The 144,179-nt window shown below is 41.1% G+C and overlaps 1 protein-coding gene across 1 annotated transcript; it reads right to left on the bottom strand.

Moving 5' to 3' along the window:
• Window positions 1-3,342: 3,342 nt before the first annotated feature.
• On the bottom strand, window positions 3,343-120,354 carry LOC308485997 (uncharacterized protein; the record flags this gene model as incomplete). The annotated part of the gene is made up of 3 exons (XM_081022222.1): window positions 119,993-120,354; window positions 44,424-44,459; window positions 3,343-3,499 (listed from the first exon to the last, which is right to left on the bottom strand). Exons 1-3 carry the CDS (start codon window positions 120,199-120,201, stop codon window positions 3,343-3,345), a joined length of 402 nt encoding a protein of 133 aa, XP_080878348.1. The 5' UTR covers window positions 120,202-120,354.
• Window positions 120,355-144,179: the final 23,825 nt, after the last annotated feature.

Consider the following 144,179-nt stretch of genomic DNA (forward strand, 5'->3'; position numbering starts at 1 on the left):
CAAAAGGGCCGCGAGGACCTTGTTGGACCACCCTGAGCTGGACACTGGGCATCTGACAAGCTGCCCTGTTTGGGTTTGAACCTAAGTAGAGCAGGAAATTCAGAGGGGAAATTGGATGGTTATGGGGCAAAAAATCCCTCACCCATTTACCTTAATTTTCATTCCTTCAGTGGACGTTCAGTCACAGCAATCATATCCATTCTGAATTTTCTCATTGTGCTGGAGGGAGCCACCCAATTGCCCAGGCTCTCCCGATCTTCTGGTGTTTCATTCAACACAGTAGAGACTTACAGGAAAGTGCAGCTAGGCAAACTCTTCCCTAAATTCTTTTCTCGTGCTAAGATCCAATTTAAAATGGATGTGCTCCTCATGATAAGAAAATAAAAAGAATCGTAAGATCAAAGTGGATGGACGCTGCAGTGCTTTATGTCCCAAATACAGTTTGCTTTGCCCTCTTGTGTGCATATTAACCATGCCTTTCAAGCATTTCTTACCATTTGCATCGTTCACCATCCTTTACAATCAAAAGATGTTACGCTTGTTGTTCCATTTTTTTTAAAAAAAATATTTTTTATTAAAAAATTTCTTGGTTTACAAAATTATGTGCATTGTCTCTTTTTCAGGTTGTAAAATCTTTTCTACATATCAGTTACATTTGTTATGAGACATTAGTTTTGAGTACAGTATAAGGTGGGGGAAGAGGAGGGATGGGGTGGTGAAACTTATATTCTTTTATATAGTGTACATGTGGGGTTTGATGTCAGCGTCAACTGGGTCAGTTTTCTTTCTATTCACTTATTACATTTCCTTGGCAGTGAGAGGTACAGTGGTGCCTCGCAAGACGAAATTAATCCGTTCCGCGAGTCTCTTCGTCTTGCGGTTTTTTCGTCTTGCGAAGCACGGCTATTAGCGGCTTAGCGGCTATTAGCGGCTTAGCGGCTATTAACGGCTTAGCGGCTTAGCGGCTTTAAGAAAAAGGAAACAAACTCGCAAGACGTTTCGTCTTGCAAAGCAAGCCCATAGGGAAATTCGTCTTGCGGAACGACTCAAAAAACGCAAAACCCTTTCGTCTAGCGAGTTTTTCGTCTTGCGAGGCATTTGTCTTGCGGGGCACCACTGTATTGGGGGCAGGGTGTGGTTGGTTGTCTGTGGTTGGCTGCAGTGAGGTTTGTTCGCATTTGTGAGAGGGTGGGGAGCTTGTTGGGTCAAGTAAGCCAGATCAATTCATATGCCATCAGTGGGTTCTTGCTGTTGTCTTGTTGTTTCAATATTGAATAAACATTATCCAGAATTTGATTAATTTATCTCTCTGGACGTGTCCATTTCTCATTCTAACACTGCTACTTTGATTTACCAGGCCTATAATGTGCCTCTTTTTAAAATAGCATTTCTCATAACCAAATAATGTATCCTGCCCTTTCCCTCTAAATTGCAATCGAACTGTAGACTAAGTCAAGATACTGTCAACTGAGGGAGACTGTATTTATTCTTGCTTTTCATTTACTCTGTGTAATTTACTTAACATTTGTCTTATCTCCCTGAATACTGACAGCGTTATTGTTCATTTGCAATTATTTAGTAATATTGTTGAAGACTGGGGAGAGATTATTTTGTTTTAAGACCAGGCAGCATCAGAAACAAACAACAACTGGACTCTGTTGGGAACTTCTCCCTACAGATGCAGATATTAGAAGGTTTGATTAAATGAGGGAAGCTGGAATAAAGTACATCTCCAGTCTACAGTCTTGTTACAGTGAGGTAGGTTAGTGTTTGTTAAGATAACTTAACCATCAGGTCAGTTACATGTCTACCAACATGTGTAATGTCAGACAAAGTGTCCCTCTCCAAGTAGCTGCAGTTGGGACTTCTGTGAGCCAGCAATTTGTACTTTTTGAACCAGTTTTTAATCTTATTCACATTAAGAAATAGAAGTACACCACTTAGCTGGGGGTGTTGATCAGGCTGCCCATAGCCTTTTGGCTCTGTGTGTAGGCAGAGAACCTCCTGGAATTTTGATAAATGACATCCCTAAAGAAATCCTTGTGTGTTCCTATCCAACTGTTAAAACAGTGTTAATAGCTGTTTGGCCATGTCTTGCCTTCATATGTCTTGGCAGATGCTAATATCGGCATGTAAATGCGTGGTCACTTCCAGAAACATCAACCACCTATCTAGATTACTTCTGCAATGTTTGGAAGAACTTAAAACTTAGCCACACTTACCTGTCCTATGTGCTTTCCCAGTACTGTCCACACTTTAAATCTCCAGTTCAGAGTGCCTGTTTGTTTGTTTGTTTGTTTTCCTCCAGAGCTTTCCCCATGAAAACCCACTCTTTAAAGCTGAATCAGAGCAAACAGCAATCAACATAAAACTCGAATAGCCATTTCCTCTAATTCAGCTTTAAAGAGTTGGGGGGGGGGTTGGGGGGAAAGCTCTGGAGCAAAAAAAAAAAAAAAAGTGCACTCAGACATGGAGCTGTCTTAATATGTGTCAGGATGTCACCACATTCTGCAACTCCTGCCACCAGAAGCAACCAATTGTATGAAGGAGCAGCATAACTTCATATTAGAGCATGAAGGTCCCAGGCTTAACTCCTGGCATCTCCAGGTGGGGCGTGGAGAGACCCCACCTGAAAACCTGGAGAGCTGCTGCCAGTCAGTGGAGGCAACGGTCCAATGAGCCCAAAGGGGGAACATGGGGTTCATACATTGATGTCAGAAGGAAGGCTAGATGTATATTCTCATGTTTAGTTTAGTGCACAGAAGGAGAACTTCATTGTCAAAAAACTTTATTTGAAGTTTAGGGTTAACAAATGAACACCTTTCTCCTTTGTCAGAATCTATGCTAGATCACAGGATCTGCATGTGAGGGACTTTGGTATCCTCATTCTTTCAAGCTGAGAACTGAACTGTGTCTCAGCTTGATTTCCAGCACATCAAGCAACATCTTAAATGCCAGCCTTTTGCTCGTTCCTATTATACAAGAACCATTTTCTCCCTTCCTCTGAGTTATTGGAAGACATCTGCACTTTTATACACAAAGCTTTTAAAAAAGCAGAATGGCTTTCAGTAATGTCTCACTTTTATGCAATCGACTCTTTAGTGTCTTCCTAAATCTTTGTTGCCTTTCATACTGGAATAATGTTACAACATCTAATTTTTAAAAGTTCTGCTTTTGTGGCTGAATGATTCATGGATACTTTGGTGTCGATACTGAGCACATCGTTAATACAGCATATTTTTCAGTGACATACAAACAACCAGTTGGCAGTCTCTTAAAAACAGTTCCCATATATTTTCCATTTTCTTTTATTAGTCCTTCAAAAACTCTAAGAAAACAGAATTAATCAGAATGGGGAGGGGAAAACATTTCGAAATGTGAGATATATAGTCCATCAGGATAGGACTGCTTATTATGGACTCTGTAGAAGTTCTTGTAGTAGAGGTTCAAAGGTTCATAGCCAAACCATCCTTCAACAATAAGTTCAGCTGTTCTAAAGCTGTAACAGAAAGGGAAATTAAGAACATGGCAGCAGATCATATTCTGGTATCTTGCTGAAATGCAAGACGTTTGCACACATACAAAACCCCATTTGCACACACATAGAAGCCTCTGTGCATAAAACATGGGTACACATAGACTCAACAAATAAAAAAACAATCAATCTGCATAGGCTGGAACAGGGTGAGCAAACATCATCCAGGTTCTTCATTGTGCATTGATTCTACAGTTTTGGTGCATCTGAAAAGAACCAGAAGGTGGTGAATGAGAAGGCATCTCATCATTTCATCAGATTTAAAAGTTTGGTGTCCTGGCTTGGAACTGTTTGTGTGCTGCTACTGAAGACCTTGGATTGTTTAATACAGTGGTGCCTTGATTCTCAAATGCTGAAAACCTGGAAATAAGTGTTCTGGTTTTCAAAAGATTTTTGGAAGCTGAGCATCCAATGTGGCTGTCGGTTATTGTTTCCGGGGCGCCTGCACCAATCAGAAGCTGTGCCTTGGTTTTTGAACATTTCAGAAGTCAAACAGACTTCTGCCATTTTTTGTCTCCAATGCATCCAATAGTAGTCCTACTTAGAGTAGGCCAATTGAAATGGATACATATAATTAACTTATGCTTTTTGGTTTCCATGTGTCTACTCTCAGCAGAACTGAGTTGACTATAATCCTGTGTTTCTTTCTTTTAAAATACATTTTTGAAGCTTTTTTTAGCAGGAAAAAAAGAGCAAAAATAAATAAGGACAATAAGCAATAATTATAAACTTGAATCCAAGAGCTCGGTAATCAGTCTTTCTAAAACCTGTCTGCTGGAATAGATGTGTTAGTGGACCAGGCTTGCCACATATTCCTTATTTCAAAGAAATGGTACTTATTTAGTATTAAAATGCAGCATTCATTTTCATGCTAATAAGGAATGAAATTTATTCCTTTTAATTCATTCTGCCTCAGACTGGTTGCTGTGCACTGTAAACGCAGTTACAAGAGGGTGATTGTAGGTTACAGGACTCCATAAATCAGCCCCCCTAAGTCTATCCCCAAGGATATGGAGCAGATTGTATTGCAGGGTGGGGTAGAATTCATTGAAGTTTTTTTTATGTGTGTGTGTGTTTTAAATGAAACTATCAACAACCTTTTGGCAGAACTGAATGAAATTTGCCAGCATAGTAGCTCCTTCTGCAGGGATGAATCCTGCCATATTTCAAAAGGATGTCTGCAAAGTTTTGGTTTTATTTCTTTTCTTCTTTTTATTTTCAAGGGCTATCTTTATGGTTTTTGGTTGGTTATAAAAGGATTGATTATGAAAGAATATTATTCTGTTCACAATTTGTATGGGAATGCTTACTTCATAAAGATTATCCCTAGGTACGAAATCTCTGGTATTACATAAAAATATGAAATTCAGGGGTTTTCATGCTGGGCACATTTAAAGCTGGGGAGTGGAGGGGGAGAACTAAAAAGAAATAACTTCCCTCATTGTGAATTTGTGAGCTATGATTTTCATATGAAAATGGCATTATTACATTAGTGCTCCACCATCTTTCCTTTCTGGCATTTTACTTATAAGTCAAGCCTCGGCCCAGTATACCTGAAGGAGCGTCTCCACCCCCATCGTTCTGCCCGGACGCTGAGGTCCAGCACCGAGGGCCTTCTGGCGGTTCCCTCATTGCGAGAAGCAAAGCTACAGGGAACCAGGCAAAGGGCCTTCTCGGTAGTGGCGCCCGCCCTGTGGAACGCCCTCCCATCAGATGTCAAAGCGACAAATAACTACCTGACATTTAGAAGACATCTTAAGGTTCAGGGAAGTTTTTAATCTGTGATATTTTACTGTATTTTTGGTTTCTATGTAAGCCGCCCAGAGTGGCTGGGGAGGCCCAGCCAGATGGGCGGGGTACAAATAATAAATTATTATTATTATTATTATTATTATTATTATTATTTGAGAGAAATATTTCTATTTGGCCCAGATATGCCTCCTACAGCACTCCAGTATGCTTTGGAGGCTTCCAATTGAGTTTAGAGAAATTCAGAGGTATCTCATTTAAATTGGCATGAGCTCCAAATATTTTCAAATCATCCCAATTTGGTTCAGGATTTGATATCTATCCAAATTTTGTACATGCCTCTGCTAGAGAGACCATTGGTATGATTCCATATAAGGCAGTAATTCCATGCTTTCAGCCTCATTTTATTCACTACCAGTTTTTATGGTAGGGAAACGTCAATGTTTATACTGCCAGTGATCTGAATCTTTTTGGATTTATGCCTATTTCCCTTTTATCAATGAATAAAACTGGGCAAGGAATTCCTTCAAATAACTCCCTGAAAATATACAATGCAGAAATGTACATGCAATTTTATTTCTAGTGATATTTTTATTCTTTGTGAATGTCTGTTGCCTTCTATCCACCTTTGTTTTGTGTGTCTTTTGTATGTTTTGATGACCCCCCCAATGGAAACTGACTGAGATTCTCATTTCTCACTAAGATGGCAAATGACTGAATACCAGGAAAGTGCCTGTAGTAAGAAGGTGGCAAAAGTTCAGACTGATGACTCAGGGCTCAGCAGGCGAGCATTTCATATACCGCCAGTGCTCTGTGACAATTGATACACTGGCTCAGGGATGAATTGCACTTTTCTTTATCATTGCAGGGCAATGAAGAGTTTTGTTTCAATGATTTTCTGCCACTATATGAGAATAATAGGGTCTGTGACCGCTAGTGCAATAGAAGAATAAGGGTTTCCTCAATAAGTTTCCAGCGATAGAGAGTAGGTACCACATTGCTCTCATTTCACATTTTGAAAGATGATCCTTTAAGGTTCATGGAAGCTTAAAGCAACAAGCAACTGCAGGCTGTGAGGGTCATTTCTCTCATAAAGCACTTCAGTCTCACCACAGAACAAGAGCATGTCAATGACCTACCTAGATGAAGGATAGATCAGGTTGAACGACATGTAATGGACAAAATCTTGAATGCTATTTGCACTTACCACAAAGGGCAGAACAATACTTATTTGGGATGGAAGGTGAAGGGAAGAGGAGAAGGGGTGAAACATCATTACATGGCAGTAATCTGTCAACATAAAGTGGCTTCATGGCTTAGAGCTTTTGATATGCAGAATGACAGAAGGGTAGTGAAGCCTCATAGGTATAGCAAGTACTTCTCTTGCTTCAGCACAATCCCCCTTTCTGATCTCCCAGACAGGTTAGCTCATCCCATGCTACTTGCAAGGGCAGTAGTGGCAGCTATGTGGCAGCCAGCCAGGAGGACAGAGGTGAAAAAGTGTTAGCTGAAAGAAGCCTTCCACAGGCGCTGAAAAAGAAAATTTAAAAAATGTTGGAATAAAGTGTGGAGAGACCATGGCAGCAGCATACTATCCTATATAGCCTTGCTCCATTCCAGATCTTACCACATTGAGGTCAAAATGGGATTTGCCACACATTTGACTAAATATATTAGGAATCCTCCCTAAAACTGGGAAGCCTGTACAATCAAGGTTCCCAATCATGGGGGCAATTCTAAGCATGTTCAGCCAAATGAGTAAATAATTCCACTTCATGCCTTTGGTCTCAGTCTAGAGGTCAACATGAGATGTTGGGAATGGGGATAATGCATGGGCACCTTCCTGCTTCCTCCACATTTTGTTCCCATGCACCTTCTTTGACCACCTAGAGCAGAGTCCATTTGCAAACTGAAGTTGTAGACACCTTACGCAAACCACAACAAAGCACTCACTGTAGACTATTTGAGTGACTACAACAGAATGCTTCTTTCAAGCCTTGTTTCAATGGCAGAAGGGGGCAGCAAAGCGTGCCTTGAAGGTGTCATGGAATGCCTCTGTAAATACTTGTGTGCCCTCAGCTAGAGGGGGAAAAGAGCCATTCAAGTGATGCAAATTTACCTGGATTTAAAAGTCCATTCATTAGTACACTTCGTTTGAGATCCCTGCAATATGAAAGTTTGGCGAAGGTGAATCTGCTGCTGCACAAACTGCAAATACTTTGCAAATCAGGAGAGGAGAAAAGCAATGACCTTTGCAGTTAAAAATCATGAATATATTTTAGAAAGGTAATGACATGTCTATCTATCACTGAAACAGGAGGCAGAACATAGGCACAAAAAAATTAATGATTATTTGTAAACCTCCTTAAAGATTTCCAAGGACAGCTCATGTTACTACACACTGTTACTTTGAATATGAATGGCAGAAGTTTAAAAGGAACAACCAATAAAAAGTTATGCTCAAATTACCTTGACTTTTTGGTGAATATATAATTATCTAGAAAGAGGTTTTGTAATGAACAGCGTGGTGAATGTGCTGTGTTCCGGATCATATTTGCTTGTTTCCTATGAGCTTGAATGACATAACTCAAGGCTCTATATTTGCTTATGCTAAAGCCACAAAAGGGAAGAATTCTCATCGCAGTGAGAGACTTGCCATAAGGTCCTGAAGCTCTGAACAGAAGTAACACACATACACATGTATTTATTTAATTGTTTGATTTTTTTTTAATTATTTTTACCTTTTTGTACAATGCTCAGGGTGGCTTAAAATAAAAGAGTTTAACCCCATCCCCACCCCCCGTTTAAAGAAAACCACATTACCATCATTTTAGCTGAAGCTGCAATAGCAAAAATAAGTTCCTTAGCCTACTCTAAATAGGCTTTTCTGAGAAGCCAGATCTTGGAAGTATGTTTATTTAGGCTTTTAGATCATATGGCAAGCTTGCACAAGGAGAATCGGGCTCCCTGTTTCACACAGTTACCCACCAACTCATTGAGGATGACAGGAATGTGTGATCAGGGCTGGATCTACACTGATCTGGAAAAAGCTATAACAATGCTATAAAAAAACTCCCAATGCAATTTTCCATTGGCGAAAGATCACTGTTCTACAGCACCAGGGCTAGCATGCTAATTTCTATACCCTGTACAGATGTTAATTTTACCACTTTCCTGAAGCTTTCTTAGTATTTCCTTGAGCTTTTTTATTATTCTTATTTCTGGGGTATTTCTTTGGTAATTTTGAACTGGGCTGTCCAAAGAGAGGAAATGCATCATAAAAAATCGGATCCAAAGAGGATACAGATCTGCATAAAATCTGCGTATGCTAATTTATAGGTACAGAGGCATATCCTACAATTTAAATTGAAGTACAATACAAGTCACTATAACATAGGGTTACCATACACCCGGGAAATCCCAGACATGTCTTCTTTTGGGGGGCCTACATGCCATGGGGGGGGGGGATTTTGCAATTGTAAGCAAATGTCTGGATTTGGGGGGGGGTTAAAAATGTTTGTGTGTGCATGCAGGCGGTTCGGGTTCAGGCTTTGACTCTGGCACAGGTAGCTCTGGTTCTGTTTTGAGTTCTGTTTTGGCAGCTCTGGCTCTGTTTTGGGCTTTGTCATCTGTGGGTGGTTCAGACTTGGGTTCAATCTCAGCGGTAATGGCCGGTCAGAGGGGCCTCAACAACTAACTTTGTCCAGATTTTTACCTCTGGAAAGATGGCAACCCTACTATAACAGGAAAGACTGTGATGCAGCCCACATTTTCTCAGTGGTTTAAAGGCAAGACTTATTTCCAACGGAACTAGGGAATTGTAGTTCTGTGAGAGAAATAAGGCCTACTAACAACTCTCGGCATTCTTAACAAACTACAGCTCTCAGAGTTATTTGGGGAACATCATGGCTGTATATGTGAGAATGCATTTTAATTCACCATGGGTAGAACTGTAACAGCAGATTACATCTTGCTCTTAGGAAAGGCCAATTCTTACTGAAATCTTGGCTTGTACCTCTTGTCATGGGAAATTGTAGAGATTAATAGTGACCCAACAGAATTCTGTAAACTGGAATGAATATTTGAAAAGCAATAGCATGTGGTCCTAATTGGCATCTAAATAAATGCACAGAGGGAGGAAAATAAAACAGGCTATAATAGGAAGTCATTTTTCACCTCTGCTGAAATAACACAGCAGCATGGTTGACTTGAAGCTCAAACCTTCAGCACTAGAACATAGCTGCTCTATGAAGTTATTAAAAAACTTGCTCTGTACTTTTTTAAACTAATGTAATTGAAATCTAGTGAAATAAGATGTTAAGATGTTTCCTTATAGCTGCAACATTTTTTATTTTATGTTACTAGTGGTAAACTAACATTTCTTCTTATTTAGAAACAAAATCCCAAAATGGTAACACAGAGAAAAGAAAGTATGTGTGTGTGCATGACAAGGGGTGGGGTGGAACCCAGCCTTACAAAGGAATTCTCTTTACAAAGATTCCCTGTGTTGAAAGACTTAGTCCACCTTTTGCTCTGCCAATTTACCATCCCTACTACTAAAATTATCTCATAATACTGAAGTTTCTCTTGAGTTCCATGTTTTTCTGTGTTTATCTCACAAAAGCTTTGCCAATGATCTGTGAGGAAGGTAATTGAGGCTGTCAGCTTATCTCAAAAATCCAGGAGAAAAGGAAGACATCAAAAGATGAGTTTAAGCAATACATGCTTCTCAGATGATCATTTTCATGTCAGACTGGCTACGCCCCTATTATTTTCTCTTTATTTGCTGTTGCAGAGAGGCTCTATTATAATAAAGTACTTAACACTTTCCTGGTGGCGGTGAGAAAGGACACACACAGATGTCTGAAGTCATTTGGGACCTATTTTCAAACTGCTTATTACAGAATTCTGGCATCCCAATGGGAAGTTACTTTTTGAGTCATTGACATGAATCCAATGCTTGACAAGTATCCCTAAGGCAGATGATAGTTATGGGACCTTTGGTGACTTCTGCTGCTTCCATGATTAAAATGATAGAAGGAAATGGTGAACTGTCATAGTGCTATGGGAATTTCTAATGCATGCTGAAGAGGCAAGACACACTGCAGTGTGAACTACAACATGAGAATATAAGAAGCTGCCTTCTACTGAGCCAGACCATTGGTCCATCTAGCTCAGAATTGTCAATTCTGGCTGGCAGCAATTCTTAAGGTTTTCATACAGAGATTTCTCCCAGATCTACCTGGGCATGCTGGGGATTAAATCTGGGACCTTCTGCATGCAAAGCTTCTACCCCACAGCTACAGCCTTCCCCTTCTAGTCCATTCAAGGAATGGAAGAATAACTTACAGACCCAAGAGGACAGAATCCAGTTCTATAGTGGACACAGTCCTGCTTCATAGGCCATGAATGTGCTAATTCTTGCATGATCTGCTGTGTTTTCTTTTAGCCTACAAGGAGCCCTGAGGTACACCAATGAGTTTCAAATTTACAAAACAAGAGGGCAACCTTGGCATCGCTTAACATCATGGTATCACTTAACAGTGAAAGTGATCTTGAGTATGCATCATTCCTGAGAAACACTTGACTGGGGACTGGCTTTCTTCAGCCTGGTGCAAGTTATTCAACCTCTCAGCGTGTTACTAGGTAAAGGTAAATGGACCCCTGACCATTAGGTCCAGTCGTGACCGACTCTGGGGTTGTGGCGCTCATCTCGCTTTATTGGCCGAAAGAGCCGGCGTTTGTCCACAGACAGCTTCTGGGTCATGTGGCCAGCATGACTAAGCCGCTTCTGGCGAACCAGAGCAGCGCACGGAAACGCCGTTTACCTTCCCGCTGGAGCGGTACCTATTTATCTACTTGCACTTTGACGTGCTTTTGAACTGTTAGGTTGGCAGGAACTGGGACCGAACAACGGGAGCTCACCTCGTCGCGGGGATGCAAACCGCCGACCTTCTGATTGGCAAGTCCTAGGCTCTGTGGTTTAACCCACAGTGCCACCCGCATCCCCTCAGCGTGTTACTAAAGAGAAACAAATAAAACAGAAGGTATACAGACCTCACGACCCCCTTAATGGCTCTTATATGTGCTGTGTTCCAGCACCAAAGTATGGAGTTTGGAACTAGAACTATTGAGTCCTGTGTTTACCCTCCTATACATGTCCGCTGTGCACAAGCTAAAATGGATTGGGTCCATTGGCTGAGATCCACTGTAGCAAGGTTGGATGCTCATGCATGCAATGGGACTGCTTCTTCCTTTTTTTTGCCCCTACAGCCCATGTGCAACTCAAAATTCTGTTGTAGAGGATTGGGGGCCTATCAGACTTTGGGGCACACAGGGGGGCTGGCGAGAGGGAGAGACAATAAAATAAAATAAAATGGGGAGTCCTATTGCAGAAGCAGATTTCCATGCCAAAATGGGTGGACATCATTGTTATCACTCGTTCCACAGCACATAGTGGCATAGAAGTAATAAATATTGATTAATTAAATGTCTTTCAAATATGCAATCATGTTCGTGCTGCTAACAACTTTATTGTGTAGTGCACAATGCATCTATCAGTGAGTCTTTTCCCACTGGTGACGCACCCTTGATGTTCTTGCATTTCCTATTATCTAAACATGTCACAACTTAAAGAACATATTTCTTGCCACACCTTGTGCTTCAGCTCACAAACTAGTTTTTCTTCAGACCACATTACAACTTTACTTACAACTATCACATTAATTAAAAAGTGCATATCCCTAGTACATACTCCTCCAACTATTCCTTTACATAGAAATTAGGTAATTGGTTGAATTAGTTGTAACAAGTCGTTCTCATAATGTCATAATGGCTGTGTAGAGCACAGAGGGTTCTAGGGCAATCTCCCATAATGGCACTAATCAGAGTCTGATCTGTTTAGCTTCCTTTGGCATTCTACACGTAACTAGCAAGCTCATTTTATGTGCACCATCCATACACTTGAAGGTAGGTACTGGCAGACCTGGGGGAACCTGAAGGCTTGCAGAAGTACAACAAAATCTTTGACAGGAGGAATAAAAGTATGAACAGAGAGCAGCTCGATGAGGACTAAGCATGCTCAGTGACCATGGAATGCTGACTTACTATTGGAGGGAGGAAATGAAAAGAAGGTGAAAGAGGAGTGGGATGGGGTATCCTAGAAAAGGGCAGGGCCGGCTGGCATACTTAGGATGAGCTTTCCACACCACAACATTTTGCTGCAGGTACCTCTTGGTCATGCTTAGTACATAAATTGATGTAATTGTTTATACAAATAAGAAGCTTCAGGTGACTTCTCCATCACATGTCGAAAGGGTAGAGCACAAGAAGGGGGCATGGGGGCTCTGCAAACTAGACCTGTACCCCATTTGTGATGTGTCCAATGACCATGCTGTCCCCCCACCCCTACATAGTCATCTGGCATGTAAAGGGATTCTGTGCAGATAGAGGGTTCTCCCTTGAGTGGAGGGTATCAGCATAGTGCTCCTTAATATCTCATCCAAATGTATGGGTTCTGTAGGCTGTATGTGTGGAAGTGGTGCAGTGACACGGCTAGCCCATAAAGTCACAACCTCTGTCACATACTCTTTCAATACATAGGGGGTTATGGTAACAGGTAATTTGAATTATGGTCAGGGTAGGGCATCCACACAGGACCAGCATCAGAGGTTGGCCAGGCCAGATACTGAACAAGGGTCCCTGGGGCTCAGAATATGTGGGAAATGGACTGAGGATTAAATATGTAGATTTAGATCTAAACCTCTTATCTCTCATGTGTGGGAGAAATACAAATGGTAATCTGACTGTGAAGCCTGTTCAGCAAAGTAAAACACTTATAAATTTTACATCTTATTAAAGGCAGTTACTTTTTTATCCCTTACATTTGTGGTCTGCTGACCTCCCCCTCTTCACCCCAGTTTCAGAGTACAAACCACAAATTTTTAGTTTACTTACATTTCAATGCAAGCAACATATACAACAAAAGTAGTATGAAGAAAAATATATTTTTTAAGTTACAATAAATACTTCTAGGTTACAAGGAGCTTTAGTCATGCATGTCTGGTCAGCTTGGAGGCATGGTAGAAAGAGAGAGTCTCCTTACAGGCAGAAGGAAATTTGATGGATCATCTCCTTTGTTGCTGAGTTCCTGCCCAGGGGAGGCAAAGGAAGTGACCACACATAGAGTGTCTTCTCTAGGAAGTTCAAGAACTCTCTGTATACTAGCCCTGTGCTTGTGTAACAGAATATGCATCTGTAATTTGGGTTGCAAACCCCAAACAGAAGGGACTCATTGCCACTCAGCACTAGCTGCTGGACCTCTGGACCCATTTCAGCATTGGGAAGGCATCCACCATGTTACGGAAAGCTAAGTAGGCTCAGTCTATAGATTTTATGGATCTACATATGAAAGATAAGCCCAGGTGTGAGGCCCTTTGGCAGCACTGTGCTGGGAGCCCTCTGCACTCTGGCCCTGCATCTATATTATGGTTGAACTGGGGTTGGAAAGAAATGCCTTTAGTCAAATCAAGACACATGAAGAACTTCACAAGGCAGCAATGGGAAGTTACAATAGCACAGAAGCATCTTTAACAATCCAATTTCAAGTTTACGTATCTTGCAAAGGTAGTATAGATTAGCGAACAAGTTAGTGTTAAGTGAATGTATTCAGAAAACTATTACAGCATTGTGACTCTACAGATATGAATGGCATATATGGGATAATTAGGACACATTCCTTAACATGCTATGGAGCAATTTCATAAAACTTAATGGGACTTAATTGTGAGTAAAAGATGCTTAGGATTGTTCTGCATGATTTCTCTGAATAGAGAACACATGCAGCGATGGGCGTAACCACCAGAAATGCTAGCATTGTGAAATAGCACTTTTGCTTATAAACAAGGTTTTGTGTTTAGTTTTAATTGCTCAATAGTACACACATCACTGCCAGGATCTGCTAACATTCCTGTGAAATTTTAAATGGCATGTTAAGGCATATTATTTGTTGCCACCCATAAAGCAATTATTTCCTATCCAGTTCAGTCATCTAAATTTGAGCTGCTTACATTGCACCATTAGTCTGAAATAATTTCCCCTGAAACAATGTGATCCTGTGCAAGAGAAACTTACAATTGCTTTAATTGACTATTTAATTAAACTAAATGCAGAAGATGGGGGAAAGCCTTTGGACTCTGACTCTCATTTTTTGCTAGAAGGCTAAGCATGTGTTTTATATTACTGCCCCAAGAATTTATTAGATACAAAACTTAGTTCATTTATGTTTAACTGATTTGCAGATTGGGCTGTCAATGGAAGCGACAGGACTATGTCTTTGAATGCACCCAGATCAAGCAAGGGTGAGGATGGTGCATATGAAACTAGACTTTAAGGCATGTTCTATATCTGCAGTAGGTAATGCCTGGGAGTAAGAACAAGTCAACATCTCAGAACCTGGGGTGCACATGTGATGATGTCTTTGTAGGAGGGATGCTGATTCCAGGCACAGACTGAAATGACTAATCTGGGAATATGGGATCAACCTGTGTTGGAATGAGGTAGCAATCCCCTTGAAAGATCAGGTCCAGTGGTATCCTCAACACAACCTTGCTGCTTGTTGCCCAAGTGGTGAGTGTGCCCCGGTGTGTGAGTATCTTTCTTCATCTTAAGCTAGTGTGCCAGCTGGGGCCATTTCTGTGTGGGTTGGATCAAAGTTGACATGCTTTAGTTACACACAGACTGGATGACTGTGATGTATTTTAAAAGGGGCTGCCTTTGAAGAGTCTTTGCAAACACAAGCTGGCCCAGAATTCACCAGCAAGGATGTTGACAATGACTTCCTAGGAGCATGTGACTGACTTCCAGTTTGCTTCAAACTGTTTACTGCTTTTAAAGCCCTAAATGGTTTGCGACCAGGAGACCTAAGGGTCTGCCTCTTTCCCTATGGTATTTTAATTAGTGCTGCTGAAGTTTTCATCAAAAGTAGAAATGCAACTAGCTGGAAAATGGGAGCAGCCCTTAGCTTTTGACATGCCCAGGCTATGGAATTTCTGTCTAGTGAAGTGTCCTCTCCCTGGCCAAGATGTTTCTTTCTGATGGCTTGTTTTGAGTTGCCCCTAAGGTTTCTTTAATCTGTTTTGTCTCTGTGATTTATTATTATTATTATTATTATTATTATTATTATTATTATTATTGATAGAGTGTGTTCAGGTGCTGCCTTTCCACAGTGAGCTGTGCCCACTCTCACCTTCAGAAGATGACAGAAGCAGAGGGGAAATGCTGGGCAGGTCCTCTCCCCCGGCCTCCTGTAAGTACCACCACCTGCTTCAGGTCTTCGCTTTCTTATTGTTTCATACTATGTGAGCTTCCATATACATTGTTTTACAATGGAAAGGGAGGGTGCAAATACACTGAAGAAATAAACAAACCTGGGGCCACAGGCATGAGATACAATTAGAATAATTTTGCTAGCTGAGGAGCTCAGAGGGACAGTCACGAGGCCTTGAATGCACCCCCAAAAAATATTTTGCAAAGTCAAATGAAGGCCTAGGAAATCCTGTTAGCAGCCTGTAAAGTTTCCCATTTCTCATAAGGTAAACAGATTTGACAGCACTAGCCTTTTCTTTGGCAGGAGATGTACCATTGTGCACAATAGAGAAGTTCCCCAAACGAGATCACATATTTTCTCTCTCTGTTTGTCTTGCTGTATTTCATTATCACAGAAATGGATTGTACATTCATTTGTTCCCTGTAGAGAACATTAGCTTTACATAATTTCATCAAAATGCAACATCTGAGGTCACTAAAAACAAATGAAACACTCTGGTTACACTCGTGTGTAGTATTAGACACACTCAGATTTCTTTCTGGAAGGCTGCAAGTTGAACATTTCTGTATGTGTATTTCCAAGTAGCTCATACTCACAGTAGATCCATTGACATCAGTAGAGCTAATTCCATTGATGTCATTGAATTTGCTGTGAGAATGATTACCATGTGTATCACCGAATATGTAGGAAGATCAGATGCCACTTTCACACACACACACACACACACACACACACACACATCCACTTTCATGATTCCACAGAACTACATTATTATACTTGCTTAGGCACAGACCTGAATCACAAGGCTAAGGCGACAAAAAATTCTTAGGCTGCATATGTAATTTGTTAAGGGTACTGGGAATTGTACCTCTGTGAGGGGCAAACTACATTTCCCAGGATTCTTTGTGGGAAGTTGTGTGCTTTAAATGTGTTTTAAATTTGTGGTGTCTACACAGCCTTACTTTATAATATTAAGTTCAATTAAATATAAGCAATATGATTAATACCGGATGCGATTCAACTGATAATGATGGCACAATGAAATCTGTAACAACAACAACAGACCCCATTAGATCCTAGGGTGGGGTACCAAAATAAAAAATAAATGTAAATTAAAACAATTTACAATTAGAAAAATAGGATGGGACTTAAAATTACAATAGGAAAGTTTAAATTAATAAGGCAATACACCTGGATCTTTGGTGGCAGCGGCAGGTGTCACTTTTTTAAAAAGCCAATTATCTTGAGCTATTATCATCTGCATTTCCTAATCAACAGTTCATAATCTTATATCACACCTAGCAATTGTCAGCTCTGTTTCTACTTGTGTGGGTTCTGAGTTCTGCATACCTCTTGAAGCATTTGCTTCATTTACATTGCAGAAAAGTACCGGAGGGCATGACATGTGCATGTATAACCTTTCTCTCAGGCATAGAGAGTTCATTCGTGAAATCTTTAGTGTTATGAATGGGTGCTTCCTTGTCTAGGCAAGGCTTTTTGGTTCAGGAAATTAATTATGCTTCAGTATATAAAGGACCTTCCACTTTTATAATGGTTGTTTCTTCGTTGAGTGCATTATTCAATATTTACAGCAAGGAAGCCTTTTTAAGAGGAAATTTAATCAAAGAAAGGTCGCATTGCTTAAAAAGATGATTTCAAAACTACTTTTTTAAAAAGTATAAAATTAATTCTCATATTTTTTTAAAAAAATTAATATTTTAATGAAGTTTCTATTTCAGTACTCTCTTAATGCATTGATATACTTCTCAAGCTGATTAGAAAGTGCAGCATAAAATGCAGAAGCAACAATACGTATTTCAAAAATAAAAATAAACATAAGAAACCTGGATAAACATCTTTGGCTAGCATCAAAAGCTGAACAAGGTTGGCACCTGGAGGGCCTTTCTAGAAAGAAAAATCCTACAAACAGAAGACCCTACTGAGCAAGCAAACATTCTTTGGTTTCCATACATCTTTCTGGTTACCATAGATGCCAGGGACACCTGGAGGGACACCTCAAAGCATGAGCAGGTAGATATGAGAGTAGGCATTCCTTTAAGTACCTGTGTGTCCTAATACATAGAAATGGTTTGAATTGTGCTCAGAAATCGACCAGAAGCCATTGAAGTCCTGTCAGTACCAGTGAGCTATGTTCCCACCAATTGTTCTCAGTCAATTGCTTGATGGCTGTATTTTGAACTAACTGATGTTTCAAAGGAGTCTTCAAAGGCAGTTCCACAAAAAGGACATTACAGTAGCCAGTCCTACATGGTTCCAGAGGCTATTGATGTACAGCAGAGGTTAAGTTGGAATACCAGCCTAAGCTGATGTAAGGCACATGAAGAGTATCCCATTTTCCAATGACAAGGCTGAATCAAGGAGCATCTGCATACATACTCCCCACCCCTAACAGCAATGATAATCCAGTTTCATCTGGAAAATACTGAATGCTATCATTTTGAACAAAGGAACCATCTCTGACAGAACCTCTATCTTGCTGGGACTGAGTTTAAGTTTATTGACCCTGATTTATCCCATTATGGATTTCAGCACATCCACTGTGTCACCTGAATCAAGTGAAAAAGAGAGGCAGGGCTGAGACAGAGCTTTGGTATGCTCCCCCCCCCAAAAAAAAAACCCCACCAGTTTGGGGGCAGAATTCCTGCTATTGGTAGCTGCTTCTGTGATGAGCCAGGATATCCCTTTTAAATATATAATTACTGACCACCATTGCTCCTATAACCATTTTTATCTGGACATGGTATTAAGGTATCACTGTTTTCTCTATCCCATTTATCCCAGAAGAAAGATAGCATCAATAGACAGCTTTGGAATACAGCATGTTAGTGGTATGTCCTGTCATTTGTGTATTACGGGAATGTTTCTGCTGAAGCATTGGCAGGATATACCTGAATAGTCTTTAAATTACCATTGTCACTTAGTAAGATCATTGTCTTTCATATGCAGGTAAACACCCAAGCCTTATCTTCAATCTTTGGGTGTCAACACCCGCTTTCATTAGTAAATCCTACTGCATCCTTGTGAAATAACTGAATCTACTTTGATTTCTTTTATTCACTGTCTCTCCTCTCCCACAAGAGATAAACACAGATTAGAAACATTCATTTTATTTCAAAAGTTAGTCCATCATTTTTAAATAAATAAATAAATAAAACCATGAAGACAGCAGAACAAGTTGTTTTTATCGGGGGGGGGGGGAGGGGTGTTCTGATAATTTTATTGTTTTGTTCTTTTTCTAAACCACTTTGACATTGCTGGTTGTTGTTGTTGTTTTTACAATAAATGGTATATCATTTGTGTGAAATAAATAAAACAAAACAAATAAGCATATTCGCAGATCCCTCTGAAGCTACCACTTCTGTTATCACTCTACTATCATAGTTTTGGATGACAGCATTGTAGAATTGTGAAGTTTTGTAACATCCGTTTATTTATAGATGGAAACCCATTTTAGCTGTGAACCTGAACTCAGCGACCAACCTGAATCAAGGTGGAAATAGCAGGTTCTATATCGATATCTGTATTTATATGAAGTCCCACCTCTGCAGAATGCCTTTTAGAGACTGACCCTTTAACTTCACTACATCAAAACAGCTGTAGGCCTACAGTTTCCACTTGGCAACTGGTGCTTGCAGGTCTGCATCTTTCTTCCAACAGTGCAAAGTACCAGTTATATTTTTATCATTTTATTGCCATGGAATATGGAGGCAGGACCCTGCTGGTTTCAAGATTCACAAACATATAGAAAAAGCAAAGAAGAGCAAAACTTTGCCCATGTTTCCTTTTCATTTCCATCCCATTTGCAAGATCCCAACTTTTTTTGACTTTCCCAAAACTTCTTTTAAGTTGTTTCTAGGGCTAAGCCAAAGTGGTGTTTGTGTACACACACTTTTTGTGAATAACCAGTGGCGTAGCGTGGGTTGTCAGCACCTGGGGCAAGGCAAGTAATTTGCGCCCCCAACCCATGGATTTGCGCCCCCTAACCCGTGGATTTGCGCCCCCTAACCCTAACCCCCAGATGTTGCTCCCGGTGCGGCCGGCCCCCCCTGCACCCCCCACGCTATGCCACTGTAAATAACCACTGACATTTCTGGGGAACTAAAAAAAAAAAAGAGATGGAAATGCTTAGGTGCTGATTATGATCCCATTGCGGAGTTAACTGGACTGGCACTTGCATGTTCAGACCCAGAAACCTCCCCCCCTAAATAAATTCACACGTGACTCAAATTTTAGTTTGGTTTTTGGCAGAATTTAGGCCACAACTTTATTGATTACAGAAAGTGAGTGGTTGCATAGGCTCTCGTTCGACTAGCTCCCTGACATGAAGGTAGCGCTGACCCAGGGTTCCAGCATAGGCCAGCCAAGGGTGATCACCTGGATAGGCAGAAAGTCGGGAACAGACTATGTCCACCACCCAGATGACTTCCTGGACTCAGGCACGGGCACAACCCCCTCTCAAGGGTTGACCAAACCATTTGAGTCCCTGGATTCCTTTAACGGAATACCCTTCACATAGGGATGGCGAGAGTGTTCTCCCATTCCTATCACCTGAACCAGAGCCTATCCACCACACGAGCACCCGTGCTCGCCACCAACCACTCACACCTGTAACCAATTGCTTAACCACGCTGACATGGAGGTCAGCCACAAATCATTCCCAATTACAGACAGATGAACACCATCAAGCCTGTAAAGGGATGTGTCATGGAAGGTAATGCCCGGGTGACGGATCACCGCCCCGCCCAAAGCCAGAACCTTCTTGGCCACTGCGCTCTGGACGCACCTCCTGGCCCTCTCAGTGGCAGCTGGGCATCAGCTACCTCACCACACACATCGCTGCTGCAGCTGCGACCAGAATATTTTGAGTCCAGGAAGAGCTGCCTTCAACTCTTCCAAGTCCTCCTGCATGCAGGTAAATTGCTCTTTCTTGGCTGTGCAGAGGACACGCTGTTGCCATTCCGAATGCACACACTGAAAGAGGAAGCTCTGGGTCACGTGCATGGGTATATAAAGGTCCCTCAAGCTATTTGGACTGTGCCCCATGGGCCAGATTGAACCCAGTATCGAGGGACCTACCAATCGGGTGTTGTGGCTGACCAATCTTACCCACCCACAACATAGGGGTTCGGTGCCCTCTTTAAGGGAGGACATGATTTCCTATGTTTCCAGTACAGCTTGGCAGTCCCTCACCTTCCCTGCCCAATTTAAAGGGAGGTCCTAGCAGCAGAGGTCTAACAGAGCATACAGCCACACCCACAAACAAATTCACAATCAAGTCTTTAAACAGCTCAGACAAGCAACCAGTCTTAATCCGAAAGATACAAGCTCACTCTCTTCAGTCTCCTTCATCAATCCCTCACAAGTGCTCCTGTTTACAAGTCCTGGTCACAAGGTCCCAGAGACTGAAAGCAACTAAGTAGAACTACTGTGACTGCATGCGCCCAAACATGATTGGCTGTATAGTTCCTTGATAATGTTATCATTGTGTGTTCCCTGACTGGCTAGGATCATTTGGGAAACAAAACAACCGTATCAAATAGAAATGCAAGAACTGTGGATTGCTTTCAGCTGCAGTGAGATATGGTGCTTTTAGGGGTTTAGAGGAATATTTTAGAGTCCCACCTTCCCAGCAGCCATGTAATCCTGAAAAATTTCCAAGGTAAAAATTCAGCTCAAATCTATTTGCTTCCTACTTCTTAGTGACTCAGGAAATAGGAAGTTCCAGTATGGTTTTCCATGATTGTTTTAAAAATATGCTTTAAAAATAAATACAGTCCCAAATGCCGCAAACCCGGAAGTGATTGTTCCAGTTTGCAAACGTTCTTTTGGAACCCAAATGTCCAACAGGGCTTCCACGGCTTCTGATTGGCTGCAGGAGCTTCCTGCAGCCAATCAGAAGCCGCAATTTGGTTTTTTAACATTTTGGAAGTCAAACGGACTTCCCGAACGTATTCCGTTCGACTTCCAAGGTACGAGTGTATACACATTGAACATTACAAATATGCAGGTAGCAATACATAGATAGGCAGACCCATACACCCCAAGACCAAAGGAACAATTTTCCACAGCGTCAGGCTTTAAATAAATTATTTCTGTTTCACCATCCAGATCCAAACTCATTCCCCGGTTCTGGGTATGCTGACCTTTAGCTCATATTGTGACTGCTCAAACCATTTTCACAATCTTTTCCCATAGTGGAGATGAGCCTGAACAGACCATCCAAATGGCCCAAGTGATCAGTTATTGTGATTGCCCATTAACTAGCAATCATTAGTGGCAAAGCCATGCCAAATCTAAAGGGAGCATTTGACTAATAGGACAGCGCAACACAATGCAACACTTAAAAGACAACCCTCTTGAGATCAGCATTTTAAGATTTGCTTGAAGGAAACATAAATTGATTATAGAGACTTTTATTTCACTGCTGAGCATGAAGCCGGCTCAGGAGAGGAATTCTGAAAATGGGCTTCTGCATCTAGGCGTCTGTAGGCTGTTACAGTGGGCTGGAGCAATGTGTAAACATACCATGAGAAATCTGTTTATATATAAAATAATAATATTTAATTCAGCTAAAATCCATGTAATTAGCATCGGGGGAGATGTAGCACTGAAAACAAATTAGACCATTATTTTATTTAATCATCTCTGAAGGGTCTAAATAATAAATGGTTTCTGGGGATATCCAGCTGCCCCACATCCCAGTAGGGCTCCCATGTCTTTAACAGCTTCAGAGGTGGCAAATATAAGCAGATGACTTTTTCTTTTCTGGCATAGAGATTTGCTGACTGAGAAAAAAGATCCCTGCTGTTTGATTGTTTTGATACATAGCTGTTATAAAAGCAGAAGAGCCCTGCTAGGAAAAAAGTTGGAAAATCTGGCAGATATTTTTAATCTCATGCCTTAATACTGTAGTTTAGCGAGGGTTCTCAAAATGGAGTTGCCGCTTCTTGGTGCGTTTTGGGTTTACAACATCATTTGCTCATAGCAGGAATGGGGGACACATTAAAATTGTCCTCTCCTAGCGACATATAGGGACACGGGTGGCGCTGTGGGTTAAACCACAGAGCCTAGGACTTGCCGATCAAAAGGTTGGCAGTTCGAATCCCTGCGACGGGGTGAGCTCCCATCGCTTGGTCCCTGCTCCTGCCAACCTAGCAGTTCAAAAACACGAAGTGCAAGTAGATAAATAGGTACCACTCCAGCAGGAAGGTAAACAGTGTTTCCGTGCGCTACTCTGGTTCGCCAGAAGTGACTTAGTTACTGTACGCCAGCTCCCTCGGCCAATAAAGCGAGATGAGTGCCGCAACCCCAGAGTCGGTCATGACTGGACCTAATGGTCAAGGGTCCCTTTACCTTTACCTTTTAGAGACATATAGATTCCAAAAGATTCCTGAATTGAAGGATTTTCTAGTGAATAAAATAGGCTATCTTGTTGAGGTCCTGGCAGGTTTTTTTTTTAAAGGGGGTAACTCACCAGAACTCAGTTCCAGCTGCTCTCAGGTGAGTTCCGGCACTTCTCAGGCAGGTGCCAATTGCAATTTTAAAAGAAAGAGGGAGTAGTTCATGGTGAGCACTGGCACCTCTTTTTCTAGAAAAATAGCACTAGGTCCTGATCTCTCTATGGAATTGTGACATGTGGGTGGTAAACACCATGCAGTACTGTTAGGATATGTGAGACTGGATCTAGAAGGGCAATGTCTATATGAGCCATCCTTGCTTACTATTTCACTTTAGTTGGTCTGTTGGAACTGAAATTTGAATTTGTAAATAACTTGATGCTCACAAGTTAACTGCAGAATCTAACACAGCAGTTTGCAGAAAGCTATGCCTTTAAGGAGAAATTATAAAGTTAATAAAAGAAACCTTTTTAGGGAGATGTTTGCAATTTTTAAAATATAAAATGTGCATTACACTACTTTTTAAAGTACTTTCACTAAGGAAACATATGTCTTGTTTGCAGTAAAAAAACAAACAAACAAACCCAAAAGCTTTGTTAAAAGAAAAACAATTAAATTGTAATTAACCGAAACCATGAATTATAGTGACAAAGAGAGTAGAGATGGTTAATCAAAAAGTAATGAAAAGTGTAGCAATTGTATGTTAATTATTCTTCCATTTCTCTTTATCTGCACCAAAAAGAAACAAGTAAATTCTAGAATGACTCATAGCTTTTTCAAAATATAACATTGAAAAAGCTGAGTCTTGGTAAAGTTTGAGTAGCCTTCAGTAGTTTTGCTGAGCAAAACTGCAAACAGCCGTCATGTTGCAAAGGGAGAACTATTATCCTTATACTTTTTTTACACTGGTAGAGGGAGATCTTGGTGTTAGTAAGTGCTTCACTGTTGACTGGATAGCTGTTCCTGCTTTCATTCAGGACCATTCAGTTAGCAACCATTTATTGAACAGTGCTGGCGCCAACTCCATCCTTCACTAAATGTGAAGTTAAGAATTCTAATTTCCTCCTTGACTGACACACAGCTACTACTGGCAGTTTCACCTAGTGAACTGTAGCAGCAACCTCTCCTGATAGCCCTTCTATCATAACATTCTCTAGTAAGCTAGGATAGTGAATGATAGCCTCTCTTTTCATTGTTAGGCATATTATGTGTACCGGTATATATGGTTGCTCCATAAGGAACATGTGAGATCACTTAATCACAACCAGGAGCTACAAAACCTTTTGATAAGCAGCAATTCTGACACAAAGGGTCTCTCTGATAAAGCTTGTCAGCACTTGTCTGTTAAATGCAACCAAAGTCAACCACAGCTTGAGATGCTAGACTGATAAACACTACACGTGCTTCTCAATTTTCTCACTTTCAGCACTGCTGCGATGTCCATCTTCTGTTGCTACTTCAAAGATGGCAAAAGTAATCTTCCTGCTTCAGTGGCATTCTAACACCTTGTGATTGCAAAGCTTTGATACCTGGATTTGCCATGTGATTTAAAATTATAAATGGGTAAACATCAAAATGTGCTACTTCAAAGTAGTTCAGTGACACCAAATTCCATGCCATAAACCTAATATCAACAGAATATTGCATATGCATTTCTTTCCAAAGTGGCACTAAAGTCATAACCTATGTATGTATTCACACTTCTTCTATGCCTGTGTTGCTGCACCTTGTGGTCCACCAGATATTGTTGATTCCAATTCCCATCAGCCCCAGCAAAAATGACTAATGGACAGTGATGATGGGAGCAGGAGTTTAGCAATGGCTGACCTAGCCCTGTTCTGTGTATACAGTGGTATGTATACAGACAACAGTTTATAGTGGACAATAGAGCTGCAGAAGCTCCAGTGACCCAATCCAGGTTGTGCCAACTCCAGGAATCCCCTCCCCAACCTGGGTCCAGCTTCAAATCAATTTGTGGGAAAGGCTAAGGTTTAATGTGGGAGAGGGGAGGAAACACAGTGTTTCCTTCTCCGTGTGTCTGCACTGCAGAGGAATACGGTGCAGGGAATGCACAGGTGAAGCAGTCCCCTGCAGCCAGCAGGACTGAGTCCTCCACTTCCCAGCAGGAAAGAAAAAAAAATCCAGCCTATTTCCCCAGTGCACTCCCTGCAGAACGCAGCAGAGTTGATTCTTCTGCTCTTTGCAGTGTGGTTGTGGGGAGGGTGGCGGTGCAGGAAATATACTGGGGAAATAGAAATCACTTTTCTTTTTCCATCCTCATGCAGGGCTCAGTAGTGCTCTCTGGCTGCTGCTTCTCAGCAACCATAGTGCCTCTGAACATGGACGTTCTTCATGACAAACAGCTGTCCCCGGCACAGAGGTTAATTGTGAAATATGGTTTATGTGTGTCTGGGAATGCCATGTGCACACGTAGTGATGGAATATTGTGGATGTGTTTGAGATTAAGATATGAGCAAAGGCATTGAATAAAGCTGGTTAATTTTCTCGGTTTAGGGATACTTAATAGACTCATAGATTGTCACAGCTTTGGGGACTGCATTATTTGGGGCTTCTGCACAAGCAAGGCATGTAGCTATCCGCTTCCTCCAGAGCCATCAGTATATATCATTGCTGCCAGTTTCCCCCCTGCAGACAATGACATATGCAGTTTCTTTGTTCTGGTCTAGGCAGCATCCCAAAGGTTGCTAATCTATGACAAGAGGGAGATGGACTTGGCAGTAATTTGAACTGTATGTGATTTTACAGCAATAATCACATGTTCAGATGCACAACATTTCTGAGAAATAGTGGATTGAATAATATGTGCATTAAAATATAATTGTTTAGTCCTCAGTCTATGTCAAGAATCAATTTTTTATTTGAATGGCCCTAATAGTTATTGTTCAGAAGAAAGGGGTGTGAGTGTTCAAGCCCATCTTTAAACAGCAGCTCCTGCTCTTGGAAGTTCCAACTCAGTCCCAGCCCAACCTGAGTGGTAAGTGATTATTGGAACCGCACAAATATACAGACCCTTTTACAGGGGTGCTGACCCTCCGGGGCCCTAGGTGCCCGAGCACCCACAAATTTTAAATGAAGGGGCTACCCCCCAAAAAAAATCCTCTCAGGTATGTCGCAGGTTGTGCTGACATCACTCACATATGCCACAGTGAGCCACAGCATGTGCTGGGCATCCGTTGTCACAGGGCCAAGGCAACACACCTACACTTTTATATAAATCACAGAATTATATTGAAGAGTACCTCATGTGTGGGCATCTAGGTTTGTTAAACTTATTTCTAATAGCTAGGATTCATACATCAAGAATCATTAAAAGATTAGCAATTATTTATCTTAGGGTTTTTGAGGTCAAAACTAGAACTTTGACTCGCACCTGTTCACAAATTCAAAGCCAATGACACAATATTTACCTCAAGAAAATAAAATTCTTTCCAGTAGCACCTTAGAGACCAACTAAGTTTGTTATTGGTATGAATTTTCGTGTGCATGCACACTTCTTACCTGTACCTCAAGAAAGTATGCTCATCATGGAGGTGAACTGATATCTTGAATTAGAATTCCCATCCGGAAATGTGCATAGTTGCCTGCTGTCAGGCAAACTGCCATGTATACATGGCAATACATTTGTGTAAATACAACTTATCTTCCTGCCAGTACCACCTAAAGGTTGCCATAATTGGACTCCACACAAGTATGCTTATCTATCCTAAGCATTTCAGAAAACTGCTGCTGTACTCAGGTTTTGCTTGTAGGCTTCCTATGGGCAACTGGTTGGCCACTCTGAGAACAGGATGCTGGACTAGATGGGCCATCAGCCTGATCCAGCAGGCTCTTCTTATGTATTTGAAAACTTATTATCCACTGCAGTCTTACATCATGCATATATACAGTCTACTGATGACAGGTTTATGGGTTTATGGTTCAGCACTATTTGAGTTACAGCCCCTCAATCTAGACATTTCTTTCCTAAAGGGGAAAAAAATCTATCAAACTGATTCATCTCCGACTGCAATCCCAATGAAAATAATTTATGCTTAATTGCATCAAAATCAGGCCTGCCTTCCATCATTTCGACAAACTAGTTCAGAGTTGCCCATTAGACTGTTTATTTTAAGACCCATTACTCATAATTGCATAAAACTTTGTCCCTCTTTCACTCTTCCAGATAGTACAAAATTACTCATTTGATTCACGAGATATTACTCTCTGTTCTTCTGTTACTATATCACAGTGCATTGTGAACATTAGTATTGCCTTTGGCCTCCATAATTAAGCTATTAGTTAATTGGTTCAGACCTAATCAGAACACAAATTAACGTACAATGTTGTCACAACATTGCACCTCTTTTCATAACAATTAATATGTCTCTCTCTTTGATGGTGGTGGGGAACCCTTTATAATTACTTCATGTTCTGCCTCACTGCAACACAAATCTGGAACCCCACACTTTACCAAACAAAACTGAACATTTACACTCTGTCCTAGAATTCATCAAATCTATCACTATAATATTAATAATTATTTAACTGAAGCATATAGTGAATCCAGAACATAATAGAAATTCAAAGAAGATTGACACCAGGGCAGCCGTAACTAAATACACTGGGTGTATTTATAATAATTTACAAATGGATATTTATTAGGTACTAGATTACAGTGTGCATCAGTGTGCATTACTACCTTTCTGGTATTAATTTTTGCGAGTACCCACTATAGAACACTTGTATCATGTCATGAATGTTCATGCCTTAGCAATCTTTTGCGGTTTGTCTGTGCAGGCACATAAATGTTGAGGTCATCACACAATAAGCACTTGTGAATGTCATGTTCAAAAATAAAATGTTTTCAAGCAACGTGGAGACAATCCACACAAATATCCCCCATTGCTACTATTAAATGTGTCTTGACTCTCAGTAAAAAATAATATATATATATTCAAGGTTATCTAAATGTTGATTGCCTCCATGTGTCATGTATGGATGGACTGAGAAGCCAAATTCCATTCTACAGTGGTACCTCTGGTTACAGTTGCTTCAGGTTACAGACGCTTCAGGTTACAGACTCTGCTAACCCAGAAATAGTACCTCGGGTTAAGAACTTTGCTTCAGGATGAGAACAGAAATCGGGCGGCGGCGGCGCAGCGGCAGTGGGAGGTCCCATTAGCTAAAGTGGTACCGCAGGTTAAAAACAGTTTCAGGTTAAGAATGGACCTCCAGAACGGATTAAGTTCTTAACCTGAGTTACCCCTGTATTTCAATTTAATTGGAACTCAGTCATAAATCTGTTCCACCTATTTTATTTGGTATTAATTATTATTATTATAATCCATGAAATATATGCATTCAAACTGGGCATTTTTGTGTGGATTTTGTATAGATTTTTACACTTTTTAAATAAAATATGCAGCTATACATAAATACACTTTCCCCAGTGTTTTTCCAATACATCTGCCTCATTTTTGTGTGTACTGTTTGTACAGTGAAATTGCATTTTGATATCTGGGAACATGCATAATCTGACTGTGTTTTATTCTGAAAGCAAGTTTCAATCTCAGATTGGTTTGGACTGCTTTGAGAAATGGACTAAATAAATTCCTCCTCCAATGGCATGAGAACACGAAATGAAAACAATTCCCATTCATTCAGAACTGAGTTTATCCAAATATTGTGCGTACGAAGCTTACAATTAACACAGGGCCTTATTGTATCATGTGTATTACAGTGAACATTAGAAACCTGGTAAATGTTGACATTTATTGGCAATGCTTACAATTTTTATGAACCATTGGGAAATCTATAAAAATTCTGACATTTATTTTTGTACACATTGCATTGTTGCAATGAGACTTATAGTTCAGCTTGGGAGGGAACATTTGGCAGTCTTATTGAAGATCTGGATTGAATAGAATGGGATCCCTCTAAGCTTTAAAGGGAATTATTTCTCTACAGGAGAACACATGACTGTATATTATGGCTTTGGCTTGTGCTAAAGAAGTGCAGAACCAGATTTTCAAAATTAGGCAAAATATGCATGTATGCAAATCAGGTGTTTTGTGTGCATATGGCAAGTTAACTATCTGGCTTTTGGCCAGGCAGCTGTATGTTGAAAGAAATTAATGTACTGAGTAGTAATTGTTTAGGGCTATATCACTGGAGATCTTTCATGCCAAGAGATGAAATAGCTTATATACTGTCTCTCAAAACAGTTGTGAAATAATGTGATAAGTGAGCAGCCTAGTCTACCATGTATCAGTGTAGATGAAGAAGAAGTCTGTGTTTGAGTCTAGTCTATATCCCAACTGAGATTTATGTTCAAAGTGCAAGAAAACTGAAAATTATTGAATCTGTGACAAAGCAAATATAATGCATGAGTCACTCAAGAAACACACACATTTAAATATGATTATTTTAACTCTCAGAATTCTTGAATTTGAAAGTACATGGAAATAAAAGTGCATTTCAATTGTGAAACTAAACATCTAGTGCAATTAGGGGTTCAATATTTGTAAATATTGAGCCCTAATGACTCTTTTCAGACCTTCTCACACTCCTCACCAGCTCTGCTTTGTACCCCACTTGAGTGCTTTTACCTGGCTAGAATTTGCTTGGATGAAGGTTAGAGAGGAATGTTTGAATAACTTAACAATTATTAACTCTACCCACATTTGATTTTGGTTCCTCTCACCACTGGCATGTGGGCCCTGGGAACTTGCCTAGAAGGGAATACAGCACCTGGGAAGAAAAATGTTCTATAACTTTAATAACACTAAGTTTAGTTTACCTTTTAGAAACTTATCTTCACCACTTCCTCACAAATAGCTTCTTGTTAGATAAAAGCAACAACAATCCAAATTTGAGGATATATCCTTGTGTGTATATAATATTTGTTGGTACACATAGCCTTATATATAAACTTAGGCTGCCTTCACAGAACAGTTTTATTCCATTTCCCTAACAGTTAATTTAAGCATTACATTTGAGCTAAGTTTAGCACTCATTTCTGTGTTATTTGATTTTCGGGAAAAATACCTTTGTAAATAACACAGAAATGAACACCAAAATTCTGCAATATTCTGCTATATTTCTGGAAGTGGCATTTACATCGTGTGAAGTATAATGCCAAAATGAAGAGTTAGGGGAATGTTAGAGAAAACAGAATAAACTGCAGTGTGAATGCAGCCTTAGATACACAGTGACTTCCACACAAATGATAGGGCATGCTTTAAAAACCATTTTATGAACACACGCCTAAGATAGATTAATCTTTCATGAGTTATGATGTGTAAGCTGCTCAAGTGATTCATTAATTTTTGTGGTAAAGAAAACCAACATTTTCATAGGCAGATGGCACTGTTATTTTGGAAGAGAAAGCTGGAGTCAACGAGAAAAGAGTGTGATCTATTGTTTGCTGTGCATTCAGCACTACAGGGAAAGAAGTATGGGGAAATGTCAGCATCTGCAACATCCACAGCAGCAGGTACTTATTATCACATGAAGTCAAAGTGCTTAGAGAAACCACAGTTTGTATGTCCTTTTAATTGTGCCTTGCAATCTTGATACAGTCAAGAAAGCAAAGTTGTTCTCAGGGAGGAAGAGGACTCATAATAGGAGACAATGGCCTAATTGTCTCATTGGTTGGAGGCGGGGTGCTGCAATGTGCGATGGATAAAATTTGCTTGCAAAGAAGCAAACGCTGTGATGTTATTTCAAATGGTCAGCACCATTATTTTAAGAGACAAAAGGAAAAGTTTTTAATAGATGCGGTAAGTCCAGTGCTTTTTTCACCTAGAAGAATAGGTGCTGGTACTCACCACGAAGTTGTTATAGTAAGTGCCACACTTTTGAACAACAAAAAAGGGCACTGTGTATCCTTGAGTATCCCCTGGAAAAAGCACTGGTTATTAGTAATAATAACACAGTTTGCAAATCATTTCCCCGTAACATAATACATTCCTGTATGTTATTTTCAGAAATAGATACATTTTTATGCACACTTTACAGAATGCATACACCTTAGGTACAGAGGTGGGGAATGACTTATAGACCAATCTTGGCCTGCCAGGCCATTTTTCCCAAACCAAGTGCATACACCTATCAGCTGATGTCACTGGTGACATCAGCTGATGGGCAAAAGGTCAGGTTTTTATCTTGCATTGGCAGTGCCACCCTGTTCCTAGCAGGAAACATATTCATGCAGGTTAGGCACTGGGATTTAATCTCCACTCATCAGCTGAGATAGACAGAGAACCCAACAAACTGTCAGACTAAGACCAGAGAGACTCAGGATCAGGTTTCTACTCTGTCATGAAGCTCCCTTGATGTCATTGGGACAGACTAACCTACTTAACATGTTTTGAGGATAAAGTAGAGAGAGTGAACCATATATGCTGCCTTGAGCTTTCTGAAGAATGGCTAGGATAAAGGTGAGATGAATTATAATGAGTATCAGTTTTTTATCCAAGAGATAGGATAGAAAATTGTCTGCACAGATTTCTAAGTTGAAGGTTGATTTGCAAATCACTGTCATAAGCAATGTATAAGGTAATCTTCCAGAGTTCTAGATCACACCAAGAGCCTCCAGGAACACAGAAGGCTCCCCACTTCAGTAATTTATGGAGGATCATGTGAATGCTGAATAGGTCAGAAGTATGCACATTTGTCCAGCTTGTGTGCTGCTTGTAAGTGCAAGTAGAATGCCTGAAGAAGGCTTATAAAAGTGTGTGATCTGAAAGCAGTCTCTACATTCCAGATTTCCTCTCTTTCATTTCTTTTTTTTTTACTTCTGATGAAAAATGGAAAGATGACTTTGAAGCCTGCAAATGAAATAAAAGATACTTTCCTAAAGATAACCCACGTTATTTCAAGGCCATCCATCCTTTCAGAATCAAATGTCTCTAGCATACCACCGAAGGTTGAAGACATTAGTCAATTGTGAGAGTTGATGTCACTGGCATCTATCTCAACTATACATGCAAGTAAATTTCCTGCCTTCTCTCCACAGATAATTGGCATGTGTGCACTGTAAATTATCTTTCTTTTAACACCACTCCAGCTGAAGCTAACTTCAGTAATCTTCTTCACACCTTATGGCCAGTAATTTGTTTTACACTGTGCACTTAACCAAGCTACACCCTGCTTTGGAAAATCCTTATATTCTAAAAAGAGCTATTCATACTCTTTCAGTACAGTATGTAATTTATGTATGATAAGAGTCAGAAGTGAGTCTATAAGTGTTGAGATCATAGAATGACTTGCAAATCCACATAGATAAATTTACAGATAGATAGATAAATAGATGATGATGATAGATGATAGATATAGATAGATAGATGATAGATAGATATACACATATTTAGTAATAATGCCAACATATTAAAAATCCAGTAAGACTCCAGTGACAGGTTAGAAAGAACATGTAGCTCCTGCAGACCTTCTAAAATCTCCCCCATTATGTTTAACTCAAGCAAACATGGGGTGAATTGGCATGGTTTTCAAAGTGATGGCACCTTGACCCCACTTCACTGACTGCTGATCTTTTACAATGAAGAACCTAAAAATCAAAATGTCAAGAAATATGACACCTATAAATGTTACCAAATATATATATGAAGAAGCAACATGTATCAATGGCATGGGAAAGACCATTTCTGGATCAAACCAAAGCCCTGTATAGTCTAGCATCCTCTGTTCACAGTGACCAACCAGATGCCTCTGGCAAGACCCAAAACAGAACATCAGGGCAACAGCTCTCTCTTGCAGCTGACTAGTTACTAGTATTTGGAAGCATACTATGATCTTGGTGGTAGCATACTTATTCTGAAGGAGAAATATATGAAGCATTCAAAGTTTGCACTGTGGACTAATGAGAGCAAGCCATTAGGGAGCTGTCCTTTGCAAGTTGCCCATTGAAATTGTTACGGTAAAATCTGGGTGCGGGGCTACTCTGCCACCCAGCTCGTCGGACTAGGTCCGCGGGTCCCTGCGGAAGAAAATGAGCTCAGCCGGAGACAGGAGCAAACTGCAGAAGATCCAAGTTTATTGCGCAACAGGTTCAAGACGAGATTGAACCGCGAGAAAGGGGTGACATGAACTTTTGAAACTTCCCTCCATGTCCCAGAATCCAGTGCAAAATACATCCTAGTTACATCATGAATACATTAAGAAGAGGTTGGGTTACACAGATTACATCATGAATACATTAAGAAGAGGTTGGGTTACACAGATTACATCATGAATACATTAAGAAGAGGTTGGGTTACACAGGATTAACATACGGAGGAGGGAGGGGGGATTATGCAGAGCTGGAGATATGCGCAGATAAGCACATCCTGAGTACCTGATGAGAAGACAATGGTCCATGTATGCATGGTCTGCCACCTGGCATTGCCCGGAGGAAAGGCTTGGCAGAGTGATTTGACAGGATTAGGGTCTTGACACCTTGCTTGAGGGATTATGGAGGACAGGGGAGGTGTCATGGAGTCCTAGAGAAATTGAGCAAATTGGCACGTTGATTTTCTATGAATTTTATAGATTTTAGTCCCTTTTGACATTGAGAATTGGAAATAAATGGATATATTGTAGCGAAGAAGGAGGTGAAGAAGACATGCCCCCCCTTCCGTATCAAAATGAACAAGAGTTGTGCAAGGGCACACTAAAGTCATTCAGGGATACAGAGATGGGGAGATAAATAACAGCAGAGCAGGCGATATCCTTTAGGTCAATCTTTCCCAAATTTGGGTCTCCAGCTCGTTTTTGGATTACAGTTCCCATCATTCCTAACCACTGGTCCTGCAGGCTAGGGATGATGGGAGTTGTAGCCCAAAAAGAGCTGGAGTCCCAAGTTTGGGAAACACTGCTAATAACAGTTTAATTTATATCCTTCCTTTCCTCCCAAAGGAGCCCGAGACAGCAAGCAATAAAACAATATAAACATCTTACAAATATGAGGGGAAATTTCATGTGAACAGGTGTATCTTAGGAAGAATCTGCTGATGAATTTGCATGAAAACATTTTTTAAAATGCATGGAACACTAGAGACCTGAATTTAAGATTGGGGAGGGGAGGGGGAGAGAAACTAAGAGAAACTGAAATTTATAGATGTGGCCATCCCTACCATCAACTAAATCAGAGAGTGCTATTTCCACCCTGGCAGTTTCTTTGAAATTTCCACCATTTTGCTGAATCACTTTTTATGAAAAATCCATAAGTTTCTTCCCTATATTTCAGTGTTTTCTGTGCAGCTGTCCTATCTTTACTTTCATTTAGGGAGGGTTTCCAGGCGATAATCTGGAGAAAAAGCTTTAGCCTCACCAATCAAACCGGAGACAAGGTAGTAGCAGATGTTCCTGCCCATTCCTAACTCTGTTGTTTTTCACCAACTTCTCCACCTCCGATAGGGTGAGAAAAGCTGTTGAAAGCAGAGGACCAAGGCAGACAAAAGCACCAGAGAAGGATTGGTGGGGGTAGCAGTGATTACTTTGTCTGCCACAGCACTGGCATATTTAAAGATAAAGCTCTCATTCTCTTGGTTGCAGCCCATTCTTGCACACCAGTGAACCTCCTGAGTACAGCTCAGATGGAATCAGAAATCAGCCATTTCATTCTGCAGTGATAGCTTCAAAGTACTCACAGCACTGCCAAAAAGCAAACAACACACATACACAAAGCCACCAGAAGATAAAGAACTGTGACATAAATCATTGTGTGTATGAGTCATCAATCCCTATGCTTTATTTTAATATATAACTGACTAGCACAAAAGACAAAACAAATGACTCTCCACTTGAAGAATTCATTTCTGTTTGTTAGTGCTTACAGTGTGACTGTGACAGTGAATGAGTGTGCATCTTTAATGTAGCCATTTAAAAAAAAACACACCAAAGAAACAGGGATCACATTCAGACAATACTTGCTAGTCATGTCTGATTTGATCCATCTAAAATAAAAGATAAGCATTTTATTTTTGCAATGCCCCATAAATGTCCTGCTGCTCTCTCTGTCAAGTCAACTGCATATCTTGGTGACTTCAATGTAAGCTAATGAAGCTTTTCTTACATTATAGAGAAGCTGTCCCCATAAATAGATAATGTTGGGAAATGTATGCAAACCCGTTATTTTGCAAAATGTGATGGGATGGACTTTGCTTGCTTTCCTGCTTTCCCCAGGCCTGAAAGAGATGTGAACTGAAGACTTGATTATGAAGGTCAATGCTCATCAATACTTCCAGGGAAGCAAAGGGATTGTCAAGATTAAACCCTGGAAAGATGAATTGTACAAAAATTGTGACCAGAGAGGTTAATAATAAGAGGTCTTATACACTTTAAAACAGGGAGAAGTCATGGCTGGAGATAATCTGTTCTGCAAAGTGTACACTCTTGTTGATGCCCATCTTAGACCAGAGTCTCTGATGCCTTTTGAAATCAACAACAAAAAGAGATGTTCTCTGTTCATCTAACTTATCAAAGCAAGCCTTGCCTAGGGCCTTATTCCAGAACAAAGAAGAGAAGAAATGATCAAAGAGACTGGACCCAACAGGAACCAGACAGCAACAGACTAATTGGACATTCTCTCTCCTCCGCTCATGTGGTACTGCTTTATCCTAGTTCTACTAAATTCATGCACCTTTGCAGCTGTTTTGCAACACTTGGATTAATTAATTAACATTCTACTTTCAGGCAGTAATTATTGTTGTATCACCATCTGAAAAGCAGCACCTCCAAATTAGTCCATATCTGATAGTTGATTTTAGGCTGTAAAGCAGGGGTAGTTAACCTGTGGTCCTCCAGAGGTCACTGAATTACAACTTCCATATTCTCTGCCCATTGACCATGCTGACTGGGGCTGATGGGAACTGAGGACCAGGGACTTCTGAAGGGTCAAAGATTAGCCACTCCTGATGTAAAGCTCTAAATGGCTATTGGCCAGATTATTTATACCAGGGAAGTCAAACTCCCAAGAGACTGCAATCTACTCACAGTATAAAAGAATGGCAGTGATCTACCCATTGTCAGAGTTTTTGAGCTTTTTTTAGGGAGCCAGAGTTGTTGATGAAAAGATCAACCAGGATCAACCAGGGACATCCCGCAATCGACCAGTAGATTACAATAGACCTGTTGGACATGCCTGATTTATACCAAGTGAATTACAGCAGCCACAGTAGCAGCCAAGCTGTAGGATGACCTTTCAAGAGAGGCTCATATGGAACACACTTTGTACTATTTTCAGTGTCAGAAAAAGTTTATTTTTTATTTTATGGGGGGAGGGGAGAGATTACAGGGCATTTTAGAGGTTCTTAATGGCTTTCAAAAGTGTTAAGGTCTGCTTGTGAGTCTTGTATTGCTTGATTTTGTTCTCTGATGCTTACAGTTTGGAAAAAGAACTTTTTTATTTTTATTGAAGGATGGGGGAGGTTTCTGTAAACCATCCAGAGAATCTTGGTTCTGGTTATTCCAGGCAAAGAGCCTTCTTGATAGTGGTGCCTGCCCTGTGGAACACCTTCCCATCAGATGTCAAGGAAATAAACAACTATCTGACTTTTAGAAGACATCTGAAGGCAGCCCTGTTTAGGGAAGTTTTTAAGGTATGATATTTTATCACATTTTTAACATTCTGTTGTGAGTTGCCCAGAGTGGCTGGGGAAACCCAGCCAGATGGGTGGGGTATAAAATAATAATAATAATAATAATAATAATAATAATAATAATAATAATAATACATAAATTAATAATAGTATCTAGATGAATCTTCCCAAGCAAGAAAGCCAAACTGAGATTGAGAAATGAGGCAAAGGGGAAGGTAGAAAGTCAATCCAAGGCCAATTCCAAGATGTGCTAGAAGTGGAAAAAAGGGAAAGGGATAGTTTCATTTGCGGGGTTGGGGGTTGGGAGAGGACATGGGGTGATTTTATTTCATAAGAACATAAGAGACCTGCTGCATCTAGTCCTCAAGGACTGCTTCTCCCCATATAAACTGACCTGGACTCTGTGTTCATCATCTGAGGTTGTTCTTTGTGTGCCTCCTCCTCGTGAGGTCTGGAGGGTGGCAACACAAGAACAGCGTCTTTCTGCAGTGGCAGCCCATTTACGAAATGCTCTCACCAGGGATGTTCTCCTGGTACCTTCGTTATATATCTTTAGGTGTCAAGTGAAAACGTTCTTCTTTGGGCTGATTAATATCCCACAGCCTAAGAAATGTGTTTGTGGGAAGGGGGGTTATTGTTTTGTTGGTTTTGTTTTAACTATTTATTTGTGCTATTACCTTTTATTTTTATCTTGTGAAGTACTCTGAGATCTTGTGATGTAAGGCTTTATATAAATCTATAATCATCACCATCATCATCTAGCATCCTGTTCTCACAGGGCCCATGAGAAACCTGCAAACAAGAGCTGAGTATAACAGCACCCCCCACACTTGTGATTCCCAGTACACTGGACCCTCTAGATCCGAAGGTAATTCATCCCGGGGGTCCACACTTACCCGGAAAAGCTTCTGCGCTCATGCATGGTGTGATAGAGCACTTCTGTACATGCATGTGTGGCGAACTCTTGCCGCGTTTGTAACTCGAAATTATGTTACCCGAAGGTATCATAACCCAGGTACCACTGTAACTGGTAATTCATAGGCTTACTGCCTGTGATAATGAAGGTAGAACATGGATGTTAAACTCACCTATTTCTTCTAGTCCAAACAATTAGGGTCATGTTGTACTAGCATACAGAGAAGAGAGCAATATAGGAAGAATTATCTCATAATTCTAATTCATCACATTTCAGTTGTCTAGTCATTATTGGTATTCACATTCTGTACAGCTATTCCTGTGTTTCGCTGGTTAGCATCATTTTCTCTTTAAGCATTTATGGCTGAGTATGCAATGGCATCTTCAGTGCATATTTAAACAGCTCTCCACTTTTGGGTGCTTGATTGGTTGGACGGATTACAAAAAAAAAAGAAAATGACAGAAGTGCAAGAAACAATTGATAGCATTTATTTTAAAATCTACAGATGCTTGCTGATATAACATTGACTTTAGCTCAGAGAGGTAATTGCAAACAGCAGGAAAAAGTCTCACAAATAAACTTCGGCTCTAGATTTGATTTAGAATGTGCTAATAAATGTGAATGTAGTGGCTGCCATTAAAGAAAATAATCTGGAGGGATTTCTAAAAATACGAGCTTCTGTAAAGCAATTTCCTGCAGGGTACATAAAATCATAGCTTCTAAAGGGTCTATTTTCCAGGCAGTTCCAGTTAGTTAATATCTGGTAACTAGCACAGGCTTGTTCTCCATAGCCAGACATTTGTCTTTAAAGCAATGATTGCTTCTAAATATGCAATGCAGCATATATTTGGGGTGATTTAAAAGGATAAATAGCCCATCATACTAGAATGAAAGCAAACAAGGCCTGTTGAAAAGAGAACCAGAAGTTTAAAATACTTTAAAGCACATGAACATTTTTTACAGGACTTCATTGAAGGGGTTGGGCTGAAACCTGTCTTTCAATTTATAAAAAAGCTTTATTCTCCCATGAGAGAGACTTCTCTTTGTCTATGTTCCATTCACAGGGCACATTTAGAATGTTTTTAGCATTGAGTTTAACTTTATAATCCTGAGATAGCCAAGGGCAGTGTGTAGGTTTTTCTTTCCATTAAACATTTATCCAGCACTCTGCAGCCTCCCTGGCTGCCCTCATTTCCTGATTGGAAAAAGCCCCATGAGAGAAATTACCTCATGATGCTTCCCCACAGGCTTTAATTGAAATGTGGGAGGTTATTGGGGCTGACTACTTAGCACCTGATATCCTTGTACTTACTGGTTTTGTCTTTAAGTGAAGTTCTTACTTCCCTTTAAAAAACCCTAAAAAGACTTTTCTTAAAACAAAACAAAAGCAAGCAATGAACAGCGGTCAGTTGGATGGGAGAACTCTGATTACAGGAAAGCCCAGCTGAGGATGTAATGGGATTTTTAGGAAATGCAGATACCTGGGACGGCTGCGGAAAGCAGACCACTGGAGAGATGATTTGTAGAATGAAAGTACACTCTCAAAACTGCTCAGTCAACTTGAGCAATAAAAAATCCACTCCTTTGGATGTTTCACCACAATTTCTCCCCTTCTTTTTAAAGTTTCTTTTCTTTTCTTAACTGATGGAGAATAGCCTAGAAAGATACAGAAGAATTTTTCAGTGCAGTAGTAGAAGGAACCTATGGTCATGGAATGTGAATTTCTGTAATCCTACATGTTAAAGGCCATGTGTACTTGTTATCCCAGTGGGATGGTATCTGGCCTGTTCAAATAGCAAACATTAACTGGTTGCTTGTGTGAAGTGGCTTGTATGAAACTGAGGCTCATTGTAACCATGAGGCTCATTCTTGAGGCAGCCCTGCACATGTCGTGCATCGCAAGTCCAGTGGCCAGCTCCTCCAGAGCAGCTCAGACTCCTCCACTGTGTGCAACATCACATTCATGTGATTCACGCCAGGCACCCCCCAAGCTTGGGGGCAACCTGGTGCCTCTGGTTATATGGGCATTTTTTAACACAAGTGCTTAGCTGCGCAGGTCAGTAACCTGATGGTTGGGATAATGTATAAATAGGGCCAAAGAAAATTCAGAAAGGTAACAGGGTATATATAATTTTATGTAGTATGGACTGTATTTGGGAGTGAAGCGTGTATGTGATGAATCTGTGATTACACATCGTAGGTCTGTGATGATCAGTCATCAAAACTGCATGGCTAAGCTTCATAAGACTACACTGTGGTAGAGGTAACCATACGTGGATCTTCTATATGGATTAGTCCCATTATTTTTTAAAAATGTAAGGCAATCTGAACAAAGCTGGCTGATCAGTTAATTTTGCTAGTCAGTTTTAACTGGACTGTTATCACAGCTACATAATTAAACCTTCTCTATAACTCCTTTAGCTGATCCAACCTTGTCAAGCCATTAGGAGATGGAGAAATTATTTTATTTTCTGAAAGTTTCTATTCCACAAAGCATGCATAGTTGTTTACAAAGAACTTTCCATGTCAATGGCAGGAAATGAAGGAAACACTTAACGTGGGATCAAGGTTACATTGCTATGGGGGAAAATAAAAATTCACTTCAGAAAATGTCAATCATTTCATTTCATAACCAGGATAATTTCTTTTCACATGTTTGAATGGAATGATCCTGTCTCTAATTAAACTTTCCACTCTCACATCACATCACATCACATCACATCACCACAGAAACACCTGTTTGTGTGTGTGTGTGTGTGTGTGTGTGTAGTTACAAGCCACATCATTGTCTCTAAGTTCAGCCTTTTTACAAAGTTGCTAGATACTTTTATACTGACAACTTGAATTACATAAGAGGAGTGTCTTCTGAAATATTTCAAATGTTGTAGGAAGAATAGTAAGTCTCTCCTCTGGGTGGACACAGTTATATAAGATGATTAACACTTGCCTCACTCCAAACCTGCTGAAATCAATAGTTGTCTTTCCACCGGGAGTTATATCATGCCCTTGCTGCATACTTTATATAAAAACAGTTGCTCTATTATTATTTTTTCACATTCTTTCAGCAGACAGAAGGGAATGCAAATCAGGATGTTATAAGCATTTTTATTTCTATTTTTAACCAGTGATCACCAACTTATGGCATAACTGAGGTAGAGGTTTGATTCTTTTGTCTTTTCTAAAAAAAAATCCAATGGAACATGTTAATTCGTGTTCCTTGTTCTTTCTTTCTTGTAATCATTATTCTTACATTCAGGAAGATCATTAAATCTCTCTGACAATCTTTCGTGGAAGCCTGACATCAGTTCTAATTACATGCTCACTATGTGGAAGGTTTTTATGTAATTGGTTCTTTTTTTCCCCTTAAAAAAAAATGTAATTCTATTGTTGACTCTGGTTCCTGTAACTTCCTTCTTTTCTAGGGTATCAGTTGTCATTACTGCTCTTGAAGGTATTGCAGATTTTTTTTTTTTTTAATCCACTTGTATTTCATATAGAAATCTTCCTGGCTTGTATTTCATGAACCACACCTCTTCCATTTCAACTGCAAAATTCTATCCAGTTTTCTGAATACAGAGAACAAAACTCTCAGCATACCAGATACACTAGCTTGTCCCTGCTTGCATGCATATTTTTCAAATTCATTATTCATTTGTCTTTTGCTCTCAGGCTAGACAGTGATCTACAAATAGTTTCTAACAAATGGAAACCGATCTGTTTATGGGTACCCACTTGATTGCCAACCACCTTGATAGGAGTTTAATTGAAATGAATCAATGGTTTTAAAGAAAATACCAATGACAAGAATACTAGGCTACATCCAACAAAGTCATATTTTGAGTAGTCCCACTGAAATCAGTAGATCCCTAGCTCCTTTTCACATGTACTGCTAGTAAGCCAGATGTCCCCCCATGTTATATTTGTGCAGCTGGTTCATCCTGCCTAAGTGTAGAACCTTACATTTGTCCCTATTGAAATTCATTTTGTTAGTTTGGGCCCAATTCTCCATTCTGTTAAGGTCAGATTGAATCCCAATTGTGTCTTCTGCCGCATTAGCTACCCCTCCCAGTTTGGTGTCATCTGAAAATTTGATAGCAAACACTCAAGTCCTTCATCCAAGTCATTTATAAACATAAAAACAGGCTCAGGACAGAAACTTGTGGCACCTCACTTGTAACTTTTTCCACACAATGACTGAACCAAGCATCCCCCCTCCCCTTAAATCTGCCTTTGCTTCCTCTGTGTGCTGTACATGTTCAATTGCACACAGAATCTCCTATTTGCAGCGAGGCTGATGCAAAAAAATGCAGTCAGATGTGGATTGCATTTTGTGCCATTGCTTTTCAGTTGGAACTCACAGAATCATCAGGCAATGGCTAAAATGCAGAAGGAGCCCTGTGTATTATCCCTCTGGATAAGTTTTTCAAACAAAATGAGACAAGGAAAAAGTGAAGAGTAAAAGTTTTACTTTGTAATTTAGATGTGCATACATCTTTTGAGAAAAGAGGCAATATTTTTTTCCTTCTTTCTTTCCAAAAGATTAAATGTTGGTGAATAAAAGTTAACTGAGTACTAGAAAGCAATGCTAGAGGCTGTTCTAGATGTCATTGTAAAGCAGTACAAAGTGATAATCATGTTAGGAGATGTGGAAGCAAACCCTTATCCTAAAGGCAAGACTGAAGGTCAGCCATTAGGAATGGCCCATACGGAACACAACATTTTCCTTCCTCTCAAATGTTCAAAGCTGTGATACTGAGGCAAATAAATATCAGAAAAACAGCATCTTGACCCTCTGCTGTTCCTGCTTCTGGGAAATCTAGGGAGGTCCTTGAATCAGAAGACAAGCTTCTCAAGAAGAGAAACTGCTTGTTTCAGACAATGGACCATTCTTGTTTGTTGGCTGAGACTCTACCTTCCTGCCCACTTTCTTGCCAGGGTAGTACATACTCTGGTTATCTCCTGATTGGACCAGATAAATGCATTCTACATGGGGATATATTTGAAAGTGACTCAGAAACTACAATTAATCCAGAATGCAGCTGTCAGACTGGTGACTGGGAGCAGCTGCTGGGAATATATACCATGAGTCCTAAAAGAACTACATTGGTTCCCAGTACATTTCCAAGCACAATTCAAAGCTTTGCTGTAGACCTTTATAGCTCTACATGGCTTCGGACCTGTATATCTGAAAGTGTGTCTCTTCCCCCACTGTTCAGCCTGGATACTGAGGTCCAGTTCCAAGGGCCCTCTAGTGGTTCCCTCATTGTAAGAAGTGAAGCTACAGAGAACCAGACAGAGGGCCTTCTTGGTAGTTGCACCCACTCTGTGGAATGACCTTCTGTCATATGTCAAAGAATTAAACAACATCTAAAAGCAGGCCTGTTTCAGGAAACTTTTAATGTCTGATGTGTCTCTCCACCCGGACCCTCTGTATCTTGTTGGAAGTCACCCAGATTGGTTAGGGTATAAGAAATGAATTTATTATTATTATTATTATTATTATTATTAAACGTCTGCTACTTGGACTAGTGCAGGGGTAGGGGATCTCAGGAACCAAATGCAATCCTCCAAGCCTCTGTTTAATCCTCATCTCTCATTGTATGCTGAGGATGACCCACTCTGGAACCACCTAGTTAAGGGCAGGCAACAAATATAGCATCATTATTATTACCCATACCACACCTCATTCCTCAGCTATGCACCCTTTGCCCATGCAACACCCCTCACCTGCTTGGCATCCTCCTTGACTATTTCTGGAATGTGTCCTTGAACTCTGATAATACATCAGAAAAGCTGGGAAAGGCTTAACAGTGGTAGAACATGCAGAAGGTGCCAAGTTCAACCCCTGGCATATCTAGGCAGGGATGCAAAAGACTCTTATATGAAACCTAGATTCACTGTCAAACAATGTAGACAATACTGACCTCATTGGACCATGGGTCTGGCAGTTTCATATCTTATGTTCCTCTTGCTTGAACTTCAATTTTTTGCTCCTGGGATGTCCCACCAGCACACACTTAACAATAAGCAGAGTCTGGAAAAGTATGTTTACCAGTGGCACCAACTTGAGCAAAACATTGAGGGGAGCCAGTACCATTCTCCTTTCCAGTCGGGGGTTGGGGTGGGGTGGTTAGCCTGTCGTGCACCCAGACAGGCACAGCGAGCATCAACAGCATGGTTGGGGCACTCATTCTGCCTTCTTCCCTCCTTCCCTTGGTCAGCTGGACAGGCACACTCTTCAGCCCTTGGGCCACCATTGCAGTAGTTTCAGGGGTGAAGTCCCCTGAGGAGGTTGCTTTTCCCTGCCATGGGAGAGCACCACATCCACTGGCTCACCTGTCTGCATGTTTGTAGGAAGCAAGGGAGGCAGGCAGGCAGGTGGGGGGATAAAAAATATTGAGGGGGCTGTGCCCCCAGAAGAAAGTATTGGGAGGGCAAATGGACTCTGCCCCCTAGAATTGGGGCCTATGATGTTTACACAGTGTCTCTGGCCCTGAGGTGGCATAATCTGAAAACTGAAAAAGATAGAATTGCATAACCCTGAAGCTTAATCTATCATGGCCTGCTAGATATTTGGCAACCCTCCTATTTTTTGCAGTCCCAGATAGGAAGTAAAAACTAGTAGGTTTATTGAGTCCCATGAATATTATGGATGGTAACTAGGCTGTGTTCAACTTGTAGACCAAAAGTCTTGTAGGCCGAGCTGATACGAGGAAACATAGAGAACTTCAAGGAATATATTTGGATTGATCACATACAAGAGATCAAGAGTGCTGAGAACAGTCCTGCATCCAAAATAATTCTCTAAAATATTCAGTACCATTAGACATCAAACCTCAAACCATTTCTTCACACAGAAAGGAGAACTTTTAAGCTTCACCTTGAATTTCCAGTCCTCCTTGAATTCGGATAAGACCTGCAAGGAAAATGGAGAATGACAATGAATGTTCTTTGAACCAGTCATTTATCTTGGTCTAATAGGCACTAAATGTGTCCTTTCTGTCTCCAAATATCAAGCATTTGAGCTTTTCATTTGAAAGTGATATTTGTGCCCACAGCATATCTCAGTAATTCACTTAGGGCAGTTGAAGCAACATTATGAACATTTCCAGGAGGAAAAAGTCCTACCTAACTATATTCTAAAGCTGTTTTCTGTTTTCTACAAAGAAAGTAGCATTCTAAAAACCCATTTATATTCTGTAATATTTTTAAGCACAGATGCTCTTATGTGCTGCAGAATTCTGTCAATTTTCATAAAAAGGCTTCAGTTCTGATGCTTACCATGCTTACCTAGGTCAACATTTTATTATTAAAATTGGATTTTCCTTTCAAATTGTAGCATTCCTAATGCCAGCATCTATTTATATATCTTAAAGAATAATACAAGTCACCTGTTCAATATAATGTTCAGATATGGTTCAGCTCATAGCTCCTGTTTCCAGTTTTTGCATTGATGACATGCAGATGGTACTTCAGTATTTGAAATGCTGTTTCTCTTTGTAGGAAAATCAGTTTCTACCAGCAACACTGACTGAGGCCTGTAGAGGCTTCTCTCCACACTGTACTTTGTTTTGAGAAACCCTAATCTTCTCACTGGAGAGCAACTGGACATCTCTGCTCAGGAGCCAATCAATGCAGCTTATTAATCAATTTGAGTGATTTGCTGTGGAACAGCTTCTTTCTCCCTAGTGTGATGTGCTTAGTTCACAACACCCCCATATCCCCTCAGCTAGTCCACAGAGTGAGGCAGCTGAATCCTGATGCGAAGGTAGAAAAGCATGCCCAAGTCATAGTAAATTATATCCTAATGCCTCTGTAATGAATCCCAAATTTGCAAAAACACAAACCACCTACTGTTTGCGAGCTCTGTAGTGATTGAATTGGCTAGCTGGGGATGCATCTCATTTGAAGAATGCTTTGAATAATGTGGCCTTGATTTTATGAAGCCTTCTTGAGAGAAATGGCATAAGAGAATGCAATTAATCAAGAACAAGATTTTAAGACTTGATGGATTGAGTGGTTGCAGTTTTAAATGTAAAAGGAAGGCTCATTTTCAAGATGTTGCTAATTGTAAATCACACCCTGAGATGTTTTGTTGGAAATGCAACTGCAGTTGAGAATCATTGTTGTTTTCAATTTGGTACTTGTATTTCAATATAAAAACACTATATATTGTTTTGATGGTTTCTCACAATGCTCTTGATTTTTAAAATTTGAATGCCCCGTAAATGACCACCAGCAAATCTAAAATCAGATATCCTTAATGTCTATCACAATTACTTGCATAAAGAAGTGGTTATACGGTGGCTAACCTAAGTAGCTGCTAAGAATTATTGCGACTCCCAAAACATTATTTTCCATGTAGCTTTTGTTACAAATTCAGTTGAAGTTAATGAGTTTTCACTAGTGTTATGCTGGGCACAATCTATTGTGTTTGCGCAGGCCTAACTTAAAATGGCTATGCCAAAGAAAAGAGGCCTTACTGATAGACTGTAAGGAGAAAATCCACAGTAGGGATGACTGAATTGGTCAATTTCAGTTTCTTTTTATCAGGGGTGCTTCTAGGCTTGAGGGGGATGAGATGACAGACTATTGTACTCTTTTCTTGTTTCCCACTATCATTGACTTCTTCTTTTTTTACCTCTGTGGTTGTTGTAATTTACAGTGGCCAAACTATTCCCTCTCTCCCTTGATGGCTGGCTAGTTGGGTGACAGGTAGGGAAGCTGGAACATGTGAGCAAAGCTTCTGGCTGGTGTGCACTGCAAAGCAAATTGCTGAGCCAGCCAGCTCCTCTGAGGTTCCAGCTGCTCATCATACTCATTTTAAGAATACAGTGGTACCCCTGGTTGTGAACGGGATCCGTTCTGGAGGCCCGTTCACAACATGAAAAGAGCGCAACCCGCAGCGATGCATCTGTGCACGCGCAGGTTGCGATTCGCCGCTTTTGTGCATGCAGGTGATGTCATTTTGCGCTTCTGTGCATGCGCGAGTGGCGAAACCCGGAAGTAACAATTTCCGGTACTTCCGGCTCTCTGCGGGACATAACCTGAAAGAACACAACATGAAGCGGACATTACCATGAGGTATGACTGTACCTAACCTTAGTGCAGAAGTGGCAGTGAGCTCTGCCAGTGAGACACTAGTTTTGGTATTGTGGGACCAATGATGGTGCCAGAGTAGCAGGGGGCAACCAAAGCCCCCCTTAACCCCCCCGTCCCTGCTCTCATTGCCCCGTGACCCAAATGGTGGTGTCTAATGGGTGTAGTATCACTGCCGCTTAGAGCATAATAATGTAAACAAGAGCCTGCTAGACCAGGCCAGTCACCTATGTTGTACAGTGGTACCTCGGGTTACATACGCTTCAGGTTACATACGCTTCAGGTTACATACGCTTCAGGTTACAGACTCCCCTAACCCAGAAATAGTGCTTCAGGTTAAGAACTTTGCTTCAGGATGAGAACAGAAATTGTGCTCCGGTGGCGCGGCAGCAGCAGGAGGCCCCATTAGCTAAAGTGGTGCTTCAGGTTAAGAACAGTTTCAGGTTAGGGGTAGGTCAAGGTTTTGAGAACGGCATGGGTGCGATATATTCTGAACAAAAAGCTAAGCTGATTGTAAATAATGTGATAACTGAGGAACTTAAGATAGAAAAAGGAACACGACAGGGGTGCCCAATTTCCCCATTGCTTTTCATTTCTGTTCTGGAGGTGTTGCTAAATATGATTAGAGATGACCAGCAGGTTAAAGGTGTACAGGTCGGAGCTAAACATTACAAGTTAAGGGCCTTTGCAGATGACTTAGTATTGACCTTACAAGAGCCAGACACTAGTACGAAAAGGGTGTTGGAGATAATTCAACAATTTGGCCAGGTAGCCGGATTTAAACTGAACAAACAGAAGACTAAAGTCTTAGAAAAAAATCTAACAGTCATGGAGAAGGAGAAATTTCAAGAAGAGACAGGTTTGACAGTGGTTAAGAAGGTGAAATACCTAGGGGTTTACTTGACATCTAAAAATTTGAACTTGTATAAAGACAATTATGAAAAGTGTTGGTCAGAAATTAAAAAAGATCTAGAAATATGGTCAAATTTGAAATTGTCAATGTTAGGCCGGATTGCAGTTATTAAGATGAATGTATTGCCTAGAATGTTATTTTTGTTTCAAACTTTGCAGATTCTTGACAAGATGGACTGTTTCAAGAGGTGGCAGAAAGACATTGCGAAATTTGTCTGGCAGGGCAAAAAGCCCAGAATAAAATTTAAAGTACTTACAGATGCAAAAGAAAGAGGGGGATTTGCCCTGCCGGACTTAAAACTGTATTATGAAGCAGCAGCGTTTTGCTGGCTGAAAGAGTGGATGCTCCTCGAGAACACAGGTATCTTGGATTTAGAAGGTTTCAATAATACATGTGGTTGGCATGCATATCTATGGTATGATAAAATCAAAGTGCATAGGGCCTTTAAAAATCACATTGTCAGAAAAGCGTTATTTAATGTTTGGATAAGATATAAAGACTTGTTGGAAAACAAAACCCCTAGATGGTTGTCACCCTTGGAGGCTAAGGCATTGAAGAAACTCAATATGGAGGCCGAATGGCCAAAGTATTGGGAAATCTTGGAACAAGATGGAGACAAATTGAAATTACAGAGTCATGAGAAATTGAAACCTAAAGTACGAGACTGGCTCCATTATTATCAAATAATGGAGGTTTACAAACAAGATAGGAAAATTGGCTTCCAGGTGGAGAAATCAAAATTAGAAACTGAATTGTTAGAACCCAATACCAAGAATTTATCAAGAATGTATAATTTGATGCTGAAATGGAATACACAAGATGAAATAGTTAAATCGGCTATGATTAAGTGGGCACAGGACATTGGTCATAACATTATGTTTGCTGACTGGGAATGGTTGTGGAACACCGGTATAAAATTTACGGCATGTAATGCCTTAAAGGAAAATATTATGAAAATGATCTATAGGTGGTACATGACCCCAGTCAAGCTAGCAAAAATTTATCATTTGCCTGATAATAAGTGTTGGAAGTGTAAAGAAACTGAAGGTACTTTCTATCACCTTTGGTGGACGTGCCCGAAGATTAAGGCTTTCTGGGAAATGATATATAACGAAATGAAAAAGGTACTTAAATGTACTTTCCCGAAGAAACCAGAAGCCTTTCTCTTGGGCATTGTCGGCCAATTGGTGTCAAAGAAAGAGAGAATCTTTTTTATGTATGCTACGACAGCAGCAAGAATACTCATCGCAAAGTATTGGAAGACACAAGACCTACCCACTCTGGAAGAATGGCAGATGAAAGTGATGGACTATATGACACTGGCTGAGATGACTGGCAGAATCTGCGACCAGGGGAAGGAGACGGCGGAAGAAGAATGGAAGAAATTTAAAATCTATCTTAAGGACTATTATAAACTTGATGAATGTTAGAATGTCGAGGTTTTGAGAAAGAAAGGGTTACAGCGATATAAGATTAGACTGAAGGAAAGATTAAGAAGACATATGTTTGACAGAACTATTTAGAAGTTGCTGGAAAATTTTGGACATTGGGATGCAGAAAGGGGAGGTATGGGGGAGTCCGAGAAAGAAGGTTTATGAAAAAAAAAGGTCATGAAACTATACGTGTTTGTATGTCTTTTTATATGTTTGTATTGTTTTAAAAATTTTGTAAAACCAATAAAAATTTATATATAAAAAATAAAATAATTTTAGCCCCCATAAAAAAAAAAAAAAGAACAGTTTCAGGTTAAGAACGGACCTCCGGAACGAATTAAGTACAGTGGTGCCTCGCAAGACGAAAAGAATCCGTTCCGCGAGTCTCTTCGTCTTGCGGGTTTTTTCGTCTTGCGAAGCAAGCCCATTAGAGGTTTAGCGGCTTAGCGCTACAATATTAGCGGCTTAGCTGGCTTAAAGATCAGCTGATAAGCGGCTTAACGATCAGCTGATAAGCGGCTTAGCATCAGCTGTTAAGCGGCTTAAAGATCAGCTGATAAGCGGCTTAGCATCAGCTGTTAAGCGGCTTAAAGATCAGCTGATAAGCGGCTTAACGATCAGCTGATAAGCGGCTTAGCATCAGCTGATAAGCGGCTTAAGGATCAGCTGATAAGCGGCTTAGCATCAGCTGTTAATCGGCTTAAAGATCAGCTGATAAGCGGCTTAGCCATCAGCTGATAAGCGGCTTAGCGGCTTGGGAAAAAGGGGGGGAAAGGAAAAAAACCCCGCAGGAACTCGCAAGACATTTTCGTCTTGCGAAGCAAGCACATAGGAAATTCGTTTTGCGAAGCACCTCCAAAACGGAAAACCCTTTCGTCTAGCGGGTTTTCCGTCTTGCGAGGCATTCGTCTTGCGGGGCACCACTGTACTTAACCTGAGGTACCACTGTATGGGTTCTCACAGTGGCCAACCAAATGCCTGTGGGGAACTCTCAGGCAGGATTCAAGCAGCAGAGCACTCTTCCTTCCTGTGGTTTCCAGCAACTTCTTCATCTTTCCATTTTTGGGCAAATAACATTCTTGCGCTGTAGTTGCGAGTTTGTTGTTTACCATTTTGGGGCAAAGTTTTTTTAATTTCCCCAGACTTTTTTTTTTTTTTTTTTTTTTACCAATTTCTGCCAAGACACTGTATTCTGGATATGTTCAGGAAATGTATGGCTGATGTACGGCAACCCTATTCTCTGTTTACCGTTTCTACAACCTTATGTTCAATCTGCCTCATTTCTGCATTAGTTCATGATCACCTTTCCCCCCCAAAAGTCCACGCAAAATGTTGTTCTTGTTTTAATGCGTATTTCTTCTAATATGCATATTTTTGCAAGCAATTTTCCTTAGCATAATCCCATTTTTTTGGTACAGTTTTTACTAATATACACATTTTTGTGTGCATGAATATATAAGCTTGGTTGTTTGTTTGGAGAACTTCACCACAAAATTTACAGAAGTGCAAATTTATAAGGATAACTGGGTTTTGGTTCATAATAGTGGTTTAGGCAATGCAACGGAAGTGTGAATGGAATGAGTTTATCTCCCATCCCTAATTCACAGAAAATATCCACTCTTCTGTGTTTTCCATTGGTTCCAATGGCTGGCAAACTACCGAGCTCAAAATGTCAGGCACATAAGAAGGCAAATGAGCAAAGCTCTTTTGTTCCAAAAAGCAATAAAATGAGACTTAGAAAGACCTCACTATTTTTCTGTTTCCCCAAGAGAGGATTTTGTCTCAGGTTTTCATTTGCCATAGGACAGGCTTATCAGAAACCAGGAGGACAAGATGGATGGTGATCAAGGCAGGGCAAATTAACCTCTTAATAGGTTCTATAGACCTAGTATCCTTAATTGACTCCATTCTGGCCAATGGGAAAACATAGGAACAAAGGTCGCTGTCTCACTCTAAATCAGACTACTGGTCCGTCTAGCTCAGTATTGTCTACACTGACTAACAATGGCTCTCCAGGATTTCAGTAAGGGTTTTCTCCCAACCTTGCCTGGAGATGATGGGGACTAAACCTGGGACATTAGCAGTTCTATTACTGAGCTACGATATTTTCCCTAAACTGATGGGGCCGATATACACATATTTCTATAGAAAAATATGTATGTTGAGGAAGAGGGTGGTGGTTTGTTTGTTTGTTTGTTTGTTTAAAGATACAGGGAAATTATACTTCATACCACATCAGTTTGCTTTCAGCCTTCTTTCTGTTGTGAAACAGCACCTTCTGCAAGCCCAATTCAAGCAATCGTATTCAAAGACATAGACAGATTCTAACCTCTCAGTTAACAGGTCCACAAAATCCTAAGCACCAATTTTTTCAAGTCCTATATAGGCAGGTTAAATTTCACAATATAGCCATTGATTTCTTTATTGAATGCCCTTGCAGCATCATTTTTCAAACAATGATATTCTTAAATGGAGCATGTGCTACTTTTGATTTTCGTTTGGGATCTCAGGATGTGTTAAAACTGTCTGATTTTCTTTTTGCTAAATGGCAGGAAGAAAATGAGACCAGAAACCTCATAGCACAGAAGTCTCAGTTATAGATCACTTTCTTCCATACCTTTAATTTGCTTTATATCAAATTCTTATTTCCCATAGAGAAACGTAAGTGCCAATGTACTCATTAGAACAAAAAATCTGTCTTATTTTGGGGTGTCCTTTTAAAAATGTGCAATCCATCTTTTACAAGTCGCTGATGGAGCACCAGGCTCAGTCCTCATGAAATCAGCAAAGTTTTGCCTTCAAAGTAGGCCTGTAAAGAACGATGTCCTTACTTTGAAGAAAGCATATAAAGAAATTTCTCACAGGTGTGTGTCTGTAACTACTGTAGAATACCACTTTGAGGTTTTAATCTGTGTCTACAGATGGCAATCTATAGATACTCCAGAACATTTATGCTTTTGTACCTTTCACATGTTGCAATCTCTGCACCAGACCTAGAACATGGTGCCAATAATCTCTTCAGAACAAGACAATGGTTGAGGCTTTGGGGAAATGACAGTCACAGATAATACACTTGCTCATATTTGAAAACTGCAGGCATTAGAAGCTATATATTGGCCGTATTTTTCAAACGATCAAGGTCTTCAGCTCCTGTTGACATTAGCAGAGTTTCTTGGTGCTCATTGCTTTTGAAACTGAAGCCATCACAGTTAGCAAATGTATATATTTAGCTCCTGTGATGCTTCTGTAGCTGAGAAAAGTTAGAAGTGATTGAAAATAGTTTTTATAAAACTAATCTTAACAATGGCACCAGATGTGGATGGGGCGTTTTTTGGAAGTGGGAGAATGAGAGATACCAATTCTTTATTCTATTAAAGGTTTCTAAGAATGACACTTGATATTATCAGAGAGTTTAGTGCCAAGTAGGATAATTAGGTGAGTTGTAGAAGATCAGGTGATAGAGAGATGATTTCATTTTGTATCATATGCCATAATAATTTCCATGCACTAAAATCTCTAATGTCCCTTTCAAGGGATCTGCTGTATTAATGTAGAAAGGAGAAATGTGCCCAAATACCAGTTAATGCATAGTTGAATGACACAAAATGACATCCAGTTATTCCTGCCCCAGGGATAAAGATTTTGATGTGGTTGTGCAATTTATATCCTTAAACTACAGATCTCTGAGGTGGGCAGGGCAATGCAAATCAATCTATGGAATCTATGTTTGAATTTCTGTATATCTCAAGCACTGTCTAGGAAACAGTTCACAATAAGTAAACATTCAGTCAATATTTGTTATTAATCAGCACCATTCTGGAAGCTATATTTACTTTTTAAGCGTACATCTGAATCTGTATTAACTCCTGTTAACTTTTTTTCTATCAATCATGCTCCAAAATCTTATTTTCATAGTCTGACATTTTTACTCATCAGTAAACACAGTGGTATTCAGTGGGATTTTATTGGCTGTGCTAGCATATGGGACAAGTCAGGTGAACACCATTAAAAGATGCCACACCACTCAGGAGACATAAAAGGGTAAATGAACAAATTAACATTTAAAGAAGAGATAGTCCACATTATAGTGGTAGCTAATGAACACTTGTCTAAAGCAATATTTGCTGCTGTAAATTAGTTGTCTTATGCACACTGTTGACTAAATCAGGAAATAAAGTTCTGTTCTTAAACATGTGCAAGTCTTACATGACAATATACAATCCTATGCAAATTTTCTCTGAAGTAAGTGCCATTTCTTCAGTGAAACACATATTAATATAGACAAGTGTAAGAAGTTTCTTTTCTTTTATATGGTACAATTATTCATGGAAAATATTGTTTCTTGATCTATTTTACCAAAACAGTTTTACGTAAATTTGAGGTCTTCTTGCCTTTCCTAAAGACCCGAAGTTGACAGAATCTGAACGCAGTCATCTGCACACTTATCTGTGAATAAGGATCAGTTGAATAAGATGAGCCTTACAACTCAGTAAACATGCATAGGATAGCTGTGATCCTTAGCACAATTTCTAGGGATTAAGCCCCACTGAACACAGGAGAACTTTTGTTGTCGTTTAGTCGTGTCCAACTTTTCGTGACCCCATGGACCAGAGCACGCCAGGCACTCCTGTCCTTCACCGCCTCCCACAGCTTGGTCAAACTCATGTTGGTAGCCTCGAGAACACCGTCCAACCATCTCATCCTCTGTCGTCCCCTTCTCCTTGTGCCCTCCATCTTTCCCAACATCAGGGTCTTTTCCAGGGAGTCTTCTCTTCTCATGAGGTGGCCAAAGTATTGGAGCCTCAGCTTCACGATCTGTCCTTCCAGTGAGCACTCAGGGCTGATTTCCTTAAGAATGGATAGGTTTGATCTTCTTGCAGTCCATGGGACTGTCAAGAGTCTCCTCCAGCACCATAATTCAAACGCATCAATTCTTCGGTGATCAGCCTTCTTTATGGTCCAGCTCTCACTTACTTATGGGTAAATAATTATAGGATTTGTCTGAAAATGACATAAAACTAGAGTTAGATGAAATAAAATAAAAAATATGAATGTGATCCATATCCTACTCTTGAAGGCTTTAGAACCACAAGCCATCAAAAACCAATGGGGGGTTTAAAACTCCCATGGTCCTCCTGTTACTAGTGATCTCCCACCCATCATCACTTACCTCCATCACCAGCCCCCCCACTTGACTCAAAGTTAATTTTCATTTTACTTTGCTCAGGAAGGAATTAGGTACTTGGTAGGGGAGAGGCTTCAGCCATTTTGATGGGTATTTTCTTTTCCCCACTTCCTTAAAAAAAAAACAACCACTCCCCCTCCAGCCCCCTCCCCCACCAAAAAATAAACGAGAGAGGGAGAAAAGGTTTTTTAATGTGTGGTCAGGGGAGTTTTAATATTGCTGGCTGAGAGTGATTAATTTTCATTACTTGATTGTCCTCTGGATGTACACACTACTTTTTATAGGTCCTACCTTCTTTCCAAGATAGACAGAGGAAAGGAATCAGGTTCTCTTCACAAATCCAGCTTCAAATAATTACAAAATCTTCCACCACTGTGGATTTCCAAATCGGCATGTTGCGTGCATTGCTGTATAATGATTTTCTTACTGGAATTTCTTTCACAGCATGGCTTCTAACCCATAAGTGGCATACTAGTGCTTCTTCATCCTTTTCTTTTCATTTTTTTTCTGATGAAAATGGTTGTCATCTCAGTGTCCACAGGTTGAAAGGCTTTCACATTTTTCCTATAACCCCAGTCAGCAGTTTTATATTGCAAAAGGGGGTGGGGGGAATTGGCATAGAGTTCATATTTCTAGGTCTGCTACTGTGTACCTAGTAGCCAGTTTGAGAAGCATGCTGAGTTTCTATTGCTCTTCCCATGTCTTTTACCATTAGTGTCTTAGAAAAATTTCTCCAGCACAAGAAGCTGTAATTGCAGCTACTTGGTGACCACCTGAGAAAATTACCTTTACCATTAAAAGTGAATGGATGAAAAAGGCTCGGTTCATCCTTCCTCTACAAAAACATATCTCAAGCAGAGCACAAGCATCAAGGTGATCTGGGGAACTGAATGGGGTTTCACAGGGCACTTAGATATCTTTGTGCATGTCAATATTTTTCTGGAACAATATTCATTGAGAAAAGATAAATTTGTATCTAACTAAATTAAGAATGTAAGGGTTGTATCCAACTAAATTAAGAACATAAATAGGACCTGCTGGGTCAGGCCAATGGCTCATTTTGTCCAGCATCACAGTCTCATAGTTGCCAACTAGGTGCCTATGGAAAGCCCAAAAGCAAGACCTGACTGCAACAGAAATCTCCCTACCAGTGATTCCCAATAATTGGTATTCAGAACCATACTGCCTCTGAAGTTCTACTCAGCCCCAATGAAATCAATTTACTTGTTAATCATGAATTTCAATGGGTCTGCTCTGTGTATGGCTAACACTGGATACAATCCCCAAAATGAAAAATGCTACTTAAGTAAGAGACAGGCAGCCTAAGTATGTTTTAGAGATTTATCTCCCCAGATTTGCAGTGTCCCTGGCTGTAGTGAAATTATCGGAGGGCATGTCTGCATAGAGGGAGCTTGGCCACACAACTATTCTCAAAGCTCTTCATAGCTCAGAGCACAGTCTAATCTGAATAGCAGCCATACAAAAGGGTATTCCATCAACATTTTGAATTCCCATCAACTGATTGCTGCTCTGAGTCATGTGAAAAGGGAAACACTATACCATGTCTTGTTATATTACAAGATATTGTATGGGCCTCCAGATGTTTCAATCCAGCCATGGTTAAAATAGTTGTGGCATCCAAGTATGGTAGGAAAATGTTTCACAAGGATTGTGACCATTATTGTATCTGGCCTCCCTAAAGACATCTCCACGCTTTAAATACTTCTGGAGATAATCCAGTATTTGTTACCTAGCCATACAGCAGAATTCCATTCCCCTGGTGACAGTACTGACAATAAGCCCCAGGCAAAAAGAGCATATGCTCAACAAAGGAGTGGGGGGAAAGGAACAGAGCCTTGATGTACCAGAGTGTAGAAACCCTCCTCCAGAGATTTAATTCAAATTGCTGCAAACTTGTGCAACCTCTGCCGCAGCATCTGCTTTCACAAGTCTCACTTCTCTGGTAGAACAATAGTTTACATCTACTAAAATGAGCGGGTTCTATCTGCATCTCTCACTTTTGTTTTGACACGGAGACATGCCAGGTTGAACAGACCCCCATCACTCCTTGAATGGATGGACACACCGCCTTCAGTTGAGCTGAAGGCATATGAGAGCAGCAGGGAAAAGAATATGCCAAAGAGAGCTGGGACAAGAACCCAGCCCTGTTCCACACTTTTATAGCGAAGGTTTTAGAGGATGAGCTGACCTACTGGATGGTGCCACACATGTTCTTGTGGAAGGACACAATAATATTGTGAAGTTTAGGTGGGCATCCTGTCTTGTTGAGAAGTGAAGGTCCTTTATGGCTGATGAGGTCAAAGTACTTCATCAGGTCTATGAAGGCGATGTAAAAGGGACAGCTCTGCTGTTGGCATTTCTCCTGCAGCTGATGCAGCAAGAAAATCATGTAGACAGTTGACCTCTGAGATCTAAAGCTGCACTGTGACTCGGGATAGATCCTGTCAATGAGCAACTGTAATCTCTTGAAAAATACATGGGCAAAGGCTTTACCCACAGTACAGCAGGGAGATTCCACAGTAGTTGTTACAATCATGGCAGTTACCTTTGTTCTTGCAGAGGGTCACAATGCTGGAGTTGTGCATGTCTTGTGGCAGAGATCCTTCTTCCCAACACAACAAGAGTAGGCTATGGAGGCATGTCATGAGAAAGGAATTGAAGCCAGCTTTCATGTTTTCAGGGGTGCAGTTTTTCTGACTGTTGGTCCAAAGGCTTTCTTCATGCCTTTGTACATTTTGTGAGTATTGCCAGCATCAGCAGCGAGTTGAGTGTTCTCACACAGCTTTAGCTAGTAGTCACTGGCACATCATCTGACAACCCACTGGGCACCACTCCTTGCCTTTCTCAGTGTAGCAAATGTATTTTTTCAGGGTGCATGCTTGTAGTTCACAAGAGCCTTGCGCTTTGCATCAATGTTCTTTTTCCAGCCTCAAACCACTCAGGGATCTGCTGCTCTTTTTGGCCAAAGGCGGACATAGCTGTGTTGTAGATTCCCTCTTTTTTGAGGTTGAACCTTACGTTGACGCTATATCTGAGGCAGCTCAGTAGGGCTTGTTTGGCAGAATCAGAGGAGCATTAACAGAGTTCATGTATGGCAGTTGTCACAGTGTTGATTCAAGTCTGTACTTTCTGCTATTTGCTATGCATCCTCTCTGACTGGAGATGGCTCTTTCTTGCCACCAGCGAGTGATGTGTGTTGCAGTTGGCGCTGTGGTAGGTCCATGTGACACAAATACAGTTAAGTGCTGATTGCCTGGTGACAATCAAGTCCAGCTAGTGCCAGTGGTCTGACCTTGGATGTCTCCAGGACACTGGGAGTTTTGTCATAGAAAAGAACATGTTCATGTTGCAAGCACAGCTCAAGCAGTCTTAGTTCATTCTAGGTATTAATGAATATAGTTTTTGCCTATAAGGACATCCGGCAGCTAAGCTTGTGTTTTCTTTGCTGCTCTGTAGAAATACTTTTGCGTGACCAGGCAGTGACAGCCCCAGCCCCCAGGGATCATAAGGAAGGAATAAAGACTCTGACAACGTATATGGAATTAAAATTAGGCCACAACTTTATTAAACTTCCGAATGTAGGAAGCTGTTTCTCCTCAACATCAGCACTTGCAAAATGTAGCTTCAAAGTGACATTAATCTATCTACTGGTATTTATCAATGACATCACAACAGCACACTCGTGCTTCCTGAAAATCTTGACTGTTCTATTGAAATCAAACCCAACTGCATGTTTCACCACACTTTATCTTGCATAAATAAAATGTTGCTTTATGACAGTCATTATGCCTAAGCAATAAATCTGATTGTGCTTATCTTGCCATACAAGATCTGGCATGGACATTCTAGATGGATGATGTTCTCATTGGAATGCTACAAAACAGCAATGGAGTGAAGGAGGAGCAAACACTTTAAGGGGGTGTTGTACTGAGAATACAGGCTGGCATCTCAAAGGGAAAAAAGTGCATTATGTGCTATTAATAAGTAGAAAGTTTCCAGGTGATTTGTATGTCTTTCTTATGATTGAAATATCAAGAATTCACCAAATATCTGTTCTACTTATTCTAAGAGTTCTGGAAGTTGGTCATTTTAGATCAGTGCTAGAGAGTGCTGGTAATATCTTTCTCTCTGATTACAAATTAGACTTACAATGGAGCTCTTTCTCCATGCTCCCTTCCCATTCTGGTGTTTGCTTCATCCCTTCCCAACTTTATGGTAAGCTTAGAGATATTACTTTCATTTTCAGCAGACAGTTACTTCCACTTTATTTTTTAAAAGTCTGGTCTGTCAAGGTGCCACGAAACAGTTCAAGGGCCCTTCCTTGTACTTGTGCAGATTCCAATTTGCTTCTGATAAAATATCTGCAAAGTATCTTGCTTTGGCTCAGGATGCGGAATTCATCCAAATCCAATTTGTACCTCTAGTATAGTCACTAGTGGGGGGTAAACTGTATTATCTGATTATTGTAGGAGTGGAACAGGTCTACTCTTGACTCTCCCGTTTATCTTGAGACTGTATAGGATTGTGAGGAAACATGCATTGCTGACTCTTCCACTTTGTTTTTCAGTCCTACTGGGTAAAACTGGTTTTCTTCCCATCCTTTTAGATGCAATGTTCTCACTAATCTTTTTATTTAGTAGTGCATGAATTTGTTGATCTTAAAGGTGCCATAGGATTCTGTTGGTGTTTTGGCTACAACAGCACACTTTACCCTTCAGGAATTAATATATTCAGGGAATATGTTGCACAAAACTACTTAACAGGGTACCTTATTTTTCCGTAGGGAGTGTATTTTCATACTCTGGGTTTAGTACTAAAGCACCAGACATACCACATGAGAAGTGCTTGGGTGTATCTCTGTATGATGGATGGGTGTATCCTTAACAGTGTGTCAACAGGATAGGCAGAAATAGTGAAGAATGATCAGTGCAGCAATTTTGAGTCAAAGGAGAAAATATATGCTATAAAACATACACTTTTAAAAAGAGTTTTCAAATAACTAGCAATATTCAGGAATGGAATTGCAAATCTTTCCCTCCTAATGTGCATAACATGCCGGATGAGGTCCTCAGCTGCAGTAAATGGGCATGAAGGTATGGCCATTTACACCAGCTGCCCATAATAAAATTGCACTGTCAAAGAATTTAGCATCATAGAATTATTCCACCAGAATAATAAAACAAACCATCATAGATACCACTTCCTCTCCAGTTAGAATCTGCACTGGCTTCATTGAAAATTCTCTCTTTATATTAGTGATAGAGAACCTTATTGTTAAATACAGTCTCATGGCAGCTAACATGAAGGAGCCTTCATTCCTTGGATGACAACAAACTGGAAACTCCCACATACTTCAAGGATTTCACCAAGTTCTTTACTAATATTTTCAAAAGGGTGTGGCTGTGAGAAATGTTCACAGCATTATGGTTTCAGCTATTAGTAGCTGCTGGTGGTTATCCAAAACATTTCACATGCATTAAGATAAAATTAACACCCGCAGCTCTTCCAGCCAACACCCAACTAACTACAATAAATGAAGTCTAGCCACTAATTCCTTCCATACATAATGTTAATATCTTTGCTGTAGAACCTTTACATTTTAATAAGCCTAATGTGACTCTGATCCAAGTTTCTTCTGGCAAATCCTGCAGACTACAACTGTAAAGTAATTACAGCTGATTATTTAACAGGACAAATAATATTTAATATTTGTTGAGTTTCAACAGGATGCTAGGCACTTTAAAGAACACAGATGTCAAACCAGAGCCTTTACAATGTATATTAGGTGGAGAAGAGGAACATAAGAGGCTGGCTTATAGTGGATCAAATTATTTGTCAGTTTAGCCTAGTATAATATACTCTGACTGGCAGGAGTTTTCCAGGAATGCCAGCAAAGGTTTCCCTGAACCTTTTAAATTAGGCTCCAGGAGGGAACATAGAATCTTCTGTATGCAAAGCACACACAATACTGGTAAGCTATGGTCACTCTCAGCAGCAGTCAGGGGTTGACACTAAGGATGGGATAGAAGGAAAACAAACGGTAGTGGATGATAGTTAACTGTTGCCAGTGAGGAAATAGCCCTTTTCTCCCTTTTATTGAAAAGAAATTTACAAGACATGAGCATGGCTGGAACGATTCAGATGAGGAGCCAACATCAATCACAAGTAGCAGTATTGTAAAAAGGGTTATAAGGCACCCTGATTCCCACTTAGGACAGTTTTAACTATGCCCCAACATCTTGTCCCTAAGAAGGTCCATTGTGACTAGGGAATGTGAACTAAGTGATGTCTTAGAGAACCAGGACAAAGACCAACCTTTAACTTCAGGAGTGGTTCTTGCCAATTATGCAAAGAAGCTTGATAACCCCAGAATATGCAGATGCCTGGTTTCTAGTTCAGTCAAATTGCCCAAGTTGTGCCCACTATTCTGACATAGCGTGTTCTCACTAAAGGAGAGCACGTGTTGCGGATGGGGCCGGACAAAGCACCCTGCAATGACTAGGCAGGTTGGAATAAAGGGGGCCTAGTGCTGGTTGGTGTTTATGTTGCTGGGGAAAATTTGTTGTTGCAAATTTAGGGGTGGGATCAGAGGATATTTAAGCAGGGTCCACAGCAAGCTACTTTCTCTTTCACTGTGGACATCGGATCACCCACCCGCCCTCCCTTGTTGGGGCTTGCGCTTTGACCTTGCTATGCCTGTCATGGGGTCGTCCGCATTGGTGCGGGGGCCTGGTAGGAATTTTTCCAATTGGCTGATTAGTGTGTGCCTTTTGGGTTTTGCCTACTGCTTAGCAAATCGTCACAACTTGTAAGGTTGGCGGTTAGGCATTGGTTTAAATTGGTTGGTGGAGGGGTATGGATTGGCTGTGCCTGCCCCTCCAATGCTGTTGCTGCACGGGAATTCCGTTAAAGGAATTCAGGGGCTTACCATCCTTTCGTCCAAACCCCTGGAATCGGGTTTGGGCCGTGTAAGCCCCTAGGAGCATGCAGGGAGAAGCTGAGGGTCTGTGTCGCAGCTCCAGTCATCCCTGAACTTGTTCCTCCACACTGGCTTTCGCTGGAATCCGGGAGCCAGTGCTGTCCCCAATGTGGGGGGGGGGGGGGGACAGATAGTCATAACCAATGCCTAAGCAACCACTCACAATTTGTATGATAATAAAGTTGTGGCCAAAATTATGCCAAAAACCTTAAACAAAAATTATGTGTGATGTGTGAGTTATTGGGGTAAGGGTGTTTTGGGGGACCTCAGCACGCAATTCAAAAGCCCAAATTGAGGACACTGCATACCTGAAACACTGATATCCCCAGCAGCAAACATATTTATAAGTACTTAGCCACTAGCAGCTATCAAGGTTAGGAACTTCCACCCAATAAACTGCATTTAGTTTTTACTCTAAGCTCCAGTATTTTCTTTGACTTCTAACTCCCCCTCATGTAATCTGCCTCCTGGTGCACACGGACCCTTAGCTAAAGACTCAGACATGTCAGTTGCATACACATGTACATTTGTGTGCAAGTGTAGATGGGAATGCACAGTAAAAGCAGTATCTATTCTAGCTTCCTTAAGAACTAACAAAACATTCAAAACTCAAAATCCATCAGGATGAGAGAGTTTGGATTTGGTGAACCTTGGCCTTTTCCATCTCAGTCGGTGCTCAGAAATTGTAAATTCTTCACCCTGGCTGAACCAGTGGAATTTAAGGTAATGCCAGTCCCTCCCAAAGGGGTGTTTTAAAGGTGTGGCAGGGTCATGCTGGTGCTGGGACAGAGCAAGGAGAGACTTACACATATTCCAAACCCTTTCAGCTCTATCATGTGACCTACTGACCTGACAGAACTAAGCTGGCAAAAAGGTGGTGTAAGGAAAATTCTTCTTATTACAAGCTGGACCTATAAGTCATGAAAGAGCTGCCCCTCCACTTCACGATTCTTGTGTTTTACTTAAGCTAGATACATAAGATTCAATTTTGCAAGGCTGTTCTCTCTCCCTGCTGGCATTTTCCTTAAATGGAAAATATATATTTTACCCTTAGATGGAGTGAGTGGGAGTGGGGCACCACAAATACAAAACTGGATAATTTTCATATCATCTTAGCATAATACTATGAGTCATGCCACATATTCTGCTATCAGTCATCAAATGTACAAAATTCAAGTGGAGGAAAATGAAGTGATATAAGTGCAATACAGTCAGGTTGTGTATCCACAGCAGTGACCAGAGGAGGAATGACCACTGGGAAGAGCGCAGAGAGACGAAATGTCATGATGCACCCAATATAGCAAAACCAGATGCCTTCATCTGCTCCACCTGCAATAAAACATGTCTCTCCTATATCAGTCTCTACAGCCACAGCAGGTGCTGTAACTCTCCAACGGTTTGACTTTACTCCCCAAGGCACATTCTTCCATTGTCTCCAGAAATAGATGGATTCTAACAACAACAAAAACCACCAGTGTGTTGTTGTAGCTGTCTTCAGCAACAGAAAGGTCATTCAAAAAGAGGACCTGATGATACAAAGTAGTTATATACTTCCTTTTTTGGTAAATAGAATGAAAATTGAGCAAATTTGTTTAGTAAACTTACCTAATTATTTATAGTTCCTTAGCAACAAAGCTTTCTTTCTTTTTTGAACGTCCATTTCAAATTGTCAAATGTAGTTTAATCCATTTTACTCTATTATTATTTTTAAATAGCATTACACCCTAGCATTGTACCTTCCTTATGATATATTACTGTGCTATAAACTGAGCTCATGACTCTTCCTCACCCATGCCCCTGTTTTCCAGTAATTCAGTCACTTTCTCTAAACATTATCCATCCCCTCCCCTGATGATTTGTTAACTTAGTTTACCAAAATGAAATTCGTAATCAAAAAGACTTCTGAAATAGCAAGAACTCCATCTGTTCTAATGGAGTGTGTGTAATAAAAATGTATGGCGCTGAACACCTCTACCATTTTTTTAAAAGGTCATTTTTAAAAATATTGCAGTAAACATTAGACCAATTAACACTGGTACTAAAATAGTTTCAGGCCTTATGTTCTTGCACTTGCAGATTTATGAGGAGATATGCTGTTGTTTATAAATTGCATGTATACTTAATTGTATAGAATTCTGCTTCCTCATCAAGTTATGTAAGAATACTCAGGCATCGTTCAGCCTTTATATTTTTAATTTAGGCCATGAGAGGTCTCATTTTGTAACACGTTATTACTTATTTCTCTCAATAGAATTATCTTGTTTAACTGGAAACAAAACAATCTTTCCATTTTGCAGAACTTCAATGAGACTTTTTAAATGTTGCAACAGGCATTGTCTATATGATGATCACTTCCAAGTATCCAGTAATGGAATAGTTAACAGACAACATTAAACATGGCACCACCTAATCACGGGAAGAATAATGTAATTTACTGAGTGGAATTTGTCACTGGACTGTCTAAAGAAATGCACACATTGAACTTTGTTATACTAAGCAAAGCCAAAATGGGGGGGGGGGGGAGTGATTTATTTATTTTGTTTGCAAAACAAAGATGACGTAGTGAAGGATGCTATCAGAACCCCACTCATGCTATGTTGCCATTGCTGCCTGTGGCCGATGGAGTACATTCCACAAGCACTTTTCTTTTGCTACAGTCAACAGTGGGAGAGAACACACTGGCCCCAGAGAATGGTCTGAAGGTGTAAAATGCAGCAGCTTAGCTAAAGTTCAGCAGGTCTGGGTCTGGTCAGTTCCTGGCACAGGTGGGCTCATCAACTCAGTGTATAGCATGATTTTTTATCCCCCTTTAAGCCATTGAAGCTAGTAACCATCACCACATCTTATAGCAGCATATGCTATAAATTAACTATGTGCTGTATGAAGGAGGATACCTCTTCTTGTCTGTGCTGAATCTGCTGCTAACCAGTTGCATGTGATGACCCCCAGATTCCAGCCTTGGGCATCCATGGGATGAATCTGTTGTTGGAAATAACAGTTGATAAATAGTCCTTGCTAGTAGACAAGGGCTCTGAAAGTGCTTGGATTGAATGTTTGCTCAAGCATGACACTGTTCAGGGTGCAGAGGCTAAAAATGCAACAGAACTCTCTTCATAGATGCAAAGTTTTTCTTATCAGTGCCATTATTCAAATGTGATATAAATATGTTTTGTTTGTTTTTAAAAAATCTTGTTACAAATGTCATCATTCACACTTCATTAAGAGGTAAGTCTATGAATTTTACTGCTCTCTCAAGCCACTCCCCCCCAACCCAATGCTAACTTTAAACTATTATTGTGCAAAAATGAGAGTCTCATCTGAATTCCATTCTTTGATAACCCAAAATAACAGATGGTCTGTTCTCCTAACCCAGTTATTATTTATCAAGATCTCTTGGGCTTTTTAGAAACCTTGCACAATATTCTGAGAATAAAGAATATTTTTCTCAGTCAACTCCTTATGCTATAAAGTGTGGAAATATGTGTACACTAACAACAGATTATGGATTAGCATGACCAGAACACAAAACAATAGTGCAAATTGCCACACACAGATCCGCAACAGATATATCTGATCATACCTTTGATCATTTTAAAATAATTTCCTGGCTGCATTACGAACCTTCTCAGCAACACCCCTGAAATAATGAAAGCATTGCAATTGTCAAAGTTGAACATCTTTCTCTGTGCTGCTCATGTAGTGAAACAAATTATGTGGGCCATATTATATTAGGTTTGCACTTTGACTTGGTTATTATTACAGAATTGAATTTTGTGCTAGGTACTGTACAAGGAAAATAAACAAAAGCTATAATGAGACCCTGCCAATGGCTGACAATGTAACAAGCTGTGTTTTGTTTAAAATTGACAGCATTGTCTTCTGCTTCATCCACTTAATTGAACCTGAAAATATGACCTACTGACTAACAAGGAGTAACTTCCATACGGACAGATGTTTTTCTTCTGCTTGGTAGATTAGCAATTTATGTGTTAAGCTTAGTATCCCTTTGAGAACGTCACTGAGAACTTTTGTCATTGCTTAATTTTTTAGCGTATTTGTTTAATGAAGTTTGACGCTGAATAGTTCAGTTGCTTTGCAATAGATTTTTAGATGGGCCATTAAGAAGAATTAAGGAAGTGATTTAGGCAAGTTGCAACATTCCAGCCAGCTAGGCAATTTGAATGCTATTGTCAGTTTATGCTATGTCATTTGACTGTGAGTTTACTGCAACACCTAAATGCTATTCATCTCCTGCTGGCAACACTGAAGATGAAAATAGTTGCTCAGAATTAAAAGCTAGCATGGTTTGAAACCAAAAGATAGCTGATACATTAAAATAATAGCAATCAAAAGTTGTGCATGGAAACAAATATGTGTTTGTGCTGTATGCGTATGGATGGATTATATTAAAAACTTAGCATGCCATCTATCTTCTACCAAGTACACAGATCACAGAGGAGTATTCACTGGAGGGAATGGGACCAAGTTCAGGGACTATAGGCTCATCACTCTCCCTGTGGGTCTCATACTCCACAGGCTGCTGTACTATCCATCAGATATATGCGCAGCCTACCCTACGATCAGGAGGTGTGACTAGGCTACTGCTGGTGGTTCCCCTATTGACCTAGACCCATTTCCACGCATGATTCAGTATATCTGAAGGAGCATCTCTACCCCCATCGTTCTACCCGGACACTGAGGTCCAGCACCGAGGGCCTTCTGGCGGTTCCCTCACTGCGAGAAGCCAAGTTACAGGGAACCAGGCAGAGGGCCTTCTCGGTAGCGGCACCCTCCCTGTGGAACACCCTCCCATCAGATGTCAAAGAGAACAACAACTACCAGACTTTTAGAAAACATCTGAAGGCAGCCCTGTTTAGGGAAGCTTTTAATGTTGTATTACAGTAGTTTAATATTTTTTGGGAAGCCGCCCAGAGTAGCTGGGGAAGCCCAGCCAGATGGGCGGTGTATAAATAATAAATTATTATTATTATTATTATTATTATTATTATTAATGACATGCAACAGATGCTACCCTGCTGCCTATAGAACAACTGTCCAAGCCAAAGGAGCCCTGGTGGGGTGTGCAGTTTACAACCCCATGCATGTAACATTTTCAGGAGCTACTCCATCTCAAAATGCTGATCATGGTTACATGGAGTTGTAGATAGAGATGCTCCCCCCTCCCCCCGCAATTTAATTTGGCTTCAGTTTCCCTGAGGGCAAGACTGTTGGGGGGAAGGAATGATGAGGAAGTGGCAATGAGTACTATTGTGATGCTCCCTGGCATGTTAGAGTCGTTGCAATGGAATCCGTGATTAGGACCGTGTGCAGAGTAGAAATGAATGTTCTCCACCACAAAGCTTTACAGTGTTAAATCTGTACAAATAAACATTACAAGATGTAGCCCCATCTTCGTTTTTATTCCTTAATGCAGTTCAATATACCATATTTTTCGCCCTATAGGACGCACTTTTTCCCCTCCAAAAATGAAGGGGAAATGTGTGTGCGTCCTATGGGGCGAATGCAGGCTTTCGCTGAAGCCTGGAGAGCGAGAGGGGTCGGTGCGCACCCTAGGCTTGCGGATAGCAGCCCTGCGCCTGGGGGGGAAATAATTTTTTTCTTCTTTATTTCCCCCCCAAAAAAACTAGGTGCGTCCTATGGGCCAGTGCACCCTATGGAGAGAAAAATACGGTACTTTCCTTTCTCTGGTCCCAAAGAGAGATCCTAAGCAACTCGCTTGTATCATCATCATGCTTACTTGCTACTACTACTTTTGCTGCTGGCTCCATCCATGGCAAAGAGACTGAATTCTCAGGTTTCACCTTCCTGCTGTGAGAGATTTGTAGCTTGGGTTTCTGGTGACGAGTCATCAATTAGTCTAAAGACTAAAATGGAAAAATGCCCAACCTTTCCTTGCCGCTTTTGCCAGAATGAAACCTCCTTCCTAATGAGAACTTTTCTTCATAGCATTTTAAATGCAATGCACTCAAACCATATCATTTTATGGATATTATATCTTTATATACTTTTATATCTTTAACATGTTTATTAGGCCAAATAGCAGGAATGATTGATCACAAGAGTTGCCAAGAGAAAGGTGGTCCAAAAGGGTTGGTTAGCCCATGAAGGAACCAGGCTATTTGTCCATGTGGTGCTCCTCTTGATTGGCTCAGCCCAGAACCATGTCTAGTGGGCATTTATACCCTTGATTTAAAGCTGGGACCCTGTGCATATAAAGCTAGGCTTTGTGCTACAGACATCTATGACTGGGTCTTGGGATAGGAAGTCCCCATTATATTCCCTAATGTGCCTGACTCATGTCTACTGCTGGGATGGTTAGAGAACTGCTCTGTGAGTTCCAGGATTTCCATCTTATTTTGCCACTGAGAATGACTGGCTGCTTTTCCAGGCATGCAAAAAGTGTGAGAGAGGCATATGGCCCTCACTTTCCCCTACTGCAGTTTGAACTTCCATTTTGTGCTTCCTTTCTAGCATTCCCATGTTCTCAGAAGTTTATGGAATACCAAATTAATGGAGGTTAATAAAAAATAATCCCCTAATGCCATTGTCAAGCCTTCACAGCCTTGAAGATGAAGAATTAATTGAAGGTTTGTTTGCTAAAGATAAAAATAAACCTCACAAAAAACACAGTTTCATTTTTCTACCCATGAATAATTTATTGTAAAGGAAATGAACTGTTTGAGGCACAATTGAGCTCAAATTCAGAATTTTTACATCTCATTGAATTTAATGGGGGAAGATTAGGCATATGCATACATTTCTCACATTGTAGTGAATTGAATGGACCTTAAAAGTGCTTAACCTGGCTAGATCATTACTCAACACTAAAATCCTATACATGTTTCATTGGTACCAAGTCTTAATGTGTAAGATAATATTGTTATGCCTTTAGTCCTCTCTTCCTATTGAATGGGCATTTATTTACAGGGTTAACAGCACCAATCCTAAGTACATAAACAATAGTGCTGCTGGATCATATTAGAGACTTTTGTAGGCCAAATTCCTGATTCCCTAGTAGCCAACCAGATGACATGTCAGATGTTCATAAGCAGGGCATGAGGATAGCATCTCTCTCTTGCTGCTGTTCTCCAGTAACTGATATTCAGTGGAATTGTACCTTTAATGGGATGTCAGGTGTATTAGGGGAGGGGTAGTACCTCTGATGGGACACGTCATGCTCCTTCTGGGATAGTCTGTCCACCTTTGGTCCTCCACCCTGCACTCAGCTCTCACTTGTAACTCCTAGATGTAAGCATGGGACAGTGGCTTTGATTGGCTGGCTAAATTAGGTGAGGGTCACGGGTGAGTATATTAGGTGAGGGTAAACCAGTGAGTTAGGGACTCCCCCTGCGTGCGAAGACAGGCAAATTAAGCGGACAAGACCAGTACTGGGTCCAATAGTCAAGAAGGCAGTTTCTGCATGTGCTCTAGAGGGAAGTGAGGAGCAGGTAGGGCTTGTAAACCTGGAAAGCTAGCTCATCTAGGAGAAGGAAAATTTTGACCCTAAACTTCCACTGCCCTGTGGGATATCTTTGGGAGAAGAAAGGGCTAAGGAGTAAATCCTACAAAAAATCCAGAGTGGAGTCCCTAAGATGGTTGGATGGCACCTTGTATGTCTCCTTTCGGTAATTCCTGCAGCCCAGCTGGTGTCTAATGTATTGCACTGCTTTCATTTAGTCTACATCAGTTAAGCCAAGAGGAATGTCTTGTTATCTGGGCAGCCCAGGACCTCCATACACACTGCCCAGGCTTGCGTCCTGGGGATGTCATTTTGGTGCTGCCAACACAGCAGTTTGACTTCATCCCTAGAGGGGCACTCCATTGTCTCTTGAGATGGACAGATGCCAACAAAAACAAAAATGTGCCTCTGATCCAGGAGGTAGTATACAGCAGTTAAGACTAGTAGCCACTGGTAGCATTCTTGTCCATGAACTTGCCTGATTTTCCTTCAATTTTGGGACTGTCACCACATAGTGAGGAAGTGAACTCTACAGTTTAAATATGCACTAAGTGAAGAAGGACTACATTTTATGTGTGCTAAATCTTCTACCATTCAGCTTTATTGACTGACCGTGGGTTCCAGGAGAGAGGGAGAGAGGGAGAGGGAGAAAGAGGGAGGGAGGGAGGGAGGGAGTAGATACTGTGGTGCAAGTCCTCCTTTGCAGCTCAGCCAGAGCCAACCAAGATGAGGCTGGTATATGTCCTGCAGAAAGGGTTTCTGGAGTCGGAAGAGAGGGGAACCTATCCCTTTTCCAAACTCTATTCTGCTCAGTCACACACGACCCACTGGACATTACACTAGCAAAAAGGCTGGTGCAAATCAAACTCTATTTTAAATGCTTCTTCTTTCTCTGCTAGGCTTGGGCTTGCTTATGTGGTAGTAACCCCCCTCCTGAACCGAGTTTGGAATAGTGGTAAATTACATTGCCATAATTTACTCCAGCTGTATTCCTATAGTTTGGATTACTAAACTGCGGATCTAACATGTGGAAATACTATGATATGGGATGTGCTGCATTTGTTTTTCCCCCTTGCAGATTTTCTGAACTTGTCCAGCGCAACAGTCACATTATTATTTTTTCAGAATCATTTGAAACACCCTTATTGAAAATTCACTATTGTTGGTCATTATAAAGGCAGATGAAGAAAAAATAATGTTTTGGGTAATTTTTATACTGACTTAAAAATGCTAAAAGATTGCTAAAAGGTAATTGTTGCCTTTGTTTTTTTTTCTTAACACAAACATGTTCCAGTGCTAAGCATGGTGTTACTTTTATTTAAATCTCTGAAACATCACTGGCAATCTGGATCAGATTTTCTTACCCATCTCTGCCAGATTTGCATTATGAAAACAGTGTTACTGCCCTAGGGCAGAGCCTTTTGCATGTTGTGTTTCCAGCTGATCACGGATTGTGATGGTGGATATTTGTTGCTTTAATTGCAGTTTCCAGTTCTCCAACTGAGACCAGGTTTCTACCACAAACATGATCATGCCTGGAGCTTTGGAACGGGAAAAAATGTAGGGAAAAAGGGGAGAAGATACAAATGAATGGCAGCTCGGATTCAGTGAGCACATCTTTCTGGAGAGGATATGCATATTACAGTCTCTGAATCATCTGAGCAAGGACAGAAAAAAACTCAGCAAGAATATCAAGTAGAGTTTAGAAATATTCAAGGCAGTCAGGTATTCAGTTTTCTTTATGGAGGAAATTGCTGGATATTTATGTAATGTTTGTCACTATCTGCTCATTAAATAATATGTGTACATGTCAAATAAGTATTAAGAAGGTACAAAATCAAACATTAGCAGTGCCAGTTCCAAACAAGAGAAAGGGGTGTTTCCTCTCCATCTCACTGTAGCACAACCAAATGCAACTGAATGTAAAGCTGTTTTAATGAGGCATTTGATGCAAACTTAGGTATAGTCATCCTAGTTATAAAAATACACATTTGTAGTAGTAGCTGTAGTAGTAATATCTTCTAGTTTGCATGGTGAGCTGCTGCCCACAAATGGCACAGTCTGTGACCTGATCTATACATGCAGCAGAACGAACTCTTAGAGGTAGTATGCTGGGATGTATCACACCGAATTGCAGGTGGGGGAAGCACAGTTTTAAATCCTATAATCATTAAATTGTAAAGTTGGAAGGGACCCCAGGCATCATCTAGTCCAGAGGTCAGCCAACTTTTTCAACAGGGGGCCGGTACACTGTCCCTCAGAACTTGTGGGGGGCCTGATTATTATTTTTTTTGGGGGGGGTGAACAAATTCCTATGCCCCACAAATAACCCAGAGATGCATTTTAAATAAAAGCACACATTCTACTCATGTAAAAACAAGCTGATTCCCGGACCATCCATGGGCCAGATTTAGAAAGTGATTGGGTTGGATCTGGCCCCCGGGCCTTAGTTTGCCTACCCATGATCTAGTCTAACCCCTGAAATGCAGGAACACATCTCAACATACATACAATTTCAACCTCCCCCATACAATTTCAAACCATACCAGACCCTGCTTTGCTTTACAAAGCTGCTAGCAGGTTTTATTGCTGCACCACTAGGAGGTAATGACCCTGTGGTGAGGGGAGTGCATTTTAGCACTATTTTAATGTAAAATTATTATGTGTTTAGAGTTATGAATTATAACAAGTTTTGGATTGTGAATAGATACCCCAGCATGAAATGAAACATGAAGAAAAACTGTATTGGGACAGATTAGGCCTCAGACCCCTGTGAAGGTCACAGCATAAGGGGTCTTGGCTGCTAGCAGAAACCGTGGTAACAGTTACTGTAGAAGGCAGCACCTCTGGAAGTCAACAGCACTAAAAATGAATGACGCTGGTATTTACTGAGCAGAGCATTAATAGGGACTAATCTAATTGGTGTTCTGAGCATCATTCTACAATGCCTATTGGTCTTTGGGTAAAGACCAATAGAAGAAAGTTCCAGAGCAGGGGAAGGGAACCTTTTTCAGATTGACAGCTGGATTATGATTTGGGGAACCATCTGGGGGCAATATCCCACAGTGGTGGGTGGGGTGGGTGAAGCAACTAATGCAAATATTACTTTTGCATACCGTAGGCTCATTTCTACACCAACCCTCTTTATCCTCCACTGAAGAAAGCAACTTCATTGGAGTTTAATGACACATTTTAGCCTGACCAAAAATATGACAGGAGGATATGAAAGAAGGCTAGTGAGGGGATGGCATGGGGAAAGTGGTTGTGGCCAGGTAGAAAGGGGTTGGAGAACGACATTTGGTCCCCGGGAATCAGATTCCCCACCTTCAACCAACAGATACACACACAATAACTTGTGCTCAGGGTGAGGAAACAAAAGAAACAAAAGAAAACCCCACAAGTCAACCTATTGTCCTTCTTTTCCCCACCTGTTTCTGCTTCTTCCTAGTTATGTTTTAACTGTCTCTTACATAGAGAGTAACATCTTTGTGACAATGAATTAGCCCAGAAAGAGAAATCTTCATCTACAACTATTCAGAACCAAAACGGAGCTACACAAAAGTACTTTTTTTTTTGCAAACCTTCACAGAAAATATTGCTAAGATGTCCTTTTCTTTGTGACATTTGACAAAGAGTGCAAAGTTAATTACTACCAAATACAGTAAATCAAACAGGAATGTTTGAAATAACCATCTGCTGATTTCACCTGAAGCAAAATATACACTATGGAATAAAACAAACAGATTGTGGCCTACAGATTACCCCGCCCCCATGAACAGCAAAGAGCATTAAGTTAATACAGCATTAGTTGGCACTAGTGCTCCAAGAAACAATTAAAGAAAGGAAGATTTTCAAATGTGTAGCTTATGCAAGACTAATAATAAGAGAAGTGATGTGCTTTGTGAAATTCAGCATGGTGTCAATGACATTTAGGAAGAAACATAAGTCTTTTGGTTTTGGTTGTACTGCATTTGTACACAGGCCTGTAGCTAAGTTTAAAAGATCAACATTGCTCTTCCCCACACCCCCAAATGGATGTTTCAGGTTTATCGCTTCAGTTATTTGGATTGGATTTGTTTAGACAAGCATAAAGTGCACCTTTTATTACTTTAAACCTGTCCAAAAATGTCAGAGTTACCAACAAAGCAAATTTTGGGATGTTAATCCAGTTCCTTCATTTTAACATAAATCTTGTTGGGGGTGTGCTGCTCATGAGTAAAGGCTACACCCCGGTATCATTATACTTGTCTGTCTCCATGAGTTGGAGCAGGAAATATGAAGCAGGAAGCCTCCTCTATTTGTAGATGTTCCCTGCCTGGCATGATTTAGAACCCCCGATTTCCAGGGTTATAAATCACATAGGGAAACTCCATTAGTAGAGGAGGCTCCCCACTTCAGACCTTTGCCTCCAAGTCATAGAGGGTAAAGAGGATATCAACACTTTGGGATACTCATTGATCTGTCTCCATCACTTGACGTCCAAGTGGTCCCATTGGCAAGGCATGCCTATTTCCAGCACCAGCTGTTTCGCAAACTATAGAACTTCCTGGAGAAGGAATTGGCAACCATGATCCATGCCATGGTAACCTCTCAGTGGGACTTCCCTTGAAGATGGTTCAGAAGTTGTAACTATGTTAGCAGAAGAGCCACCATTTTGCATCCTTTATAATCAAGCAACATTCCAGATCACTGTGCGGGTGTATGTTGGGGTGGCAGTAAAAGGTAAGATAGTCAAGTCTATTTGGCAAAAAGTCTGGAAAAGGGTAATGTGAGAGATAAAAAACCTGGGTTTTTCTCAGAAAAATCAACTCTGCAGGAAAGTGCTGCAGGAAACGTATTTATAGTGGAACATCTACTCACGACCACAATCCATTCCAGAAGCCCGTCCTTATGGCAAAATGGGAGAGGCGCCGTTGTGCGCAGGCGCAGGCAATTGCTGCTCCTGCACATGCGTGAATGGCGGCAAACCCACCAGTTACTTCCGGGTTTGCTGTGGTCACAACTTGGAAAGTCCACAAGTGGAGGTGGTTGTAAGTAGAGGTTCTACTGTATTAATTTATATGCTGCTTACTTGCCAAAATTGCTAATAGGTGGTTTGCAAGTATAAAACCACTTTAAAATAAGGGCTGCACATAATTCAAATACATTATAAAACAGTTCCAACAAAACATTGGAATAAACACACATAATTAAAATGTGCAATAAACAAGGCCATTAAAGCAGCGGTTAAAAGAATAAAAACAAGAGATGAGGAGAATGCTCATCTAAACAGATGCAAGCAAAGAAAACGCTTCACAACACTAGTGCCACCAGTGAACAAGACTGCCTCCATGTTACCAGGTGGTAAACATAGGGCTGTGGCTCAACCTCCTACGTTTCATTTTTCTTTCTTACACACTTTTCATACTTGGTTGATTTCTACATATATATCAATTTTTTTCAGCCTATTACGGGGCGTATAAAGTTCACCATGTCCCCTGATGCTGTTAACCCTTGCTAGAAAAACTTACAAAAAGGAAATATTTACTTGGGTTGGCTATTATAATGGCCACTTAACCAAATTTAAGAAAGAATTTTATATTCAGAGCCGTCTTTTAAATAGCTCTTTTATTTACCAGTTGAATTGAAGGCACTGGCAAATCTCACAGTTGCACCTAATTGTTCTTGACTGCACATAAAATTACTAAAGGCCCAGCTTGCTGCATGCCAGAACATGATCTGAGCTGCCACTGAACTGACAGATGCTATTCCAGGATGTTTGCAAAGAGTCCTACTAGATGCTTATCAAGTTAGTGAAGTAAGTCTGTGCCAACATCCTCATGTGATATGATAATTATGGGAAAGCAGAGATACTTGCAACATTTGAAAACAAGGGTCACACTAGATGGGATGCTAAATGCATCACTAGGTTGCATATCAGGGATTTAAAATAAATAATGGGTGTGGGGAAGTGATTTTCATCGAGACAGCAGCACAAGGAGAGGGGGATTCTTAGTGTGAATTCTGCCCATCCTAAGTTGAAGTATGAAAAAAGCTATTTCTCCTGTATATCGTAGTGTATAAGGCTGCATTTGGAATTTTGAAATGGCAGCCAAAAAACCATTGTAATCCATGTAAGAAAAACCACCACATCAATAAAAAAACTGAGCTGTGATAACGAAAAGGGGGGGGGGGGATAGGCTCAACGTTTTTTGAAAGCAATCTGTGTTTTTAATGGGTTTATTTTAACCATTCCCCATCCCCCTGGCTCCTGTAAAATAGTTAAGTATGTCGAGAGATTCTGGATCTCTGCCAAGGTATTTGGCAGCCATTAGAATTTTAAATGATATATTTGATGTGCCTTGGCAGTTGAAAAGTTACAGTAATGGCTGTCTCAGATACAATAGGGCTTTAAAATAAAGATAATTGATTTGTTTTTTTATAAAAAATAAAAACAAGACTAAAAAAAACAAAACAACTTATTGAGTGCTCCAGATAGCCAATCATGTTACTCATACAACCTTGTGGATATGTACTCCATGACCTAATGATTCACTAAGGAACAGGGAATTTATACTGTTTACAAAGGAGCAGACACACTGTCTGCTGATTTGTACCGGCAAGGGGAGCAGAACAGAGAATTAAGGGACAATCTGGGAATTTATCTTTCTGGTGCCATACAGTGCATCCATACTCTACTAGACGAAGGCAAATTATGACATTAGCCCTTCACAAGTTACTCTTGCTTCGTCTCATTGATTCATGAAGGTTTTTTAATTTACCTTAAGTATTTAGAAATGAAAAATGCAATATTGGTTCAGCATAAAATAAAGTATGTGATGTAGGGTTTTCATTTTAAAAAGTCAGTGTAATATAATAATTCTTCAATTACGACAGAAGAGCTTAACACTAGGAGTTGCACTCAGGAGCAGATTTTGTTTAGATCTGGATTCATTGTATTGTAAAACAGACTGTCTCGATCTGAGATGCTTCATAGGTTGCCCAGTTCAACTCATCAGTCCAAGTCCATGTTGCTTTCCTCCTTCAATTTCACTGTTAATATTCTTTTTTATTAAAAAAAAATTATATAACCCACCCTTTTGGCAGAAGTAGATTGATTTTTTTTAGGAACTGTAGCTCCCCCAGAATAGATAAAGCCTGCTGGATTGCAGGCAGCAGCCTCAGGGTTTTTTGTGTTTGATACATCTAAATTTTGATATGTAGTTTATAAAATTAATATTTACAATTTTTAAACTGTTTGAGAAATATTGGAAGAAATTTGTAGGAAAGTCTATTCTTTTTTGGGGGGGAAAGAATCCTGGCAAATTTCAGAAGAATAGCTGCAGTAGTTTTCCTGCAAGAAGACTGTCAACATTTGGGGATAGTTAAAAAAATAATAATTATCTTTCGTTGGTGTTGCATGACCAATTGATATGAAAACTGCAGACATGGCCGAGGTGTTATTGCCAGATTGCAGGTCCAGAGCATTTTGGGCTATGCACTCATAGTCATGGCCTGTCAATCATAGCACAGCTCTCCCACCATACTGCTTCCTCCTCCAAAGCACTGGGATTGGAGTGCACTGATAAAATAATCCCCTTTGATTGCAAAGTAGACCTGTCAGTCATGAAGGAGTTTCCCCTAACTCCTGACATTTTCCTAGGGATGGGATGTAAATTTTGATTTTACACAGCTACTCCATCTTCTCACATCCTGACATTAATTTTTTGAGGACACTTGATTTCATCTTTTCATTTAGTGTCTGGATTCCTGAGGAAGACACAGCACTTCAAGGGCTTTCTGCCTTGACTCATGCCTACCTTGTAGAATCCAAAAATTCCTTGAAGGCACCCAACCTCAGCATGTTATGGAGGATTTGTACAACTCTACTTAACACTCTAAAGTCTGTATTCAGGGAGGAACACATGTGCACTTTATTAACTATGAGTTCAATTATAATACTTGAAATTGGAAGCCTAGGCATAGAGTCATAAAATTGTAGAGTTGGAAGGGACCTGATGGCCATCTAAATCCAACCCCCTGCAATGCAGGAATCTCAACAAGATCATACATTTACATCTGCCACTGGCTATTTTAAAGATGCAGGTACAGAATTGTACATGTTTGTAAACATAATATTTGATTTCTGTACTGAACATGATACAAATGGAGGATGGCATTGAAATAACTTTTACTTAGAGAAGACCCTCTGAAACTAATGAACCTAGGGAGACTTCCGGGTTAGCGCCTCCGGCAATGGCGGAATTCCTCTGATCGGGAAATCAGGGTCTGGCCGCCACGGCGAAGGCGGAGACCCACTAAAAACCACAGGCGGGAGAAGCCTGTGGACGTGGGATTTGGCTGGCACCTTTTGTGCCTCCCCTACTCGCGGGGAAACCCGGTTTCGGGGATTCCGGAGCGACGTGGGGTGAGCGGCGCGGTGCTTCGAATCGACTGCTTCCTTCACGGAGTGAAGCCGCATTGCCGTTGCCGGAGAGCGCTGATTTTTTCCTGTGGACAATTGGACTTTAAACAACTACCCGTGAGTAGAACGGAAAATTGGATCTTTAAACATCTTAATTCGGCACCGAAACGGGAAGGTTTCAAACAGGAAGTCCGCCTTCCTCTTTTGTAAACAGATTGAGCAAAGACGCTGCAAGCTAAAGTCTTGGAGAGCCTTTTGTAAAGGACTAAATTTCCATCGGTCAAAATTATCAAACCCCCCCTTGGAAGCAGGAGAAGAGGGGGGAATTTTAGATTGCCTAAGCCTGCAGGAGAGAGAGTGAAGAAAGACAAATTACCACCGTTTTGATCCTGGGAACGGGCTGTCACTAAGATTGACGTTTTGGGAAAGTTCATTGACTGTGAACAAAATGCACGTTGACAGATAGTTAAATAAGAGAAATATACTGTTTCCATTGTTTCCTTTTGCACTCAAAAAGGAGCAAAAGTAATTGAAAGATTGAAACTAACTTTGTTGCTGGATCTGCGTTTAAAAGGACGGATACAAATAGAAATTGTTTCCTCTAGAGGGAGCTTTTGAAACTGTTGCAGGAGTGGACCTGGGGAATTTTCCAGCTGCAGAGATAAAAGACCGTGAGAATTTGAGATTGACCTTGGACAAGAATGTCGACAGAAGAAGCCTTAGTGATTGCATTTTGTAAGATAAGTGCTTTATTGGAACAGCTTCGTGAGAAGATGGATGTGATGACTATTAAATTTGACAATTTGGGACAAAAAATGACTGATTTGGGACAAGAAGTGAATATCCATACAGAAACTACTCAGGAATCGATTCAGGAATCTACTTCGACATGGCAAGTTGTGGAGAAGACGAGGGAGAAAGTTGTTGTAGAACCTCAAGTAATACAAGTGCAGAGAACCCCCGTCTTACAGAGAAAATTTGATGAATATAAGCTGTTGCCTTCTACGATTGAATTTAGAGAAAGCCAGTTGAAACACGTCCTGAAATATCTTTTGGACTCTAGTTTTGACTATGGAGAATGGACTGACCTGACGAGAAGGAATAAAGACATTGTTAGGTTGGAGCTTCCCCGAGATCTACTCCTCAGTGTCAAAGGAAGGAAATTAAGAATAAGATCAGCAGAAGATAAAGTAAAGTGCATGTATAAATATGAAGAAGATCTGCAGAAGGGACATGGAAAAGAGTTAAGAGCCTCGGACAGAAGATCACCAGGTTGATGGACCATATGGCATTGATAGAAAGGACTGGCAGAATCTGAGACCAGGGAGAAGAGACTGTGGAAGAAGATTGGAAAAAAGTTTAAAATTTATTTATAGAAACATTGTTAAAATTAATGAGTGTTAGAAAAATGTTGGAATGAAATTACACGGCTTTAGTAGAAATGTTATAAGGAGTTAAGTACAAATAAGTTTCAGGGTATTAATGGTAAGATAAGGTTAAAATAAACTATGACAATTATATGACAGAAAATAGTGAAAGATGGAAAGGATTTGCTGAAATAATTAATAATTAGAATACAAAAAAGGGAGGAGGGAGGAGGTCGATGAAACAAGTTAATGAAAGACAAAGATATGGAAATATTGGATGTGTTTTTAATTGTTTTTGCTTTTGCTTTTGTTTTGCTGTATTGTGTTGTTTTTTGTTTTTTATGTATAGCAACGTATTGATTTGTATTGTTTTTATTGTTTTTTCTTTTTCTTTTCTTTTTCTGTAATCTTTAAACTTTTAATAAATATTATTTTTTAAAAATGAAACTAATGAACCTAGGTTAGTCATGTCCATTAACTCTAATGGGTCTACCCTGAGTAGGACTAGTGTGGAATACCACCCTTCGTGTTTGATATCAGCCTAATTTTATGATTAAAGTTGGTATGATAACAAGTAACAATGAAGCTTGCGAAAACATTTGCTGTAGCCAATATGTTGATTTTTCTGTTGCCTTTTTCATATGCCGTAGTTTTGCTTGGGAGGAGACTAATGAGAAAATGGCCCTTTTTATATAAGCCAAGGAGCTGATTTCATATTTACATGCGTTAAAATCATATAGAAAAGAGAAAACCATTCAACAGATCAAGAGCAAAATTGAAAATGTCAAAAGTTGTGGAGCACAGAACAATAATTATCAAAGTACATCAGGTGTTATTAGAACTTTCATAGCTTCCTCATTGACAGCCAAGGTAATGAGAACAGAAAAAATACAAAATTAATTTATTTTATGACAAAAAATAGCAATGAAGTGAGATGATGGCAGACAGTTCATATTGTTAAAGTTGTCATTTCCTGTTGAAATTCTAGGGTAATTTAATAGCATAACTAAATAACTTGTTGGAACTCCACTTTTCAAACTGTGTGCTCAAGAACACAATCAGGCCCTGGTACTAAGGTTCACATTTTGTGGCTACAAAAAAGAGGTGGACATTCAGTCTGGAGTAAAATTCCACTGCTGTATCACCAGTGTAGACATAAAAAATACAGTGGTACCTCTGGTTACGAACTTAATTTGTTCTGGAGGTCCGTTCTTAACCTAAAACTATTCTTAACCTGAGGCGTGCTTTCGCTAATGGGGCCTCTCGCTGCCACCGCGCCACCAACATCCTGGGGCAAAGTTCACAACTGGGACATCTACTTTCGTTGTTTTTTTTTTTTTAATAATTTTTATTAAGGGGACATCTACTTTCGGGTTAGGGGAGCTTGTTACCTGAAGCGTTTGTAAGGAGGATGGTACATAACCCATGGTTCCACTGTATGGTGATACTTGAGAAGACACAAAAGCTCCAGGCCAGAAACACACCGTTCTAAATACACCACTCTCCAGTAAAGAGGTGAAACCTGAGAAAGACATTTTGTGTTGAAGGAAGACAGAAAAGGCTTAATTTGGGCTCTAGACCTTGTCCAGGTAAATTGCTCAGTTGGAGCTCTCCAAATTCTGTAACTCTGGACTACATCTTTTTACTTTAATTATGATCAAAGTTTATTTATTTACCACATTTCCCACAATGATTTACCAAGAAAGAAAGAAAAAAAGCAAAACAGATGTAAGTACAAAATCTGGAATAAAAAATACAATATCACTACAGCACTAACAGGTCAACAAGTTTTTTAAAAAAATCATTTAAAATATATAAAAGAAAGGTGAACATAAAGTTTGTCAATAGGTCCATTAATATCCCACCAACTAACTATAATAAGAACAGCTCCCCATGCCCACACTTTTATACCCAGACTCAAAATTCAAGGAAAAATCTTCACAGCTCATTTGCTTAGTTATGACTGTCTTGAGTGGATGCAGCCATTGCTGGATGTCAAATAGACTCTCTGACACCTTGGAGTTTTTCTGTCAATGAACAAGTCATTTACCCCAAATCAAAGAATACTGGAGGGCAGAGAACATAAGAAGAGCTTGCTGGATCAGGGCAATGGCTCATCTAGTTCAGCATCATGTTATCACAGTGGCTGACCAGATGCCTGTGGGAAACCATCAAGCAGGTTTGGAGTACAAGAGCACTCGCCTCTCCTTTGTTTTATAGCAGCAAAATAATACTGCCCATGGAGGCAGAGCACAGCCATCATGGCTAGTAGCCATTGATAGCCTTATCCTCTGTGCATTTGTATAATCCACTTCTAAAGAGTTGGTGGCCATCCACTGCCTCCTGCAGGAGTGAATAAAAGGTAAAGGTAAAGGGACCCCTGACCATTAGGTCCAGTCGCAGACGACTCTGGGGTTGCGGCGCTCATCTCGCTTTATTGGCCGAGGGAGCCGGCGTACAGCTTCCGGGTCATGTGGCCAGCATGACTAAGCCGCTTCTGGTGAACCAGAGCAGCGCACGGAAACGCCGTTTACGTTCCCGCCGGAGCCATACTTATTTATCTACTTGCACTTTGACTGCTAGGTTGGCAGGAGCTGGGACCAAACAATGGGAGCTCACCCCATCGAAATGATTCGAACCGCTGACCTTCCAATCGGCAAGTCCTAGGCTCTGTGGTTTAACCCACAGTGCCACCCGCGTCCCTTGCAGGAGTGATTACCATAGTTTAACTATGTGCTGCCTGAAGAAGTACTTTCTTTTATCTCTCTCTTGAATCTTCCAACCTTCAGCTTCATCAGATGTCCATGAGGTCTAGTGTTAGGAGAGAAGGAAAACCACTTTTCTTCACCCACTTTCTTCAAGCCATGCATAATTGTATGAACGTCTATCGTTTCACCTTTTCTCTAAACTAAAAAGTTCACAGCACTGCAACCTTTCTACATAGGGGAGTTGCTCCATCCCCTTGATCATTTTGGTTGCCCTTTTTCGTAACCTTTCCCAATTCTAAATATCCATTTTGTGGTGAGGTAACCAGAACTGTACCATTTTATTTTCAATGCCTTTCCTAATGATCCCTAACATAAATTTTGCCACTTTCATACCCGCTGCACACTGGGTTGACATCTCCACTAAGCTATCTACTATGACTCCAAAGTCTCATTCCTGGTTTGTCATCGACAGTTCAGAAGCCATGAATGTATATGTGAAATTAAGATTTTACACCCAAACATGCATTACTTTGCAGAAGTATCAATCTGTCTGTATTCTCCACCAAAGGAACTAGCCTGGCTCTCTGTGCTACTCCTCGGGCTAGTCTACTCATGCGTGAGCATTCTGCCTATGATAAAGCTCTGTACTTGGGCATATAGTTAGGCTGAGAGCAAGTCCTGTCCAAGCGCTTCCCCATGGTCTATGTTGTTGGCTACAGGTGCCTCCTGAGCCTTGGAAGACCCCTCTCTTCACAGTGGCCAATGAAGTCCAGGCTGACTGTTAACTGTCCATTCTTCACTGGCTAGAATCTCCAAACAGTTAGGGTCCATTTTTTACCAGACCAATCAGAATGCATTTTCCTGATCCAGGCCCTGCCTATAAATTGTAACGTGAGAGGCTTTCCCCTCTCTCTTTTAGAACCTGTGACCAATCAGCTAATGCTAAAAAGTCTGGCAGCACAGTAGCAACACAAGGCCTTGGACTCTGAAAGTTACACTCTGTTATCACCAAAAGTCACAGAAGTCCATTTCAAAGTATAAAACACAAACAGATATGTACACAATATTTCCCTCACATGTTCAGGTTTCCTTCATCCTTTTCCCTCAGGAGACCTGCTCCAAAGTTCAAGAATGTAGGATTTAGTTCATATATAGCCATGCTGATACTTAAGGTAGGGAAGTCTCTCACTGCTAGTAAACTCTCAGCTTTAAAACCCCACAGGAAGACCATAAAACATGCAGCCACATTAGTGAAGGCTCCTGGATAACTGGTGCTAACATGTGAAGAGGTGGTTCAGTGCTAGGGAAGTTAGAATCCTTTGAATTGGGTAGTGTGGGTAGAAGACTATAGAGTTCAGTTTCATACTTGAAAAATTATCATCTAAATAAATACAAGAGAAGTTGTGGGAGTACACCAGAACTTTAATGAAAAACCATGTAGAGCTTCATCTTATCTATTAACTTTCCATTTTCCCTGTAGAAATTGTTTCTGTCAATATTTTATTATGACAGGGGATGAATGGGGAGGGGGGAATGAAGTCTAATCTAAGCAGATGTTGCCATAAATGGCACACAGCAATTGAAACTACTGAAAGGAATCAAGAGATTTCTCCTCTTTTCCATGTTTATGCTAGAAGTAGTAAAATGATTCATTAGAGGGAGGGGGAGTAGGAAAATGAGATGCAAAGCAGTTGGAGAAATAAATAAAGCGCTGAAAATATCTCTTGGACATTATTTGGGATTGAGATTACCACTGGAGCTTAAACAATCAATGCATTCATAGCTAACAGAAAACAATAGAAATTGGCATATTTATTATAGTCATGAATCGATGGGCTTATCTTCTGAGATATTACAAGGTTGATTCATTCTGACAGGAATGAAGGAATGTCTTTCAAGCTGTTTCTCCATTACTGATAGATCAAATGAGTTACACCATGTTTCTTGTCAATGAGGTGGATGAAAATACTAAGGGGTAACGGCTGCTGGTAAGGCTAGATTTAGCTTGGTAAGCAAAAAAATGCAACTCAGTAGCTATCACTCCTTTCTGATTAAAGATCCAAACCTAAGCTTTGATGAAAACTTTTTCTTGGTTCTTTGTAATATAATTCTACATCCCCTTTATATATAGTTTTATAGTACTGAACTACACAGTATACTTTAAAAAAAACCTATAGTTTATTAGAGTTTTCACATTACTACAATAAAACAGTATTTTTCCTTATTTCCCCACTCCCAGCTCTCCTCCCTCCGCTTATTTTATTTTTTAACAAACAACAACCTTAAAGCACACTTATTTCTGATGCCTCTGATATTGTTTGGATAAATTTCTATTTCTGTATGGTTGCTTGTGGCAAATTGCATCTCCAGCAATCAACCGTGGCTATGATGCCCATGAATTTAAGGCACATTCACTGATATTGAACACATTCCAGAGTAAGGACCACTATTTTATTCAGAGTAAATATGTTTGAGATTGGGCTGAGGTTGTTATTTTTAAAAATAAACGACAAAGGCCTCTATGATTCAATGGGCAGTTGACCTAGGACACAACATAGATATGGCCTCTTGGGAGAAGTTGTGGAAAACAACAATACATTTCTTGGCATGCTATGCTCTAAAAGAGAATCTACAAAAGATGATATATAGATAGTACTTGACCCTAGAAAACTTGTAAAAATGTATAAAAAGGGAACCAATTTATGTTGGAAATGTGAAGAGATTGAAGGGACATTTATACACATGTGGTGGGGTTGCAAGAAAGCCAAAGAGTATTGGGAGATGATATACTCAGAATTAAAAAAGATGTTAAGGGTCTCATTTCCCAGGAAACCAGAGATGTTCTTACTGAGTACAGCAGAGGGGGAAATACCAGCAGCCAGAATGGTGGAAGGACAAATATAGACTGGCAGAATAAGCTACTAGAATAAGCAGAGCTAGCAATGTTGATTGCAAAGATAAGAAATCAAGATGAGTCTGATATAAGAGAAGAGTGGGAATACTTTGGTGAATATTTAAAGAAATATAACGATCAGATAAACTTCCAACTGTGGTTAGATATATGAGCAGCAGTTAAAATAAGCAGAAGTGGGGTGGTAATTACGGAGATGCAGCTTAACAAGGACAAAATAAGGTCCCATGGAGGGATGAGTGTGGAAGTCAAAGAGTGTAAGATAAACGATGCCAATTGTATAACTGATGTACTAAGGTAGGTAAAATGCATAAATAAATAATTAAAGAACTGAACAACAATTAAAAACCACCTGAATTGTTAATTGCAGTGAACATGAGGGTTGTTGGCAATATGTGAAATGACATGAACCACAACAGAGTCTACCTACTGAGAAACAAATAAGTTTCATCTAAACAAGTCAACAATTCATAGAATCATAGAATCATAGAGTTTGAAGAGACCACAAGGGCCATCGTCCAACCCCCTGCCAAGCAGGAAACACCATCAGAGCACTCCTGACATATGGTTGTCAAGCCTCTGCTTAAAGACCTCCAAAGAAGGAGACTCCACCACACTCCTTGGCAGCAAATTCCACTGTCGAACAGCTCTTACTGTCAGGAAGTTCTTCCTAATGTTTAGGTGGAATCTTCTTTCTTGTAGTTTGGATCCATTGCTCCGTGTCCGCTTCTCTGGAGCAGCAGAAAACCTTTCTCCCTCCTCTATGTGACATCCTTTTATATATTTGAACATGGCTATCATATCACCCCTTAACCTCCTCTTCTCCAGGCTAAACATGCCCAGCTCCCTTAGCCGTTCCTCATAAGGCATCGTTTCCAGGCCTTTGACCATTTTGGTTGCCCTCCTCTGGACACGTTCCAGTTTGTCAGTGTCCTTCTTGAACTGTGTGCCCAGAACTGAACACAGTACTCCAGGTGAGGTCTGACCAGAGCAGAATACAATGGCATTATTACTTCCCTTGATCTAGATGCTATACTCCTATTGATGCAGCCCATACATTTACCTACGACAGAAATCCACTACATTCCCCACACAACAGCTCAGCAATACAAATAATCAAAACTAGGGGTGCCAGTCAACTGAAGCAAAGATAGAGATCTTCCCTGACTTAAAACACATCGGTAAATTAGACAATGAACAAGGAAGCAGAGCATATAATAGAATATTTAATTCGAGACTGAAAAGATATTCAGACTCTCTTTGGTACAATTTGAACAATTCTTGCATAAATAGTGATGCCCCCCCTTCACGTTTGTCCTTCTCTGCAGTAAGGATTTTGTCGCAAATCCATATTCTCATTTAATATGATGGAGAAAATTATTTTCATAAAAAAACATTTTTCTTTCTATAAGAATAATAACTTGGGATTACAGTGGCTATAGATTTGGATTTGAACATCTCTCTTCGGACAGTTTATCATTTCTTTGAACACATAACCATATACTGTCAATGTCTCATCAAGTAATTTGATCCATTATAAACTAATTTATAACATGTGGAGTGAGGCAACATGGGATCCTGATTGTTTCAGGCAATTACATTGATTGATAAAAGGGTCTTAGGCTATGCTGGCATGTTGTGGCAAATTAAATATTCAGTGAGGAGCAAAATGTGAGTATTTTTATGTTGCTACATTACAAAAATGTGTGTGTGTGTGTGTGTGTGTGTGTGTGTGTATGCATGCAATTTCCAGCAGTTTAAAATTATTTTTATCATTAGTTTTCCTGCATGAATATAGATATTTGTATAACTTCTAGGCTAAATACATTTCTCCATGAAATACCTGAAAACATTGCCATAATTTTAGGAGTGGCTACGTCCAGAGTTAGCCCAAGACATTTTAGCACCTGAGGTCAACCATAGAATCCTCCCCATGTTAAGCTTGTGGTCTACTAAGACCCCTATATACTTTTCACATGTTCTACTAACAAGCCAGATATCCCCCATCTTATATTTGTACAGCTCATTATTGCTGTCAGTGCAGAACCTTACATTTGTCCCTATTGACATTCATTTTCTTTATTGGGCCCAGTTCTCCAATCTGTTAAGTGTCGGAAATCAAGCCTTTATCGGGAGAAACTGGCAACTCTCCCAGGCACCTGGCTTGGTCCCCTGTTGACCTTCCTGGCTGCATTCCCCAGCAAGATCCAGGCTAGGTCACGATAGGCGATTCTTCCCAAACGTGGGAAGAACACACCCCCTCCCTCCTGCTCCCCCAGCAGGGAAAAGGAGATAGACAGAAACGTATTTACATGCTTTTATTTCTGTCTTTGCAGCATTAAAGAAAACATGACTGCACTCTTCAAACTCCAGCAGTCAAGTGACAAAGACTTCCTGTACTTCCTGTACAAGAGCAAGAGGAAGAGCTCAAATTACACTCTGTGCAATTTCCGGTGAATTGCCCTGTGAGCTGGCTGGAAGGCTGTTTCCCACAGTCAGCTCCAACATTCCCATCATGTGATGTTTTCAAGCTAGCAGTTTGCAGGTCATATTGAATCCTGATTCCGTCTTCTGTGGCATTAGCCCCCCTCCCACTTTGCAACTTGGATGTGCATCCACTCAATTCCTTCAACCAAGTCATTCATAAAGCCCTTGAAGAACAACTTGTCCAGGACAGAACCCCAAGGCATCCCGCTTGTCACTTTTTTCCAGGATGACAAGGAACCATTAGTTAGCACTCTTTGAGTTCAGTCAATCAACCAGCCACAAATCCATCTAACAGTTACCTCATCTAGCCCCCATTTTACCAGCTTCTCTGCAAGAAGTTCCTGGGATACTTTGTCAAAAGGCTTGCTGAAATCAAGAACACTACATCCACAGCATTCTCCTAATCCGCCAAGCGATCCAATAAGCCTGCATCAAAATAAAAAATAAGATTCATCTGGTATGACTAGTTTTTGAGTAAGCCATACTGGGTCTTAGTAATTACAGCATCCTTTTCTAAGTGTTCACAGACTGGATGTTTTATTAACTGTTCTAAGACCTTTCCTGGTATTAACATCAAGCTCACCAATCTGTGGTTTGGCTCACCTTTGGCTCACAATTGGCTTCAGGTAGTGAGTGAATTGCCCTCAATCTCATACACCTTCATACCAGATGCATTCCTTCGAGTCTGGATCTGCTACCTCTGTGGATCCTGGCACCCAAGGCAGTTGTCTCACCTTGCCTCATATGTGGGCTAGCTCTAGTTACTTCATCACCATTTATCAGAATGGAGACTGTGATGCATCTCAGTATCTGAGTGGTGAGAGACTCTAGGGGTGCCAGCACTTATCCAGGGTTCAGTTTCCTTGGAAAGAAGGTCATAAGACATTCTAGTGTCTTTAGTACATATGGTTTTATTTACACATATATACAACCTAAGCATAAGATGGAGTGTTAATGCTGTGAGTCTGACCAACAGATCTTGCTTGTCCATTAAATTTCAAGTAAGGTCCCCAAAGTCACAGCTTCGGATTCCTCACAGAGAGCAAGCTCCCAACTTCAGACCAGACTTAAAACAGAGACCAGTCCTTGGTCTGTTGTCCTCTTATCCCTAGGATGATGCAGCATTCTGCCAGGGGAGGTGAGGGGAGTCTTAGCCCTCCTGAAAGAATATCACCACTCAGTTGTCTCTATGGCAACACTTCTGTTCTTAACCAGCTCCTCAGGCATGTAAATGGAGTGCTTACAGGCTTGACTGGGAACATAAACAATTCAGTGCAAAGTAGCTGTAAAATCAATGACTCACATTTGCGATACAATAAAACACAAAGGATGAGATGGTATTTCATAGCTGTCTTGTGTACTTAATGGTTTGGGAGTATAGCTTTGGACAAGAGCTTCATAATCAGTGCAGAGATATATTAAGATTCTCAACAAGGCTACCATGATTTATTTTGATTTCTTATGAATTGCTTCTTCTTTTTACCTCCTAAATGTGCTTAAGAAAGCACATGTGAAACCGGTCTTCACATAATATTTAATTCACACTGTCAGACCTTCAAGTTCTGCAAGCCAGGTGCTAGTATCATCGGTTCCCTTTATATCAGCTTGTTATTCACTGATTGACTGGCCCACCATTTATTAACTGCAGCAAACACATGTACCAAATGGTGCTTTTCAGCCAATAGTAACTCACAGAATGCCAGGCAGTTATGCGTACCACAGGATGAAGAGCACTGGCCACAAACAGAAGCAGACAATTTTATCTAAATAAATAATAATAAACTATGTGGGAAACTCAAATGATCTTATGATGGCTTAATTTATTATCTTCATTATTTACTATTGACAAAATGAAGATGGGAGGGGAACTATGGAGAAAATGTTTGATACACCCATCAATGATATGTATCTGGCTTCTGTGCAATTCAATTTTTGCAATCAGCCCAAAATACAGTGAAGTTAGATATGACCGATTTGCCTGCTGTTTGATATATATTTTCAACATTGAGTGCAGTACACAGTCAAAATGGGAAAAACTACTCACTACATTCAATCCTACACACACCTGGGAGTAATTCCTTTGAACTTAATGAAACTTATTTTGGAGCAGATAAGCATAGAATTGCACTGAAAGAACACTAGAGTGTAGTTGCCAACTTGAATTGCCGCCACTTCTCCTTTTTTATTTATGTATCAGAAAGACTGGGTTTATGCCTGCTTTTTAAAATGGATGTAAAGAAGAAACAAATGTAACTACAGAAACACCTGACAGATGGGAAATACTTCAGGGAACTAAGGCCAAAGGATAACCAATACTTCATATACAAGCAATGAAAGGAAATAAATAGCTGACACTTTAGTCTCCAGCATATCCATGGAATGAATTACACAGGTTACCGGGTCTGGATAGTGTTCAAATACTCAAACAATATTGTACAATAATTAAGAACAGTGTGGGGACTGGAACACTGGCAAAGCATCATGTTTCAACAGAGCATCTTCAATATAACAAAGGAAAATGTGCTGCCTACAGAATGAATTATGTTAATGGAACATTCAAGCAAAAGTATGTGGTATTCAACATGGGGTCAGCATTAAAAGATCATGAATACATTACTATAACAAATAGGAAGGTAATAAGTTTTTTAAAACAAAACAAAACAAAACAAAAAAATGTAATTAACAACATGCACATTTGAAGGCTAAAGTGGCTTATTTGAAATGCTATGCAGAATTTCTATCTCACTGCTATTTTTTTCCAGTCTAAGCAATAAGAGATCTAAGTATATCCCACCCCCAAGAGAAAGCCTTATTAGTGTAAAAGGATTACTAAAAGCTCCCTGTCCCATTTTTATTTAAAAAATGTATCACTATTGCCAGAATCCTACACCCACTTACCTACAAGTAAACCCCAATAAATACAGTGGGACTTGCTACTCAGTAACATGCATAGGATGTATGGAAATTTTCAATCCTGGAAATGTTGAGATCTGAAGACTTGCGGGTCAAGGGGATAGTGGGGGTCAAACTGCAAGATCCAGAACTTAAATTTTAGACAAAACGTTCAGTTAAAGCTCTTTGCTAGCCAGTACTGGAAGCAGCAGGAGTTGAGAAGCACTTTTGAGATGATAACAAGCCTGGGCACAATAACGATATCCAGTGCCAACCTCAAAGAGCTTCTCCTTCGCTGCCATCACTGTTAGCTGAAGATGAGGAAGTTGTCCCTATACTGAAGAAACAGGTATGGGGGGGGGAGCTGTGGGGAGGACAAGTGGGTCTTAGTCTTTTGCACTTCACATGGTTCAAAAAGGCTTACAGTGCAAGCCTATGTATGCTTACTTAGAATTAAGCTTCATTGTGTTCAGTGAGGCTTCCTCCCAAGTAAGTGTGCATAGGATTGTAGCCTTAGTATGGCCCAATCAGGCACAATTGCTCATCTATTTCAGTACCCACAGTCCAGAATAAATCCAGACTTCAATCTGCAGTGGCCCCTACCAGTCCTTATAGCCAACAGAGTCTGTTCTAGCTGCTGCTGAGCTTAAACTTTCTGCCACATGTTTTTTCCAACTATTCTCCATCAATTAATGAGAAAAGAAATAGAAAAGGGGAGATTAAACAGTGAAATTATTATTGGTGTGGTGCAAGACTTTGTTATGTGAAGCTTACTTTTAAGGTCATTGAGCAATGTTTTATGAGTGTCATTTCTTCCCATTCTGCACCCTGCAGCCTTCCTGGGTGCTCTCTTTTCCTGAAAATTTCATGACATCCCCAATGGATTTACCTGTAAGCACAGGAAAATGGGAAGAGCCTAATGTGCTCCTAACAGCTGTTCATTGTTACCTATTGTTTTAGGTCATCGTACTTTTAAAGAAATCAGCAATTATTAACAATAAAAGGTAAGAGAAAGGCTTCCCTTAAAAATAACATCATTGAGCACACTAATTCCAGACATTCTGTAACCAGCTTTGCAGGCTTCCTACCTGTCAATTAAAGTTCAGGGAAAGACATTATAATACATTATAAGGTAACTCATCTGATGGGGCTTTTCCAGGACAGGAGGAATAGGCAGCCAGGGAGAATGCAGCATGCTAGAATGGAGTTTAACCTATTGCCAACTTACAATAAAGCAAGCTAAACTCTGCACCCACCAATAATCTGAATAAATTCTGAAGTGCCCTGAGAATGTGTCAGAAAAATAGAAGCCTCTTTCATGGACAGTACAACTGCGTTAACCTAGGGGTACAAAAAGGTGTCTCTTGACATGACTCAGAAGTGTCAATACAGCACTTGACTACTTGAATTTGAAAGAAGACTTTGAAAGGATATTCCCTCCCCCTATTTTAAACAGTATGCTACTAAAAAGCAAAAGGCACAGAGTAGGAGAAATTATAAATAAAAATGTGAATAGTGCCTAAATTCCCCCCTCAATATCTGTTTGTCTTTCATTTAGAGGGTGGGAGATGAAAAACAATTGGATGATGCATTCACTTTGCTAGGCTGATTAAAAGCTCATCAAGGGCCTCAAGTGGCGTAAAGTTTTAAATCCATTGATTAAATTTGCATCTCTTGTTTTATAAGTGTTCATCCACACAGAGTGCAACCTAAACAGCAAAATCTTTTGCCATGTTAGGTATAGATTTATAACACTTTAAATAGATTGGTCAAAACTGATGTTCCACATGATACATTTTGAAATACCAATTTGTGCTGGATTTTAACAGCCCTGTAAACCAATGCTATCACTAGAAGGCATATGGATAAGAATGACTGTGGATAAGAAAGGAAATATGAGGTATTTGGTTTTGGTTTAATTATTTTTAGCCTAGGATTTTTTTTATGTTGTATCTTAGAACAAGTACACTCAGGACTCTGGAGCACAAATTATTCCCATGTGGTGGTGCATAGAAAATGACTTTTTTGTGGACAGCCAACAAAGAGCAGTTCTCCTGTTAGCCATAGCCAACAGAGAGCTTCAGAACATCCTAGTGCTCTTACAATTCAGCATTTAAAGCTTAATATCAGGGGTCAGCAACCTTTTTCTGCCATGGGCCAGTCCACCGTTCCTCAGACCATGTGGTGGGCCGGACTACTTTTTTTGGGAGGGGGATGAACGAATTCCTATGCCCCACAAATAACCCAGAGATACATTTTAAATAAAAGGACACATTCTTCTCATGTAAAAACACACTGATTGCCGGACCATCCGCAGGCCAGATTGAGAAGGCGAATGGGCCGCATCCGGGCCCCAGGCCTTAGGTTGCCTACCCCTGCTTAATATTTTGTTGTTATTTTTTGAGAAACAATTTTGATTTCAAGGGATTAAAATATTCAGGACACCACATAAAAGGGAAAGAAACAGAAAGACAATTTGTTAATAGAAGGGAAAGAAATAGATAAACCATTTTTTTTACTAACAGTGGTCTACATATCAGTCACAGTGGTCCATTTCTCATGTTATCTATATGTACAATGCACACATGAGGCAGTGGGGAGCCAAACCACAACCCACACTCATGCTGGTGCAGCACTCAAGGCCCATGCATTTGCTGCAGTGTCTGTAAAAGTCATGTGTCAGCTGCTGGATGCATGTAAGTGCTCCTTGTGACTGGAGTCCCTTCACATATTGGTTCTTTGCAATAAAAAAAATGTACGTATAAAAGGGCATAATCTGATGAGCCTTTACATGCATGTACAACATTGCAAACTCTTTTTTAAAAAAACAACAAAAAACAACCCTATTAAGTTTCAAAAGCGGCCTGACAGATATAGCTCAAGGTATTCTTTCGGCTAAATCAACAAAAGCTCTGCAATATACACATAGATCTTAAATGCTCTTTCATGGTCCAAGGCTGAGATTATCAACACATTTCCTTGGAATTTTAGGACTGAGGTGTTAATTGTCTTTTGTGCTGTATTGCTGCATATTTCTCTGTGCTAAAATTTGATCATGTTAGCCCAGACAACAGATGAGTTTTGCACCCAATTTATGTTTGCATGCCAACTGAAAGTAAAATTGACAAGGTCCCTTAAAGTATCAGTAGCAACTGCAGGGAGCCAGTGCATAAAGGTATTTTGTTGTTGTTTAGTCATTTAGTCGTGTCCGACTCTTCATGACCCATGCTACATAAAGAAGTGTTTGTGGCTAGATTACATTGAATTTCTGAGTATTAATTTTTCACTTCCGTATAGGTGTTGGCAAAAGTGATTTCGTAAAAATAAAACTTTTGCTTTTCAACACTTGACTGTTCTGGGGATGGGCACAAAAGACATGAATCAATTCAACACAGGAGACCCGTGAGCAGGCTCTGCTATGGTTAGCTTTCATTTTCTATAATTAGCAGCATCATACAGCTGTTTTGAAGAATTGTATTAAATAGATCCTTCTGTATTTAATGCTTCTCAAAATACCATATGGTTTTTTATTAAGCTTCTTTTGATATCAAAACAAGAGTAGGAGGAACAAGCACCACAGAATTTATTTTGCAGTTTGGTGGAATTTTAGGATATCTTATTGTTGGAAGGTGGCCAAGAGAAGTAGGTGTATTTTTCCCTGCAGTAAACATTTCTGTGTAGAGCTACTCTGACTTCACACACTTCCTGATCAGAAAAAGTCCAATAAGAGGCAGGGGCGGAGGAAATGGGGTGTGGTGGGGGCGGGTTGCCCTGGGTGTCACCACTGACGGGGTGACAAAATGCCAGGCGGCACTCACTGGGAGAGACACGGTGGCTTGGGCGTGTACAGGCTCTGCGCTGCCCAAACGATCTGCCCACTGCCTCCCCCCCAGTTGTAGGGTGGCTGAGTGGAAGGAGGCAGGCAGACTCTGGAGGCCCCGCAGTGCGTCCCATCCTTATGGGCGGCTTGCCCCACCCCTGGGTGCACCGCCCCAGGCGCCCGAGCAGCTTCCTCTGCCGTTGATAAGAGGAGTTGCTTCCTGATGTATTTCCCCAGGCTTTAACTGAAGCATGGGCACCCAGGAGAGAGCCAGTGTGGTGTAGTGGTTAAGAGCGGGAGACTCGTAATCTGGTGAACCGGGTTCGCATCTCCGCTCCTCCACATGCAGCTGCTGGGTGACCTTGGGCTAGTCACACTTCTTTGAAGTCTCTCAGCCCCACTCACCTCACAGAGTGTTTGTTGTGGGGGAGAAAGGGAAAGGAGAATGTTAGCCGCTTTGAGACTCCTTTGGGTAGCGATAAAGCGGAATATCAAATCCAAACTCTTCTTGAGGAAGGCTACAGAGTGCAGGCAACAGGTGAGATGATATGCATAATGAAATAAAAGACACTCACAGACACCGCTTGGCCACCTCAAAAGTAAGGTAAGCATAACCCTACACATAAGAAGACAATTCATTTTCTCATTAATGGGAGAGAAAGAATGGGGGGGGGGAATGCAGATAGGAAGGGCACAAAGTGGATCTTTTGATGAGTAAAATAAAACAGAACTTCAAGACACTGCAGGAGTTCTTCATCACGAATCTTCCACATCATGCCTAGCTTTTTAGTAATGTAAAATGAAATCCCATCCCTCACAAACAAACGAAGTTATATGCATATGAATTGGTATCTTCAATTGGACTTACGGACATAAAGAATATTGGATTGTTGGCATAATACGAGCTCTAGAAGATGGTACAGACAGTTTCTCTGAAATAGAATAAATACAAAACAGCACTGGGCAGTTACAATATTCATCCATTACAATCATCCTCTTAAGAATGTTGGCTATTGATGAATTCTGTCTGACAAAGGCACAAGATCAAGACACAAGTAACAATAGGTTAGTGAGTAAGGAATACATTTTCTGGAAATTGTCATTAGCAATTTGCTATGGGAATGGGAAAGAAAAATACCTTACTGAAAATCAAATATGCTCTTTGCCTTTTAGACCACTTAGCAATTTGAAGCATTGACAGAAGAAATAGACATTTATTTTTTTCAGGGAAGGGGGGGAAAAAGGACAAAGGAATCACTAAGGCTGCCACATGCTGCTATAAATCATTATTAAATGAAATGCAAATAAATCCAGAACACTTGATCCTGCAGCTCAAACCAATGCATTGAGAAGAGACAAAACAGCTGAAACTCCACTGCAACATTATGTTTTGTGGTGTTACACTGATTATGCGATCTGATTGGGATGGCAGACTGACACAGTGGCCTGTATTAATGCAGCTGTGCTAACAGCTGCCCCTTTAGAAATGTCAACAACCTGATGCCAATGTGGTGGAGTAGGAAGATGATTGACTAGGGCGCACTTCCCATTTCAGCTCCTAGAGGCCTCGACACACTACGTACAGCTATGAACTAAATTCCCCTAGTGGGATTGGAAGAAGAGGCAGTAGAGAAGAATGGGGATGCTTAACTTTTTATATACCACCATCAGTGTAAATGGCACTTTATGGAGCAGCATAAACAAAAGGCATGTCACTGATGAGTTTACAATCTCAGTTTAGACAGTGAGTTGTTAAAGACAATAAGGGAGAAAGTGGAAGGAACAAGGAGAAAACAAACTGCAGAAGAATAGGAAAGTGTGAGTGGATGTTAACAACAGATGAAGGCAGCTGCATGTATGTCACATTTGTTTGAGTTAATGAGCTGGACTAAAGGCACAATCCTAACACCCAATCTACACTGCTGGTTTTTTCCTACCACCAGGCTCCACCACCCAGGGGAGAGATCTTCCACCTCAGAAGCCCACACTGTACCTACCAAAGGCATGGGATGATTGCTAAATACTCAACAGAAGAAATCTTGTCAGCAGAAGTCCCTGAAATAGTGCATTTTAGGAGAGGGGTGTACCAAAGCAGACAAAGGCTGGATCCCATGCCAATCCTGCTTTGCCCTAGCCCTGAAATGTCCTATTTCGGGGCCTTATTAGGGGAAGATCCCTGGATCATCTGCCAATCCATTTGCTGAATAGTAGCAGGAAATGCAAACCTGCCCACTTGGGTCTGTCTGGACTGTTAGGAGCTGGCAGGGCTTCAGATGCAGCAGTGGTTTTTCTTCTCTGATAAACCCCAGAACCTTTCAAGATTGTTCTGGATGAGACTAAGCCAACGGCTTCACAGAAGAGATGAGCTGAGAGTTGAAGAAACGAATGTGGACTTCCGGGGTGGCGCCATCGGTAATGGCGGACTCCCTCTGATCTGGAGGGACTGGCTCTACGGAAATCGGGTCTGTTCCGCTACGGCGAAGCGGGGACCCTTTAAAAAATCACAGGCGGGTGAAGCCTGTGACCGTGGGACTCGGTGGGCACCTTTTGCGCCCCCCCCCAATTTGTAAAGGAACCCAATTACGGGCTCCAGAGCGAAGCGGGGCAAGCGGCGCGGTGCTGAGAGTCAACTGCTTCTTCCGTGGAGCGAAGCCGCACAGCCGTTACCGGAGAGCGCTGACTTTTTCCTGTGACAATCTGGCTACAAAAACAACTACCCGTGAGTAGGTTAAACTTGGAAATAAAGGAAAATAAAGATTTAATTTGGCACCGAAGCGGGGAGGCATAAACAGGAAGTCCGCCTTCCGTTTCTTGTAAATAGAGTAAAGCAAAGAAGTTGTAAACTAAAACCTGGAAAGTCGATTGAAAAGGACTGTAATCCTAACATCAGAACAAGCGATTCCCCCCTTGGTTGCAGGAGAGGAGGGGGGAAAGGTGTGAACTATATTTTCCTGCAAAAAGAGAGGAAAGGAAATAAAAATCCACTGCTTAAAACCTGGGAACGGGCTGCCAATGGACAATAAGAATGCCGTATTGTGAATGCGCTGTTGGTGAATAGAGTACCTTTTGACAGCTAACTCTGCAAGAGAGATACATTGTTTCTGGCTGGCTTCTCCTGATTTTAAAGTAACTGGAAACTAACTGAAATTGAAATTGTTGCCTATTTTGTGAATTGGGGGATTAAAAAGAGTTATTTTTTAATGCAACAAGCTTTGACTGCTACTGTGTCCCCCTAGAGGAAGTTTGAAATTGTTACAACAACTGGGCCAGGGGAATTTTCCACTTCAAAACAAATTCTGGCCGTGGGATTGACCTTGAGCTTTAACTAGAGTGTTATGGCAGATGGAAAAGAAAAGATAGACTTGTTTCAAGAAAAAACAACGAGGTCTGGTAAATCTTGGCTGCAGCGAAGAGCATCAGCATCTGGCCCTTCTGCACCATCAGGGGCTACATCTGTACAACTTAAACCAAAAGGAATGGCATCTGAAGATGTTTTAGCTCTGGCATTAGGCAAAATTAATGAATCTTTGGAAAAACTAAGTAAACAAGTAGCTGAAGCATCAACTAAAATTGATCAAAACACTACAAGTATTAATAATTTGGGACAGAAGGTGAACACTAACACAAACTATTGAGAAACTGCTACAGGAATCTACTTTGACCCGAAAGACAGCCGAAGAAGCAAAGGAAAAAGCAGTTGCTGTAGAAGAGAAGATACCACCGATACATAGGCAACTTGAGGACCACAGGTCGATGTTGTCTATGATTGAATTGAAGGAGAAACAAACGAATTTGAGAATCAGGGCTGTACCTGAACTTGAGAAAGACAACCTGATTGACTTTCTTATGCAGGAATTTGCAGACTTTTGGAACCTAGATTTGGAGAAGGAAGATTTTAAGATAGTGAGTGCATTCAGGCTTGGAAGAGGGGGGAAGAAGAACAGGGTGAGAGACTGTTTGAGCACCCTCCGAACAAAAGAGGAGAGAGACAAAATCTTGAGTCTGCACTTTCAGAAGACTTTGGAAATACATCAGTCAAGAGTGGAGATATTTAAAGACATCCCGAAACATCTTTTGGACCTTAGGTCCAATTACGGAGATTTGGTTGCCCTGTTGAGAAGCAACAGAATTATCTTTAGGTGGGAATTTCCCCAAGGCCTATCTTTTAGCTTCAAAGGAAGAAAGATAAAAATAAGATCAGTGGACGACAAAGAAAGATTTTTGAAAGATCACGGAGAAGATTTGCAGAAAGAATCTGGAGAAGAGCTAAGAGCACTAGAAAGAGGAATACTAGACATAGCAACACTACCTTTTGGACTGGACTGCTTAGAGAAAGTGATACCACCGACAGAACAAGAACAAACACTTGGCGCAGTTGGAGGAAAAGCAAAGTAACTACATCATGGCTCTGCAACTATTAAGCTGGAATACTAATGGTCTCAACTCCCCCCAGAAAAGGAAAAGAGTTTTTCATTTATTAAAAAAGGAACAATTGGACTTGATTTGTTTACAGGAAACACATGTGATAAGGCTACATAGAAAAGTATTGATCAACAAAAGACTGGGCCAGGAGTTTATCTCATCGGACAAAGTAAAAAAAAGAGGAGTAGTGATTTATGCAAAGGACAGTTTATCACCGAAATTTATCTTTAAAGATGACCAAGGAAGATTTGTGGCAATTGAAATTTAAATACAAGGAGAGAAATTTTTGATAGTAGGAGTTTATGCACCAAATGAGGGGAAATCTGAATTCTTTAAAAAGTTGCATGAGACCTTGATGGACTATTTGGACTATAATGTGATTTTGATGGGGGATATGAACGGAGTGCTATCTACAAATATGGACAAGGCACAAAGACAGGTAGTCACTAAGGATGGTAGATTACCGAGAACCTTTTTTGAGATGACAGACAACTTGGATTTAGTTCATATTTGGAGAACAAAGAATCCCTTGGGTAGAGAGGGAACCTTCTTCTCTGAAGCCAAAATGACATGGACAAGAATTGACCAAATATGGGTAACTAGAGGAATGGCACCAAAGACAAGAAAAGTGGAAATTTGTCCAAAAACCTGCTCCGACCATAATGCCGTGAAGATGGAGATGAAACTAACACCAACTGGCTCTTTCAGATGGAGGATGAATGACACCTTATTTAGAGATGAAGAAGTGACTAAGAAGGCCCAAAAAACCTTGAGAGATTATTTCGAGACAAACATGAACACTAATGTTGAAAAAAGAGTAATCTGGGACGCAAGCAAAGCGGTTATGAGAGGGTTCTTGATACAACAGAATGCAATAAAGAAGAGAATCCAAAATGAGAAGAAAGATAAAATTTTGGAGAAAATAAAGGAAAGTGAGAAGAAATTGAGAGTAAAACCAAAGTCGCAAGAGATTTTGAGAGAAATAAAGTTATATCAAGTACAATATATGAAAATGATGAATCAGGAAATAGAATGGAAAATTATCGGTCCTGGAGGTTTTGCTTAACATGATCAGGAAAGACCAATTGGTTAAAGGTATACAACTCGGAGCTAAACAGTATAAATTGAAAGCTTTTGCTGATGATTTGGTTTTGACATTACAGGAGCCAGAATCCAGTACTAAAAGAGTATTGCAATTAATTCAAGAATTTGGTCAAGTAGCAGGATTTAAGTTGAATAAGTTGAAAACTAAGGTGTTAGAGAAAAATCTTACAGAGATTGAGAAAGAGAGGTTTCAGAAGGAGACAGGATTAATATTGGTTAAGAAAGTGAAGTATCTAGGGGTTCATATGACTGCTAAAAATGTGAATTTATTTAAAGATAATTATGAAAAATGCTGGATGGAAGTGAAAAAGGATTTGGAAATATGATCAAAATTGAAGTTATTGTTGGGCCGAATTGCTGTGATAAAGATGAATGTATTGCCTAGGATGTTGTTTTTGTTTCAAACATTGCAAATTTTGGACAAGATGGACTGTTTCAAGAAATGGCAGAGAGATATTTCGAGATTTGTCTGGCAGGGCAAGAAGCCCAGAATAAAATTTAAGATTTTAACTGATGCTAAAGAAAGAGGTGGATTTGCCCTGCCAGATCTTAAACTTTATTATGAATCAGCCGCATTTTGCTGGCTGAAAGATTGGCTGCTTCTTGAAAACATTGTTTAATGTCTGGGTGAGATATAAGGATTTGTTGGAAAGTAAAACACCAAGGTGGCTGTCACCAATGGAGGCTAAGGCTCTGAAAAAAATCAATATGGAGACAAATTGGCCAAAATACTGTGAAATTTTAGAACAAGATGGAGATAGATTAAAGCTGCAGAGCTTTGACAAATTAAATACTAAAGTACGAGACTGGCTTCATTATTATCAAATAAGGGAGGCTTATAATTTAGATAAGAAAATTGGTTTCCAGGAGGAAAAATCAAAATTGGAAACAGAATTGTTAGATCCTAAAACTAAGAATCTATCAAGAATGTATAACTTGCTGTTGAAATGGAATACACAAGATGAAACGGTTAAATCTGTTATGATTAAATGGGCACAAGACTTTGGACATAACATTATGTTTGCTGACTGGGAACAGTTATGGACCTCAGGTATGAAGTTTACGGCTTGTAATGCCTTAAGAGAAAATATAATGAAAATGATCTACAGGTGGTACTTAACCCCAGTCAAGCTAGCAAAAATTTATCATTTGCCAGATAATAAATGTTGGAAATGTAAAGAGATTGAGGGCACATTTTTTCACCTTTGGTGGGACATGCCCAAGGATGAAGGCTTTCTGGGAAATGATATATAATGAATTGAAAAAGGTATTTAAATATACCTTCCTGAAGAAACCAGAGGCCTTTCTTCTGGGCATGGTCGGCCAATTGGTGCGAAGGGAGGATAGAACTTTTTTAATGTATGCTACAACAGCAGCAAGAATACTCATCGGAAAGTACTGGAAGACACAAGAATTACCCACTCGAGAAGAATGGCAAATGAAAGTGATGGACTACATGGAACTGGCTGAGATGACTGGCAGAATTCGAGACCAGGGAGAAGGGTCGATGGAAGAAGATTGGAAAAAATTTAAAATATATATTCAAAAATATTGTAATATAAAAGACTGTTAGAAAGATGTTGGAAAAAGAAAATTAGGCCGTTTTGGTAGATATGATATAAAGGATTAAGCAAAAATGAGCTGATGAAATTGATGAAACAGAGGATGTTTAACTATATTATTTTAAATTAAAATACGTAAATGAAAATAGGGTTAGAAGGATTTGCTGGAAATCTGAACTAGAATACAAAATTGGGAGGTGAGAGGAGGTCATGGAAATAAGTAAAGGGAAAAGGTTATGTAAAGGTTTAATCTGTTTTTGTTCTATTTTAACCCAATGCATTTTTATATCTTTTTTTTTTTTTACTCTATTTTATTGTTCACTTTTTTCTTGTTACTTTTTGCTTCGTTATGGTTAAATTTTTCTTTGTATTTTGTATTGTTTTTTCTCTTTTTGTAATTTTAAACTTGGAATAAATATCATTTTAAAAAAAATAGAATGGAAAATTAAACAAATGAGACAAAAGACATTTGAGTCGGCTAATAAATGTGGGAAATTGTTGGCCTGGCAAATGAAAAAAAGACAAAAACTAAACACTATTATAAATCTAGAAGTGGAAGGAAAGAACATACAGAACCCAGTCGAGATTAGAAAATGTTTCCAGAGGTACTTTAAACAATTATATACACAAGGGCCACAGAAAGAAATTGATATAGATCGATTTTTGAAAATAAATGGATTACAAAAAATCTCTCAAGAAAACAAATTAATGTTGAATTATAAAATAACTGAACAGGAGGTAGAAGGTGCCATTCAGAATATGCAATTAGGTAAATTTCCAGGACCGGATGGACTGACTTCTAGATACTATACATCTTTAAAAGAATGGTTAGTACAACCTTTAAAGGAAGTCTGTAATGAAATATTGGATGGGAAAAGGGCACCAGAGTCGTGGAAGGAAGCGTACATCACACTTATACTGAAAACAGAGACTGAAAAGAACTCAAGAACTACCGCCCCATATCACTGCTTAATGTGGATTATAAAATATTTGCAGATATTTTGGCGAAAAGACTAAAAAAAGTGCTAGTGGAAGAGATTCATAAAGATCAAGCAGGCTTTCTCCCGGGTAGACACTTGTCTGATAATATGAGAAACATAATCAATATTTTAGAAAAATTACAAGTGAATATTAATACCAAGGCAGTTTTGATATTTGTGGACACGGAGAAAGCTTTTGACAATATTTCTTGGAGTTTTATGAAGAAGAATCTACAGGGGATGGGGGTAGGCCAAGGCTTTGGAAATCGTATAAGTGCAATTTATTCAGAACAAAAGGCTAAATTAATTGTTAATAACGTGGTGACGGAGGAATTTAAGATAGAAAAAGGGACACGACAAGGTTGCCCAATCTCCCCATTGCTTTTTATATCGGTCCTGGAGGTCCTGCTGAATATGATTAGAAGGGACCAATTGGTTAAAGGTATACAAGTCGGAGCTAAACAGTACAAATTGAGAGCATTTGCAGATGACTTAGTATTGACATTACAGGAGCCAGAATCTAGTACTAAAAGAGTTTTGGAACTGATTCACGAATTTGGTCAGGTTGCAGGATTTAAACCGAATAAGTTAAAAACAAAGGTCTTAGAGAAAAATTTAACAGCGATTGAGAGAGAGAGGTTTCAGAATGAGACAGGCTTAACAGTGGTTAAGAAAGTGAAATACCTGGGGATTAACATGACAGCTAAAAATGGGAATCTATTTAAAGACAATTATGAAAAATGCTGGACTGAAGTGAAAAAAGATTTAGAAAGTTGGTCAAATTTGAACCTTTCACTGCTAGGCCGCATTGTTGTGATAAAAATGAATGTATTGCCTAGAATGTTGTTTTTGTTTCAAACATTGCAAATTTTGGATAAAATGGATTGTTTCAAGAAGTGGCAGAGAGATATTTCTAGATTTGTCTGGCAAGGCAAGAAGCCTAGAATAAAATTTAAAATACTAACGGACGCAAAGGAAAGAGGCGGATTTGCCCTGCCAGACCTTAAACTTTATTATGAATCAGCAGCTTTTTGCTGGCTGAAAGAATGGCTGCTTCTTGAAAACACAGACATTTTGGATTTAGAAGGTTTTAATAATGTATTTGGATGGCATGCATATTTGTGGTATGATAAGGTCAAAGCACATAAAGCATTTAAAAATCATATTGTCAGGAAAGCATTGTTTAATGTCTGGATAAGATATAAGGACCTACTTGAAAATAAAACCCCAAGGTGGTTGTCACCGATGGAAGCGAAGGCTCAGAAAAAACTCAATATGGAGGCCAAATGGCCGAAATATTGGGAAATTTTGGAACAAGAGGGAGACAAATTGAAATTGCAGAGTTTTGAAAAACTAAAAAATAAAGTGCGAGATTGGCTTCATTATTATCAGATAATGGAGGCATATTATTTGGATAAGAAAATTGGCTTCCAGGTGGAAAAATCAAAATTGGAAACAGAACTGTTAGACCCCAAAACCAAGATTTTGTCAAAGATGTATAACTTGCTGTTGAAATGGAATACTCAGGATGAAACAGTGAAATCAGCTATGATTAAATGGGCACAAGATGTTGGACATAACATAATGATGGCTGACTGGGAACAGTTATGGACCACAGGTATGAAGTTTACGGCATGTAATGCCTTAAGAGAGAATATTATGAAAATGATTTACAGGTGGTACATGACACCAGTCAAGCTTGCAAAAATCTATCACTTGCCCAATAATAAATGTTGGAAATGTAAAGAAACTGAAGGTACATTCTTTCACCTTTGGTGGACGTGCCCAAGGATTAAGGCTTTCTGGGAGATGATTTATAATTAAATGAAAAGGTATTTAAATATACCTTTCTGAAGAAACCAGAGGCCTTTCTCCTGGGCATGGTCGGCCAATTGGTGCCAAAGAAGGACAGAACTTTCTTTATGTATGTGTCAGGGAACTGCCATCGGAAGGAAGGGAAGTGAAAGGGCTCACACAGGTTGGGAGAGACTCAGCAGCTGAAGAGGGAACCAGTAGGGGGAGAGGAGCTGAGCTGAGGGAAAGGGAGCTGGAGGGATGGCTCAGAGACACTTCCAGCGAAAACAGTGGGGAGGTTTCAGGACCTCCTGTAGGGACACCCACTCCTCGCCGGAAACTGTCACGCAGAGAGTCCAGAAGACGTGTTTCCGTTAAGGAGCTTTTATGTTGGAAACGATTCCGAAAGCAACCACTGTCGGAATCTGCCAGCGACTGACGGAGCCATGTTTAAGGGGCTCCGTTACAGACAGAGGTTTGCAAACTTGACCAAACTCTGAGGGACTTGGATTTTACACACAAGCAGCTCATCGTCCCATCTCAGCATTCCGACAGTCTCTGTGAGCAGCTTGTGCAGGAGAAGGCATCATGAGCAACCCAGCCGGAACCGGAGAAGCAGGAGCTGGAGCGGGTCCAAGCCTGGAAGAAAGGTACCGGGTGTTGGAGGTCCAGCTAGCGCTGCAGACGGCGAGGCTTGAGGAGAGGAGGGCTCAGGATGCAGACAAAAAGGGGAAAGACACCCAGCTCGCCAGAAAGGTACCAGGATTGGTGCAGAAGTTTGGGGGGGAGCCCAAACACTATCATGGCTTTCGGACAGAGATGCAATATGCCCTCAATCTGCAGTTTGATGAATTCCCTGACGAGGAATCACGAGTGGCTTTCGTGATTGGGCATCTTGAAAAGGGGGCGAGAGACTGGGTTAGACCCCTGATGGCAGCGAATAGTGACGTCCTAAAGGACACGATGAAGTTCTTTCGCGCCATGGATCTGATGTTTTCCAGCGATATTGAACAGGGAGTGGTACGCAGACAGTTAATGGCTTGCAAACAGGGGAGCCGATCTGTCCGTGAGTACTGGACTGAGTTCACCATGTTGATCCATAAATTGGGGTGGGATCTATCGGCGGAACCCATTCAAATGCTCTTTGAAGAAGGGCTTTCTTCGGCTGTGAAAGACGAACTTTCCCGGGCGCCCAGGGCGGAGTCTATGGACCAGCTGACCAAATCAGCGCTGACCATAGGAGCGCGCCAGGAGGCGAGAGCATTGGAGAGGCGGGAAGGGAAGGGGGAACGTTGGAAGGAGTTCCGCATTCCAGACATTCCAGAGCCAACTTTCCCGCCGGCAGAGCCGATGGAAATCGGAACAGCGCGCGCGCGCGCAGTTTCAAAGCCCAGTGAGGGGGGAAAGAAGGAGGGAAAAGGCGCCCGGAAATGCTATCTCTGCCAACAGCCAGGTCACTTTGCCAGAGTCTGCCCCCAGAGGAAGGAATGGCAAGGGATGGTAGGAGCTGTGGAGGGAAGAGAGGAAGAAATACCGGAGCAAGTAAAAGCCAACGCCTGGCTGCCACCGTCGGGGCACAGCAGCCAGGCCAAAGAGCAGTGAAAGTGCCCACGCCAGAACCTCCTAAACCCGCCCTAGTGATAGAAGTGGCGCTAGAGCTGCCAAACGGACACCCTCTAAAGATAAAGGCGCTGTTGGACTCAGGCAGCTCCTGCAATTTCATGAGCAAAGAGTTTGCAGCTGAACACCAGATACAGACGATCCCTTTAAGCAACCCCCTGCAGGTGACCACGATCGATGGCAGGGAGCTGTTGGGAGGAGAAGTCAGCTTGCAGACCGTCCCAATGATAATGAAGGTGGCAAGGCACACCGAACTGATAGCGTTTAATGTGGCCACCTTGGGAGGAGCTCCCATTATATTGGGGATGAGCTGGCTAGCGTTACATGATCCGCTGGTGGGCTGGCATCAGAGAGTGGTTTCTTTTGGTTCAGCACATTGCTTAGAACACTGCAAAGAGGGAAAGGGTTTGGCAGGGGCCCAAGCCACCCTAGCAGGGACTGAAGTAACGGAGAACGTGAAGGTACCACGACAATACGCAGATCTCCGCGACGTCTTCAGCGAAAGGGAAGCTGACCAACTACCCCCGCATAGACCCTTTGACTGTCAAATCAATTTACTCCCTGGGGCACAGCTCCCTGTAGGCAAGCTGTACGCCATGTCAGACAGAGAGATGCAGGAGCTAAGAGAGTTCATTGACAAGAACCTGAAGAGAGGGTTCATCAGAGAGTCCAGGGCGGTGGGGGGCAGCCCAGTGTTTTTTGTGGATAAAAAAAACACGAACAAGCCGAGGCTTGTGTGTGACTTCAGGGCCTTAAATGCAGTGTCAGAACCAGTGGCTTTCCCTATGCCCAGGATTGACGACATTTTGACAAGGGTCAGGAAGGGAAAGATTTTCACAAAGCTGGACCTAAGGGGGGCGTACAACCTGATACGAATAAGGAAGGGGGATGAATGGAAAACCACCATGTTCACCCCTTTGGGGGCATTTGAATATTTAGTTATGCCCTTCGGCCTACAAGGAGGCTCCGCGTGCTTTCAATCGTTTATGAACCACGTCCTGGGGCCTTTGCTTTACAAGAATTGTGTGGCCTTCTTAGACGACGTGTTGGTGTATTCTGAGAATGAGGAGCAGCATGTGAGAGACGTCAGAGAAGTGTTGAGCAGGCTGCAAGCCAACCAGCTGTGGGTGAAACTGGAGAAGTGTCAGTTTCATACCAAGGAGGTGGAATTCCTGGGGTATCGCCTGTCAGACAAGGGATTGGCCATGGATCCCGGCAAGGTCCAGGCGGTGCTGGAATGGAAAACACCCAAAACAAGGAAGGATGTGCAGAGGTTCCTAGGATTTGGGAACTTCTATCGTAAGTTCATCCGAAACTTTGCCCACCTGACGGCGCCCATTACGGACTGTCTCAGCAGTAAGAAGAAGTTCGTTTGGACTGAGGAGGCGGAGCGAGCATTTGAGGAACTAAAAAGGGCCTTCGCCTCGGAACAACAACTCCTGCATGTGGATTTACAAAAACCGATGAGAGTGGAAACTGACGCATCAGACAGAGCAATTGGGGCGGTGCTTCTGCAGCCAGGGAAGGAGGAGTCAGAGTGGAGACCGTGTACCTTTTTTTCGCGAAAGCTGAACAAATCCGAGAGGAACTACACGGTGTATGACCGAGAACTACTAGCCATTCATGAGGCGTTCCGGAGATGGAGGCACCTGCTAATTGGCGCACAACATAAGGTGCAAGTGTGCACTGACCACAAGAACCTAGAGTATTGGAGAACGGCACGAGTGCTCAACCAACGGCAAGTGAGATGGGCCCAGGAGTTCTCCAAATTTAACTTTGAGATTTGTTACGTGCCAGGCCCAGAGAACATTAGGGCGGACGCTCTCTCACGCAAACCTGAATATTTGGAGGGGGAGGGAGCACCCGAAGAGAGACATGTCATCCCAGAGGACCGCTGGGTGTGTGGGGCCGCATTGGTGGGACAAAGAGAACTGGTAGAGGAAACAGAGAATGATGAATACGCCCAGAATAAGCTCAGAGGTCTTAGGGGTGAGGGAGAGGAACCAGGGGGTTTCGAGGAAAGAAATGGAGCTTTGTATTACAAAGGGGCACTGTATATCCCTGAAGGAGACTTAAGGGGGAGGGTACTCAAGCAGTTGCACGACAGCCCCACGGCGGGGCATTTTGGACAACACAAAACCATGTGGTTGGTCACCAGGGAATTTTGGTGGCCTAAGGTGAGGGAAGATGTACGGGAGTATGTAAGAGGGTGTGAGCAATGCCAGCGAGCCAAAGGGGAGAGGCGGGCACCGGCGGGGCTATTAGAACCCTTACCAACCCCAGAACGACCTTGGGAGGCAGTGTCGATAGATTTTATGACTGATCTGCCGAAGTCCAAGGGGAAAACAGCCATCATGGTGGTGGTAGACCTACTAACAAAGATGTGCCACTTTGTAGCCTGCTCGCATGCAGTCACGGCGGAAGAGACAGCGAAGTTATTTGTAGAACACATTTTTAGGTTGCACGGGGTGCCATTGAGGGTGGTCTCAGACCGAGGAAAACAATTTACTTCCAGGTTCTGGAGGAAGCTCATGAGCTTACTGCAGGTGGAGGTCAACTTTTCGACTGCCCGGCACCCTGAAACCAACGGGCAGGCGGAAAGAGCAAACGGTGTCCTCCAGCAATACCTGAGGTGTTATGTCAATGACAGAGAGAATGACTGGGTAGAAAAGTTGGCGCTGGCGGAATTTGCCTACAACAATGCCGAGAATGTGTCCACAGGGATGAGCCCCTTCTTGGCTAATTATGGGTGTCATCCCAGGGCTTTCCCAGGGGGAGAAGGGGAGAGATGGGGTGTCCCGGCAGCCGAGCATTTTGTAGAAGAAATGGAAGCAATCCATCGTCAGCTCCAACTCAACTTAGAAAGGGCGAAGGAAGAATACAAGAGGCAGGCAGACAAGAACCGAAGGGAAGGTGAAACCATAAGGGTGGGAGATAGGGTGTGGCTGTCAACCCAAGGGTTGCCGTTCAAAGGAGGTTGTAAGAAATTAAGACCCAGGAGATTGGGGCCCTTTGAGGTCATTCAACAGGTCAACCCAGTGGCTTTCAGGCTCCGGTTACCCAACCACATGAAACTGCACCCAGTATTTCACAGGTCGTTACTGTCACCGTATGAGGGGGGACGAGAAGGGATGGCCACTCGGGGACCGGTCATAGAAGAAAGGGAATGCAGCAGCCATGTGGCAGAAATCCTCGACGCCAGGTGGAAGGGGGATCAGGTGGAGTATTTGGTAGCGTGGGAAGGAGAACCGGAGTCAGAAAACACTTGGGTAATGGCAGAAGATATCAATGACGAGGTATTGATAGAAACGTTCCATCAAAGGTTCCCAAGGAAACCTCAGCCTGTGGAGAGGTTCCGGAGGGAATACTTTGGGACCACCGATGAGGAGGAGGAGTTGGAAGGATTCTCGGAATCGGAAGGGGAAGGAGAGATGGACTCTGAGGAGGAGGAGTACTTCGAGACCAGGAACCGCAACAGGTGGAGAGAAGTGTTCGGGACATCGGAAGATGAAGGAAGTTCATTCCGGGGTTTTGCCTCCTCACCGCCCTTAGAGGAGGGGGCGAGAGGGGATGAAGGGGGCCCTGGAGGGGAGGTGGATGTCAGGGAACTGCCATCGGAAGGAAGGGAAGTGAAAGGGCTCACACAGGTTGGGAGAGACTCAGCAGCTGAAGAGGGAACCAGTAGGGGGAGAGGAGCTGAGCTGAGGGAAAGGGAGCTGGAGGGATGGCTCAGAGACACTTCCAGCGAAAACAGTGGGGAGGTTTCAGGACCTCCTGTAGGGACACCCACTCCTCGCCGGAAACTGTCACGCAGAGAGTCCAGAAGACGTGTTTCCGTTAAGGAGCTTTTATGTTGGAAACGATTCCGAAAGCAACCACTGTCGGAATCTGCCAGCGACTGACGGAGCCATGTTTAAGGGGCTCCGTTACAGACAGAGGTTTGCAAACTTGACCAAACTCTGAGGGACTTGGATTTTACACACAAGCAGCTCATCGTCCCATCTCAGTATGCTACAACAGCAGCAAGAATACTTATTGCAAAGTATTGGAAGACACAAGATTTACCCACTCTGCAAGAATGGCAGATGAAGGTGATGGACTATATGGAACTGGCGGAAATGACTGGCAGAATCCGAGACCGGGGACAGGGGTCGGTGGAGGAAGATTGGAAGAAATTTAAAAACTATCTACAGAAATACTGTAAAATTAATGAATGTTAGAATGATGTTGGATTGAAGTTAAGTGGTTTTTAGCAGCAATGTTATAAAGGAATATGTAAAAATGGATTGTTAACAGGTGATAATCTAAAATTATATTAAGATAAAAGATTAAGATAAAATCAAAGAGGGAAAGGAATTGCTGAATTAACTAATTGAACTGGAATACAAGAAGGGGAGGTGTGAGGAGGTCAGGGAAACAAGCAAATGAAAGATAAGATATGGAAAGACTGACTTGTTTTTAACTGTTTTTTTTACCTTGTATTTTTATTTTTATTTTTTTATTTTTTTACTTCTTTCTCTTATTTTTGTAATATGCTGAAACTTTAATAAATATCTTATAAAAAAAAAAAGAAACGAATGTGATGGCTCGTTATGGGTATTTTGGCTCTGCTGAGAAACCAGCTCTATTTGGTTCCTCCCATCTTTCAACTGTCACTTAGTGTTAGCCATTCTGTTTGTTTGCAGCAGAGGAAGAGATGGGGATGAGGCCTGTCCCATCAGCTCTGCTCAGCAACCGGGTCCATTTAGGAACTGCTGCCTGAGTTTGCTTGCTTGAATCTTCCCTTATCACCCCTTTCCCTGTTTGTGTTGTCTTTTAAACAGTAAGTCTGTGTTTGTTATTGATCTTATGCAGCTGCTCATGGATTAAACCAATCAGTTATATATCCTATATTAAAATGGTTCATGTCCAATATATCAGTAATGTTTACATCATCCTTGTAAGGTAGTCCTGCATACTCAGTTTATGTAAGGGGAAAGGCTGAAACTAAACTGAAGCTTGCCTAAGGTGGCTTGCCTAAGGTGATTTCAGTGCTGAGATAGGATTATACAAAAGAATATCCTCCTGAGTCAGGTTTGAAGGTGGACTTGGAGTGCAGTGACCTTTTTTTTTTTTTTTTTTTTTTTGCAGCCAGAGCATTTTTTAATACCTTACATCTCCCTCTAGTCTAATTTATCTCAACTCTCCAACTCATACTGCATTTCTCCTTTTTTCCACACATCTCTCTAGGAAAATTGAAGTCGGGTACTGGAGCATTTATGTCTATAGATGGCAGCCCCAGAGATTGTGAAACAAAAGACTCAAAAAGAAACTTATATACAAAATAATTCTAGGCAAGAAGATTTCCACATGAGAAAATTACACCCACAAATCTACCTTGAAATGTTTCATTTGGAAAGAGTTTGTGTTTTATCCAAGAGGCAAATTCATTTTAAATGTATTCACTTCATGTATAGCTAAGGTACAGAATGCACATTTAATTAACAAAAAATTAGAAAGTAAGGTACACTAAGGAAACAACAACAGAAGTGTGTGGGATTTCTTTTTTCTTCTTTTTTTGCATCTGCTTGTATTAGTAAAAGATATAATTCCACTATATAAAAAATGTGGCTCTATAATCTTCCCTCTGAGTAAAAATGAATTATATTGACTTTAGACAATGGCGTATTATAGAAGAGTGTCAGTTCTGTACTTAACTCTTTCTAAACTGCCTGCAGTGCATTAGAGAAGTAGAAAGGGCACACAAAGCGTTAATTGATTCTGTAACGGTGGGGAAATAAGAAATCATAAGGTTAGGGCGAAAGCAAGGGAAATCTGCTAAAGTGATGTATAAACTGCACAGGAGACTAAGAATTTGAAGATTCATTTGATTGTGTCTGAGTGATTCATGATTATAAGATTAATAGAATACATTTTAAATGCCAGCAGCTAGATGGTAGTCATACACAACACTTTTTCAAATATATCCCTCTTCTGATTTTGTTTAAAGGGGGGGGGGGGGGACCAAGATAATGATTCAGTCACTATCTCCAATAGACTATCATTTTATCACACACTAGTTTTGATATAAATTATGCAAAATTTGGGATATTAAACAATGCATTTTGATTTTTAAAAAAGTTACATTTGGTAATATTAAGAGTTCTATGGCTAACATGATATGTCACATTATAATGTTATAATCAGCATTATATGGGTTAGATCCATAGAAGACTGAGTGAAATTTTGTTTGGTCAGTGAGACTTTCCTGGTTTTTCCTTCCCTTATGGTGCCTATGCCCCCATGAAACTACTCCTGATCCTGTGGAATGAAGTAGGCTGGGGCAAGGGGATGGGGCAGGGCGGGGTGATGGCTGCAGTGAGATGGGGAAATTGAAAGAATTCAGCAGGATTGACTTGAGCAAGCAGATGTGGTTTTGGATACAATAGCTTTTCCAGCTATTCCACTGTTGTACCATACTTGCGCAGAAGGCATAATCTAAAGCAGGGGTAAGCAGTGTGGTAGATGTTTTGGACTTCCATCATTCCTGACCAAATGTCATGCTGGATGGGCTGGTGGAAGTTGGCACCACATTGGCTTTCCCTGATTTAGAGAACTTTTCCTATTCGACAGGTCTGGCTTCAGGGTTTGGTGGCTTTTGGTAACAGGATATCTCTGACCCCTTGGCCTCTCCCTTTCCTCCATAGGCCTGCCCCAGTAGGTGAGACTGTTTTGGGGTGGGGGGCATTGTCAGCACTGCACCAAAGGCCCCCTGAAATCTAAGTTAACCTTGGCTGGAGCTAAGGTTTCATCAATGCCAGTCTGCCTCAGTTGATCAGCTCTCCTGGAGCTCTACCTCTATGGTCCACTTTCCTAAACTGCTCAGCACCTTATGAAAGGACTGGAACATTTTGAAATGTATTAATTGGCATTCCTACTGTCAGCCCCATATACCCAGTTGCCCCTTGCTTGGGCTGCCATTGGCTGTCTCTTGCTTGGATTATTTTGGGTGGCAGGCATGAGGCAGATTGTCACCTCTCTCCAGAGAGATCTGAGCATGGGCTCAAGAAAAACCACATTTCCAGGATGCTGCTGTGATTTCCCCAAATATATACCTTTTTTCCAATCCATGGCATGAGCAGCATACAAAGTATTTGTCGAGAGCAGACCGGGGTAGCAGGATTGCAGCAGGATGTTCTGGTGGTAACCATTATTTTCAGCTATGCTAAGGTAGATTTATGGTAAGTGGGATCCAGCAACTCTTAGGATAACTACATATCATGATCTCTAGGCTTTGTGCCTCAGCATGTTGCTACCCTGGAATACTCCAAAGAGACAAACATAAACACATGAAAAGAGCTTGTTGGATCAGACCAATCTTGTCCAGCATCCTATTCTCAAAGTACAACCAGATGCCTGTGAGAAGCCCACAAGCAAGAACTGAGCACAAGAGAAATCCCCCTCCTACGTTTTCCAGCAAGTAGTATTCAGAAGAATACGGCCTCTGACCACGGAGGGAGAGCATAGCCATCATGGCTAGTGGCCATTGATAGTCTTCTATGCATTTGTATAATGCACGCCTCCATGTTAGTGGCCATCATAGTCTTGTGGGAAGGTATTCCATAGTTTAACTACATCCTCAAACTTCCAACATGCAGCTTCATTGGATATTCAGCATTCTAGTGTGTCAGGGACTGGATTGAGGGGACGAGACTGAGGACGAATGGTGGAGACCATCCCCCCTCCGCCTGAACCTTCCAGAAAAGAGGAAGGCAGTATTGAATCGCAGCAGTGGTTTGAGGAAGGTCACAGCTCAGATACAGGTGAACAGAAGAGTTGGGAGGTGTTGGGAGAAGAGAAGGGGGAGACAGAGCCAGAGGAGCCAGCTGACACATTATCACTGGAGAGCATTTCTGACCCCCCTTCTCCCAGAACCCGGCATGCATTGAAAGTGGAAAAGCAAAGGACTTAGAGACAATTAGCTCCTGGCAGCCACCTGAAGGGGAAGTGCTGTTGCTAGGAAGGGAGGGGGGAAGAGCCAGCATGGTGTAGTGGTTCAGAGCGGTGGACTCATAATCTGGTGAACCAGGTTCACTTCCCCACTCCTCCACATGCAGCTGCTGGGTGACCTTGGGCTAGTCATACTTCTCTGAAGTCTTACAGCTTCACTCACCTGACAGTGTGTTTGTTGTGGGGGATGAAGGGAAAGGAGATTGAGACTCCTTAAGGGGAGTGAAAGGCAGGATATCAAGTCCAAACTCCTCCTCCTCCTCCTCCTCCTCCTCCTCCTCCTCCTCCTCCTCCTCCTCCTCTTCTTCTGTTGGACCAACACCATTAACCTAAGAGGCAGCGTACAGAGGCACTGTGAAGATTGAATATAGACTCGGTAAGAGCTTCCTTGGCTGTCTGCCATGAAAGGGGAGAGGATCGGAATTCACTGAAACCTGACAGTGTTATGAGAGGGGGACAAAGTTTCTACTTTCTCTTTGCCATGTTTTATACACTTCTTTCATGACAGTTTCCATATTTCAAAAAGTGAAAAATTGCTGAGCTTTTTCTAGTTTTGTCCAAAGCTGAACTTTTTTTTGGCAAAATCGGCAAAATTGTTTTTTACCTGTTTTTAAAGAAAATCAGCAAAAAACCCACTGCTGACATACATCTAGATTTTCCTGGACATTTTACCAATTTCTGCCCGGACACTGTTTTTGAGTGCAATATTCCTGGTATGTCAAGGAAATTCCGGACATATGACAACCCTATCATGTCACCTCTTATTTGCTTTTCCCACCTTGGGTTACATAACCATACAGTGATGATCTGACACATCTGTCCTCCATGGCTGGTGGGTCACACATTTGTGCAGGCCTAAACTACCTACACTGTGCTACCTTCTCATATCAATACCTTGAAAATATGTTGCTGCAATGGCTCCCCTGTGTCTGTCAAAGTGCCTGTATTGATTTTTCTTAGAACTGTGTTCAATTGGAAACCTAAGCTTTATAACACACACACACAAAAGAGAAACCCCTAACCCTATGAGCTTGCCTAAACTCTTCACTGACCTCTGTTTTGTCTGACTACAAAATGATGGTGATAGGTAACTGGGAAGAGGGACATTCTGGATACTGTGCCCTGAAGAGAATATTATTGGAATACCTTCTTCAAAGAGTTTCATGTAGCATGAGCTCTGGTGCTATTTTGAGGCCAACTTTTTAAAAATCTCACTGGACATCTCATTATATAATCTAAATTTGCTCAGATTATGACTGTGTTTGTTCTGCTGAATTTTTTATGCCTCTGTTTTAATTGCTGCTTCTGCTGTTTTATTCTTGGAGTATTTATATAGTTGCTGTTTTTATTCTTTTTTGGTACGCTTTCCCTGGGAGTTTTTAACCAAAGGGTGGCATAGAAATCTTCCAAATAATAAATAAAACTGCAGCAGCACTTTTTGCACTTCCAACAAATGCACGGAGGTGGGGTGTAAATTGAGATTGCACATCTGATGTTCTGACTAGAGCTATATGCATAAAATGGAATGTGTATAGGTTTTCTGCACAGGCGACATGCACATAGGGTCTATTCAGATGTTCCATAAAACTTCTGAAATGTTGCTTTCAGGAGTCATGATAACAGGTACTATCTCAGTTCCCTCCCTTCACACAGTCCCCAAAGCTGTGAAAAGGAGTATTCACTAACGTGTCTGAGGGCTGGAACAATTTCAATCAGGAGTAGGGAATCTGAGTTTGGTATCTGAAGAAGTGTGCTTGCACACGAAAGCTCATACCAAGAACTAACTTAGTTGGTCTTAAAGGTGCTACTGGAAGGATTTTTTTTATCCTGAGATGTTGTTGGCCTCCAGTTCCCATCACCCCCATCCAGCATTGTCAGTCACGAGGGATGATGGGACATATAGCTCAAGAAGACTAGGAGAGCCACAGGTTCCCCACCCCCAATTTAGACAAATATCCAGATGTTTAGAAGGTTTACCCGGTCTGAATCTTTCCAGGCGAATAAAGATTTAGAAATGTCTTTTTTTTTATTCTGCATGCCAAAAAATGGAAATAATCATGTAGCCATATGGCAGTTGTTGTTGTTGTTGTTGCTGTAATTATTATTTATTTCTCTTATTTTCCTATGCTAACGTTTTGTTTAGAGATCAAGAGCCATTTCCAAATAGAGTTGTTAACAACACAAAATGCTGCCTGTGAACAAGAAAGAGCAGAGGATCAGTTCCTGGCATCTTTGTGATGCTTAAAACGAGACAAGAAAATAAGCATGCTCAGGTCACACAGATAAGCCTCCACACTTTAATTATATTTTTACCCTTTGCCTCTATGAATGTGTATTTTCAAAGTAATAATAAATATTTCCAAAGTCATCTTTCTGAGGTTTTATCTTTAATAACCTCCATACAATATTCTGTCAGATTGTTATTTCAAAAGCTTTAAAAAAGAAAGAAAGAAAGATTGATTTAATGTAGTCCGGGCACTAGCAACAATCTTAGAGTGGGCAGAGAGTTTTTGTGGGGTGTTCCAAGTTGGTGAGTATGGTTTTCTTGATGTCAAATACATCATGACTATTTTGAGTAGGCAGAAGAATATTTTGTATAGGTTAAGTAGGTTTCCCATTAACAATTCAAGCCAGGTTCTTGACAGTCAAACATAATGCTGTCTCTGCTAAAATAAGATTCATCGTATCTGCAGGTTCTAATAAAATAAAAAAAATTCCTTCCAGTAGCACCTTAGAGAACAACTAAGTTTGTCATTGGTATAAGCTTTAGTGTGCATGCACACTTCTTCAGATACGGTCGATGGACTTCCATTTCATGCGGCTCAATGTGGTGCCTTCCATAGTTCTAGTTACAGGCAGGTAGCCATGTTGGTCTGCCATAGTCAAAACAAAATTAAAAAATTCCTTCCAGTAGCACCTTAAAAGGTAAAGGTAAAGGTACCCCTGCCCGTACGGGCCAGTCTTGACAGACTCCAGGGTTGTGCGCTCATCTCACTCTAGAGGCCGGGAGCCAGCGCTGTCCGCAGACACTTCCGGGTCACGTGGCCAGCGTGACAAGCTGCATCTGGCGAGCCAGCGCAGCACTCGGAAACGCCGTTTACCTTCCCGCTGGTATCTACTTGCACCCGGGGGTGCTTTTGTACTGCTAGGTTGGCAGGCGCTGGGACCGAACGACGGGAGCGCACCCCGCCGCGGGGATTCAAACCGCCGACCATGCGATTGGCAAGTCCTAGGCGCTGAGGTTTTACCCACAGCGCCACCTGCTAAGTTTGTTATTGGTATGAGCTTTTGTTTGTATGCACACTTCTTACCTCAAGAAGCTAGTGGAAGGATTTTTTATTTATTTTGCAGGTTCTAAGATAGGCAGAGCTGAAAGGTAATGGCACCAGCTCATTCTGTAAGTTGGATCCTCCTAACAGAGGGTCCATGTTGTGCTCGGCCCTGAAACTCTTCCTTAACCGGCTTGTGGGTGGGGCTTGCCCCACTCCAAGCCGGTGGTGCCACAGTTATGCCAATCAGCAGCGTGGCAAGGTTGGGGGTATTTATTTGGCAGCACGACATAGGGACCTCCTTTTGCTTCGCGCTGCCAAACACCTGCCAACCCACCCGCTAATTAGGTCATGTTTGGCCTTGCTTTGGACTTCGGTTGGTCACCTGTTTTTGGAATGGGGGCCAGGTAGGAATTTTTTCCAATGTGGCAGATTGGCTGTGGCCACTTGGTTTTTGCCTACCTCTTAGCAATCGTCACAACTTTGTAAGTTTTGGCAGTTAGGCATTGGTTTAGGGGAATGTGGGGAGGGGAGGTGCGGCCATCTCTTGCCCCTCCAATGAATAGGGTATTCCGTTAAAAGAATCTGGGGGTCTGGCTCTCGTCCAAAGCCCGGAGAGGGGCTAGGGCCATGCCAGGACCCCCGGAAAACCCCGGGGTGAGCACCAGTCAATATACACTGACGGAGATCCCCCTGCTGGTTGTTTACCCTTCCAGGCTTCCTGCAGGGTGGGGCAGGAGCCAGATATAGTTTGATACCAATGCCTAAGCCAATACCAGTCACATTTGTGTATTTTAATAAAGTTGTGGCCAAAGATTTGCCCATTAACATTTAAACTAAAGTCTGTCTTCACTGTGTCTTTATTTCCATTTGGGATGGGTTTTGGGGCTCAAAGCACAAGTAGTGATTAAAATTTTTTGAACCAGATTGTCCTGGCTTCTTTTGATTGATGCATGGGCTGCAAAGGTTTTACAACCCGGAGAAAATGGCAATGCTTTCTGTTCATTAGGCATTATGAGAACCAAATACTGAGCCCTACTAGCTAGGTAGAATTAGGCTGGTTCTGGATGGCTTATTTAACTGAGCATTCTTCCTGATTTGGTTGCAAAAAGTTGGGATTTAGACAAAATGTGCTATTTATTGGGTGTTCATTCTGATATATATTTTATTTTTTTATATTTTTATTATTTTTTTGGCAGGGAGGTTCAGAGATGTTGTGTTAAGAAAATATTATCCTATACTCTCCAGGGGGTTTACTTATCACTTTCCTTACTGCAAGAAGTGTGGAATTATTTTTGCCTGGACAGGGTTGTGGGGAGGGGGTGCAGGGAAGTAGTTCTGTTGTGCAGGAGCTCTAAATCAACTTTTAATTATGGAACCTGACTTTGCTGGTATACGTCTGAATTCCACCCCCAAATATTGACAGTCTGGAAACACCCATACTTGCACACTTTCCTGGAACACGGCCACACTATGAGACAAAGAGGAGAAAATAAAATGTTACAGAAAATGTTAGCAAAAGCACAATAGCCTTTATCCCCCCCCCATTCATAGATGAAGGATTAATGGCAGCTTCTAAAGGTCACCACTAAACATTCGGTTGATACATCCAAGCAGGAAGGGTCATGTGACTGAATCCAGAATGTGCTTTTCATAACGAAGGACATCAGGCTTCTTATAACTGGGGGCAAACACAAGCATTCTTCTTCACAATTAAACCAGATTGCTACATTCATAAATATTGAAAGATTTCTTTAACACTGTGAAAGCAAGTGCCTCTTACTTAGAAGCAAATCGCATCAGTAGCTTGATGATGTACAGCAGACTGCCCACAAAGAGGCACTCATGGATCTAAAGACCTATACTGCATTGTACATTCTGCTTCAATTCTGACAACAGAAACACATTGAAATGGCAAAGTTCCAGGCATGCAGGGCAGCTGTTAGCTAACACACAAATCGTTGGGCTCTCATAAGTAAATATATTGATAGCAGCTGCCTCAATTTCCCCCCCAGAAAAGCCAAAAGTATGCCTTAGCTATTGCAACCCTAAAATCTACCGAACATGAATAATGCAAATAAGAAAAATGTTGTGCTGCTATGTTGATTCAGGAATGCTTTATATGCTCATTAGCTAATGCATATTATAACTGAACTCCTAGAGAAGTCCGTGTGACAGCCCCATGAATGCCAAATGAATGTGTGATGATTAATAGTGTTTCAATGAATATCAAATGATTTTTTAATGACTGAACACTTAACATTTTACTGTTGATTCTTGCAGAATACAGAGGCTCTCAAGAAGCTGATCAGAAATGACAATAAGAGAAAGCTGCTTGAATTTAGACACAGGGTGTCCTTTTCCAGGGAAAGGTTGTAGAGTCTATGACACTTCATAATTTCATTGTCTACTTGTGGCATAGTTAACACAGAAACAATAACAAACCTGCAAAATATCAGTGAGTAAGCTCTAATCATCAGATTATTTAATTCACATAGGATTTCCCCCCAAATTTGTTTTAGTTTATGGACCTTTGTATTTCATATGTGTATCCCCACGTAAATTCAAAAATGCCATATTATGCCCTTCTGACTTTGGTGAGTCAGGTGCACAAAGCAGAACAGCCTTCATTAGCCAGCTCAGTGCCATGCAGATGTTCTGGACTGCAAATCACATCAGTCCCATCTTGAAGGCACCAGGTTGTCAAAGGCTAAGGTGGAGCTTCATGTCGTGCACCCATGAGGCTGGGATTTAAGAGATTAGGATTTAAATAAAACTGGAGTCAATAATAAAATGTACAGCTATATCTCAATGACCAACAATATCTAATATCCTAAAGCAAAATATATATATTAAGGACAGAGGGATGAATGCACCAATGAAATTTAATATCCTATATTGCCTTCCAGTTAGCAGTCTTCTTATCTAGGTTCCTAGACCCTAAAAGAGGATTCTGGATATGTTTTGAGTAGATAGGATGAAGTCCTTTATTAAGTAAAGGACAATCCAATAATTAACACATAGCTTAGGACAAAGGGAAAGGTCAGGTATAAGCTGAGTGCAGAAATTTCTCAGTGAACTTTAATATTCCATAACGACAATTTAATAAAGAAAATGGCTGAGATCCAATGTGCAACTTTAGATATGCCCAACTTTAGATATGCTTCCCCAACCCTTGAACAGCATACTACCATGTTTTTGTTGTTGTTGCTATTTTATCAGGCATATTCCAGCTTTCCATGTTAAAATATTAAATGCTGTATGACAGCTTTCTATTTCAGTCTTCTATTCCAAACTCTGTGTGTGAAGCACCAAAACTTGCCTCTGCAAACTGTGACATACTTCCTTTTGAGCTGTTACGTAGCTGCTCTACTCAATGCAGATTGCCAGTGAGGATCCTCTACCCCTTCAATCTGTGCTGCAGATAGAGGTGGGAGAGAAACCTCTCACATGGACTGGTGATGCCAGCCTACACAGGTTGCAGGAGAGAGATGTGTACACTTAGCCTCTCTTCAAAACTTCCATCTAGGCATGTTCTGAAGACCAAATCCACATTTGCAATGCCAAATGTTTCAGTCCCCTGCATTTTCTATTGGCTCTTTCTTTACTCTTGTGCTTTCTCTGCACTATGCCTCTATGATATCAGGTCTGCTGAGCACATGCTTCACATGCAACAAGTTCTGGGATCAGGTAGCAGATTATGTGAAAGTCCCAGATCTGAGACATAAGAAGCTGCCTAATACTGAGTCAGGCGATTGGTCCATTAAGCTTATCATTGTTTGCACTGATAGTAGTTTTCTATGGTTTCAGACAGGGGTCATTCACTGCCCAACTGTAATGGCCTGGGTCTCTCCCACAAACGCGAGACCACTCCGGCAGTCAATTATTTCAGATTTATTGTTCAAACAAACAAACCAGGTCGGAACTCAGCTAATCGCCATCATCCTCAGATAGCACAGTTGCTGGAACTAAGCCCTGCCCCCTTTTTCCCCCAACAGGAAAACCCCTACCTTCTCTTCCTTTCCTTTTCACGCTTCTCGTAAAGTCTCATGATCTTACGAGATTTTGGAGAGGGCACTGCCAATATTCCTGGGTCTGGGTCACTGTCTGGGCTGATAAGCTGCATTCTTTCACTCTGGCTCTCCCTTCCCTTATTCCTGAGCCCAGAGATCAAGTTATGGCTGCTCCTTGCCGCTTCTCCCTCCCCTCTGCATTCCATTCTTATCTGCTCTTTCTCTATGCCAGTGTTCTCATTCCTCGTCAGTGAAGGAATGTAGCTGACACCAACCTGGAGGTGCTGGGAATGGAACCTGCATGTAAGGCAGATGCGCTGCCACAGTTCCCCAATGCCAGACTCTGATCCAATGCTGTCAGAGTAGACAATACTGGGATAAATGTTAAATAGTCTGGCATGGTAGGCAGCTTCCTATGTTCTATGGGAAGCTCAGTCAATCACCCCCAAAAACTTTATTACAATATATATTACAGCTAACTGTAGCAATATTACCACTGTCCCTCCTTCCTGAATCTCTTTGGTAATCGTCCTAATGTTTGGAAGATCACATTGCAGTAGATGGGTCATTGATTATCCCCTGTGTTACTATTTGCTGCTTTAAGTGGGTGGCCATATTGACAAAAAGTTGCATACTATAGTGTATTGCTGTCTAGTGAGCTCATCATCTTTTTTCAGGCCATTAGTCTCTGTTGTGGGTAACGTAGTAGGCCATAGATTACAAAAATAGCACACATCTCTCTACCTACACCATTTCTGGCAGACAACTAGCTTCTCAGAGCATCTATGAGTAATTGCTTGTTTAGTATTGTGGTGCAATTCCCAGCAATGTGTTTTGTCAGCCAATGCAGTACTATTCCTAATATCGCATACGAGTCCCACCAGATTAGATTTATCACATTCATAGGAGAATATGCGTCAAGGGAAAGATTTATAATATATCAGAAATATCCACTTTTAGCTATCTTTATTTCCATCAACAGATCAGTTCTAGAGCATATGGTAATCTCAACCATGAAAAGCATAATAAGCTTCAATGTGGCATTTTCAATTAGCTCCAATTTTTGTGCTCAGGTGCTAATTATGTATACCAACAACTATGCCAAACTAACCTAAAGTTCTGCTCTGAAACGTGAAATTGCACAGCTCTAAGCTTAGCCTGTGTTTGGATAAAAATAGGTTTCTTTTCTTAACAAGTATAATTATAGGGAGAACCAGCTAGCTTTGTGTTAAGAACAAAACTACAAGGACAACTGAAGAACAGAAAGGAAATGGACTTTATGCTGAAATGCTTTATTGCAGAAAGTTACTGTGCTCAAAACTTTAACAGGAGTATACCAATAATTCATTTATTTGGTTATTTTGGTCATTTTGGATCAATACCTTCCAAGAACATTGTATGAACACACAAAAACACAAATTTATTCTGTCTTTAAACATTGTGAGGACCTCCTGGATCAAGAATCAGCTCTCCAAAATTCTGAGCAAAACTGTCCTATGTGCTAACCAATAGAATTAAGGTTAGATCATTTCCCTCGACATTAAAACTTCAACCAGAATGGCCACTGGCTCTCCTTAGCACAAAGGGATATAAAAGTTTCCTGTTTGGCTTTGGGGTCTTTCTAAATCAGAGGTGAGCAGCCTGTGATGCTATGTTCATCTACATTCCCATAATAAAGCATTCACTTAAGTACAGATGCATACTCTGCAATCAAAAGAAAGGGGAATCAGCACCAGCCTATTCTGTAACTAGTGGAGTGGGTGGCGCTGTGGTCCAAACCACTGGGCCTCTTGGGCTTGCTGACTGGAAGGTCAGAGGTTCAAATCTGTGCAACAGGGTCAATTCCCGTTGCTCTGCCCCAGCTTCTGCCAACCTAGCAGTTCAAAAGCAAACCGGTGCAAGTAGATAAATAGGTACCACTGCAGTGGGAAAGTAAATGATGCTTCCATGCAGTCTTGCTTCTGTCACGGTGTTCTGTTGCACCAAAATCAGTTTAGTCATGCTGGCCACATGACCCAGAAAGCTGTCTGTGGACAAGCGCCTGCTCCCTCAGCCTAAAGTGAGATGAGTGCCGTATCCCATAGTCGCCTTTCACTGGACTTAACCATCCAGGGGTCCTTTAGTTTTTACTTACTTATTTTGTGACTACTACTATGCACTAAGATTTAGCAAGCAAAACCAGAGAAAGGCTTGCACAGTGCTTGCAGAAGAAATGATATTCCACCCCCACCTCCAACTGACAGGGCACCCAGGTCAAAGAATAGTTTTTGATTGACTCCTCATATGCAGATGCAAAACAAAAGTATATTTCAATAGTAACAATGTGGTGCAGGAAGGACAGCTGCAGAACAAGGAAAATGGTGTTGTGCCCATCCTAGGGAGACGGTCAACTGCAGAATGCATAATGTGAGGTAATTTAATTTAAAGCACATTTTCAATTCTATGCTAATAAGAAGTGCTTCTATTTTCATGACGGAAATAAAAGGGGGGGAAATCAGTTAGGGTTGAGCAAATATTCTGCCATGAATTATTTATTGGACAAGTTTTGCCCTTTTTGTGTGTGCTGGTAGGATATCCATAAGCAAATTGTAATTTCCTCAAATTTCCCTGTTGTTTAAAGTTATTCCATCAATTTCCTCTCGTTTTGCTAACTCTGCGGAGTGATTGGAATATATTCCTCCCAGTGCCTCTCATTTATTAATCAGTATTCCAGCTGTGTGGGTTGTTCTGATTGTGTGGCAATCACGCAACACTATAAGCAGAGAGAGAAGTCATAGTGTATCTTTTCCTTCGTCTCTCGACGTAAAGAACCAAACTGATATTTTCCTGCCTGTTAGAAAGATTTTGAAAGCAGGGTGGCACTCAGGAAGAATCAGGTAAGGTTTCCAGACCCATTCCTCCCCCTTCTTTAAGAAGTTCTTCAACTGCAGCTTCTCCAGTCACTTGAACACTAATGAGAGAGGCTATATTTTCAGGACTCTAAGCAGCCACAAATCACTTAACAGGATAGGAAATTTGATAAGAATGGAAACCAGTAGACCTGGATGTGCAACCGTGGAGATTCCATAGTACACAAGGGCAAGGATTCTGTATTGCACTGAAGATAGACTCCCCCTTATGCTGTGGGAGGTTGGATTGCATGGAGGTCCACTAGTTGAGTCAGCCTCCCACCAGCCATTGAATAGGTGGGCAGCATCTTTGCCAGCAAGGGTTGAAGAAAGCCTCGCAAAGGGATGAGGCCAGGGTGGAGTTGAGGCAGCCCATGGTCTGCTGGATCTCAATCTTGTCCCACTGCTGTCACAAAATGGCATCTGGTCCAATCTGGAACTAGTGTACAGGTCCTCTCCTGTCCTGCCCATTCCCTCTGCTGTGAGTTTCCAACTTCTAAGCAGCCCTCCCTTAGCAGTGTTTGGAAGTTTTGACTGCTGCTGTAATCAGTTGCTAATATTTAGCTATAATAAAGGGAAGGGCTATTGCTGAGTGGTAGAGTATATGCTTTGCATGCAAAAATGTCCATATTAAAGCTCCATATCTCAAGGTATTTCATGGAAAGGCTTACACCTGAAACTGTGGATAGGTGCTCCCAGTTACTGTAGACCAGGCACGGTCAAACCTGGCCCTCCAGCTGTTTGGGGGCTACAACTCCAACCATCCCTAGCTAACAGGTCAGGGATGATGGAAATTGTAGTCCCAAAACAGTTGGAGGGCCAAGTTTGGCCATGCCTGCTGTAGACAATACAGCGCTAAATAAACCTATGGTATGACTCAGTATATGTCAGCCTCCTATATTTCTAGCTATGCCATGACACGTTTCAAAACTCTGTTAATGGAACAGGAGTAGGGCAAACCATATTTTATGGCTAATGGAAACCCTACTGATGGAAACTATCAAAGGCAGCCAAGATTAAATTCTTGTCCTTGACTTCATTCACACATTCTCCCTCTTGTGAATATTATCTTGAAGCCATGGTTAAGTTTTCACTGCCACACATATCTAAAAGTTCTTTGCCTATTTACACATTGCCATTTCTGAGTGATGGGACAAAATGGGAACAATATTTATTTCTATGTGTGTGTGTGTGTGTGTGTGTGTATAGGGGTTACTGTATGTATTGTATCCTGCCTGCTGGATTTGAACAATCATGGGAGGTTATTTTCCCTGCTGAATTAGGTCAATGTATATCCTGCATAAACTGTTGTTCCTAATAAGCACTCAATAAGCACACATGGTGCAAGTGTGTGAAATATTCTCATGTACAAAGTTTCCCCTTGCATACCCTGTCTAGTTATGCTAGAGGAGAAGAGGTTAAAAGACCATTGTTTATTCACAGAGCGAGTCAAAAATGAAGAGAAGTGTAACATGCCTCATGAGCAGAAAACCATTAAAATTGTTATTATTGGATATTTCAGTTTTCCTGTATGACTGAGAAACTTTTGACAAAAGCACAATAAAAATAACAAAAAAATATGGATGAAGTTCCTGACCTTCTGTGTCAAAAATCTTAATAGGACTGGACCTGTCCAATCTCAGAGAAAATGGGTAGCTCGTAGATTAGAAATTGAAAAAGAATAATGTGGTGCCTGTGACCCCATGATAGAATTCAATATCATTTATAATCCTAAACTAAATGTCACATCACAGTGTTACATACAATCTCAGATGTCTAATCTAAAAAAAAAAAGAATGATTTGCTTTCAATTAGTAATATTCTCTTAGGTTCCTTTTATGGCACATTTATTTATATAAGGATTTTGATTGCTGTTCAATGTGCTCAGCTACACTGGGTTTTACTTGTAATGTTATTTGATTTATTGCTTAGAAATATAGAGGAAAGAGAGAGAGAATGGAGAGAATGGGATAAATAATATTAAGTGATTTCTGTGATTAAGCACAAAACTTGATTCATGGATTATGCAGCAGTTCATATCCATTTATCTATCTTCAGATTCCATTGGTATCGTAGCATCATTGGACTCCTGGGAAGCCTCACTGGTTTCAATAAGCCGAAGACCTCTCAGCCATGTATTGTTTACAGATTATAAAAGTCAGATGAATTGCCCTCACACAGAATTGCCCACAATTCAGATGAATTGCTCTCATGTGGAAAGGGAGAAGAATTGCATTTGCAAGTCACATCTTTGATGCTGAAGAGTCCACTAGTTATTACCCTTCCCAGGCGGCAGACATTTGTTGTTAGTAAGAAAGAGGGCATACTCTCATACAGATGTACACAGATACTTCTCTTTTAAGGGAACAGGAACTCTTATTGACCAGAGTAGCCTCTTAAATGGGGGTGCCTTACTTTCTCATATCTGTTTGCATTTAGCCCCATAGGCATGGTTGCCAGTGAATGTGTAAGCATTGTAGGGGCATGGGTTAAGGACATGATTCAGCTCTCATCTCGTGTTTATTTATTAAATGTGTGAGAAGACCGATTTGAACACATAGTCCAAAAGTAACAGGTGCTTCAGTCCTCAACACATTTGTCAAAGTCTTAGTTGCAAGGAGCTTTGCAGTATTTACTTCTGAACAAACCAGGTAAGGATCAGGATACTTGCTTCTTCATCTGTTGGAGACAGGTGACTCATCACCACCTTCCCTCCCCTTCCCAACCTGTTGTTAATCTTTGTTAAATTTCCCCACCAGCAATGCACAGGAGCGTGAATATCACAGGTACCAAATTCAAGGAGACCCTTTGGTGGTCACAAGCAAAACTATAGCTCCTTCCCTACTACAGCTCTTTAAAGGTAACCAGCAAATTAAATCTAAGGAATAACTTTTTAGGTTTTGCACTTAAAATATTCTCTGTTAGACTATGCTCTCCAAAATCCACATTTTGAAGAGTTTTTGTTTTTTTTAAGTCTTATCTGATTTCAACCACGGAGGCTATTCTGCCTTTATATGTGTCTCAAGGACTATAGGAGCCTTGTCTACTTCCATAGCTTTCTTTGACTCACTTCTATAAACTTCTGAGGACCATGGCAGATAAGTGATCTGAGAAATCTCCATTTCTCCCCTAAGCAGCCATTGAGAGCTCTATTTTTTATCAGAATGATGGTGATGGGGTTTTACCCTTTATCCACCCCCCCACCCCATCTTAACCACCTACCAAAAGCACTGAGACACCATCATTATAATAAAGTTTTTACTATTTCCAAAAGAGAATAGCAGCTTCAAGGGACTATTTAGACCAGTAAAATATAACAGAGAGAAGTATCACCCCCCTGCTCAAGCAGTAACACTACTTGATTAAAAAAACTGACACCTCCATGACTCTTTTAAAGGGAGAAATCAGGTAATCTAAAATCTAAATTTCCACATTATATCTGTAATGATTTAATTTAAGGATTAACCTTAAATCTGATTTATAACAAAGGCCTGCAGAAAGCTCTTTCAACTGTTCTACGAGGCTGGGCTCATAGAGTTGTTGAATTGCCATTTAGGTCAATGACCACCAGACACCAGAAACAGGTCATAAAAAGAATTGATTATAAAAAATAATAATCCCCAGTACAGAAATAGAAGGATAACATGACATGTCAAGGTATATACTCACAAATGCATGCAGCAAAATAGCTAGCAGCTTCTGCAGATGATGGGACTTTACCTCCAAAAAATCAATTCTAAGGAAGACACCCACTTGGCATTAAGCTTGTACATTCATACCCTAAAAATTGTCAGTGCCACCCCTCTGGAATATGTAATTCATGAGCATCTTACTAGTCAACACAAATCAATGGGCTGATGTACCACCTTCTCAGAAGCCATTTCTAATTTTTGCAGATGCTATGAAACTCGCCAAGTTCCTCTTTCCTCACACTGTTCGCTATGGAGCAAGGGTGGGAAGATCTTGCCGGATTACAACTCCCATCACCTATAATCATTGACCATGCTGGCTGGGGCTGATCGGAGTTGGAGTCCAATAATATCTGGAAGGCTACAGTTTCCCCCTACTTGCACAGAACAATGGAAATAAACAGTGAATGAAATGTGATTCAGTAGGATAGGCTTTCTGCAGAAGACTACTGTGATGGGACGATGAGCTGCTTGTGTGTAAAATCCTAGTCCCTCAGAGTTTGGTCAAGTTTGCAAACCTCTGTCTGTAACGGAGCCCCTTAAACATGGCTCCGTCAGTCGCTGGCAGATTCCGACAGTGGTTGCTTTCGGAATCGCTTCCAACATAAAAGCTCCTTAACGGAAACACGTCTTCTGGACTCTCTGCGTGACAGTTTCCGGCGAGGAGTGGGTGTCCCTACAGGAGGTCCTGAAACCTCCCCACTGTTTTCGCTGGAAGTGTCTCTGAGCCATCCCTCCAGCTCCCTTTCCCTCAGCTCAGCTCCTCTCCCCCTACTGGTTCCCTCTTCAGCTGCTGAGTCTCTCCCAACCTGTGTGAGCCCTTTCACTTCCCTTCCTTCCGATGGCAGTTCCCTGACATCCACCTCCCCTCCAGGGCCCCCTTCATCCCCTCTCGCCCCCTCCTCTACGGGCGGTGAGGAGGCAAAACCCCGGAATGAACTTCCTTCATCTTCCGATGTCCCGAACACTTCTCTCCACCTGTTGCGGTTCCTGGTCTCGAAGTACTCCTCCTCCTCAGAGTCCATCTCCCCTTCCCCTTCCGATTCCGAGAATCCTTCCAACTCCTCCTCCTCATCGGTGGTCCCAAAGTATTCCCTCCGGAACCTCTCCACAGGCTGAGGTTTCCTTGGGAACCTTTGATGGAACGTTTCTATCAATACCTCGTCATTGATATCTTCTGCCATTACCCAAGTGTTTTCTGACTCCGGTTCTCCTTCCCACGCTACCAAATACTCCACCTGATCCCCCTTCCATCTGGCGTCGAGGATTTCTGCCACATGGCTGCTGCATTCCCTTTCTTCTATGACCGGTCCCCGAGTGGCCATCCCTTCTCGTCCCCCCTCATACGGTGACAGTAACGACCTGTGAAATACTGGGTGCAGTTTCATGTGGTTGGGTAACCGGAGCCTGAAAGCCACTGGGTTGACCTGTTGAATGACCTCAAAGGGACCCAATCTCCTGGGTCTTAATTTCTTACAACCTCCTTTGAACGGCAACCCTTGGGTTGACAGCCACACCCTATCTCCCACCCTTATGGTTTCACCTTCCCTTCGGTTCTTGTCTGCCTGCCTCTTGTATTCTTCCTTCGCCCTTTCTAAGTTGAGTTGGAGCTGACGATGGATTGCTTCCATTTCTTCTACAAAATGCTCGGCTGCCGGGACACCCCATCTCTCCCCTTCTCCCCCTGGGAAAGCCCTGGGATGACACCCATAATTAGCCAAGAAGGGGCTCATCCCTGTGGACACATTCTCGGCATTGTTGTAGGCAAATTCCGCCAGCGCCAACTTTTCTACCCAGTCATTCTCTCTGTCATTGACATAACTCCTCAGGTATTGCTGGAGGACCCCGTTTGCTCTTTCCGCCTGCCCGTTGGTTTCAGGGTGCCGGGCAGTCGAAAAGTTGACCTCCACCTGCAGTAAGCTCATGAGCTTCCTCCAGAACCTGGAAGTAAATTGTTTTCCTCGGTCTGAGACCACCCTCAATGGCACCCCGTGCAACCTAAAAATGTGTTCTACAAATAACTTCGCTGTCTCTTCCGCCGTGACTGCATGCGAGCAGGCTACAAAGTGGCACATCTTTGTTAGTAGGTCTACCACCACCATGATGGCTGTTTTCCCCTTGGACTTCGGCAGATCAGTCATAAAATCTATCGACACTGCCTCCCAAGGTCGTTCTGGGGTTGGTAAGGGTTCTAATAGCCCCGCCGGTGCCCGCCTCTCCCCTTTGGCTCGCTGGCATTGCTCACACCCTCTTACATACTCCCGTACATCTTCCCTCACCTTAGGCCACCAAAATTCCCTGGTGACCAACCACATGGTTTTGTGTTGTCCAAAATGCCCCGCCGTGGGGCTGTCGTGCAACTGCTTGAGTACCCTCCCCCTTAAGTCTCCTTCAGGGATATACAGTGCCCCTTTGTAATACAAAGCTCCATTTCTTTCCTCGAAACCCCCCTTAGGTCCAGTTTAGTAAAAATCTTTCCCTTCCTGACCCTTGTCAAAATGTCGTCAATCCTGGGCATAGGGAAAGCCACTGGTTCTGACACTGCATTTAAGGCCCTGAAGTCACACACAAGCCTCGGCTTGTTCGTGTTTTTTTTATCCACAAAAAACACTGGGCTGCCCCCCACCGCCCTGGACTCTCTGATGAACCCTCTCTTCAGGTTCTTGTCAATGAACTCTCTTAGCTCCTGCATCTCTCTGTCTGACATGGCGTACAGCTTGCCTACAGGGAGCTGTGCCCCAGGGAGTAAATTGATTTGACAGTCAAAGGGTCTATGCGGGGGTAGTTGGTCAGCTTCCCTTTCGCTGAAGACGTCGCGGAGATCTGCGTATTGTCGTGGTACCTTCACGTTCTCCGTTACTTCAGTCCCTGCTAGGGTGGCTTGGGCCCCTGCCAAACCCTTTCCCTCTTTGCAGTGTTCTAAGCAATGTGCTGAACCAAAAGAAACCACTCTCTGATGCCAGCCCACCAGCGGATCATGTAACGCTAGCCAGCTCATCCCCAATATAATGGGAGCTCCTCCCAAGGTGGCCACATTAAACGCTATCAGTTCGGTGTGCCTTGCCACCTTCATTATCATTGGGACGGTCTGCAAGCTGACTTCTCCTCCCAACAGCTCCCTGCCATCGATCGTGGTCACCTGCAGGGGGTTGCTTAAAGGGATCGTCTGTATCTGGTGTTCAGCTGCAAACTCTTTGCTCATGAAATTGCAGGAGCTGCCTGAGTCCAACAGCGCCTTTATCTTTAGAGGGTGTCCGTTTGGCAGCTCTAGCGCCACTTCTATCACTAGGGCGGGTTTAGGAGGTTCCGGCGTGGGCACTTTCACTGCTCTTTGGCCTGGCTGCTGTGCCCCGACGGTGGCAGCCAGGCGTTGGCTTTTACTTGCTTCGGTATTTCTTCCTCTCTTCCCTCCACAGCTCCTACCATCCCTTGCCATTCCTTCCTCTGGGGGCAGACTCTGGCAAAGTGACCTGGCTGTTGGCAGAGATAGCATTTCCGGGCGCCTTTTCCCTCCTTCTTTCCCCCCTCACTGGGCTTTGAAACTGCGCGCGCGCGCGCTGTTCCGATTTCCATCGGCTCTGCCGGCGGGAAAGTTGGCTCTGGAATGTCTGGAATGCGGAACTCCTTCCAACGTTCCCCCTTCCCTTCCCGCCTCTCCAATGCTCTCGCCTCCTGGCGCGCTCCTATGGTCAGCGCTGATTTGGTCAGCTGGTCCATAGACTCCGCCCTGGGCGCCCGGGAAAGTTCGTCTTTCACAGCCGAAGAAAGCCCTTCTTCAAAGAGCATTTGAATGGGTTCCGCCGATAGATCCCACCCCAATTTATGGATCAACATGGTGAACTCAGTCCAGTACTCACGGACAGATCGGCTCCCCTGTTTGCAAGCCATTAACTGTCTGCGGACCACTCCCTGTTCAATATCGCTGGAAAACATCAGATCCATGGCGCGAAAGAACTTCATCGTGTCCTTTAGGACGTCACTATTCGCTGCCATCAGGGGTCTAACCCAGTCTCTCGCCCCCTTTTCAAGATGCCCAATCACGAAAGCCACTCGTGATTCCTCGTCAGGGAATTCATCAAACTGCAGATTGAGGGCATATTGCATCTCTGTCCGAAAGCCATGATAGTCTTTGGGCTCCCCCCCAAACTTCTGCACCAATCCTGGTACCTTTCTGACGAGCTGGGTGTCTTTCCCCTTTTTGTCTGCATCCTGAGCCCTCCTCTCCTCAAGCCTCGCCGTCTGCAGCGCTAGCTGGACCTCCAACACCCGGTACCTTTCTTCCAGGCTTGGACCCGCTCCAGCTCCTGCTTCTCCGGTTCCGGCTGGGTTGCTCATGATGCCTTCTCCTGCACAAGCTGCTCACGAAGACTGTCGGAATGCTGTGATGGGACGATGAGCTGCTTGTGTGTAAAATCCTAGTCCCTCAGAGTTTGGTCAAGTTTGCAAACCTCTGTCTGTAACGGAGCCCCTTAAACATGGCTCCGTCAGTCGCTGGCAGATTCCGACAGTGGTTGCTTTCGGAATCGCTTCCAACATAAAAGCTCCTTAACGGAAACACGTCTTCTGGACTCTCTGCGTGACAGTTTCCGGCGAGGAGTGGGTGTCCCTACAGGAGGTCCTGAAACCTCCCCACTGTTTTCGCTGGAAGTGTCTCTGAGCCATCCCTCCAGCTCCCTTTCCCTCAGCTCAGCTCCTCTCCCCCTACTGGTTCCCTCTTCAGCTGCTGAGTCTCTCCCAACCTGTGTGAGCCCTTTCACTTCCCTTCCTTCCGATGGCAGTTCCCTGACAACTACATAATGACACAGGAGAATACAATACTAGTGAAAAGTCTGGAAATGTTCCTCAACTTGACTGGATCTACCATAACTCTTTCTGAAGCCAGATTTTTAAGCCAGTATCTTGACTTCTCTGTGTGGCAACCTCATTTTCAGTGACACATGAATTTTTACAAGTTGTTGGATTTAATATTCTATTTGTGTTTTTCATTCTGTGCTTCTTCTATTACATGCTCCTTCACCAGCATTACTACTAATGACTTTCTCTCCTTTTCATCAATAAAAAGATGTGCTCCAGAGTGACAGCCAGATCATCTGCTAGAAACCAATTCAAGGTTGATAAGACAATACAAAAGAGAAAGGAAATTTATTCCAGACCAGCGCCTGCCACATCTGTTCACGGTGAAGGGGAATAAAGATTTCCTTCTGCCTTCCATTTTAGAAAGATAAAGTATCTTTTTCACTTGCTTGAACTAAGACAGCCATATTACCATAAGCCATAACTAGTTCATTCCTCTATAATAGCTATACCAAAATGCATGAAAAACTCAGACAGAGGATAATGCAAGCAGTTTGATAGGCAGAATGAAATAGGGTCACTGATAAGTGAGCTTATCCTCCAACAATTGATTTCATGGCTATGCTTGTCCACTATGAATATCATTCTCCATCTCAACCACAGAACAAGGCATTCATTTGCAACAGAGCATGTGATGTGAGGAGCTTTGGTAAAAAAAAAAATCACACTGCACTGACATTGAGGAAAGTGGTAATAATTGTTCTTTTGTTCTATGGGATATCCACATGTGTTTGACCATTCCTCTGAATATTCCTCATATGTGTGGTATGTTAGACATGAAGTGACAAAAAGTATGCCTATTGGGGAGTAAACAATTATTTCTTTTATGGAAATTAAAGTGGATGACTTCAACAACATCCTGGAGGACCACGGGTTCTCCATCTCTTAGCTGAACAATGGATTTATTTGAATTTCAGTTTCATGCATGTAATACAGAAAGGTAAAGAGAAGATCAGGGACACAGGTGGTGCTGTGGGTTAAACCACAGAGCCTAGGACTTGCCAATCAGAAGGCCACGGTTCGAATCCCCGTGACAGGGTGAGCTCCCGTTTCTTGGTCCCAGCTCCTGCCCACCTAGCAGTTCGAAAGCATGTCAAAGTGTAAGTAGATAAATAGGTACCGCTCCGGCGGGAAGGTAAACAGCGTTTCCGTGCGCTGCTCTGGTTCGCCAGAAGCGGCTTAGTCATGCTGGCCACATGACCTGTACGCCGGCTCCCTCGGCCAGTAAAGCGAGATGAGTGCCGCAACCCCAGAGTCGGTCACGACTGGACCTAATGGTCAGGGGTCCCTTTACCTTTTAAAGAGAAGATCTTCTGAACAATGTCCTGTTCTAAAGGCAATCTGCCTCAGAAAGTGGTGGTCTCTCTTTAATTGGACATTTTTAAGCAGTGGTGGGATTGTCATTTGTCAGGGATTCTTTAGTTGTGGTGCCTGTATTGCTGGGAGTTGGACTGGAATTCCAATTCTATGATATTCTATTATTCATAAGAACACAACTGAACGAAGGGACGGAAAATATTCATTGTGTTTTAAAATGGCTTTCACTGCATGTTTTCACAGTATACCCAGCATCACAGAAGTGATTTGGATAGCCACTCCAAAAGTCATACACACAACAAAAATGGCTTTCCAAATGAAAAGCGCTACTCAAAGATATCCCTAGGGCTGTATACACGCAACATTTTCTGACAGGACTTACACTGTAGTTATACAGAATAACTGTAGCTTTACACAAGTGATATTGATCCTCAGCCAGGAAATTTACAAGACCAAACTTAGAAGCAATTCTTTTGAGCAGTAATAAATTACATGGTGTATGGTGAAGTCTTTCTAACTGTATACTGTCAGTGATAGGGGAATTGGCTTGGCAGTTGGTGCCTTCACAATGAGAATGATTATATTGTTATTGCTTTATTAAGTATGATTCTTTCACTATGTGATATTAGAGGTACATCATTCGAAGTCTGCTTGTGGGGACAAGTAGAAAGTAGTGGTATTTTATCCCCAGATTTACATTTGGCCCTGTATACAGATCTCAGCTGAGGGGAATTCAGGCTTATAGATGGCTTTATTGGAGAAGCCTAAAGTATCTAGTTTTTATCCTATCACAATCCCCATCCCCTGTTAGTAACTATTTTCTGGTAGTTATAGTGGTGGTGTTGGGGGGGGGGGGGGAGGGAAGCTCAAAAATGTGTGCTTTATTTTTGTTGCATTGAACCTCCAGCTTTTTTTAAAAAAAAGAAGAAAAAAGTTAAGTGGTAGGTCCCAGGAAGGAGCAGCAGGTGGTTAAAGGAAGGCACTACAGATCTGGCCTCCTGGCAGTGGTTTTGCTATTGAATATCAAGATAGTGTGGGAGTAGGGCAGGGCAGTGGCAAGGGCAGGGCATCTTGGATGCACTAGCAGAGCCAAACTGCCATGACCAGGCCCCCCACCATTCTTGTACACAGTAGCTCCACACCACCACCACTCCAGATTCAATGCCTGAAATCTCCAGGCCAGCCGAGAGAATAGAATTCCACCTAAAATACCAAAGAGCTGCTGAGATTTTAGTATAGAGAATGAAAAATGTCAATAAAAAGTATTTTTTAAAAAAGAGAGAATGTTAAGCTAGATTGACCAGTGGTTAAATTCAGTCTAAGGCAGCTTCCTGCATGGTGGCTGTAAGGTACATAATTTAAGTTGTATATTGTCAAAAATGGCTGAGGACATATCCCTTACAGCTGTCAGAACATCCTACTGATATAGTTAAGAGCAAAGGTTACATTTGCTCTGGATTGTTATAGCTCAAATTAAATTTTCTAATAGTAAATATAGTGAAATCACATGACAAGGGAAAACTGAATTTATAAGCTGCGGAATTTCCTCCTGCCATTTCCGCCATCACAAAACTTCACGTACTGCACATAGTCAAAATTTATCATTGAAGAAGGATATTGGGCCTACCAACCCTCATCCAAAATTTTTAATGTTGGGATGGCAATTCAAGCCTGAGCAGAGTAAATGATAGTGTTTTAAACATTCTTGTCCCTGTACCCTAAATAATAATTCAGTAGGAGAATGTTATTGGTACTTATCATCAACAGTTAATCAGTATTTCAAACATCTGCTTTATCGTTTCTGCTTCTAAGCTACAAAGGTTAAATGCAGAGGTTGTTTACAAATGCTTTCAAGCTTTTTAATATGTGTCAAATTATGATAATGAATACTTCTTATAGCACTTACTTAGTGTGCATATGGCACAATCCAGAGAAAATAACATGTCAAAATCCCATTGAAATAAATGTGATTAATAAATATGTCAATGGGGCATGGGCGCAAACACAAATTTATCTCAATTGCATCCTTAAACCATTATATAAAAATCTGTGGCCACTGAAGCTACTTGGCTGCACAAAGGGGCATCTGATCATTCCTTGCCAAACAGATGATCAGCACTGTCATCAGTATGCAGATGATGAAAGGTTGTTGGGCTCAAAGGTTTTACACTCCACTGGTTATCAGCACTGTCAGAACTGAAATGCAGGTGGAATTTCAGGGTGCGGAAACCTGATTCATGCACCGATCATCTGTTCTGGATTCTAGCCAAATCTTTCCTTCCCACAATGTTCTGAGGTAGTGTCTTAATATTTACATTTTATTGATCGGCAATTCATTGCTCAGATCCAGAGACCTGAACAGTGAATTCAGGATTGAATTTTGATGTGGACCGAAGTCTCCTCAGTCCAAGTACCATGATGCAGCAATGTACCACAATGACTCTCAGTCCTGAACATGACGTACAAGGTAATTCACAACCCTTTCAAACTCAGAAAAAGAACAGATTGATATACTTTTGAAATGATCATTGTCCCTTCAGTCCAAACTAGATGTGAAATTAGTTGGGTGAATGGCATTCACAGCAGCATTAAAAAACAGAAGAGGGGGAAAAAAACCCTGTAAACTCTTGTATCACCCTATTAATCATTGCTTTGCAGATTAGGGCCACATGCAGATACCATCTTATCAGGGGCCTCTTCCATACATTACAGGAATGCGTCTTTATTGTTGTTGCATGCATCCAGGGAACTCATTAAGTATTAGGCATGTGCTATCTCTTGTCTTTTTGATACCTATCAAAGACCTTCCTCTTTCAAGAAGCCTTTTAAGTCAAAATCCTTCCCAGTCTGCCTCTGTATTGGAATTATTTCAAAGAAGTTTTTAGATGGCAGGAAGAGTGGGATATAAATTAAAAACAGTCACCACAAGGAAGAAATAGTATAACTGTGGAAAATAAGAAGTTTAGCTCTATCCTTCATCTACTGTGGTCCCAATAAAAAATGCACTCTCCAGCCCTGAAGTGGGGGGGGGGGTCCACGAGCAGGTGGCAGGGGTCCATGGGCCAGTTAAACGACCCCCATGGGCCACTTGAGGCCCATGGGCCTTAGGTTGCCGACCTCTGCTTTACTGTGTCCCCTACAATGTTATAGATTTGAAATCAGAGCAATATAGATACAGAGCAGTGAGAAAAGATACCTGCAAAGGGATATACAGCTACATTACGGAGTGGGGAACCTCAATGTGACAGAAAAACCAATGAGGAATCCAGCACTCCACTTACTAATCCCTTACTTGCTTAACCCCCATTGAAGTAAAATAATAGGAGTTGTGTTGACAAGGGACCTTGAACACTGTGCTAAGGAATTGATTGATCAGCTAGCTAAGCACCTAAAAACAAGCATTAAAGTCAATTGCCGCTTTTGCTCATTTCAGTGAATGGATAGAACTCATAAAAGGGAGAATCAAAATAAAATAAATTGCTTATGTTACAAAGTGTAAATTGATTCTAAGCATCTCGTGTGTTATCTCCCAATTGGGATAACAGTGTAAGATGTAAGCAGTAAATTGAAGCACAACTATTAAAAGAAGAAGAAACAACCTACATGTATTAACTACTGAAATTTGAAATGAAAGCTTAAATCCTAAAACATGTGGCAGGGCTGGAATATCATGAGGCAGGGAGAAGCAGATGTATTAAAGTAGCTTATTTTGGTTTGATTGTTTACTTTATTGTTGTTGTAATTATGAAGAGGAGAACCCGACTCTTCTCTTATGCAAAACAATCCATTGCCAGTGCATGTCACTTATGCATTGTGTTCACCCTTAAGTCTATTCCATCATGGTTCTGCAATTGATCTGCTATCTTTTATATTTTAAAAACTACACAAATTGCATTTAAATATTAATTAAGCTTGTGTTGAAAAACTTGGTGGGGGGTTGTTATTTTTACCACATACATTTATTTGTCCCTTTTCCAGACAAGAATTGCCCTGGAACATTCAGGAAACAGAAAAGCTGGTTGATAACATATTTCAGATCCACACATTAATCTGGGATGTACAGACTGGGTTGGTATCATGGCCTTGGGTTCCACTCTCTGTCCTTGGAAGATTAGAAGGCTAGACATACAGAATGGGAGAGGAAATTGCCCTCAGGGACAGCTCTAGGTATCCCAACTCACCTGGAAACAGGAGATCAAAGGGAGCCCATTGTGCCAGTCTGTGGTCATAATGCGCTCCTCTGACTCAGACTAATCCAACTCGGAATCCACAGTGGAACCACAATCTTCCTCATTCCTTCACAGCTGATGACAGTTAAAGCAGGCTGGTGCCCTTTAAGTGTGGAGGACCCTCTCAGTCATTGAAGATCAAGCCAGAAGTGGAGCTCCTATTTAAGGCTCAATCTGAAGATGACTAGTGCTGAAACTGCATGTGAGCTCTGAGCTTACAGAATCTACGTCTTACCCAAGTCTCTAATATAGATGTTAGTGGAGGTGCAAGTTATCATGTTTATTCATTAGATACTGTAAAGCTGATTTGGGAGTCAGGGATATCTTCAGGTCAGCTCCCCTACCGTTTGAGCTGAGAAGACACCTGGGAGACAATGCAGATATTTCCAGGGAACAGTTTTCAATACATAAGCTTTATTAGTCTAGCAGTATGTATTAGTGATGTGTTTCAGCTGTGTGCAGATCTGACTTATGAGAGAAACTGAGGTGATTTGAGGCAAACTCCCACATTCCTGAGTTTAATCAGACCATTACTAAGGAGGTTGATGTGAAATGGGAGTTCCCAACCTTCTGTGTAGTTCTGCTGTTTCACTCCCCTCTCCAAGTTAACTGTGGAAACTTTTAAATACCTTTTATTTTCTAGCAAATGAAACCAGTGACCAGGGATATGTCCAGAGCTTAGATGGGTAGAAATGGTGTTTTGTTTTTGTTTGTAATTTGACTTAAAATTCAGTGCACTATTTCCCCAGGTCACTCCAATCACAGTAGCTTGGGAGAGGGGTTTTGAAGTAAATAAAAAATACTGTTCTTCAGGGGGGTCATCCTCTGAGGTTTGACTGCGACAACGGCATGCAAGCAGCAAAAATTGGCTATTGGGTTCACCTGCTACTTCCTGGCCCTCCCCCTAAAAACTACTAACACTGTAATTCTGTTTCTCTCTTTCTCCATGGAGGTTACTCCTAAGAAGAGGTAAGGTAGGAGGGGGTGGAAAGTGTCTGCAATTTTGCAGCTTTGTTTCCCAAAAGTACTCCCCCTTATTTCCCCAGTTTTAACCCCCACCCCATTAACAAAAAGCCCTGTGAGAGGGAATACGATTTTAATTTTCCCAATCAAAATGGTAATCTCTGCCCTTAAAGGAGAACCACTGCACCTATCTTCCTGAAATTTTGTACCCCCAACCTAAAAATATGTGATTATGCCTGCTATTTACATCCAAAACAGACATCAAATTTTAAAAGTCCACCCCCCTTCACTCCACAGATGAATCTGCCTGAAATTTAACAGGCTTAATGCAATTGTGGCAGCAAGTGGGGAATCTTTTGTCTGCAAATCCCATCCACTTATGTGAAAAGAAAAAAAAATAGGTAGCAGTTTTGAAAATTCCCCATTATAGTCAATGGGTAGAAAACAGAGCTTCAGATTTAATATGACAGATTAGATAAGAGGATAAGAAATCAAACACAAATGGTACAGGGTGGATCTGAAACAGATTAGTCATCTTCCAAACCACTACAGATAAAAGAAGAATATTGTAATCACTGCATACCCATAACTGTGTCCATTTGAGGCTTTTAATAGCTATTCCCCTTCAGTCCATTTGGAAACTATTTCTGGCTAACACAACTGCATTTGGAGAGTGTCCTCAGTCTGAAAAATGGTTCTCCATAGGACTGATGCTTGGAAATGGTCCAAGTCAACTTGGGTATATGGAACTAGTTGCCCTGTTCTTTGGATCATGGCCATCAATTCCAAAAGTGGTTAGCATAAATCTTGATTTCTTGCATTAATTGATTTGTTGATTTGAATGCTAACTCTATTTCATTACTATGCTTCATTTACTTTAGTATGTTTTATTACCTTATTCCATTTGGACTTTCAAACATGATATTGAAAAATCAACTCATAAAAGCCCAGGAGTTTTAAAAATGATCACTCACCCAATTAAGCAATATGCCTTGTAGCATGTGCTATGATAAACAAGCAATCATAAGTTTCACATCATCAAATAAGCACATTCAGTGCTTCATTACATGTAGTATCATTTCACGGAATCATGATTTATGATATGATGATTTTATTTCAGAAGTTATTGATTTTATGATTTATTTCATTATGACTTGATTGCATTTTGCCTGAAACTTACATTAACATCAATATTTAGTCCCACAAATTTAAAAACAAATCAATATTTACAAAATTCACCACATATCAAAGTTCCTGTAAATAAACTGAGATGTGAAAGGGTGGGAGTGAGGAGTCAGTGCTTTTAGGTCTTCTACTCTTGGTTTATATATACTGTGCTACATCTGAGTTTAGGATGAAGATGCATGCCATTATTATTGGGTTGTATCTAATTCTAGTCATCCAATGCTAGTCACACTCGCTGTAAACCCAGATAACTTTCAGTGGTTTTACTCTGAGTAGAATTTAGTTAGAGACAACCCATAATTATTTCACATCATTGTTTGACATGGAACTAGTTACTACTTAATAAAAAAGATAGAGAAAACAAGTTAAAGATTCAATGATAACATGGGCACAGAAAATTGATGGTAATATTCCTATGGAAACCAGGGAAATACCGTGAAAAAGAGCTCACAAATTATAATTATACCAGGCTATAAGAGAACAATGATATGAAGTTATATCAAGGTGGTATGATACCTGTTGCAACTAATGCTATAAACAAAAATATACAAAAATGAGCTGGCAATGCGCACACACGCATATATCATCACTTCAGCATTCCTTGTGGGATTCTGATTCATAAATGACACATGTTATTGTTAAGGCAAGGCTGTATGTGCCACATGGCCTGCTTTGCAACCTTTAAGCTAGCCTGCTGCTCCCAAATGTGGTGGAAGACCTTGTCCCATTGCCACTGTTGTAGAAAAATGCCAGCTGGGTCATGTGTATGGTAGAGGGGTGTCATCTATTCCTTTGCTTCAGGCAGCAAAAGGTCTTAACCCAGTCTTTGTGCCACCTCAGAAATTTTGCCACACTCACACAGACGTAACAAAAAACAACAACCAAAAATAATCAGTGTCTGAATTTCTTGTAGCTATATCTTGCATTCATCACAATACATTATAGAGTATGGTATTATATTTGTGCTCTGTGTGTGTGTGTGTGTGTGTGTTTGTATATACATATGATTCAACAGCTTCATTCTGATTTGTCTGCTTGTATCCATAGGCATATTTCTAAAGGTTACCATTCAATATTTAATTCTGCATATATTTAGAGAGACAAAGATTTAACAAATTAATGCTTTAACTAGCTGATATTTCAGTTGCTACTTTTTTTCTTTTTGCCGTAAGAACCCATCAAACATTTACAACACAACAAAATCCCTCCAACCTGCAGCCAGTTTTAATAATGAATTCAGAGTCAAATCATCACCAGCAGCTTACCATTTTTCTTACCATTACATTTGTTTCCCCTGAGCTCTTGAGAGAGGTGAAGCAGACTTGGCCTGCCTAGATATATGTTATCTTTATGGGGATTCAAACACAAATGCTAGAATACTGTTATTTCTGGGAGCTTAATGGTTCAGTGAAGAGCTGCCACATGCTACTCTAATGGAGAGGGTTATGATTTGCCTAGTACCATTTGTTACATCATTTACTCTTTCAGTGTTCCTTTGTCACAAAAAGACATCCAGACTTTCCTTTTAAATTCATTGCTTAGCATGTATTGTGATGCTGCAGAGCTAGGTACCTATGAAAGCTGTGTGGCCCTAGAATTCATTATTAAGATCAGGCCAATATTGAGCCAGAAAGAATGTCATGTATGCATAGTAATCACACACAACCAGCCTTTCAAAAGGAGATTAAATAACTGAGAGGGGTTGAGTAATCATCCTGAAAAGTAAATAAAATAAAATAATGAAGCCCTCTTCAACCACTTGCAATTCTGATATGTGTTTTCTGCATAATCCTGAAAACATTGGATGAAAAAGGACTGTATGTTATATTTGATTTGAAAGATTCTCAAGAGCCCATACTCTGCCTAGAGAGTAATGAAAGTGAATCACTGGAAGAGTAATATGTATCACAGCTAGGCTGTTAATACCAAATCTTTCGAAATTCAGGTCAGTGAGGAGATGAGACTTGGGGCAGGAGGAGCATGAAACACTCTTCTCCCATTTGCATGTTGGCGTAAGGAAACCTACAGATTTTTGGAGTGAGGAAAGATACTTGTGTTCCTTTGCAACATTGTTGAATTTGTAACCGTCATCTTTCCCTTCAAAATGCATATTCTGTGCATCATATTTTGGGGGGAAGTAGCAACTGTCAGTCATAGTTGTCACTGCATTTGTGTATTATGGCTGTAATTTACTTCATTTCACTTTTTTATTTGATTTCTTAGTTGCCTAATAAAAACACTTTTCTAGACAACACACACAACTAAAACAACCGTATCGGGACATTCCTCTGGGCCAATCCCACAAAACACTTCAACCCACATCCGTAGATGTGAGCACGCATTAGCAGAGATCAGCGAAAGCAAGATTGTGTCGGATATGTGCCGTCAGAGTCTTCATTTACAGCAAAGAAAACAAAAGCATCATGACAACCAGTGAGCTGCATCACACAGCTTCTCACACAGACACTTCCCTCAGAAGAGAGATAGAAAACAAAGACTGGAAGTATCTCAGACTGACTTCCATTCCCATACAACAACAGTATAGAAAAGTAGACATAGGATCATATGATCCAGCAATGGAAAATGAAATATACTAACAAACCGTTGCCTTACCAATAAAACCCAGCCGGCAATCAGAAACAAACTGGATCATAGGAACCAACTCTTAGGGCTGAGATCCTTTCACCCTCCCCAATAACTTATTTGAAGGGGATGTCCCCCAAAGTTGATAGGCATTGCATCATGTGATTGATTATGAGGGGTGGGGCTTACCTGCCCACCCAATATTTTATTCATGTTGGCACCCCTAAATTGGATTATATGTTAGCTCCCTGTGTCCTTAAGTGTACATTTTATAAAAGATAAATGGCCAGAATGCTCTTCCTCAATCTAGATTGGAACCCTAATGTGAAGGAGAAGAACCACAGTCCCTTTGCCTGCCCCCAGATTCTCCATGCCCCCAGCAATTTACATAGAAAGAGAAATATTCATCAATGGGAGCTGCCACCCCCTGGGCTACGTAAACAGTTGCTGGTGATGAGGGCAATCCAGACCAGGACCACAAAGTTAGCACAGAGTTAAAGACTTCCCTACCCCCCAGGCTAGGGTTGATCGCACTCTTTATGTCTAGTTTGTGTTCATTTGGGGTTTTGTATGTGCCTGCACTGATGGGCACATATAAGGAGATATGCTGGTCGTCATTCACACCCATCCCCTGCTATCTAACTTTTTCTAACCATTAGTTTTCAAAAATCAACAATTCTGCACTATTAACTAGAAATTCACCCAACAAAGCATGGTTTGCCAGCAGATGTAACAATATTATAGCTTCTGCCTTTTACAACTCTCTTGAAATATATGGAAAGTTGTAAGCAAGCTGCCATGTGTTTCAAATACAACCAGCAAAATTGCCCCACATGACTTCATAGTTAACTAAGCTGCGAGAACCCTTTTTTTTCTGTCATCTAATTTTCTATGTGCAATTTTTACATGGAGGCACATTCCAGTCATGTGATTTCCTGCCAGCAATTTGAAGTACATTTTAGACATCTAATCTGCTGCTTCTGATAACCAGACCTAGATTTCCAGCCTAATTCATACTTTTCTGTTTGTTTTGGCCATATTGTCTCCTTCATTTGTTTTCTTTTTTCTCCGTTTATTTTCTAAGGCTGGAAAATGTTAGAAGCAAGAAAACTTCCTGCTTACACACTAAACAATGTTATGGTCGATAGATGCTAATAACCATGTTGGTATTTGTGCTAAAACCTATGCAACCAAATCTCTGAATAAAATTCCACACTGCACTTCACAGTATTTTGAATATCTTGCTTTGTTGACCCAAACCAATCTTTCATATTCCAGCTGCGTAGCGAAATCACGTTTCAAACATTTCCCCAACAATATGTGGTTGTTTATGCACAATTTCCTGATGCTAATGTAAAAAATAAAGTGTGCAAACATAGTTCTACAGATGCATATCTTGTTGATTACAATGGGATTTAAGATTGTATAAGTCTGTTCAGAAATGTGCCGGTATTTTATAAAGGTACTTTGAAAAGGAATTTAAAACCTTTTTGATTAAACCATGATATATAATTGTCTTAGATTCACACTCTGCATTCTTATGCTAATAAACACTATATATTTTTATATTTCTAGTTTATGAGAAGCATTTGATTTGCACATCAGATGTCAAAAAGACCAGTATTTTGCTCCCTGCACAAAAAACAGTGCCTCTTTCTATTTATTAATTAATTAATCATTCATTCATTCATTTTCAGATCAAATAGATAATAAAAACCAATGCCAGATAACTGTGAGGCTAACAGTGGGTTGGATTTATTTTCTCTCAACGGATAAAACAGCTCACTGCATGATGTATATTGCTGTCTTTGGATTTCATTTTCCCCTTGGGTCCTAGTTTTACTGCTGCTACCCTTCCAACCAGGGTCTGTATAGATCGTTGCTGTACAGCAAAGTCAACTGAAAGGTCTTCCCCAAGTTCTCAAAGCCTTAGGTTTCCATATGTAAAGGGCAACCATACATTTAGCAAATCATGAAAGTACTTTCCCCTCTATCTTCCTTAGGAATCAAAGTAAATAGCTGAAGCTTAAATGTATCTTAGCTCTCTTTACAGTCTTCAGAGCTCTTGCTGCTCTAAAACATGTCATTGGTGCTGCTAATTGAAATAATTATGCTCAATGCCTCCCTGATTGCCTCTATTAAGAAAGTGTTGATGGCCAAGACCAGAACCTTATAACCCAGTCGTATGTATTGCTGCACTGAATCAGGTGTATGGGTCCTTCCATTAGGGCACAGCACAACCTGTATTGCCCATACCAAGCATGGGCGCAGGGCAGGAGTAAAGATACATCAGAGAGAGTAGTATTTGATGGTCTAGATTCAAGCAGATGTTTTACAACTTTCCTATTAATTGACTGGAGAAGGAAGAAAAGAAGCCAAATAATCTTTGGCTCAGCAGACATCTCTACTTCTCATGAGCAGTTGGCATCAATACTGGTGGGAGATAGTTGGAGTTGGGTGTGGGAGAGTGTTTGAC

This window comes from Podarcis pityusensis (genome assembly GCF_964106645.2).
Source record: "Podarcis pityusensis genome assembly, chromosome: 9".
NCBI classification, from domain to species: domain Eukaryota; kingdom Metazoa; phylum Chordata; class Lepidosauria; order Squamata; family Lacertidae; genus Podarcis; species Podarcis pityusensis.